General features: G+C 36.8%; 3 protein-coding genes across 3 annotated transcripts in view; all 3 read right to left on the bottom strand.

Moving 5' to 3' along the window:
- Positions 1-8,484: 8,484 nt before the first annotated feature.
- LOC140158695 (growth/differentiation factor 8-like) lies at positions 8,485-22,373 on the bottom strand. Its single transcript, XM_072181878.1, has 3 exons — positions 21,672-22,373; positions 10,864-11,234; positions 8,485-9,830 (listed from the first exon to the last, which is right to left on the bottom strand). Exons 1-3 carry the CDS (start codon positions 22,213-22,215, stop codon positions 9,438-9,440), a joined length of 1,308 nt encoding a protein of 435 aa, XP_072037979.1. The 5' UTR covers positions 22,216-22,373; the 3' UTR covers positions 8,485-9,437.
- Positions 22,374-65,633: 43,260 nt separating this feature from the next.
- On the bottom strand, positions 65,634-133,820 carry LOC140158707 (MOB-like protein phocein). The gene is given in 9 exon segments (XM_072181893.1): positions 65,634-69,236; positions 81,494-81,555; positions 81,558-81,607; positions 84,591-84,670; positions 89,196-89,282; positions 102,814-102,856; positions 118,002-118,102; positions 119,936-119,998; positions 133,727-133,820. Coding segments are annotated over 9 exon segments (687 nt in total). The 5' UTR covers positions 133,802-133,820; the 3' UTR covers positions 65,634-69,110.
- A 4,739-nt stretch (positions 133,821-138,559) lies between these two features.
- Positions 138,560-144,179, bottom strand: part of LOC140158362 (parkin coregulated gene protein homolog) — a 7,782-nt gene continuing 2,162 nt past the window's right edge. The window contains exon 3 of the mRNA XM_072181454.1: positions 138,560-139,539. Coding sequence (XP_072037555.1) covers positions 139,060-139,539 — 480 coding nt within the window. The 3' untranslated portion in view covers positions 138,560-139,059. The remainder of the gene's footprint in view (positions 139,540-144,179) is intronic.

Raw genomic sequence — 144,179 nt, 5'->3', positions numbered from 1 at the left:
AAATGCAAGTTGTCCTTTTAATGGTAAAGTTTAGATTCAACAATTACTGATTGGTCTTCCACTTATTGTGACCTTCTTGGTCAGAGAAAACATTGAACGTGTAATATTTTAATATGGGATTAAGAAAACAATGACCACTGATGTGAATAATGACATTTTATTGATATTGATTATATTACATTTGTTGACCTCCTCCAAATTCACAAAACAAGACGATTAATCCAATAGAGGCCTTGCATGTGACGTATCATCCCGTAAATATGGCGGACTACTCAAATGCATTCAACAAAAGCATGATTGCAATCTACCGTGACAGTTCGTCTCACACACATAACCCTGCACTACGATCAAATAGGTTGATGACAACATTTGATTGAATGGACTGCACTCCGCCATAACTACGGTGAAGGACATGCCGGCTCAAATCCTTTGTTTAGAGCCAATCGATAATTTCATGCAGGGCATCTATGAGCGCAGAAAACATTTTCTTCCATGGACACTGAATACAAGGCAATATGACTTTGCTGCAACTTTCAAATCTTGAGTTACTTCATTTAAATGTACGCTGCGACGTCTATATTGGGACCATTGCAACAAATGAGGTGTCATAGTGCGCAGAAATAAATTCTGCTTCGATTACATTTAGCACACAATTAACCGTTCAGGAATATTGGCCATTATTTAAAGGGATAATTACTTTTTGGTAGATGTTTATAATAGGCAATAGCTTAATGCTGCAGGTTTTTAGCTCCGCCTCTTGGGGCATATGTAGAATAAAACCAGGTCGTGAAAATATAACATTAGGGTTGTATAGTGTCTTAGCGGGCGGTTAGACGAATTTGGGTGCCGTTTTAATTCCCAAACTCTATAATGGTGGTCAGTATAATGTAACAAATCCAATGCACCGATCAAGTTGTACAATATCTCATATTCTTACTCTAATCATAGGAACAATAAAAATCCCTTTAAAGAGGGAATGGGGCGCCCAATGTGAGCTTGGTCGTGATGTAGTGAATTCTATGGTGTTTAGATTTGGTATTATTAAAAAATAGAATGATTATTTTCTAGGGAAGAGGGGAAGATGATTAAATGCAAAAGATATGTGTTTGAGTGGGGGAGGTGTATGACAGGACCGTTTTGGATTGAAATAAAGTGTATTGAAATGAATGGTATGAAGCTTCCGTGTCAATTTGTGATCATGTGGGGTGGGGGATTTTGTATTTATTGTAGTGAGAATATTGCATTAGATATTGAATATTGTTGAATTTCGTTAAGGGATCTGGAATGAGCGTTTCGACAGTATTTTTAGGGGACATGAGAGCACCTCAGACGTATCGAATTGCATTCTGAATACGAAGCATGTATATCTGATATCAAATAATTTACATTTTTTGAAAATCACGATATATACGAATTTTATGACAAATTTAAAAAAACTGATATTTTTCAAATTTTTGATATATAACAGTCCTCGAAGTAAATTTTATAAATCTAATGATATATTCTTAAAGTGTATGTAGCTGGGAGGAAAAGCCGACGATCAATTGAAAATTTGGACCTTTCATATTGAAGATATGGATTTTTTCCCAAAAGACCTAATTTTTTTGGTGTTTTGGGAAAAAATCCATATCTTCAATAAGAAAGGTCAAATTTTTCAATTGATCGCCGGCTTTTCATCACACCTACATACACTTTAAGTATAAATCATCAGATTTATAAAGTTTACCTCGAGTACTGTTAAATATCAAAATATCAATTTTAATGATTTGCCATAAAATGTGTATTACATTGCGAATTTCAAAAATCAAAATTATTTGATATCAGAAGGCCATTCTTCGTATTCAGAATGCAATTCGATATGTCTGATGTGCTCTAATGTCCTACAATAAATACTGTCCAAACGTTCATACCCCTTCCCTTAAGCAGGGGTAAGACTGTTATGATTGATAGTATAGAAGAATAGAAATATATAGATATTATAGATATTATTATATTATGAATTTTTAGATATTATTATATATATTATATATGTATAGAAATAATGAAATCGACTGATATTTTACTTTTAACAAACATTCTGCATAAAATTTCATCACAGCATGGACTAATGGCTGTGTTCTACATTATTTTCTAAATCAGGATCGGTTTAAAATGAGACATCTCGACAACATATTTGATTCGCTTTCTTTTATTCCACTTTATACTGGTGTCAGTACAGAAACAACAATAATTATATTGTTATTAGTCAGTTCCTGACATTAATAAACCCTAATTTGATGGAAACAGTCGGCAGCTTTTATTAGTACACAAAATTATAGATTCCATCAAATGTTATATGCTCCGGAAGCTTTTCAGAATAAATGACATGAATACCCAGGATGAATACAGATTCCTTCAACATGTTATGCTCCGGAAGCTTTTCAGAAATGACATAAATACCCGGTACCCGGGATGAATACACAACAAACTATGCTCCAGGAGTACTACATAATGGAGGGTGTCTCAAATATTCCTTTTAGGGACCATTCACAAACACTTGTTAGGGGGACCTGATGCAAAAAGGGGGGCCCTTAAAAGTGTTGACACTCCTAAGGAGGGCCATAAAAAATGACCACAAATTTTCCTGGGGAAATTGAGTTTATATGCTTTTCTATGGGGTTGATCCATAATTTTCATGTTAAAAAGGGGGGGCGAAATTTTGAGATGTCAAAAGGAAGGGGGCCCGAAAATTTTTGCGATGATTTTTCTTTTACATCAGGCCCCCCTAATAAGTGTTTGTGAACGGTCCCTTATTATTATGTACGCTTCACACATGTCAAGAGGGACGATTTCATGCCCGGGGGCATATCATAATATTTTTAGTATAGGTAAGCTTCCCGATGAACTTGGGTCTTTGGGAGCTTATGGCATATCGGTAAAAGGGTGTTTTTAGGAACTGCGCACTTTCAATATCAAGGGTCTTTCTTGACCTCCTGGTTGTAAAACAGAAGTAAAGGTAATTAACAATGCCCACGGTCATTGTGTTAAATACCCGGATTTCACGAGTCTTTGATGCTACAAATTTACACAGGGTGCAAAATAGGTGGCATGATTTGGTACATAGCTAGCAACATGTTGCTGAACATGTAACATCAACCGCATTTAGTCCTCATGCGATTCAAATTCATAAATGTAAGTTGAATTAATAATCAAATTTAAAAAAAACATTTAGGAACCATTAAAATTTATTATTTATAAGATATGTTTCTCCTGTTGATGTTTTTCCGCCTAGATTTTTACAAACGACTGGTTCCTTTTGCGTGAAAGTAGTAGAACATAAAATATCGCCCGACCAACAATAAAGCCAATATAGTCCGATTTAGGAAAGATTGAACGTTGCAGGGAAGCCTTACTATGAGGTGCCAGTTGGCTTGGCCTAATTACGAGCTACTGAAACGTGTGAATCGGTCAGGGAATGGCATGGCACTCTATACAGAGTGAAAGTAATTAATGTTAACAAATAACAATAAAATGATTTAAATGTTGCTGAAAAACTATCATACAAATTATGCATTTTGTAATACAAAATGCATATGCAGAGGCATCAATGGAGAAGAATCTATTCCCTTTGGTAAGTTGCTCAAGATCCCCATACTTCAGGTGGCGTCTGCAAATATGGCAAAAGACCACCATTGCCATGTGAGCTTGATCGTAGCGTCTGCAATGGGCATTGCACCACAGACCCTAGAAAAAAGATTGCACTTAAGAGCTTATGATGTCTTAAAATGGTGTCTCGAAAGTGTTTTAGAATTAGACGTCGCGCCATTTCCAATATATTACCTTTATGGCCAGTTTGTTTTCCTTTGTACTAGGATCCTGAGATAATTTATGCCGTCACGATTTGCGCATACTGCCGATTGCCAGATGACTTTAAAACGTCCTTATTTAAAAGGGCATTTCGTGATCCACAGCCTCATCCCCCCCTTTTTTTTTTTTTCTTCAAAAGAGTTCAGATTTTTAGACCACTGGAAACCTCTACATAATGTTTATGTACCAAAATGTTTAGCAAAAATAACGACAAATTTGAATTATTCGTTCTGGTTAACCAAAACGAACTTACAACAGTGGCCTATGGCACAGTATGATACATATAATCATACATAATTCGCAAAACGAGAAATTTTGGGACTAAGCTTTTTTCGTGGATATCTACTGAAAAATGTCATTAAAAAGCAAATGCTTGGATCACGAAATCCTGAATCACGAATGCCCTAACGTAGCGACGTACGACCAATCAAACAATCCGATTAGGACCACAATGGAATTAAGTGTACTTTTAGTTTTATGCGTACTTTTTGTGTTTTTATCCTTGGTATGAACCTAAATAAAGTGAAATGAAAATGAAGCGTTGCCCTCTATAGTCTATATCAAAAGGATGCTGCTGTCTGTTCATCTGGAGTTCGCCAGTATGCAGGTAGTAGGACGCGTTTATTTCAATGATCATATTTTGTATCATACCACATTATGTTGCAGTCAAATAATGGGACAAACATAAGCTAGCAAATAAGAAAAAATGGCATGGAATCTGTACAGGCTTGATAAAGAGTGTCAGTTTGTGCAGGATTTTGCTTGGGAGGGGGAAAACGCCCAAAACCCAAATTTTGATATATTATTGGCCTTAACTCAAGAACGTTAAAATCCTATAAGATCAATGTATTAATATAAAGAAGTACATGCAGTCGTTTAGTTAAATTGTTAAAATAATATGGCTCCTGTAATCCCATTCGCCTTAATGAAATTATATAACTTAAATATATATACTTATAGTTTGATCAGCGCGCAATCGGCGGTATTTGTTAGGCTTTTACCACTACGGCGTCGAAAAGTAGACCCACGTTAAGAGTGATATAGTTGACCTATCTGGTCTATCTTATCGTGATGCTCATGGCAACATGTCACAAGACAATTCTCGAAATAAAATATATAGATATTAATCCGCAATGTTATAAGGCCCGCCGATTACGAGCTGATCAAAGTGTACTGTATCAATATGATGGTTATTTAGTGTCCAATTGATAGCCACTCACTAACGTCAGTTCAAGGTATTGTGATTACATGTACATTGAAAGAATTAACCTATGCTTTATATATACACCATTTAGCATTTTTGATCATTTTTTGATATATCAAAGTTACTTTAAATTAAGGACTAACATAAGACGAGCTTTGTTCTCTTACATCAGTCGGGAAAATGTAGCTTGTAATATTACCGCATGTAACGCGTGTTTCATCGATACACATGTTATTTTATTCGAAGGCTTGAAGTAAATATGTAACTACCACTGTTCAAACGAAGACATAGCGGCAGATATATATGAATAATATAGTGACTTTTAGTTTACGTTGCACCAGGAATATAATTGCCGCCACCGAGTTTAACATATTACATCGTGTACATATAGCAGCACCATGATTATTGATTTTGGCAATATCTGAAAATACACTGAAATATTATGTAGTTTATATTTTAGAATTCAGCTTATAATATAAAGCATAAGTTGTTTCAAAACATCAGATAGAATTTCAAATAGTAGTACGAATTAGTTTATGAGCATACATCTCCAAATGATTTGCCCATGTATTTTCTTTTATTACATGTGAATCAACGCTTATAACAGGTATGTCTATAATATCTATAAAATATGAAGGGTTTAATGAATTTCTTGTGTGATCAACTATTAACGTACTTCACAAGAATTACACCTGTATGTCTAAACGATATATTCAACATGTTCACCTCAACAAAAATAAGAACTTTCCTGACCCAATTAAACACACTTGTCAAGTAAAGCCAAGAAAAATATTGATTTGGCGTAACATTAAAAAATACCAACTAGGCTAATTTTGGACTAATTTATAAGAGTAAAGATTCATATTTTTGACCTTATTTGGTAAATTATTAAAAACAAATGTAAATATCCAAAAAAAATCAAAAGCTGTTCCAATAGCATTGCCTTAATTGTAGTCGCATCTCTTAGACATTTATATTAAGGGTCGGTACGTGTGGTTACGCCAACCTAATTTCTTGGCCTAAATCAGTGATCAGGAATTACATAAACAATAGTTGATAGAATAAATAACATACGACTTAAGATACGATATGAAGAAACGTATTTGACTTTGTTTGGAATTAAGATTTTCCATCAAACGCTTTGGTAATTATTATTTTGACCCATCTGTATCATGTTAAGTTCACAGTTAAGTTACAACAGACTACAGTATGTTTTACTCTCCCCAAGAAGTATTATGCCGGTACCCATTTATACACGGGAATGGAGAGACACAAACATGACAATTCGCCGTAGAAGTAGTGATGTAACAGGATTAATTTCCATAGCAATGGGTTTACACTATTTTTTAATGTTCTGCCCTACACTAGTCGTTATATACGCTGTCAAAAAACAGGGATAAAGAACGGGATCGCAATTCTATAGAAATTTACATTATGCTGAGTTCATTGTATGTTTCACTCGTACCTGGAAGACCAGTGCCTTTGAAAAGAGAGGTATTGTATTCAATTAATGATTGTACAAATACACCAGTACAAAGATGATGAGTGCGGCCTGATTATAGTGCAGGGCAATACATTCAAAAATAGTCCAAACCCAGAGACGGAGAATCTTGCAGATTTGTAGACATGCCTATGTGAATGTTCCCTTAACACCTGTCATGTCTGTTAACCTCGATTTTTAAAAACTATGGCTTTTACACAACAAATATCTGCCCACAATTTACATTGCATAAGAATATATTTACAAAAATAATTTTAAAATAAAAATATTGTTATTTATCACATATTTCTATAATTACATGTTCAGCTAGGACTGTTGAAAAAACATATTACCATATCGCCCCTGTTTCAGTGATGAAATGTTTGAATGTCTACATTTTTGAACGTGATATTATATACCATCGTCCCAAAATATAAGAAAACCAAATCAACATTTCATAACTACAACAGAAATCATGCTAGTACTTTTTAACGCCAAACAACAATCTAGTCAAATTGCACTTGGTCCCTTCACATAATTTCGTTGGTTTTTATCATTAGATACTTTGATAACAAAAAAGTCAATTACAAACGTTTCATTCTCAAGATACTCTCCTATTTCGCAGGATTAAAAATAGATGGGTTTAATAGGTATGCCCGTTGAGGGCGTCATTTTTCTACTATAGGCTATTTAACCTCTGCACCATCGCAGCACTTGCAATGGACATGATCATGTGATGGATGCTGTGATTCATCGGACACCGTATGACAGATACACTTCTGGAGTTTCATTCAGTAGATGACCCACCCACCAGATCACAGAAAGATCTATCATCTATAGGATATACCATACTCTGTCGGAAACGCTCACACATTGTAATTCTTTCCAGGATTCGCAGAGTTCAATTTAAACAGAATTAAAGATAAATCTTAAGTTGGGTTGTTAGCTTGTTAAGACCTTAAGAATTTATTTTAAATCCGTCGAAATAGGATTGCAATGGGAAGGGCTAGATTTTTGAGCGTGTAAATTTGACGTTATTTTTCTCTGTGAATATAATCGGTACGCTTCAAATTGACATCACAAATACACGTACCAAAAATCCAGCAATGTTTTTTTATAATTTTCCTGTGTTCACTTCACATACAATATACACAATTTGCAGGCTGCAAAAAATGTTTTACACTTTTTTAAATGTTTGAACAGATATGTGTATTCAAAGTTATATTGTCAACATTTTATGCAGCCTTCAGTTTTTTTTCAGTATCCTATTCACAGACGAATCAAAATACTTCTGAGCATTCTTTACGATGCATCACACACAAGTTGTAGATAAAATGTTACATAACTCCACGTAATCATGAAGACCATTATCACCCCTAATTATGGCAAGAACAAGGCTCTTACTTTGTTTTGTTTTTTATAAATGAAACAAATGCTGCCTCGAAAATTTGGTTGTTAACAATAACTTTGATTCATTAACAATAATTTTGATTCATTAGAAAAATGACAAATTGTCATCAAACCATTTAGCAAGAGACGCAAGGTTATCTATCAAACATTCTTTAATCACGTTTTAATCTCTATGGTAAACATATGTATCACAAAATGCACCAATAATAGTGAATTATGTGGGAAGCTGATGTGTTACTAATCAAAATGACCATTGGTTTCTTTCTCAACTCTAAAACTTCTTAGATAATGAATATCCTTTCTTTTGTGATTTGTTGTGAATTATGGGAAATAAAAATGATCTTGTATCTTGCATCTATACAGCAACACCACCACCTTGTCTACCTGCATCTACATAGCAACACCACCGCCATGTCTATCTCTTTTTTTACATAGGGCTATTCAATGGAATTTGTCAATTCAACCAAATCTTCGGTTCATCAAACCTGGTATACGACTTTGTACGTTTAAAGGCTTACTGTAATGTCCTTTTTGTGATGATCTTTATTTGAGACAACATTTGAAACATTTGGGAGAATTTTTATTAGAAAGCACATCACCGGTGTAGAATACATCTTGTACTTCCTGGAAATATTTGATTTTTCTTTCTTATGAGTAACATGTTTACAACCACCGGGTGATTCGATGTGACCATCATGTACATCAAACAATTTTACCTTGATATCAAAAACACTTAAAGGGGCAAATGTGTTTTCATGGGTTGGTATACCAAACATGGAAACATTGCATGCATTATAAATATCACATGGTAGCATATATGGTCAGCGTTTAGCGTCAGTGGCGACGTGAAGGACATAATAACAATCAAACAATTGAATTACTATAAGAATATCAAAGTGTATCTTTTGACCACAAATATTGTTGCATTACTACATGTACAATGGCAATTCGAGTGGTGATAAAAGGCTTCGGCCTTTCTCCTTATTCTTCCATTTTTGATCATGACCATTAAATTAATATTAAATATCCCATTTCATCCATTTACTTTTGGAAGATCACTTAACTTTGGTTTCTTGCAATGAACCGGTTTAGGATGATGCATATTGTACACTGTTGAAAGCATACTTGATGCAATTTCAACTAAATAGGCCAATATGATGGAATGTGTTTCTGAAGAATTGAACAATATATGAATTAAAGGACATGCCCGAGGTCTTGTAGCAAGTCTATGGCAATTCTGAATTTCTAAAGTTCTACACTGCTTTATATTAGTAAAAACAAGATAGCAAGACTAGTTTTAGGGTCATTATACCTTCGTCGTAATCTTTAGAACTTTAGAACTATCTATTGGTACACCTATGTGGACTTGCTAAAAGACATGTGCGTGCATCCCTTTTCTACGAATGTATCTGTCAAATCATTATCTAAATACTATAACCATCTAATGCATAATAATTGTTACGGTCAAAAGTCACACTTTAATTTAATTTTCTCTTCTTAAGCACAACCACAAGATTCAACCCTCATGTTCGGTAGTTCGCTATATTTAATATTAAATTCATCATCAAAATAAAGCAAAGTCAAAGGAGCCATATCACTCGCAGAGCAACATGGTCCAGAGTATCCAGCAGGATCAACCATGGACATAATCTGGGTATGCGGATACTGGGCGTTGACCATACGTGGACAGGGTCCAGAGCAGTAATTTGCTTCAAAGTTTTTCGGAGCAATGATCCAATCCCAATTGAATTGTGAGAAATCAACTTCTAGTGGATACCGACAACATTGACGCTCTAATCTGTTGTCATCTTCTATGCAGATTGGGCCATTTAATGAACGCTTGCTACGACGCATTCTCTCATCGCGAAGACGTAGTTGTAGAAACGGCTTCTGTAGGAATGAAATTGAAATGGGAAAGATAATCGTAAACCGCTTATGAGAACACACTTGACATACTTACGGTATCATATTTAAATCAATTAAATCAATTAAAATTACATTTGAACCTTCGCTAATCAATATTTTGACCACGCCTTTGTTTTTACTTTGCTCCGTAAAATGTACCTGAAACTTAATTGGGAAAGAGCGAAAAAAACAAACGTAACGTACCTTATACAGCCACCCCCACACCCCGCCCTAAAAGTAACTGCTTTAATTGGCTAATTGGTAAGCAAGGGTAAATACAATAGCTGCCCTGTGCTTATTTGACAATTTACACACCTGTTGGGCTGTGAATGTGGTCCAGTAAGGTGTTCCACGTCAGAGCATTTGTCTGTTGTGTCAGTTGGACTACTGTTTGGTTACTGACCAGTGTTTAGAGTAGAGTATTGAAGTAATCCTGTGTGCAATTTTTGTTCATTGTTATGGACAGGATTTTAAGATATGACCTTGTGAAAAATTATAAGTTTCTTTTTCAGCTCAGTTTAGATTGTCCTGAATGAACTTATTCAAGGTCTGCATGCTCTTAATCATTTTATCTCAAGCAAACTTGTTATCCAACTACATTGCTAGAATAACCCATGAAATGCAGCAAAACAACAATTTCAAAAATAACTTTAAAGTTTCTTTTTGAAGCCAGTTTACTTTGAAAACTTGCTTGATTTATTGTTGTTAATGAGTTAGGTACGTTTTACTAAAGTGTTGTTGCTTCAGCCCTCTTTACAGCATAACTCAAGAACCACAGGACCTACAAAAGTATTTGAATTCTGCTACATACTCGCTATGAATTGATCAATGCAATTTTTGCCAAAGCTCACTACCATTCGCAAGATGCTGTGAACTACAAAATCGCAGCAGTTTAAAATAGTTGCTAACCTTAACCCATTCCATTGTGGCTTTGGTAGCCTAACTAAAGGGCTAAACCAACACAGAATGCATACGTTTATTTATTTGTTATCAAATGAGAAATTTTAATTTAACTTGCCTTTTCTTGCTCATCAGAAACATCAGTTACCACAACATTATTGCCAGCATCATCAAACAACTCCAAAGCGATGCCAAGGTTGGTCTCGGGCTTTTGAGCCCATTCCTGTACGTAGTTTGTAAAATCTACATTCATCCATTCACCATGTTTCAGATTCAGTTCCACTTTTTTAGATTCAACTACGTATCCCTTTGGTTTCCTGTTACTTTTGTTAATCAATACTTGCTTGACGTCTACTTCGTGAAATGGTTTCAAGATTACTTTGGCTGGGTTTACATAAAAGTAGAGCGTTGCCTTAGAAACACTATATCCAACTAGTTGATGCGAAATGTTGAAGTAACAGCAAGCGGTTTGGTTAACGTGTGGTAAAGCTGCATAAAATGAGAAAGAATAGCGTATATTTAGTCACTATACCTTAATGTACATGATTTACTAATTCAGAATGATTCTTTTGCTATTCAAACATGATTAATCCAATGGTAACAGCGATCAAATTAATACTCTACTCTATCAAAGGCCATTTTCAGAGCCACTTACGCTGGTTAGATTTTGCACCTAAAGTTACGTCGATCGGGGATAAACTGGCAGACCCGTAGCGTAGGTTTATGAGGTATTGTTTTGCTAGTTACTAAAGCTCTGCCAATGACGTTTAAGGTTAGACGAGGTATTCTTAATCGAAGCAGCCCATCGATTTTCATTATCTAAATCAATATTATAACACTTTGATGTTTTGCAAAAGTTCATTCTACAAATCATGTCCTTTGAAAACTTGCTTGATTTATTGTTGTGAATGAGTTATGTACGTTTTACAAAAGTATTGTTTCAGCCCTCTTTAGAACATAACTCAAGAACCACAGGACCTACAAATGTATATCTGTGATATTTGAATTATTTTACACACTCGCTATGAAATGATCAATCCATTTTTTGCCATCTCACTACCATTCACAAAATGCTGTGAACTACCACATCGCAACAGTTAAAAAATTAGTTGCTAACCTTAATCAGAGAAGTGAGATCTATCTCACTTCCCTGCCTTAATGTAGGACAAATTGGTCCTAAACCCGATATATATATAGTATTGTATATTTCCCAGAACGGCCAGCGCACATAAAAATGTTGCCAAAAAACTCTCAGTGCATCTGACCGGATTCGAACTGGTGACCTTTGTATGACTAGCCTGCCTAGCACTACTTAGCCCATTGAGCCACAGAGCACGCGGGAGTAGATGCAAGATTGAAATCTATAAATATTAGGTACAGAAATGTGTTCATCCATCTACCCAGAGAAAGAAGTATTTAGGCATAGGAATTTTTGTTTTTACTATCATCTACCGTGTGATAGACGACAGGCAGGTCCAATATTTTACTACGATGAAAATATTGGACCTGCCTGTGAGCCTGTCGTCTATCATAGGGGTTAGGGTTTATTCTCATTCTTAGTCAGTTAAATATTATTTTAATAACTGTAAACTATTTTTAAAGCAAAAAGTTACCGTCATCAAAACTCCTCTTATTATGAAATGAACGAAACTTGTTTACAGCTTCACGTATTCTGTTGCGCGTACTGCTAACGCGTACGCGTATTCCGCACTAGTCTACGCATACAACGCGATACATACGCGCACCTCTACAAGCGTGTTACGCGTTATCAACACTCATGCTGACGTGGCACCCAAAATCATGCGATTGTCCAATCAGATTATGTGTCTACAAACTAGACCACTCCCACTGACTAAGAATATAATTTCAATGTTTTCTTTTGTTTTGTTTTGTTTTTCAGTTTGATTTGATCTCAAATTAATTAATTAATTGCCAGATTCACTGATTAGATCACATCATTATTGTTATATCCAGATCTGACAGATTTTTCTAAGTCTCTGCAATCGACCGCCTACAAATTATGCATAATTAATGAAGAGCTGCTCAATGCAAGTAAAAGATTCTTTTATACACAATATTTGTGTTTGAGTCAATAATCAATTACCCAGTAAAATATTGACTTTATAAACTCAATTTCAGTCATAAAGAGAAGGGAACGTTTTGTGCTGGGGCGGTATAATATGAAATTACTATTGACACCTTTAACCCTCGTGCTATATACCCTAAACATGCTTAAGGGTTGTCATCAGGCATACGGTACTAGTACCGTAAGATACTTTACACCCAAATGACTTAAGCTAATCATATAGCTATCCTTTGCACTCATTTTGTTAACACACGAGGGCAAGGCTTCAAAGTCGACCGTAAGGAGGAGGGAGTGAAGCCCACCATAGGTTCCTACAGTGAAATGTATAATTTTTATTTTGTTCTTACAAAATATTAATCTATGAAGGGACCTTAAACTTGGTAGCTATATTTATCTTTCGGTGAAAAATGTTCGCGGGATTTTGAGCCAAAAACAATTTTGCATAATTATACTTTTGTACAAAGCCGGAATTTCCTAATTTTACGAGGGTGCGCTCACATTATGAAGCCATACTGACTTACGTGGGCATTGTTTGTACTTATTTTGGTATAATTAGATAGCGAAAACCCATTGCTACATATTCATATCATTGTTACCCCCCCCACCCCCACACCCCCCACACACCCCACCCCCCCCACCCCACCCCACCCCTTCGTAGTTTGTGTCACAAAAATGGCTAAGTAAGATGAGGGTTAACTTCCGGTTAAGCCATGCAGAAAATTTGTTTCAACACCACTGAGCACTTGAAAAATACGACAAAAGGTCGAGGTACCTAGTATTTTGAATGGAGTAAATCAAAATTGAGAAAATAATGCACTAACAAAATATGATATGACACATCAGATGATAAATCAATTTGAACACTTTGAAACTTGTTGAATATATAAAATGAATTATATAACAATATCAGAAGAAACCGTGTGAACGAAAAATATATCTCCGTATACATGGCGTGATGTTTTTAGTCGATTCATGAAGTGACAAATTGCTTCATTTTGGGGTTCGAGTCTCATTCAATTTGAAAATTTTCTTGCCTTTCGCACAGATGATACATGATCTGACATGTATAAACATATTTTATAGGGTTCTGTCTTTGTTCGATAATAAGTCTTAAAATTCCCCCAAAATGGGGGAGACATTCGTTTAAAATTGAAAATATTGTTATTCTATTATTATTATTATTATTATTATTATTATTATTATCAGAGCATAAACTCTAGTCAAACCGATAAGATTAAAGTATGAAGCAGAAGGCCAATTCAGCAAAGAGATCGAGAACAGGGTTTGAAGCTTTTGGAACAATCACCATTCACCATCACTGTAAATTCGTCAACAAATTTATTACATTAAACATTTGAAATGGCTGGTGAATCATTCAAATTTTATTTAAAATAATGAAAAGATCTCATAATTTGTTTTCAGCATAACAAACAATTTTCTTGATTGAAAAAAATTCACATGTATGGTAATGTCAAATTTATGAAAGACAAATTAAATAACAAATTGATATGTGTAAAACAATTCGTCATTTAACTTGTCATTCATTCATTTTGTCATTATGTGGACTATTTTTAGTCAAGAAAATAATTCGTAATGTTTAAAATAATTGAATTGCTATAAAAAAAATAGTTCTTGCATCATTCAATTAATTTCCAACTTAACAGACCAGTCAATTTAAAATGACGATTTTTTTTTTATTTATCAAATCAGACAACAGAATTGACAGAATTTGGGCATGCCAAATAGTTTATACTTTATTGTAAGAGAAAAACAAGTAAACTAGAATAAGAATATACAGAAGATATAACAGAGGAATACCATTTCGTCAACTGCTCATACCGCGTGTAAAACGTTTAATTCAAGTTGACATAAAAAGTTTTAGCTTTGTCATCTTTGATATCATGATATACCTAGGACAAGCTAGAATAATGAAATGGCGCGACTGGATTTCGAAATAAGGTGCCCAGCAACAGTGCTACTCAAACAGATATCGAGTAAACATTACTTATAATTGATACTTTACAAAATTGAAAAGGTTGAAAAGAACAACCTGAGACCACAATACGATATTCACTTGTAACGTCTCAATGGAATATGTCAATAACTAAACATAAAGGTTCTGACAGCAAGAGAAAAAACAACAATCTAATCACAAAAGTTAAGCTGACATAAAAGATTGGTGGGTGGAGTAGTCGGGCCACATTTGAAAAACAAGCATTGATGGGTATTATTAATGAACACAGCTTAAACAGTCAATCGAAAGAAAACACGTAACAAAACGTACTGTTTAAACTGTCAAAATTGACAGGTTGTATTGTTACTACACGCTCCCAAATCGAATAACGGTTTACCGTTTCTATTGACTTTGATTGATTGACATGGTCTGCACTTAAAATGAAGAACTAATTCAAACCTATTGATCAAATGTATTTAATATGGAGATAAACACATTAACTCAGATTACTTTTTTTTACCTGTTGCGCCACCTGTGATTGTTCGCTGTTCTAACATGACAAACAAGTTTATCTTGTTAATGATATTATAGATTGACTAGACCACAAAGTCTGATTGAGAAAATAGATTTCAGGTGCCTGGATTGAAGCTGAGTTTATACCATAGACTGTAAGAAGAATTGGCCAGAAGTATTGAAAAATCCCCAAAATGTCCAGAAAATGATACGCGGGAGAAACTTGCACACTATTAAGTGGCTATCGGAAGAAAACCACCGGGAAGATAGTGCGACCTGGTCGGTCGGGAGTCTTCCAAAGATTTTGAGGTTGAAGTGAAGGTCAATTGACTATCGCAAAAGGGATTTTTATTCCCGCCATAAAGATGCTCATATTGTCCATGAAGTATAAACAAGGGAAGAGGCTTACATACACTGGAACATGGAAACATTCAAATATTAAGTATAGTTACAGCCATGGTTCTTTTTGCGATTGTCACATTACCTTATTATTGCAATTTAATTATTCGCAGTCTTTTTCAGTCTCTCAATCTATAGAAGACTCCTGCCTTCTTTCCCTGTAACTTTGTTCTGATCCCCACTTCTTTTTCTCCCATCACCATTTTGGACAAAATATAGAATTCTCCGTAGACCACTTGCCTATTGTGCATACTCTGGCTATTGCATTTAAGCATTTAAGCATTTAAGCTTAAATGCAATAGCCAGAGTTTAAAAAAAAACTCTTGATTTGTATAATTTGTGCACAATTGATAGATTTTCACATCTGATCTTTTCAGTCACCATCACTCCCTCTGTTTGTTAGCTTCTTCTCGGGCTTTCGCGATTAATACCATGGTAGATTCTAAAATCAGAATTATTCAGTATTGAAGTGAACGTTATAATTATGCTATTATAATATGTTGCTTTCAATAATATAAGCCTACGTATACTTTACTCTTACTTAATATAACCATTTAATAAATGTAATAAATATCAGTATAATTTCGGGTTCTTACTGAATGTGTTCATCATGATTAATAACATAATTTTATTTATCAAAAATCGACTATGGCATAGTCTAATACAAAATAAAAGATTTGATTCCAATATGAAGCATTCTGGATTCGCGCTTTGGCAAAAATTTCATTTCATTTCATAGCGAATCTGTAGGAGAATTCAAATATCACAGATATACTTTTGTAGGTCCTGTGGTTCTTGAGTTATGTTGTAAAGAGGGCTGAAACAACATCACTTTTGTAAAAATCGCGTAACTCATTAACATCAATAAATCAAGTTTTCAAAGTATATGATTTGTAAAATGAAATTTTGCAAAACATTAAAGTGTTATTTTTCAATAATATATTGATTAAGATAATGAAAATCGATATTTTGGCTGCTTCGACCAACAATACTCTTAAGAAATTTGTTGCCTGTGGCAATGATTGTCTCACGGTAGAACTCCAGTTTCAGTTTCCTTTTTCCCTCAGTGGTTATTCACCAATAAGCAGATTCGATCTTGAGCGATTAGTTTACAATAAAGATTGACATCATATAAAGGGAACAATTATCGAAGGTTAATATTATGCAATTTACAAACATCTATGTTGATAACCCGATATCCATGACAACGGTAACGTCTGTATTCTTTTCCAAAAACGTCTTATTCGTAATATTCAAAATGACAGAAACAATAGACAATAGCGACTAATTTTATATAGTTGTCATTGCACTATACAACGCAGCATTTATCCAAACGATTTTTGATCGATCTAAATCAGGTCAAGTTACCTAAGTAAATTGAATAAGCGCCTGTTTGTTTCTAACAATCGGGTGAAATTACCCAAATAAATCAAATTAACACGCCTCTGTAATTGTTGGATATCAATAAAGTAGTTGAGATAGATATATCCCATTGACGCCAGAGTCTGAGTATAACTGGGGGAAACCCCTCATTACCACAAGTAGCATGTCCCATTCACTATTTAAACAGCATACCCATAAACGGCTAATTTGAATATAGATCGTCAAAAGAAAACGATCTATGATTTAAACAAGTTTAAAGTAAATTTCCCGCCCTCGTGTTATGCCAATTAGCTTTTCTTTAAGTACATGAAGCAGATGCTGCAGATAGTATTCAAACACTGAAACTATTTCATTAACGCCCACGCAACTACATCGTCTTCTACATGTCGTATTCAGACAACTACACAACTATCTTTTGGTTTGGGAGTCACATAGTATTTGATGCAAGAATCCTAAAATCAATACTTTACATGTTCTTCTAATCAACGACACTGATTTTCACAATAAAGTTCATCTTCTTATAATAACTATGACATAAGTCCAAAAGAGTAAAATTTGAAAACCAAGATTCAAATAACTGGCTTAGGGGTCGGTAACCCACCTTTGCACAGTATTTTGTGGGGTCTGAGAGCACATCAGACATATCGAATTACATTCTGAATACGAAGAATGGCAAATTATTGAAAATTGATATTTCTGATATTTAACAGTCCTCGAGGTAAAATTCAGTGATATTTATTTAAAGTGAATGTAGCTGGGAGGAAAAGCAGCAGATGATCATTTGAAAATTTTGACTTTTTCCCCCAAACACCTAAAAAATAAGGTCTTTGGGGGAAAAAATACGAAAGATAATAATTAATAATTTGTCATAATAAATCCCGGGCCTTAAAAATGTGTTTTGTATCGTCAATTTCAAAAAATCATTCAGAATGCAATTCAATATGTCTGATGTGCACTCATGTCTTACAACAAAATACTGTGCAAACGTTGACATCCGATTCCTTAAAAAGACAGCGACGCGTATGACGCAAGACCCAACTAGAACACCCGCTAGAACATTATAGTCAATCTGGTCATTATGGTAGTTGCGCATTTTTACATCACCTAGCTACTCATTCCTATAGGTGGTGATATGGAGTCTGAAGTGCGCTACTATTATTAGATATTGATGACGTGCCATAAGTGACTTAACCGAAGGCACGATGTAACACTCTGATGACGTCATACAGGCATACTTGCGAGGAAAATTAAGTAACATTTATAGCAAACCAGGAATGACAACAAACACTTCAGTGATCAAGTGGTTTGACAGTGTGTCTTATGAAAGGAATAAATATGTTTTACTTCTGGCGCGACCACATTCAGTCAACACAATTCAATCACCATTAAATCATCATCATCATATTCATATTCATATTCATCATTTTCTCTCATCATAATCAGCAACAGCAGAATTATCATCATCAGCAGCGTCATCATCAATATCATCATCATCATCATCGTCGTCATCATCATCATCTTATTTGTCGTCGGCGATCTTCGTCGTTATCCTCATCAGCATTTTCTCTCATCATAATCAACAACTGCAGAATTATCATCATCAGCAGCGTCATCATCAATATCATCAGCAGCAATTATCATCAGCAGCACCAACATCGGTATCATCAACATCGTCATGATTATCATCATCAGCAGCGGTATTAATCATCAGTGGCATCATCATCATTGTCATCATCATTATCAGGGTCGTCGTCGGCGTCGTCATCATCATCATATTATTATCCTCAGCAGCCTCATCATCAGCTACGAAATGCAGAGGCGTACATTTCCTCTCGTTTACACACACGAAAGCATGAACCCGTGTGTTAATCAAAAATCTTACTGAGAGTAATGGGCGTCCTCAAATTACGCCGATTTCAATATGCGATTAGGGAATTCCCATATTAAGAACAAGTGCCACTCATCCATGAATCTAGGTCTAGGACTCTTTCCTAAAATAAACCAACCTATTTGCAAATTCTAAAATATCTGGTAATAACTTTTACCACTAAGACCTGGATAGTCGATCCAGGTTGTCTTCAACTCCATGGTATACAAATAAAATTGAATGAATGTTAAGTAATCTCTTTCCCCACATGGTGTATCAAATTACCCCGCACTTAGTCAAGTGACTCCTTCATTCAATGTCAACTTAATAATAGCAAGAGTTTGAGTATCCGACAATTATATTTCTCTTTCATGCACTCTTAGATAGCGAGAACCAATCAGAGCAAGAGTTAGAAAAATGCAAACCATGTATTGATTGTGATGCACGGGCGCGCACTCTGCGTACTACTCGCAGTACTTTCGGACGCGTTCATTTTTTCTTGCGGGTTGATGCATTTATATTTGCTTGTATTTTCCAACACTTTTGTAATAAAAAAATAGCAAAAATCATGGAATTCATTCATAATAATAATAATAATAATAATAATAATAATAATAATAATAATAATAATAATAATAATAATAATAATAATAATAATAATAATAATAATAATAATAATAATAATAATAATAATAATAATAATAATAATAATAATAATAATAATAATAATAATAATAATAATAATAATAATAATAATAAATTTCATGTCCAACAAGTGATACGCATTTTAAAATACAAGATCGCAAGTTGAAAGTGTGTTAAGTGTGTAAATTAAAAGGCAAGTATTTTGTTATCTACTTGGTCTTCTTCCAATTACGCTAATTTCCACTTCATGCTGGTAATTTGCTCATCATGTTTCACCACCAGGCTAAATACCAAGACCCCACTACTCCCTATTCCATAAAATACAGCACTATATTTGGGGGAATTAAAAAAAATATTATCTTATTTTGCCAAATGAAACATAGCTAAATCCTAATCCTTTAGTTAGTTCTAACTGGCAATAAAAGTCTAATTAATTTTTGTTTGCAATTTGGGGGAAAGTGGGTCAAAAACGTGCAATTTTGCATGTCTTCTTAGAATAGTAGTCACAAAATTCTAGGACTTGTTATTTTTGATAATTGGTTATGAAAAAGATTAGGAAATATGTTTTTCAAATTTTAGAATGCATAACTTGAAGTTATTTTTTGTACAAGTCTTTTGGGCTGTATTGTCAAAGCATACGAAAAACGTCTACCTTTATTTCCAAAAATTAACCAAATATTAAAATTTGACTTTGCCAGTTAACTAACTTAAGGTTTAGGATTCAGCTATGTTTAATTTGGCAAAACAGGTTACTTTTTAAATCCAATTAGTGCTGTATTATCAGGACTAAGGCTTCACTTTATTAATAACATATACAGCCGTCTTAATTTACTGTGATAAAGTTGTGAATTTCCATCCTTAATATTTAATTTTCAAAACATTCTATACTTAAATACTTGACATGAATCCTAAATCTGTTCAAAGACACAATAGAAACAGGTATAAGTATATCTGCGCTACTGTGTAACAGTGGGTACGTGGGGCATCTCAGGGGGGGTATGAAATTCTATTCTTCTACTATCCAACTCCTCGAAGTACACGCTTCCCGTGCCCCTTAAAAAAATTCGCAGTTCTTTCTAGAAAATCACCTGTTGATCATGAACGTATTACTTGTACTACTATCCACACTCCAAGTGGTAAAGGCATTACCGGATGTTTTAGAATTTGGAAATAGGTTGGTTTATTTTAGGAAATAGTCATGGACCTAGATTCATGGATGAGTGGCACATGTTCTTGATATGGGAACTTCCTTGATTGCATATTGAAATTGGCGTAATTTGAGGACACCCATTACTTTCATGTTACTTCTCGTTTAAAATAATATAAAACACATGGGCTATGCTCATGCTTTTAAACATTAACCTAAACTAGTGAAAATATACGCATTTGTATTTCCCAGCACATTTCACCCCAACGACAATGAGGAGGAGGAGAAGGTGAAAGAATAATGACGATGTTGTTGACGACAAAACTTTGTGTCCATGGTAGTGATGAAAATCAAGAATTATTTAATAATATAAAAAATATTCAATATCTCTACAGAACCAAAAAGCCACTTCGAAGACGTAAGGCTAATCGTTACTCGGGGAATCCCATATAAAACCACATTGCTTTGAGCAAGCGTGTATCCTGCAGTATTTGTGACGCTATATAGCCAACTTGACATGCTTGAGTCTTCTGTCGCTTCACAAATGTTAATTAATTAATTCCATTTAAACGAATACATTTACATATACAACTTGCAATCGCTGATTTTGCTGTTGATAATTTTGATAGCCTGAAATTGCGTTTTTCCGATCAAGGTTGGCAATCAAATGAATTCAGGTGTAATTAAATTGGTGCTTTTTGCCCATTTTTGTATTCTTTTAAATAATTCTTACATGACACAATTTCCATTCTTGTATATATCTCGTATTCTACATGTCTTGGATGTCACACAAATTATAAATAATGTGATTTTGGCTTTGAGATAAAACTATTTAAAAAATGATATGACAGATCAAAGCAGACGACTGCTCACGTGTCCCGCGCGGTGCGTTATATTTGCAGTAAAAGACACAAGGAAAGATAGGCACTTACCTCTTTTTGCAAATGTGATAATTTTTTCCGTAGTTGCATCCGTAGCAGACGAGTGTTCAGGTTTCTCGCTACCAGGAAACAGTGGTTGATCTCCTTGAGGAGGCTCAGTTGATGAATCAAAATGGTTATTTATTAAATGCGCAAGCGGTGGAATTCCGGGAATTGATGATCGCGATATGTTTGGTGCCTGGGTCATCCGTAATTTGTTTAAAATCATCCTCTTGATACTTTCGATTCTTAAGGCTTTTTGGTGTTCTCGTAACTGGCATGATGGACATAGCTGCTGCTGTGTGCTGTTGTTTGTGGGATCCTCATCTTCTCGTGTCGAGTATGATGAATCTGATGACGATTCTTGCAGTTCTGGTGTGGGAGGGGACGGTTCGATGACGACCGGCGAAGGATTTTCCTCCAAGTTGCGATGGCTTTCGCGATGATGATACCGCCGGCCTCGAAGATAAGCTGAATTGGTCATATTGATAAAATATAGAAATAAAATTGCAGTTAAACAATGAAGAGGATTTTGGCAATAAGTAGATAGCTGCATTACGGCGGTTTGGTTATTTTATGTTATACTAGTCTAAAGCTGGGCGGTTATAAACCGGGATACTGAAAGGTGGTGGATATGTTGTGCGACCAGAGGATGGAAAAAGGCACGAATCAGCTGTTTGCAACGGGGGTGGCTTTTTTATACTCTCCGACCACGTACCGTGCAATTCAGGCGTATCGATAAAATTTGAGTTGGGAGCGAGGCTGTTTACCTACATTTCTTTAAATGTCGATCAATCAAGCGACATGTCAAAGATATCTAATTATGCACGCTTGCCTAGCGCCATATAGATATATTCATATACGAGAAGTTCTTACTGGTTGAATCAGCATGTCACTGATTGGCTGAGAGTAATAATAACGGTGACTTAAAATAGTATCGTCTCTAGAGAGCAAAGTTCTGACAAATCGTGTACAAAACGCATGTCTATACTTGTTCATCCAATAACTGACCGTTATAATAGAAGGACATGAAAGGACATATATAACTTTTAGGAGGTAGTTCTTTTAAATAGCCACACCCCTTGCCACAGAAAATTTAATTCATTAGGCAATGAAAATTAGGCATAAGAAATAAACGGTAACATTGAACATACGAACCGGCATCACCCCACCTCCCACACCCAACTAAGTTTCTAGCCTCTTTTTCGGATTTTTGCCCGGGCCCAAAAATTCACTTTTAAACTAGTACCGTCACTGTACGTGTACGCAAACATACACAATGGCAAACATATTGATACTAAAATAATGTTACATGCACAGACAACAAACCAAAAAGAGCAGGGAAGCTGTTTTTCAATCACAATTATTGACATAATGGTTTCCTCGTTATACGTTCGATCACAGCATCATTGTGAGGGTCAACAGTACTTACTTCTCCTTTACAGAGTACACATTTCTAAAGGGAAGCATTTTTGAATATTAACAACCAGACGACCAGACAGCTCTTAACGAATAAGCCTCAAATGAACTTAGCCCTTGAATGTGAGAATGTAGTTTAAATGCAAGGGAAAATGTATCCGGGAATGTATCGAAATGGACCCTTTTTATTGAAATGTGTCATCTCCCTGTTATTTTTATCACACCAAATCAATGAATAATATATTTGTTGGCTTTGCAATTATTTACTATATATTATTAACTTGCCTTTTAGGTGCGTCAATATACTATAGCTGTAATTGTCGCAACAGTCTTACTTGCAAGACTAATCAAACAAAACACACCAATCATGACATTAGGAACAAATATTATGACATAACCGTCGATATCATCCCGGCACAGTAAAGCTTGCTCACCTATGGTGTATATCTCAAGGTTACAACACGGAAATGTTACCTTTAATCCCGACCTTACCATCTTTAGCAAGTTATCAAAACACTTCAAAGACGTTTAAACCCATTTGTTTGCATCAATCTTGTTATTGTTACCCATTTAAGGTGAGTCAGGAACATTAATAGTGCATCTGAGATTTGTTTTTCTCTATGATAAAATTGAGGGAAGTATATTCTCAGCAAACACAAAACGCTTCACAGAAAACGTTAAACATCCGGTTATATAAAGGGTATAAAACATTTTAGTATCATTCAGGAAACATATTTGAAAACTTGATATATAAAAAATTTACATAATGTTATTTAGTTTGAGAAAATATTTTGCAAAAATGTTTGCCAAAAAATAGCTTGCAAATAAAATTTTTGACAATATTTTTGAAATATTGTTTTAGTGTTTTTTTCATTATAAAATGTTTAAAAAAATACTTCTCGACCTTTATAATAGTCCGACATTTAAATGTTGTTAAACATTTTGACCAAAACCAAAACGCGTTTAAAACACGTTTATGACGTTTTAAAAACATTTTTGTGTTTGCTGAGTTTAGAAACAAATAATCGATTCTGACATTATGTTTTACACATTGGTATGATTGAGTGTGGATACATATTACATGTATGAAGAAGAGAAGAAAGCGCTATACGCTGGCGAAGTTACGTAATTAATCGGATTAATTACCATAGCAATAGGTGAAAACAATTTCAAAGATAATTACCTTACAGGTGCAAGTAATCAGCATGATATGGTTCAATGAAGAGGTGCCGCGTGAACGTATCAGTGCAACGCGGTATATTCAAAAATTGTTTTCACCTATTGCTATGGTAGTTAATCCGATTATTACGCAACTTCGCCAGCGTATACTCAACTCAAAACATATTTGTATACATCTGTGTGATTTGTTCTTTCAGATAACAATCATTTTGCCTTTTGTGTGCCCAATTGTGACACATTTCTCAACAATCAATACGCGAGTGGCCATCCTCTATTGTTATGCATAGTCGCGCTAAAAGTGGATCGATACATGTTGAAATCATCATAATAATTTTTCAGAAATACACCTTTTTACTTTGGATTTTTTCCCTCTGTTTGTTAGCTCACCATTTTTTTACTCGCGGTTTCGCGATCAATAAACTGGTAAATTCCGAAATCATACATATTTAGTAAGTTAATCCCTCATTATAATTATTCCAAGATATGTTGCATTCGATAACACACGTTTTTCTGTCACTAATTATAGAAATTTTTTATGACCACTTATTTATGGTAAATATGATAAACATCTGTATAATTTCAAGTTCAAGTGAATGCGTTCTTCATCATTAACATGATTAATAACATATTTTTTATTTATCAGCAAAATTAATGGTGTGCTGCTTATAGTATGATTATTGTGACCTTTAATAACCAACTCAAAAGGAGGCAAATAATAATAATAATAATAATTTTAGAAGTTTGAGCTTTACTGATATAACTTTTTATCCCTTTTAGCACTGCTGATCTGACAAATAAAATTAAAAATCAAAGAACGAAAAGAAATGAAAAGATAAGTGACCACTATGACCATTGGGAACAAGATAATTCTTCGCTTTAAGATTTTTCTGTGCTTTTATCTAGTATTGAAGCGTTCTGCGTTGCTGCTGAAATCAAGGCGTATTCGTGTTAATCTTTCTGTTGCCTAGATTGGCGTTGTTTAAATTCGGTCAAGTACACTTAACTTAGATCCCTGGATGTCAAGTCTACGCAATGGACACTCAACCCAGCTTTAAATCGCCTAAATCTTATATTTTATTACATTTCTATCTTCTACTAAGTGATTATGAGGCATTTACGTGTAAAATTAATTTATTATTAGCAGATTTCAACAGTTGGCTTTCACCAGTTGGCTTTTAATATAATTTATATTAAAGTTATTTTTGAAATTGTTGTTTTGCTGCATTTCATGGGTTATTCTAGCAATGTAGTTGGATAACACGTTTGCTTGAGATAAAATGATTAAGAGCATGCAGACCTTGAATAAGTTCATTCAGGACAATCTAAACTGAGCTGAAAAAGAAACTTATAATTTTTCACAAGGTCATATCTTAAAATCCTGTCCATCAAAATGAACCAAAATCATGCATAGGGTTACTTCAATACTCAACTCTAAACACATGTCAGTAACCAAGCAGTTATCCAACTGATACAACAGCAAAATGTACTGACATGGAAAAGCTTCCTGAACCACATTCACAGCCCAATAATTGGCACCCAGCAAAACAAATCTGTGAGAATGAGTACAAGATCCAAATAGAAGATCTAGCTAGAACTTTCTTGATATTGTCATTACCTTACATTTCGATGAATCGAATGTCACCTTCCATCTCTCTGCCCAGATCCTAAGGTTGTCTCTAGATATAATCTCACAAAATAAGGTAGAATCATCTGCGTAGAGGTAGAGTAGGTTTTCACACTCATCACCCAAGTCATCAATGAAGACAGAGAACAGGAAGTGGGTCCAATATTGACCACTGGGGAACTGATGCATTGATGGAGGAAGTACTTGATGACTGGCCAGATAAGACAACTTTGATGGAACGATCATGGTAGCTCCTAATCCAGATGAGCAGCTTGCCGGATACTCATTTTGCCATGAATTTCGAGCAAAGGCCATTATGCCAGTATGTGCTATTTTTACGTCCAGGGCAATCTGTCGCACTTCGTTGCCTCTATCCAGGGAAATGGACCACTATTGGGTCAGAATATTGAGTATGTTAGCTGTTCTGTGGTGTGGCTTAAATCCAAACTGTCTATCTGATATCAATTAGTTTCAAAGGAGGCACTTTGGTCCTGTATAAAAGCCTTCATGACCTTGCTGATGATGCAGAGCAGATAGATGGGGCGGTACATCTCCCTTGGAGAAGCAAAGCTCACACAGCTGGTTGAGTGGTCTTGCAAGTTATGCGCAGCACTATTTCAGGAATCTTGCAGAGATTTCATCAGGACAAGTAGCTTTATCTGGTTGCAGACTCCTGAGAAGCTTCCTAACATCTTTGACCCTGAAGGCTATCTTTTAAATTGAGCACGTTGCTGAATGCTGAACTTCAAGAACAGGTTCTTCTGCGCTGGCAAGCTGACATTAATCCGATAACAAGATCTTACAATCTAAAACAAATTATAAAATTTCCTACACCTTTATAGATTCCCAAATCAGTGAATTCGGCACTTAGATTCAAGATTAAAACTGGTCTAAATGTATTTGACGCCATCAATACTCAGGAAAAGGTGGATGCTTTTTATGAACATCTTAACAGTGAAATGGAGTCATTCTTCCCACAGGTTACAGTAAAGAACTATGACAATGAAAAAGTGGATTACCCCCCCCCCCCCCCCCCCCCCCCCCCCATTAAAAAATTCATTCAGGAACGCCAAGCAGCCTTTCTGCCTGAACGCAAAACTCAATGGCATCAACCTCGCATAAAGTTCAACGTGGAATAGCTAATGCTAAAAATAACTATCACGCTAACTCTGTCCGGAATTTACAACATAAGGACCCACGTAAATGGCACCAACAAGTCATGACTAATGACACAAAGTCTGAGCACAACATACATGTCCCGGCATTCAGAATTCTGATCATGTCAGTATTGCTAACAACATCAATGAACTGTTTGTGAATGTGTCTTCCAACATCAATCCTCTGGATAACACAAAGCTTTCATCTTATTTAACTGCTTACAAATCACCGCCTCACTTATAGCCTTGGGACGTGTATGGTGAGCTCAGAAAGGTTAATCAGGGTAAACCATGTGGGCCTGATGGCATACCTCTAAGGTTGGATAAAGAGCTGAGTGTTTCCTTAACAGAGGTGTTGAACACCTCCCTCAATGGAAGAAGGCCATTGCAGTGCCAATACCAAAAACAAACCCACCAAGCATTGAGAAGCTACGTCCTGTCTCACTTACTGACCACTTTGCACAAATCGGGGTCGGTTTTATATCCAAGTGGGTTTTGGAAGATGTAAGTCATAACATTGACCACCAACAGTTTAATAATGTCAAAGGTGTGACTACTTCGCATTATTTAATTAGCATGCTTCACTTTTTTCATCAAGGCGCTGACAAGGCCAGCAACGTTGGCACAGCGGTACTCACGGATTTCTCAAAAGCATTTGACTAGATAGACCATGCTCTGCTTATGGAGAAATGTATCCATATGGGAGTCCGTGAGTCTATTGTGCCATGGCTGTCTGACTTTGTCAGCAATAGACAACAGTGTGTTCGTTATAAATATGTTCTTTCCGATTACAAAACTGTAAATGGTGGTCTCCCACAAGGTACAAAACTAGGCCCAGATTATAATCAATGATGCTGTGTCAAGTAGTGAGCCCAAAACAAAATGTTGGAAATATGTTGATAATATGACAGTTGTTGAGAACTGTATCCATCCCAAATCCAGCCAAATTCAAGATCTTTTAGATGAATTCAGTGAATGGTCGGCCAATAATAATCTGAAACCCAATCCTCTGAAATGTCAAGCCCTACAGGTCTACTTTAAGAGGAATCCAACCAATAATGTAATCAAAATCAATGAAAATTCCTCTCAACTTTGTTTCTAAGACAAAACTTTTGGGTATTTGGATACAGGACAACCTCAAATAGGATAGAAACATTGCTGAAATTGTGTCCAAAACCAATCTTAAAAGGGTTTGGTTTTAAATTATGTTCACTTTACAAAGGATATGTACGACAATTACTTGAATACGCGGATGTAGTTTAGCATTCCTCCTTCACAACAACTCAAGATCATACTTTGGAGCAGCTGCAAAAAAGAGCTTGCAAAATAATTCTGGGCAAATAGATATGATAACGCTCTTAATCTTGACAGCTAGACTCTCTACATGTAGCTGATAGGAGGGTGGACCATTGTCGTAAGTTGGCCGAAGTAATTTGTGCTTCTATTCGGACAAGAAATCTCATCCCTCCTACCAGACTGAAGAGTCATGGCAGGGACCGATCGTTTCAAAAACAGCGCAATTCCACTCTTTATCAACAACTTATTGAATAACTAAGTGCCCTGAACTGTTTTGCATATTCTGACATTTATAATGTTTTTGAATGATGTCTTGAATAAGTGCTACATTTTATTTTTTATCAACAGCAGTTGCTGTTTATTCCTCGTAATTATTGCTACTATATTTTTTAATGTTTAATTGTTTTTAATATTGTAAACCACTTGTAATTTGGCCTGAGTGCCAAGGTTTTGTGTGATTAAAATATATTATACTGATGTCATATTTTCCATAATACTTGTCCTCACCTCACCTCACCTCACAGGCTGTGTCACCCACTGTCGGATGTAGTCCTCCTCAAGTAGCTTCCATTTGCTTCTGTTCTGTGCTTCTCTTGCCCAGGTTGTACCCAGATAGGATGTGAGATCATCACGCCATCTTCGTTTTTGTCTTCCCTTCGTCTCTTTCCTGTTCTTGGTGGCCATTCCGTTAACCTCTTTGTCCATCTATTGTCGTCTCTACGAGCTATGTGTCCCGCCCATCTCCACTTTGCCTCCTTGATCCTTTCCATGATATCTTTGACATTTGTTTTGTCCCTGATTTCCACATTTTTTACTTTGTCACGTAATGGTGATATGTAGCATTTTCCTCTCCATAGCATGCTGTGCTACCTTGAGTTTTTGTTCTAAAAACTTAGTTGTTGTCCAGGTTTCACAACCATAGGTCATTGTAGGTAGTACACTGGTTGAAGACTCTCGTCCTCAGTGTCATTGGTAGTCTTTTTGTCACATAGGATTTCTTTGTGTCTGGCAAAGCAACTCCAGCCAGCCTTTATTCTTCGCATGACTTCTTCTCTCGTGTTGTCTTCCATCTTTACTGTCTGGCCTAGATACTTATAACTTTCTACATGTTCTATCTGCTCATTCTCTACTTCAATGGACTTGTTTGTCTGGTAATTTGTCATGAATTTGGTCTTCCCCTTGTGTATATTCAGTCCTATCTTCTTACTCTCCTTGTTCAAGCTGTTTAGTTGCACCTCCATATCCTCAACTGATGCAGCTGTTAATGCAACATCGTCTACAAATCTCAGGTCTGTTAGATAATCTCCGTCAATGTTGACTCCTCTCGGTTTTAGGTCTAAATTCTTGAACACTTCTTCCATGGCGGCTGTGAAGATTTTTGGAGAAATTGTATCACCCTGTCTTACGCCTCTTTTGATGTGTATTGGTTTGGATACATCATTTTCAAGATGAATAATGGCTGTTGCGTCTGTGTATATGTCCTCCATGATTTGTACATATCCTTCATTTACTCCAATCGTTCTTAAAGCTGTGTATAGGTCTCAGTGCTCTACCGAGTCCAAGGCTTTTTCGTAGTCTATATACCCAACGCAAAGCTTTAACTGGTATTCATTTGCCTTTTCTATTAATTGATTTAGTGCATGAAGATGGTCTGTAGTTGAGTAACCCTCTCTGAATCCAGCTTGTTCTCTTGGTTGATTCTCATCCAGTATTCTCTTGATGCGGTTTTGTATTATTCTTGTAAAGATTTTGTACGCATGGGACAGTAAGCTTATTGGTCTGTAGTTATTAATATCTGCTTTGTCGCCCTTCTTGTGAAGCAGTATAACTTTAGCCTCCTTCCAGGTTTTGGGTATCTTTTTCTGATGCAATATGTCATTATACAGTCTGACTAGTTTTATGCTTATCTCTGCACCGTCTACCTTGAAGATGTCACTGGTTAGGTCGTCAGTGCCTGGAGCTTTGTTGTCTTTCATTTGTTTCACTGCCAATTCCACTTCTCTTACTGTTATACTTGGGAGGTCAGTTTGATCAGTTGATTTACAGTTTGTATCTGTCCTGTCCTAATTTGATTTTGAACTGTACAGATCTTGGTAAAATTCTGCACATACGTCTAGAATTTCTTCTCTATCAGTTGTGATGTTGCCATCCTTTTGTCTCATTTTGCTTATTCTGGTTTTCTTGCTGTTCAGTTTTGAAATCTGTTTTAGTCCTTTTCCGCTCATCAGGATGGTTTTAATTTCTTCATTTCTTCTCTTTCTGCTTCTCTGTCGCCTCTTCTTTCTCACTGTTTTGACAAGCTCAGCATATTCAGTTTCTGTCTTCCACTTCACGAAGTTTCTTTCTTTTCGCATCCATATCCTCTATCACTTTGTCCTCCTCAGATGTTTGCTTAATCTTCCTTTCTCTTGGTGCTATTTCTTCAGCTACCTCTATAACTAACTGTGCTGGATATGAGGTCATACATGGTATCCATATCTGCACTCTCTATATCTAAACATGCAAAACGATTTTTCAATTCAAGTTGGTACTCTTGTCTCCTCTCCCGTAGTCTGTAGATGTTCAATTTATTTTTCTTTCTGTTTCTTATTACTTGTCATACAATAATAAATTGGTGTCATTTTAAAGAGTAATCTATACTCTTTCCATACCAATATTGGGATGGTGGGATAATGGGGTCAGGTGTAGTGGTTGGAATAGGGTGGTGGAGTATAAGGGTGTTATAGAGGTTGTGGGGTAGTGGGTAGGGTGGTGGGGTGGTGGGGAAAGACGAGGTGGAGTAGGATGGTGGGAAAGAATGTGGTGGGATAGGGTGGGATAGTGGGGTCAGTGTGTGTGGGATAGTTGGTTGATGGGGTATAAGGATGGGGTAAGCATATCAATTTGTAAGCGCTCTTTTTTAAAAGTCATAGCTCATTGATGACAAAACAGGCGAAAATAGTAACTTTTTGCACAATATTTGCAATTTAAAGAGAATTGACCATTGCTCATTCTAGTGACTCTAGTATATGGACAATATAAGTGTTCTTTTTCATTTAATGACATAAAATTTGAAAAATATGGTAAGGAACACTTGGGGTTTTGACTTTTAAAACCTAAATTTTGGTCAAAAAATGTGCGTGGATAGGTAGTTTTCAACAGATTTTCCACATTCGCCTTGCTATAACATTGAATTGTGTTATCTGTTGACCTAGTGACTAAATTTTTAGGGGAAGTGTTAGCTTTCGTTTGATATTTAAAAAAAATTCTGATTGGATGAAGAGAACACTTGAGGTTTCGACAAAAACCAATCAAAGAGGCCCATTTTTTGTATAGAAACCTTTCCATATGTTGGTGGGGTAAGTTGGTAGTGCTAGTTGGTTATGGTTGTGGGCATAGTGTTGTGGGGTAGGGTCGGGTAGGGTAGGGTAGGGAGGTGGGTGTAGTGGGGTCAGGGTTTGTAGTGGTGTGTGGGATAGGGTGGTAAATTGGTATGGTGTAAGGGTGGTGTATGGTTTTAAGGTGTAAGGTGGGTAATTAAGATGTTACGTAGTGGGGTATGAGGGTAGCAGAGTGCTAGGGTAGCAGAGTGCTGGGGTAGGGTGGGTGGGGTCATGGGGTCAGGGTGCAGTGAAATAGGATGATAGAGGTAGTTAGGTGGGGTGGGTGTGATGGTGGGAACATGGGATGTGGTTAAGTACGGATGTGGAGAAGGGTGTGGTGGGTAGGGTGGCTGTAGGGTGGTGGATGCCGGTAGGTACTGGGGTCATGGTTGGATGGACAAGGTGGTTGGTGGTAGGTAGGATAGTGGTGTAGGGTAGGGAGGTGGAGTAGATTGGGAATAGTAGGGGAGTGTATGGTGGGGTGGGATGATCGGAGTGGTATACACCCCCGTATACACCACACCACTTTCGGCTGGTTATCAATGGTAAAAATAGGTGATCGCGAAAATAGGCGAGACTAGTGGTTCGAAAACCGCTTTGTTTTACATGAAATCGTTAAAAAATCCATGTTTGTGCCTAAAGCAATTTATTGACCGAGACCGATATGAACATGAAATACTTATCATCCCTACACACTCACCAGACTGTCTTTAATCACATGGTCCTTTTGACATGTGCGCAGCCATCATATCATATCCATATCACACTGACCTTCAAATATTTGTGTTTAACTTGAGCAAACCTCCAATACTGCGTTTGATATGCCATAATCCCGGGCCATAATACGTACTGGATAAATCGGGTATATGTATTGGCATCAAGATTGCGCCAATTGCGCACCCGAATAATCTCGATATCATTGCACATTTGTTCTTCATGATATAAATGTGTGTCACTCGCCACAGGCTCTAATATACAGACGAAATAACCAACTGATGTTTCAAATGATTTTGTGCTGAAATGTGCTGTCTTTCATCGCTTGGAGGGGCGTAAATTGTTCAATTTGGCGCCCCCCCCAAGGGTGGGGCACAGGGCACGTGCCCCCACCTACCCCCCCCCACACACACACACACCACCCCACACAGTCGCTACGCCACTGCAAACCTTTCTTCTGCTAGAGGAAGAGCCTGCTAGATGATATGCCCTCTCATGCTAAACGGAGATCTGGACTTCCATACATGCATCTCCCATAATATAATGTGTGGGATATGATAAAGGCGTAATTCAAGATCACGGTACGTGCAGAAATCATGCGGTGGTGACGATTAATCAGGGACTCTTTGAGTGAATACTACTTGTATTAATTAACATGATTAAGCATACTAATTGCGAATCAAACGCCTTAACCTACAGCGACATTACCAGGCCCAGAAGATACAGATATGCCTTCAACCCAGCAGTGTTGCTCAAACATCCTGAAACAAAACAAAAGCAACATCTGGTCCCTATACATTCTATTGGTTCTAAATTTGATATTCCCAAAAGGAAATTACCATCTAAATATCTTGATCAATGACCCGAGAGATGGTATTGTTTAAGAGCTAACCTTATAATGCATTCACTCATTTATTTATATGTGTTACATTATATTTAAAGTAACTTTGTTTCCATGTTTTACATCATCGTTTTTCTTGTGTAAATGAGTTGTCTTTGATAGAGAAATGAAACCGTTGTCAAGACAACGATATTACAGTAAACGAGTACGCAAGTCACTATTCAAAGTGACAAATTACTTTTAAACAAATCCCCACGAAATGTGTAATCACATTAAATTATCTATGTCATTTCATTTCTTAAACTGTTTCAAGTTTGCCGCTAACAAGGTTTATTGTCATGGCAAATGAAACTCGTCACAACTAACCTTGGAATTATGTGACTATTGTCAGTAAATCGCAAATAATAACCTCATTCATGTCAGTCAATGAACCTTTTAGCAAATCGTTGAAATACTGTATAAAGGTGTCAGTAAACCAAAACGTTCTTAAAACCGATGTGTCTAGTGGTAAGCCACCCAAACATGCCATGTTCTATTTTATCTACCCAACAACCGTCTGTATCTTATTATGTAAAAATCATCATGACCATGATGAAGCCCTGCCCGTTATCTACTTCAGGGCACTTGTCTGCATATACCCGACATTGAGAAATTGACTGCCCCAAGATTGTGTAAGATTCATAATGCAAATATGAACTAGGCTTCACCTTTGTTTAACCTGATTTCATAGACGTATATCTTTATGTGGGTACGATCTGGTTGAAATTCATTGAACGTCTTCTGATTTGTCCATCTTTAACTTAAAGAAACAACCCAACGTAATGACTTATTCAGTGCCATAATGCTATATATTAGGACCACTTATCATTGGTATGGTAAGAATTTGATTTAGGGTTTTCAGTTCAGTTTTATTTCATCAAATTTCATCCATACAAATAATTACAATTAAAAAAAAGCTTTCACAAACACCGTATGATATGGTGAAAATGACCAGGATGCCTCTGAAACGCAGGGTGTGTTGTTGTGCACCCTTTACACAACATTTACAAGGATGACATTGACAAGGTGACAATGCGATAAGGTATGTCAGGAAAACATTTCCAAATTATTTCTATCGCTTTCTTTGCTATGTTTGCTCGTATTAGTCAATAATTGTTATGTAAGTTGTCACAACTTAAGAAAAGAAATTGTTTGTGGATGAACGTGTTTTCTTTATAAACTTGAAACAATAATCATGTAAAGATTAACATTGATGTTCGAGGGTATTCGGAAGGTTTCTACGATTCTCTGGTGGACTTGTTAACAATGTCCCACCATTTCTTGCTGCTGAGGCTGCCATCGGACAGTTCTTTCCCCACCTTGTTGTTATAGCTCCTTCTGGCTACCTTCTCTGCATGATTGTACTCCTCTCTAGCTTTGGTAAACTTATCCTTGTTTTCCTTGCTGCCGTTCCTTTTTTATGAATAGGCGACGCTTCTTGGTTGCTGCTGGATTGCAGTGGTCATCAAATCATACTGTTTCACGAGTCTTCTTGGAAACAAGCTTCGCTGGTATGGAAATATCCATTGAATCATCACTGATAATATTTGTGTTGATGCAGTCTTGTTTTGGGTTTAATATCAGATTGGAGTGCAAAAGACCAGTGTGCAGATGCAACAACTCTCATTCCCAGTAGCCAGCCTTTATTATACTGCCACACTTTGCGCTTGTAGGGTTTATCTCTGTACAGCGGCAGTTCAGTTTAAAATGAACTGGACTATGGCCTGACGTACCTTGTCTTGCAAGTCGAGAATCTGGTCTTCCTGGGTAGATTCTTTGACAAATTGTGTTAGACCAAGAATATTACACATCTCAAGTCGCCAGGATGATTGTGCATTGCGTTCGGATAGCTAATGGTATCCCTGTTAGCACTAGGTGGTCTGTAGACAGCAGCAAAGAGTATTTTATGTGACTTCATTGTTAATGAGAACCACATCAGCTCTATGTCCTCTGGATCAAGAGCACTGTCATGAAATATGGCGATACCCTCCAGGCAATAGATGGCGATCCCTCCTTTGTTGGATGTAGTTCTGTCTCTACTGCAGCTGAGGGAGTATCTGGTATAGTTACACAGTCAGCACCATCATTCACAGTAGCATCCAAGAAGCTTTCCATGACGACAATAAAGGGTGGCTTTAGTTCATGGCACATATTGGACAGCTCATATATGTTTGAACGTAGTCCTCCGATGTCCACTTCTAGCAAAGTCAGGTCCGTCTCACGTAGTTGTTGGACAGACGTGGGTTGTTTGCGTTTTGTTCTGTCAATCCGAGGCTCCTTTAACTTACTTGTAGCAAGAGAAGTTGCAGAGTGGGGGTTGCTGGCCCCCTCACCCCAGATATCTAGATATACAGATAACCGATGCGGTGGGGTGTGCACTATACATGACCTAAACTGAAAGCATCCTGAGATTCAGTGCAGTTCGGGCATCCAGATGGCAGACGATACCTCTCGGTCTAGGATGGGGTGGTTACTTGTACTAGCAAAATGTTATGGTAATGTCGCAACTTTGGAAGATAAACTGTACATGTTGGCAGTTGGAGGTGATTGTTTCAATAAATTTTATAGAATCGTCTTTTTATTGTGTAGTATGAAATTTAAATATTTACATATAGATATCCTTCCTGAATATAATCGTCTAACTATATCTCAAACAAGCCTCTTCGTTTTCTTTTCTTTTCTTTGTCTTCTCATCATGGTTATGGTTCTTCTTCTTTTATTCGTTTTCATTTCTCTTCTTCTTCTTCTTCTTCTTCTTCTTCTTCTTCTTCTTCTTCTTCTTCTTCTTCTTCTTCTTCTTCTTCTTCTTCTTCTTCTTCTTCTTCTTCTTCTTCTTCTTCTTCTTCTTCTTCTTCTTCTTCTTCTTCTTCTTCTTCTTCTTCTTCTTCTTCTTCTTCTTCTTCTTCTTCTTCTTCTTCTTCTTCTTCTTCTTCTTCTTCTTCTTCTTCTTCTTCTTCTTCTTCTTCTTCTTCTTCTTCTTCTTCTTCTTCTTCTTCTTCTTCTTCTTCTTCTTCTTCTTCTTCTTCTTCTTCTTCTTCTTCTTCTTCTTCTTCTTCTTCTTCTTCTTCTTCTTCTTCTTCTTCTTCTCTTTCTCATTCTGTACTTCTTCATCATTTTCTTCTTCTCCCAGCTCAAGTTCAAACTAACCAATGTTGGGAAATGCATAACTAATTTCTTGCAGATATTATGCAATCACCGTGACATCAGGTACAAGGCACGGCAATTAGTTTTCTAGTGGTGAAAATTCAAGTAGATAGGTTAAGTAGGAATTATGAATTTTGCAAAATACTGAAGCTCGTTTGAAAAACTGATAATTGTATTTTATCACGGAATAATTATATTTAAAACACAAATATAAGCACCATGTTAGAAATTTCTCAGTAATTCTCAGGGATAACAACCCAACAATTACTTCGACAATTGTGTCTGCAAGATATCCAAGATTTTCAATTTTATTTGTTTCGGTGCTAATGAATGCCTCGGGTCAGCTCAATAACACATCCGGTTATCACGGATTTACAAATGCTGGCTAAATTGAGGAGAAGCATGATACGTGTGAGACAAATTTCTAATTCTTTGGGCAAGGATGCGGTTTGGGCCAGTGATTGTAAATGTATTATATAATAATGTAATAGAATAGAATGCCATTGAATGGAATGGAATGGAATGGAATGGAATGGAACGGAATGGAATGGAACGGAATGGAATGGAATGGAACGGAATGGAATGGAACGGAATGGAATGGAATGGAACGGAATGGAACGGAACGGAATGGAATGGAACGGAATGGAATGGAATGGCATGAGCTGGCATGTTATGGATTGGAATGGAATCCCGGAATGGAACAACATGGAATGAAATGCAAATTGGGCTATTTCAGAAATTAATGGCACCTCTCCTGCAATTCCTGTCCAGGCTGTTGTTCTCAGGTAGCTGACCAGCTCATCTCTCCATCTAGCTCGAGGTCTTCCTCTTTTCTTTTCCTTACTCCATATAACGGTTGCCACTCTGTTGTGAGCTGACTCCATCTTCCATCTGTTATCCTGCTCAGATGTCCAGCCCACCTGGTTCCGGTCTCTCCTTGTATACCCCAGCATCATCCTTTCCATACTTCGTTGTGTAGTCTGAAGTTTCCTTTTCATATCTTTGTTTAATGTCCAGGTTTCACTTCCATATGTTATGGCAGGTAAGATGCATTGATTGAAAAGTTTCCTTTTCAGACAATTTGGCAGGTGTTTGTCTGTTAGTATATTTTTGTATCTGCTGAAAGCTGCCCATCCTGCTTGTGTTTTTCTCTTTATTTCCTGTGACTGATTCCCATCTGGCCAAATCTCTTGTCCTAGGTAAGTGTATTTGGATTCATGTTCCAGTGTTTCATTTCCAATTTTGATTTCCTTGTTATCTGCATACAGTTGAACATGAACACTTTCCTACTCTCATTGCTCAAATCAATTTTAACAATTAAACTTAAATTTGACGATATTTATCTAAAGAGTTCCTATCCCTTTCAATGGTATAAGGATTTGGTCACGCTTGCTGGTCTTGATATATGTTGTACCTCAAGTTAGTTAAATCGATAAGGCGTTCGACTATGGTGCGAGAGGTTGCGGGTTCGAACCCTGGCGGTGCCTATTACGCTCTCGTGGAAAAATTGAGTTAACTTGAAATTCCCCTGGACAAGGAACTTACTGCTAATTGTCTCGTTGTAACCCGTACGAAACTCGGGGAGCTGATCCTGGTTGCGAAGGTTATTTGTGGAATGTCTAGGGTGTGCGCTCTTGAAGTGCCTGATTTGGTGTATAGAATGATGTGGGCCGTAGTGGTCAGCGACAACCTGTAAAGTGTGCTGAGGCTTGTGGATCAACGTCTAGGCGTTGTGCCTGTGCGTAGCGCACTATAAATCACTGCGCTTTTTTACCTATGGGTCACGTGCATGTTTATAAATACGTATTTATAAATGTAGCTAGTCGTAGGTAGCTGTAAAATTAAAAAAATGGAAAGATATGCGGATAAATATAATGGAATGAAAATGAATAAAATGGAAGGGATGGACAGAATGGAATAAGGTACGTAGAAATTTCATTATATTTGATGAAATGAAATAGAGTATGTATGTATGTAATGTATGTATTGTAATGTAACAGAGCCTTAACAGGGTAGTCTTTGCTGCCAGTTGATATGCACGAAAAAAGCCTATTCCCAAAATTTCGATTTTGCGTTTGCGAGTAATGCATGATTATGTGTATTTCAGTGCTCCATAGACAATGTGTTGTAATTGCGTTCTGGTACACCAGAACGAAATTCAAATTTCACGATATTTTTGCTAAATGAATTAATCTGCAAGACAATTTTGTACATAAGCATTATGTAGCCAGAGGTTTTCAGTGGTATAAAAATATCAACTTTTATTTTGAAAAGTGGGGGGGGGGGGTGATGCTGTGGATCACGAAATGCCGTTTTAAAAGGACACACGAATTTACTTGGGTTTTTTTGGGTTTTTTTGTTTTTTTGCTCATGTAGCGGAGTAGTCTGTAGCGGAGGAAGTTTTTGTTTTTGTTCCCCTGGAAATCAAATGATGCGTCCCCAACCAAAACAATAGTACATACACCGCAAAACTACTTCCTGACTACAGGCTTGCAGATGACCACAAACCCACAAGACCATACTCCTGAGAAATTGACAAACACAATATTGGTAGGTTATTGATAAATCCGTACAGACAAATCAGATTTCGTTACGCATTTGGTAAAAAAAGATAGGTATCTTTATTAGTTTATTAGTCCTGAATCAAAAAAAAGCCGATGAACAAGTGTTATTTTGAGTCTATGACCCTCAAAAAGATCCCAGAAATTACCCCATATGGTTATACAGGGGTTAAAAATTAAATATGATCCGATTTCACTTATTAACATATCAAATCATTTGTCTGGTCGTAAGGATGATTAGGATCACACAAATATAAATTCAACTGCACTCACCCGGTTATTTAGACCACGGAAGGAATTACATTCAACTGCACTTACCAGGTTATTTAGACCAAGGAAGGAATTACATTCAACTGCATTAACCAGGTTATTTAGACCAAGGAAGGAAGTACATTAAACTGTACTCACCAGGTTATATAGACCAAGGAAGGAAGTACATTCAACTGCACTCACCAGGTTATTTAGACCACGGAAGAAAGTACATTCAACTGCACTCACCAGGTTATTTAAGACCACGGAAGGAAGTACATTCAACTGCACTCTGCCGGTTATTTAGACCAAGGAAGGAAGTACATTAAACTGCACTCATCCGGTTATTTAGACCACGGAAGGAAGTACATTCACATGCACTCACCAGGTTATTTAGACCACGGAAGGAAGAACATTCAACTGCTCTCACCCGGTTATTTAGACCACGGAAGGAAGTACATTCAACTGCATTCACCAGGTTATTTAGACCACGGAAGGAAGTACATTCAACTGCACTCACCAGGTTATTTAAGACCACGGAAGGAAGTACATTCAACTGCACTCTGCCGGTTATTTAGACCAAGGAAGAAGTACATTAAACTGCACTCACCCGGTTATTTAGACCACGGAAGGAAGTACATTCACATGCACTCACCAGCTTATTTAGACCACGGAAGGAAGTACATTCAACTGCTCTCACCCGGTTATTTAGACCACAGAAGGAAGTACATTCAACTGCACTCACCCGGTTATTTAGCCCACGGAAGGAAGTACATTTAACTGCACTCACCAGATTATTTAGACCACGGAAGGAAGTACATTCAACTGCACTCACCCGGTTATTTAGACCACGGAAGGAAGTACATTCAACTGCACTCACCAGGTTATTTAGACCACGGAAGGAAGTACATTCAACTGCACTCACCCGGTTATTTAGACCACGGAAGGAAGTACATTCAACTGCACTCACCAGGTTATTTAAGACCACGGAAGGAAGTACATTTATCTGCACTCACCAGGTTATTTAGACCACGGCAGGAAGTATATTGAACTGCACTCACCATGTTATTTAGACCAAGGAAGGAAGTACATTAAACTGCACTCACCAGGTTATTTAGACCACGGAAGGAAGTACATTCAACTGCTCTCACCCGGTTATTTAGACCACGGAAGGAAGTATATTGAACTGCACTTACCAGGTTATTTAGACCACAGAAGGAAGTACATTCAACTTTACTCACCAGGTTATTTAGACCACGGCAGGAAGTATATTGAACTGCACTCACCATGTTATTTAGACCAAGGAAGGAAGTACATTAAACTGCACTCACCAGGTTATTTAGACCACGGAAGGAAGTACATTCAACTGCTCTCACCCGGTTATTTAGACCACGGAAAGAAGTATATTGAACTGCACTCACCAGGTTATTTAGACCAAGGAAGGAAGTACATTAAACTATTATTTATACCACGGAAGGAAGAACATTCAACTGCTCTCACCCGGTTATTTAGACCACGGAAGGAAGTACATTCAACTGCACTCACCAGGTTATTTAGACCAAGGAAGGAAGTATATTGAACTGCACTCAATAGGTTATTTAGACCACGGAAGGAAGTACATTCAACTGCACTCACCAGGTTATTTAGACCACGGAAGGAAGTACATTCAACTGCACTCACCAGGTTACATTCAACTGCACTCTGCCGGTTATTTAGACCAAGGAAGAAGTACATTAAACTGCACTCACCCGGTTATTTAGACCACGGAAGGAAGTACATTCACATGCACTCACCAGCTTATTTAGACCACGGAAGGAAGTACATTCAACTGCTCTCACCCGGTTATTTAGACCACAGAAGGAAGTACATTCAACTGCACTCACCCGGTTATTTAGCCCACGGAAGGAAGTACATTCAACTGCACTCACCAGATTATTTAGACCACGGAAGGAAGTACATTCAACTGCACTCACCCGGTTATTTAGACCACGGAAGGAAGTACATTCAACTGCACTCACCAGGTTATTTATACCACGGAAGGAAGTACATTCAACTGCACTCACCCGGTTATTTAGACCACGGAAGGAAGTACATTCAACTGCACTCACCAGGTTATTTAAGACCACGGAATGAAGTACATTTATCTGCACTCACCAGGTTATTTAGACCACGGCAGGAAGTATATTGAACTGCACTCACCATGTTATTTAGACCAAGGAAGGAAGTACATTAAACTGCACTCACCAGGTTATTTAGACCACGGAAGGAAGTACATTCAACTGCTCTCACCCGGTTATTTAGACCACGGAAGGAAGTATATTGAACTGCACTTACCAGGTTATTTAGACCACGGAAGGAAGTACATTCAACTTTACTCACCAGGTTATTTAGACCACGGCAGGAAGTATATTGAACTGCACTCAACAGGTTATTTAGACCACGGAAGGAAGTACATTCAACTGCTCTCACCCGGTTATTTAGAGCACGGAAGGAAGTATATTGAACTGCACTCACCAGGTTATTTAGACCAAGGAAGGAAGTACATTAAACTGCACTCACCAGGTTATTTAGACCAAGGACGGAAGTACATTCAACTGCACTCACCCGGTTATTTAGACCACGGAAGGAAGTACATTAAACTGCACTCACCCGGTTATTTAGACCACGGAAGGAAGTACATTAAACTGCACTCACCGGGTTATTTAGACCAAGGAAGGAAGTATATTGAACTGCACTCAACAGGTTATTTAGACCACGGAAGGAAGTACATTCAACTGCACTCACCCGGTTATTTAGACCACGGAAGGAAGTACATTCAACTGCACTCACCAGGTTATTTAGACCAAGGAAGGAAGTATATTGAACTGCACTCAATAGGTTATTTAGACCACGGAAGGAAGTACATTCAACTGCACTCACCAGGTTATTTAGACCACGGAAGGAAGTATATTGGACTGCACTCACCAGGTTATTTAGACCAAGGAAGGAAGTACATTCAACTGCACTCTGCCGGTTATTTAGACCAAGGAAGGAAGTACATTAAACTGCACTCACCCGGTTATTTAGACCACGGAAGGAAGTACATTCACATGCACTCACCAGGTTATTTAGACCACGGAAGGAAGAACATTCAACTGCTCTCACCCGGTTATTTAGACCACGGAAGGAAGTACATTCAACTGCACTCACCAGGTTATTTAGACCACGGAAGGAAGTACATTCAACTGCACTCACCCGGTTATTTAGACCACGGAAGGAAGTACATTCACATGCACTCACCAGGTTATTTAGACCACGGAAGGAAGAACATTCAACTGCTCTCACCCGGTTATTTAGACCACGGAAGGAAGTACATTCAACTGCACTCACCAGGTTATTTAGACCACGGAAGGAAGTACATTCAACTGCACTCACCAGGTTATTTAAGACCACGGAAGGAAGTACATTCAACTGCACTCTGCCGGTTATTTAGACCAAGGAAGAAGTACATTAAACTGCACTCACCCGGTTATTTAGACCACGGAAGGAAGTACATTCACATGCACTCACCAGCTTATTTAGACCACGGAAGGAAGTACATTCAACTGCTCTCACCCGGTTATTTAGACCACAGAAGGAAGTACATTCAACTGCACTCACCCGGTTATTTAGCCCACGGAAGGAAGTACATTCAACTGCACTCACCAGATTATTTAGACCACGGAAGGAAGTACATTCAACTGCACTCACCCGGTTATTTAGACCACGGAAGGAAGTACATTCAACTGCACTCACCAGGTTATTTAGACCACGGAAGGAAGTACATTCAACTGCACTCACCCGGTTATTTAGACCACGGAAGGAAGTACATTCAACTGCACTCACCATGTTATTTAAGACCACGGAAGGAAGTACATTTATCTGCACTCACCAGGTTATTTAGACCACGGCAGGAAGTATATTGAACTGCACTCTCCATGTTATTTAGACCAAGGAAGGAAGTACATTAAACTGCACTCACCAGGTTATTTAGACCACGGAAGGAAGTACATTCAACTGCTCTCACCCGGTTATTTAGACCACGGAAGGAAGTATATTGAACTGCACTTACCAGGTTATTTAGACCACGGAAGGAAGTACATTCAACTTTACTCACCAGGTTATTTAGACCACGGCAGGAAGTATATTGAACTGCACTCAACAGGTTATTTAGACCACGGAAGGAAGTACATTCAACTGCTCTCACCCGGTTATTTAGACCACGGAAGGAAGTATATTGAACTGCACTCACCAGGTTATTTAGACCAAGGAAGGAAGTACATTAAACTGCACTCACCAGGTTATTTAGACCAAGGACGGAAGTACATTCAACTGCACTCACCCGGTTATTTAGACCACGGAAGGAAGTACATTCAACTGCACTCACCCGGTTATTTAGACCACGGAAGGAAGTACATTAAACTGCACTCACCAGGTTATTTAGACCAAGGAAGGAAGTATATTGAACTGCACTCAACAGGTTATTTAGACCACGGAAGGAAGTACATTCAACTGCACTCACCCGGTTATTTAGACCACGGAAGGAAGTACATTCAACTGCACTCACCAGGTTATTTAGACCACGGAAGGAAGTATATTGAACTGCACTCACCAGGTTATTTAGACCACGGAAGGAAGTACATTCAACTGCACTCACCAGGTTATTTAGACCACGGAAGGAAGTATATTGGACTGCACTCACCAGGTTATTTAGACCAAGGAAGGAAGTACATTCAACTGCACTCTGCCGGTTATTTAGACCAAGGAAGGAAGTACATTCAACTGCACTCACCAGGTTATTTAGACCACGGAAGGAAGTACATTCAACTGCACTCAACAGGTTATTTAGACCAAGGAAGGAAGTACATTCAACTGCACTCAACAGGTTATTTAGACCAAGGAAGGAAGTACATTCAACTGCACTCACCAGGTTATTTAGACCACGGAAGGAAGTACATTCAACTGCACTCAACAGGTTATTTAGACCAAGGAAGGAAGTACATTCAACTGCACTCTGCCGGTTATTTAGACCAAGGAAGGAAGTACATTCAACTGCACTCACCAGGTTATTTAGACCACGGAAGGAAGTACATTCAACTGCACTCACCAGGTTATTTAGACCACGGAAGGAAGTACATTCAACTGCACTCACCAGGTTATTTAGACCACGGAAGGAAGTACATTCAACTGCACTCACCAGGTTATTTAGACCACGGAAGGAAGTACATTCAACTGCACTCACCAGGTTATTTAGACGACGGACGGAAGTACATTCAACTGCACTCACCCGGTTATTTAGACCACGGAAGGAAGTACATTCAACTGCACTCACCAGGTTATTTAGACCACGGAAGGAAGTACATTCAACTGCACTCACCAGGTTATTTAGACGACGGACGGAAGTACATTCAACTGCACTCACCCGGTTATTTAGACCACGGAAGGAATTATATTCAAATGCACTCACCAGGTTATTTAGACCAAGGAAGGAAGCATATTAAACTGCACTCACCCGGGTATTTAGACTACGGAAGGAAGTACATTCAACTGCACTCACCAGGTTATTTAGTCCACGGAAGTACATTCAACTGCACTCACCAGGTTATTTAGACGACGGACGGAAGTACATTCAACTGCACTCTGCCGGTTATTTAGACCAAGGAAGGAAGTACATTCAACTGCACTCACCAGGTTATTTAGACCACGGAAGGAAGTACATTCAACTGCACTCAACAGGTTATTTAGACCAAGGAAGGAAGTACATTCAACTGCACTCAACAGGTTATTTAGACCAAGGAAGGAAGTACATTCAACTGAACTCACCAGGTTATTTAGACCACGGAAGGAAGTACATTCAACTGCACTCAACAGGTTATTTAGACCAAGGAAGGAAGTACATTCAACTGCACTCTGCCGGTTATTTAGACCAAGGAAGGAAGTACATTCAACTGCACTCACCAGGTTATTTAGACCACGGAAGGAAGTACATTCAACTGCACTCACCAGGTTATTTAGACCACGGAAGGAAGTACATTCAACTGCACTCACCAGGTTATTTAGACCACGGAAGGAAGTACATTCAACTGCACTCACCAGGTTATTTAGACGACGGACGGAAGTACATTCAACTGCACTCACCCGGTTATTTAGACCACGGAAGGAATTATATTCAAATGCACTCACCAGGTTATTTAGACCAAGGAAGGAAGCATATTAAACTGCACTCACCCGGTTATTTAGACTACGGAAGGAAGTACATTCAACTGCACTCACCAGGTTATTTAGTCCACGGAAGTACATTCAACTGCACTCACCAGGTTATTTAGACGACGGACGGAAGTACATTCAACTGCACTCTGCCGGTTATTTAGACCACGGAAGGAAGTAAGAGACTACTTCCAATTGTCTAGACTCATCAACAGAATTTCGTCCAAATTGTTTGAAATCGGGTACACCGGCAAAGAAGATAAAGCACCGCAGTTATCTGCAGATCACAGCTGATCATATTTCATCATTCAATGTACAAGACAAAGATAGATTGGGAACACGATTTTATCAAAATATAACCTGTCTATGGGGACGAGACACATTATAATAAAAATTGACGTTATTTGTAGTTGATGTCAACACCCAAGCCAATATTTGGTACAAGGAAAAAGGACAAGAATCTCATGCACAGCAGTCAAGTTAGCTCAATCGATAAGATGCGAGAGGTTGCGGGTTCGAACCTGGCTGTGCATTAGTGCGCTCTTGTGGAAAATTGAATGAATGATATGGGGTCAGCGACAACCTGAAAAGTGTGCTGAGGCCTGTGGACCAACGTCTAGGCGTTGTGCCTGTGCGTAGCGCACTATAAATTTCCGATTTTTGCCTTTATAGGTTAATCAAAAGCTACGGTTTAAATCTTACCTAACCCAATATTTAATATAAAGATTCATTTGCGGAATAATGACTTAGTCTACCTATTAATAGTCATCTATGTACAATTACTAATACAAATGAAATTTTCACTTCAATATATTTCAGGTATATTTCAGGTATATTTTATTAAATGTCATAGCAGTATTAAAACACTGAATTGCGACACAATTTACAATTTATAAACATCAAAATTTAGACATTAATTAATACAACATAAAAAATATATCTATGTACAATTTCAAAGTAATATATTACTACATCAAAAAACATATTTAAAAGAAAAAGGAATTATAAAAACACAATTTAAATCAAATTCATAAAAAGTCAAAGAGGTAAGAGTAGTGCACTGGTAGGGAGCTCAATTATTGCACACAAAAAACTTTCATATTGATTGAATTTTATAATGATACATGAATATTGCACACTGTTTTGGTGAAAGGTTTTTACTGAGAATATACAAGCTATTAAACTGCACTTTAATAAAAGTTAAAGGACACGGATGAAAATAATGCAGCTAGCACAACAAAAATTAGTAATTTAGGAAGTATAGGAGGGTAGTTCATTTAAAAGACTGGTAAGATAGGGCAGTGGGCTGTTCTTGAATCGGTCAGTTTTGAATCGGTATGGTTTGAATTTTGCTTGTTTCCGGAGTTGCATACTTGATCTGAACTTAGAGGAGGGGAACCACCTTGAGAATCTTTCAGAGCTGCTAGCTTTGATAGCAAATTCCTTGCAGATATGAATTCTGCGGTCCACAAGAGATTGAAGGTTGAGGACTTCCAATGCATCAGAGTAGGTTGTATAATCTGATGAAAGGATGCAACGGCATACACGCTTCTGAATCTTCTCAAGGTGGTTCACCTGCTGCTGAGTGAGGCCAGCACTCCAGAGTGGTGCAGCATACTCTAGACATGGGCGGACATAACCTTTGTAAACGGTAAGGAGATCTTCTTTGTCAAGCCCGGCTCCTTTCAGTTTTCTGAGCATGAACAGCTTTCTGTTGGCCTTAGTGTACATTGTATTTACCTGACCCTCCCCCTTCAAATCCTTATCAATGATAACTCCAAGTAGTTTGACCTTATCAACAACCACAAGATTCTGACTAGAAATACGGACTTCCACGTTGGGAGCAGGAATTTTCATTGGTCGTATTTTGTTTCTTTGGAAAACAGCATTTCTGTATAAAATGCCATAAACCCAAAAAGTCGGAAAGACTGGGACTGACTGGCCTGGCCGAGATTTCCCGACATTTGATTTGGAACCCTATACATATAACCTTTGTGTCTGTGTCAGAGCCGAATCAGGATTGTCGCGTCAGCTGTTTTATTTCTAGTTGATGTCAACACCCAAGCCAATATTTGGTACAAGGAAAATAGGAAAATGGACAAGAATCTTATGCACAGCAGTCAAGTTAGCTCAATCGATAAGGCGTTCGATTACGATGCGAGAGGTTGCGGGTGCTTTACTACGCTCTTGTGGGAAATTGAGTTAATGATATGGTGTCAGCAACAACCTGAAAAATGTGCTAAAGCTTGTGGACCAACGTCTAGGCGTTGTACATGTAGCGCACTATAAATGACTGGGTTTTCTTTTACAAACATGAGCATCAAGAGCTTTATGGAGAATATCTCAATAATGCCCGAAGCCCCAAACTCTTTTAGCGCGGTATTACGAGCCAGAAACATGCCCCATCCACCCTTTTTCCCATGTTGGTACGCCACTGGCCACATCACAACCCAACTTTGACCCCTATTTTCTCAGGCTGATTAAAATCATTATTCATAATTTGTACATTCACATAAACTGTATTGGCTTTCCTGTCAAATAAATTTGGATAACAATTATTCACAATAATATTACATGCCCCTCTCAGTGTGCCAAAATGTGTGTGTTTTTGTTGTTCTTCTTTTGGGGTTTTTTTGTGGGTTGTATTTTTTGTTTTTGTTTCTTGGGTTTTTTGTTTGTTGGTTGGTTTTTTGTTCTTGTTGTTGGGTTTTCTTGTGTGAGTTTGACAATAAAAATGATGGATATCCAACAAGTTATTTTGTGTTCACGTTCAACATCACACGTACTGCGCATATCGATTAGGTCTTATTTTGCGATAGTAATTGCAATCCCCCATACTATTTTGAGTCGTGTCACGACACTGATCTGTTCTGCTCCCCTGGTCTACATTAACCTATAAGACACCACGCAAACCATAGATTATCGGACGTCTCAATCAATCACAACAGCGTCTTGGAGACAAAAATTTCTTGAGGACATGTGCAAGCAGTGACCACTGCCATCGCATACTGATTTCCAATTTTTGCCTTAGGTTAAAGCAAAAGCTACGGTTTAAATCTTACCAAACCCAATATTTAATTCAAATATTCATTTGAGGAATAATGACTTAGTCTACATAGATGGTCATCTATGTACCATTACTAATACAAATGAAATTTCCACTTCAAACAGGAATTTTCATTGGTCGTATTTTGTTTCTTTGGACAACAACATTTGCTTATAAAGTGCCTTAAACCCAAAAGGTCTGAAAGACTGGGACTGACTGGGAACTAGCCGAGTTTTGCCCGGGTTTTGCCGACATTGGAACCCTATACATATAACCTTTGTGTCTGTGTCAGAGCCGAATCAGGATCGTCACGTCAGCCGTTAAGTTTCCGAGAATCGTTGATAATTAGTGATCCATTCCTCTCTGACACACGGTCCCAACATGAGCCAATGTACTCCTTTGAATGCTTTTATCACGTTCTTGACTGTTCCAAGTATTCATTCAGGCTAGCGTATCATGCAGTAGTATAGGGCGCAATGGGTTAGGGATTTTCTTTTGCTACATTAGTGGAACCAATGATTTGTGGCATCCTTTTTTCTTTTCTTTTTTTTTCCGGGCATATCTAAGCATTAACAGCTGCAATCTAGGAGATAACGCTGACGAAACTTCGGCCAGGCACAAGTGACCTGGTGAACAAAGGGGTCGACGTAGATAGATGGTCGGGGTATTTTTACAGGACATGCAAGTGTAGCCGACAATCGGGCGTTACCCTGATTGGAACCGACTGTAACGAGGTCTTTTATCATGGACCATCTGCCCCGCCATTACCACATGAACCACGGGGAGAGGGGAGATTATTTTTTTAGGTCCTGCGGGGAATTGAACCCAGGACCTCTCGCACCAAAGGCAATGACCTTATTCAGTGTGCCACGCTGCTCCTTAAACCTGAAAAGATAATAATTTGATTGGTTCCATTTTTTTTTCTATGCCCCCTGCGGTTCCCACTAGTGGTCGAAGGTAACAGTGGGGCCAAAACTTAAAAACAATCCCATCATGTCGTTATGTATCTCAAATGTGACTCGTTATGACAAAACGCATTTTTGCATGATTAATTTGTATAAAAATGTAAGCACGGGACAATAAGTTTCAAAATGATACCAAAATTATATACGTAGCATCAATACTTTTCAAGATATGGATAATTTTGTAGTTTCCTGCCTTACACAGGATTGAATAGGGATTATCAAAGTTCAATTTCAAGTTCAAACTGTCAATTATTAATTAAATAAACGTCTTTTTGATAAGTACTTTCAATTGAAAGTCCACTCAGTCCCAAGGTCAAATACCATGAAATTAAGAATTCCAAATTTGATTTTTTTTTAATGGAAATATCATCTTTATAGGGGATTGTCTATTTGGCTAGTTAAATACAAAATCAACAGAGGGCGCTACATTTTGGTTAGTTAAAATTGTTAATGTCAGGCTAGTTAAATTAAGGTTGCTCAGGCTAGTTATTTTTTCAAGGTCAAGCTAGTTCAAATCGTCAATGTCAAACTAGTTAAATTAAGGTTGCTCAGGCTAGTTATTTTCTCAAGGTCAAGCTAGTTAAAATGTGTTCTGCACCATTACCGAGTAGCCCTTCTGGACGGCAGTCCGGGCGAATGGCGATCCGAGTATCACTTTTGGCAGTCAGTAAAAAAGGATCCTACTCAAGAATTTTGGGGTGAAGAAATTCGCGTGTTGCAGCTCTCGTTCCGTGACCGCTGAGGGAGGGGTTGACGCAATGTGATCTCTGCCCCAGTGCTTTTTGATGTCAAAGTGAGTTGGAATTGAATGATGCGCAGGTAAATGGCGGGAGTAATAATGACTCTCTTAGGAGAACCCAAGCCTGATATTGATGATTTTAACTAGCTTGACCTTGAAAAAATAACTAGCCTAATTATCCTTAATTTATCTAGCCTGACACTGATGATTTTAATTAGCCAAAATGTAGCGCCCTCTGTTGTTTTTGGATATAACTAGCCAAATGCTAACTAGCCAAATAGCCATCCCCTGTAACTCAAAAACATGCTTGGCGACTTGTTCCATGTTTTGTTGGAGCTGGTCACAAATTGTTCTTCTCATTACAGGGAATAAAAAGTCAATTGTCATATTTTTCTACATTGCTTAGTTCAGGAGTTATTTAGGTTGGATAGGTCAAATGTCAAAATTTAAAAATGGTCCGATTTCAAATTACTCTTTAACTCCTGAACTAAGCACACTAGTGTAATTAACAGAATGTTCTTCTTGTCAAAACCAATTAATTTTACTGACCTGCCAGTTTCGGCCATCTTGGTCGAAGGCCATCATCGGAGTGATGGTACTTGACCCTTCCTTCTGGTTGATTGGTCACCAACAGAGGGGGCACTAGCGCCCTGAAGTGGATCGTATACGTGACTGCGAAAATGGGCCCCCTCATCTCTGTTCATGGTTTTTGGAGCTCTCTTTCTTATCCACATGGATTCTTTGATGCGGCGTGCCCCCCGAATCACATTCTTTGTCGAGGATTTTGCCAAAATTCGTGCTTGATAATTATTTTTCTAACATATAAGGCAATATATAAGGCATAATGTTATGACTATACACTATAAGGCCACCTGATTTCACTACGCACATGTGATTTTTGGTTTATTCAATTCTCACACTTTTAAAATAGCTATTTTAGCAGATTTGTTATCGGAGATAAATGCTGTCGAAAATAGGATTGAGTCTACGCGTGGAGTTCTCAGAGAGTCTATAAGGAATACACCTTGAAGTCAAGCTCGTGTTATTGAAAGCAATACGCCAGGGCAATACGTAATAGTTTATAGTCTCGTACAGGTACAACAGAATGGGTAGCTGGCCAGAATGCAATTTGTTTTCTTTTGAGATTCGTATGAATGTCAATTCGTTTGATGACATTAATGTACGAGGTCATTCAAAAAGTTCTACCTCCATCATCACATCTCTGTTATCTTATGTGTCAGTATATTATTGAAATTATTTTTCTTATATATAAGGCATAATGTTGTGATTGCCGGAGACTTCCTTTAAAAACTGGATGTAGATCATAAGATCGCGCGAATGTTACACAGAAGGATTTCGATAACAGAATACGATCGCCTATTTCAGACCCAGAAAATAGGCCTCGCTTAGACAGAGGCGCCTCTTAACTACATTATTTGCGACCGAAAGGCGTCATAGTGTATTCCATACCACCTATTACTTGCACATCACAGACACCCGGGTATTATATAAACTAGTTTGAAAAAGAGAGATTGCCGAACTTTCTGGCCGGTACGCTCATGAGTACGAAACATAGATCGTGTTGTTTATTTACATGTAAGGGGTGTATCCTAGACACTCATACGCAATGTGCAGGTTGTCCCAAAAGTCCCTTTACCATTTCGAGTCGTCATAAGTTTCACAAGGCTTGGCCGATGGAAAATCAAAATACGTATTTGGAAAGATTCATACAATTGATTCATACCAAACATGGCGCCTTCCTTATTACAACACGACCAATTAAAAGTGCGCTTAATACATTATGTCAATACTGGTATAAGAACAATATTTGTGTTTCACGTTGAGAATTGTGAAATTGAATTTTAAACACCGCTCTTCGCCTTCTTTACTCGTGAGATTTGGACTTAAATGCTTATGTTATTCTACTATGACATGGTTGATCATAACAGATTAAAATCATTTCTTCATAAAATTTCTTCTTTTTTTAAATTTTTTTTTCCCCACAAATGGTTTACATAAAAGAGTAAAAAACAATAAAAAAATTCGGGGTATACCCTGATCCCTCATGTTCGCTAAAAAAGATTGTGCCCCGAGCCAGCACTCTAATTGGATAGTATAGCTGGCACTCAACTTGGGCTAGCTATAACCCTGCTTCTAGGTGATCATAGAGTTCTTGCAATGTTCTGAAAGGCTGATGAATATATCCTTATTCACTTGTCCTCTCACACTTTGTCTCTCCAAACATTTATCTCCTTGGTACTTAAAATGGTACTTCTTTCTCCAGGAAACAAGCTTCTTTCTGCACTGCTCCACTGTATTTGACAGATGTGTTGTTTTATAAACCAGACTCCAGCAATTCGACAGAAGAGCTTTAATCCTTTGATGAGAAAGAGCACATTCGTGTATTAAAAATCTCCTTCGTTGATACCGTAGCACATTATTGGCGATGCAAACTGGTGTAAATGTACTTTTTTTGCATCACGAAGGCCAACACATTGATAGAGAGTTTACAACCTCTCATGACATTCTGCAAGGAGCTCAAGCTTCCACTTTTATACATACAATCTATTAATAGACCATTCTGTCATTCATTTCCATCATATCCATCTTACAATCTAAGGGATTTGACCAATTTGATGCAATACAGAGAGCTTTCTGGAATAGTAGGGACTTTCCAAGATTATTAGTAACTCTGAATGAGTTTGTTTACTGTGTGCAATGGGGTTTCCCCTAAAACATGTTGTAATACACAAACTCTTGGATTTTCCCCTTTCTATTATTTCTCATAACATAGCTTTTAATTGTTAACGTGGTAAACAAAGATGAATAAGCAAATAAAAAGGGTACATCACACTTTCACAAATGGATTTGTTCCGATTGTGTATCATCCACGCGTTTGTATGATCTACATCTTGCTATTAAAAATTTGACATTCACTACACTAAGCCACCGGATTGCACTACCCACATCTGGTTTTGAATTTCTCTAACGCACACTTACAAAGCTGTTAAAATAGCTATTTGGGAGTTTTTTATCGGGGATAAAGTGCTCAGTCTCGAAAATAGGATCCGGTTTAAACGTGAGTTATCAGAGAGTCTATAAGGAACACGCTTGCAACTCAAGCTTATGTTATTGAAAGTAATACGTAATGGTTTAGTCTCGTATAAAAGGCAATACGAAATAGATAATCCCAAAAGACGAGTCCGAATGATGTGAAATATCAGCTTAACTACGTAGGTGTATAATACCAAGCAAATTCATTTTGTTGCAATCGACTGCGGAGCAGGTGACTACAAAGTTGTTGTTTTTTGTTTGTTTGGTTTTGGGTTTTTTGTTTGGTTTGGTTTTGTTTTACGACATGGCATAACTGGACATTAACAGCAGCGATTAACCTCCCTGCTGAAGTTGGCCCTTGATCTAATAGCTCGAATTTGGGCAGGAAGAGAAATCCATAATTGGGCAGATGGTAGAAATGATCTTTCATGTCTGACAAGGTTTGGAATTCCACTGCTAGATCCTGGAATCTCACAGACCATCACAACCTGGGGTCATGGACATGGATGTATGGCATCAGCTGGCACAACAACTCAGGGGCCTCCTTGTAGAACATACGATAGAAGAGGGTGGCTGCTTCAACTGCCCTGCGGTGGCTCAATGGCTGAATACGATGATCTTCATACTCATTCGTTGGCAGACCAATGACACGCTTAGCTCTATTTTGGATGGAATCAAGCTGAGCTAGTGAGGTGGGGGTTGTAGCAATCCAAGCACTGCTAGCATAGTCCATTTTTAATCGTATCATGGCGTTGTAGATGATGGCTCTCTCATACATGTGATATAAAAAGGTTTGACTACAAAAACGAGCAGAAAAAGCCAAAAAATCTAAATCGCATCATAAATCAGGCTTTTCAACACCACATGTGTGCTTTTATATGGCTACAAATATTGCATGGGTAATATCTGGTGACTTGAAAAAAACCATTCACAACATAATGCTGCAGGATTGTGCTCAACATCAAGCGCCTGAACTGTGTGAGCCTCTCAGAATCCTAGTATATCCCACATACGTTTTAAGTTTCATCAGAGGGCAAAAGGAGATCAGGGCGACAAAGGACAAGCCAATATTTAAAATATTGTCTGATAGTTTCAGACCGGAATTTAACTGGCATCTTGTATTTTTCAGACATTTTTCAATGTACATATGCATGTACATGTAGATAATTGTCAATAATATTTTTAAAGGCCGATATCTCAATTTGCAGTTTTATAATACCATAACTTATGAACTCAATATCGTCACGCCAGATGCTACTTATTATTGCCTCACTATTAGCTACGGATCGTAGTGCTTGGACGTCATCTCACAAGATCTGAAGAACCAGTCTATTTTGTATGCAGATGTTGCCACCATTATGTCCTTCGTCAAACCCAGTGAGGATAGACTTCTTTTTCGGTGAGTACATTCCTCTCTTCGAGATTATCGTCGTACTGTGTGCAGTGCAAATGTGGACGAGCGGGCACGCGGCTTCTACCTGCTCATGAAGAAAAATATATACAGGTGCAGTTGCAGATAAGGTGCGAGTAAAAAGAATCCAAGAGTTGAGGACTAACGTAGAGCCAGTGGACACATCTTACTTCCTGCTTCCAGCATCTTTCAATCGGGATTTAGCCAAAGATAGAGACATGGACTAAGACATGGAATGTCCTGTTTGGTGCTGCCAAATGTAAAACCACTACCATCTCCAACCGGAGAGATACTGATGGCAGCCATCCATGAATACCTAAAATGGTCCGAGATATTGACATACGCCATATAATAACCGCACTCTGATCTTGGAGTTGTTGTAAAGTACACCTTTCGCATTGACCGACGACTTGAAACGGAGAATTGAAAACATGACACTCGATCCTGTCGATTGAATCAAAAGCCTTCTCAAAGGCGATATAATCAATGTGATGGTAAGAGGAAGTGGATAGGTCTGGGACTTCAATGATTCTTCTAAGGATGTGGATTTGCTGTGCCTTTAATATACCGGCGGAATTCGACCTGATTCTTTCTTATTATTGGATCTATATATGGTCGCTATACTCTCATCAACAATATCTTGTTATATACAATTGCAGCAATTGGACATCAGTGTGACCCTTTTGTAGTTAGCCGTGAGGTTGGGGTCTTCTTTCTTTGGTAATGGAAGACTGATATTGGTATGCCCACTACACATGAGGAGTAAGTGTTGCACATGTTGATAATGTACTTCAACACAGAATGTTGGCCATAACATCACCGCCACATTGAAGTGCTTCTGAGGTAATCACACAATCCAGCACAACAGCTTTGTAGTTCTTCATGCTCTTCATATCAATTTCTAAGCGCTCTGTTCAAATTCATTGTTCATTGAATTTACAACCGTATGACAAAATAGGCAAAAATAGTAACTTTCTGCACACGATTTGCAAAAATTGTGCGTGAATAAGCCGTTTTCAACAGATTTACAACATTCGCCTTGCTATAAACATTAAAGTGCGTCATCTGTTGACGTAATGAAAAAAGGTGTTTTAGCGGGAAGCCTAGGTTTCGTTCGATATAAAAAAAACATTTCTGATTGGATGGAGGGAACATTCATGGTTTTGACAAAAACCAATCACAGATGCCGCTCACACAGCTCTTATGATGCTAATATGCACTCAACCGTGTAGTGTAAACACAGACTGTGTGGAGACAAGGCATTCCTGGGCTAATTTTGCTTGGTGAAAGTTGTGTGCTCAGGTGTATCGAGGTGGAAACTGTGCAAAGATGCGTTTATAAGATAATCGTTTTGTAGCCAAACCTTTCCATAATATGAATGGCATCTTTCATTTTCTCAATGGGTCTGATCACCCTTTTTATCAGCTTCCTCTAGATCAATAGCGAGGCCAGGATTTTAGTGTGAGGGTCAAAGCCAAATTTTGACTCCATTTTGTCCCATTTTAAGAACACTTTTCTCTTTGCCGTCCCCATTTTATCCATGAAAATTCTGGGGGAAAATTTCCCCCGGCCTCCCTCTGGCTAAGCTCCTGCTCCGGATCATCCACCTGCTTTCGAAGCGAAGCAAGTTCGTCAGATCTATAAGACTCATGCAAGTTGGTGTTGAGCTTTCTACAAGTTTCTCACGACTGCCGTGTTCTTACATAAATACCTGTTCTTTGCTGCATTTCTGTCCTGTCTCAGCTTCAGCGTCTTGTCTGACACCCAGCTGGGTATTCCACAGGGATTTCGCATCCCAACCACATTCTCTGCCACATTTTCGACCTAGCAATTGAATATAATAGCGAGCCTTCTTTTCTGTGACTCATATGAAGGTCCACTAGGAAAAGCGACTTTGTATATTATGCAGCTTGCAGCTCCACGTACAACCATGGAGTAACAGTAATATTCTACGGTACAGACGTTACAAAACAGTAGCTACTGACGTTTGAACATCGCACACTCAACTCCACTGGCACCTATAAGGCCAAAAAAAAATTGTTTGTTTGTCCATAAAGGCTTATGAAATAGTTGGGTCGGTAGGTCGGATTTTTTTTTTTTTTACAGATATTGCACTTGAAACTGACAAGACTGGTAAATAAGTCCAAACACACAGCACTTCACTGGTTTAACTCTTGAGATGGTTCTGCATAGGCCTGGCATTTTCGGGTAATTTTGTAACCGGGTACCCGGCGCATTTTTCGAGCGGGTAACCGGGTACCCGAAATTGCAACAAAAAAAAATTTTTTCGGTTTTGTAGTGTCCCCGGACCTAGACCTAAACGCTAGGATTATTCATGGTTGATCTAAAATAAAAAAATAAAAAAATTCAAGATGTTTTGTATTTTTAATATGAAAATTGATACTTTGTATTCATGTCATACTCTATTAATGATTTCAAAATGCATTCAATTCAATGCATTTTGAAATCATTAATAGATTATGACATGAATACAAATTATCAATTTTCATATTAAAAACCTAAAACATCTTGAATTTTTTTTTTTTTTTTTTTTTTAGGTGATCCTAGCATTTAGGTCTAGGTCCAGGGACACTACAAAACCGAAAAAATAAAAAATTTAAAAAAAAAAAAAATTTTAAATTTTTGTAAAAAAATTAAAAAAAAAAAAAAAATTCCCCCCCCTCAAAAAAACAGTCGGGACCAGGGTACACGGTCGGTCGGACGAGGACAAACAAACAATTTTTTTGGGGGGGGGGGCCTAATCAGTATACTGTAGCATGCCCGGGGTAGCATGTATTGAACAACCTTGATTTAGATTGATCAGTTTTAGCAGTACCATTGCGTATACTATTATACTTTCAGCTTCAAAATGTGTACCATACGAACTATATGGTTTTTAAAATATTATAATTGAAATTAATTTCATAATGAAGATAATTGAGTGGCCCAGTATAAAAACGGCCCATGGCACATTTTTGAATAATAGAGGGCACTGTTGAAAAATGTCAAAGGTCACCAAAGGTCATCCAAACAAACATAACACATCATGAATGTAACTCGGGAATGTTGTCAATTTAATCTTTTAAGCATCAAATTTCTTATGTATTTTATTGAACATTCGTACATTTACAGTGCCGATTTCTCCCAATGACGAAAAATGTGCCATGGGCCGTTTTTATACTGGGCCACTCAATCAGTGATAATTATTATACGTGTGTCTATTTCCCCTCTAACCAGGGGACCCTTTAAGGCAGCTGTGTACTGTCAGACATGCATGTAGTAAAAGTGCCATAACTTTGTAATTATTCACGCAAGACATATAAAAGTATACATTTTTATAAAGGCAAGACATCAATGAATCTCAATATAAATACAGATTTGGTGTAAAAACAACAATTATGAAGAAAATCACAAAATAGTGAATTGTTGGCATTTTTTGTTCGGTACATCATAACAAAAAACACTCTTTCCAAAAAAAAATTGTTTTGTTTTTGCTTAATCTTGAGGCACCATTCCAAAAAACGGGTTTTTTTAGTTTTTTGATATTGGCCTTATATTTTGAGATATTGACCATATATGGAATCAAAATGAACTTTTTAAAATTCACAAACGCCTATTTGCACAAAATGATGCCTAAAATCGAAAATAGACCTAAATATAAAAAAATGAGAAAACCGTTTCTTAAGTCAATCATGCTTTTTATAATGCGCATAATTGCTTACCTGTAGATGCTGTATTTATTGAGTTATCGTGTACCTAAATCGTCATTTTACCGAGAAAATGAACATTGAAATAAAGGCAGTTGAAGTTTAAAGTGGTCACATTTTGCACTTAGATCGAAGCTCACAGGAGAATGCGACAGTTCTCGTTTTTCTACCTTACATTACGTGAACATCGGGTAAATCCACAGCCCTTGAGAAATTTGGGCGAAATCTATTCATATCTTGATGTATAAATCGGCTGAAAGAACTTTAAAAAATTGACATTTTATTAGCTAAAACGGAGCCATTTGACCGCTAGGTTTTTGTGAAATCAGTGCTTCCGTTGTGCTTCCATAAGATGCGCCGCGCATGCAGATAAGCGTTGCGTATGCGTAGCGTATCTGTGCGTTAACAAATTGCGCGACTACGCAACGCGATGCGTTGTTGCGCGCGTGTACCCCGATGGTACAACGAAGATTTTCTTTCTTTAAATTGCGGAAACGAGTGAAATAGTGAAATAAAATCCTTAATAGAGCAGTAGGAGTTAACAAATCCGGATTTTCTTTCCTTGTATTTATAAAAAACATAACAAAGTTAAAACATTTCAAAAAAGCTCAATTTCGCGAAAGAAACAATGTCTAGAGTACACAGTCGCGTTAAAAGCGCATCGCATTCAAAGAGGTTTAGCTCCGACTGAGTTCAATGTCCAATTACCGTTGACATGGTTGATCAGCAATTGCCGTTTTTATGACAACGCTATAATCAGTGATAATGTCGATCTTAAAGGAAATTTGTCAAGCAATAATTCGAACTCACTTGGAGCTCGCGTCAAAATTAAAAGTGTTTCTTAATTTACACATTAATATCTCAAGAGCCAAAGAAGCATACTCCAAGTAGCACACGTGTAAATATTCCACTAGTCACTTCTTATAGCTCTCTTTCCATTATGGAAAAAACACGTTGCTCACGTACTTCCAGTGGTGTGCCTATGACGATGACGGAGGGCCCCCTCCCCGACAACTGAAAGAAAAAATGTTCAGTTTCAGTTGATTTACTAATAAATCAAAATATATACATTTCTGGCGATTTACAATACAATGCGCCGCCAACGATTGCTCTTGTCAGTTCAATTTTTGACCTGATTCCGTGTATCAATAGAGAAAATGAATCTACTATAATTGAATACCTGAGTGGAAGAAGTGCCCAACTCCAACTTTTTACAAAAATGAGTTAGACCCAGCATTTTACAATGCGCCGCCAACGATTGCTCTTGTCAGTTCAATTTTTGACCTTCAGGGTCGACCGTTGCCTTTCTAGCCACAATTGGATTTTCACTGAAGTGTGATAATAATAATGAGTGTTGAAATTTAGCACCATGAAGGATTCCGTGTATCAATAGAGAAAATGAATCTACTATAATTGAATACCTGAGTGGAAGAAGGGCCCAACTCCAATTTTTTACAAAAATGAGTTAGACCCAGCATTTTATTGCCAGCAGATTGTTCTTCCTTGTGTGTGAAAGATGAGCCAAAATCAACTCTCCAAATAGTCTTTCAAGTACACTTAATCATGGTTTTCATGGAAGAAAGGCACAACTCCATGGAGTTGGGCCCTTCTTCCACAAATATTGGGTTAAACAGGAATTTTGTTCATCCATGAAATCTGCTTTTTACTACAATAAACTTTCTTGACATGCTTCTACTTGTGCAATTAATGGATAATTACCAAATTTCTATTCTATTTATAACACATCTGCTTACGAAACTGGCACTTGCAGTATATTAGTGGAAGAAGGGCCCAACTCCAGTTCGTATTAAGACCTGTATCGTTGCCATGGAAACATCATATTTAATTTTGAATGTATGTAATATTGTATATTCATGTATTAAAGGTCCACTGAAGATGAAAACATTCTGCCTATAAAACTTTACCAAATATTAAGTTTTTCCTTAAGATCTCAAAAACACTTTTGATGGAGTTGGGCCCTTCTTCCACTCAGGTATTCAATTGTAAATTGCTGTTCAAGTTTTCTTTGTACTGTGTAACATCATTTATATTGACATTTAAACACACAATGACATGCATTATGTTCATGTGTTGTATTCGTATTACGCGGGCTTTGGATGTCGATATTATCCCATTATGCACTACATTTTGACCTCTCCCCAAGCAAACGCTGGAGGCGCATCATATTATCAGGCCCTGCTCGAGACACTCCGGTGCTAGTCTGAGGAAAGCGTAAATTGTGTGATTCTTAATAAATTATCGTGCAAACCCTGGCTGGTCTCTATATATACAGCCAGTTTGTGCCGGTCCTGACCCACAGTCTGGTCCGAGACTAGGCAAAACTCTGTTCTGTGATTGGTCAGGCGGTGATGGAAGCGATATCGCGAATTTTGAGGTCGCCATTGGATTAACACATAATCATGAAATGTTCACAAACAATTCTAAATTTGTTATGTGGTGTCAAAGCCAAATTATCTTACTCTAAAACCGTCGGGGTTCTACAAAGTACCCCACTGCAAGTATGTTAATTTTCCAATTGTAATTGCTAACCGTGTATTTTGAATGGGGCTGTCAGCCCTGTATCTTCGCCAGCCTCGTACGTCACGTGTTGCGCTTCCTATGCCGCCTGGCTGTGGTCTTCACAAGAGTACACCATCTCGTGTGATGAAACGTTCTTCACATCATTTGTCCAAGATGTTGATGGACGTCCCCTTCCACGATGGCCTTCCACGGCTCCCTGAAAAATCTGCTTCTCAACTGCATCAACTTACAATGTGGCCAAAGTAGCGCAATTTCCTCTCAATGATGGACTTTCTGATGTAAAAGTCTGTGCCAATCTTATTCAGGAGATGTGTGCCTTCTTGTCTTTCCAAGATACTCCCAACTCCCCACATCTCAAATGCATATATCTTCTTCTTGTCATTCTTTGTCATTGCCCAGGATTCGCTACCGTATGTAGCAATTGAGAAGACTGTTGCACGAAGTAACCGTACCTTGAGATTGATTGATAAACCACGACTCTTCCAGATATTTGACATAGTGCCTTACTGCCTACTCTGAATTGTTGTCCTTGCCATAGCTAATCTTCTTTTGATCTCAGATGTGCTATCACCTTTGTTGTATATCATTGAACCCATGTATTAAAATTGTTTAACCTCCTCGATCTTTTGACCATCTATCAAAGAGTCCAGTTACATTTCTATCAATAACCAGTACTTAAGTCTTCTAAGCATTTAGAAGAAGGCCTTTCTCCTCACTGGTTTCCTTGATGCATTTCAAAAAGGCCAGCAGTTCCTCTCTACTGCTGCATATTAGGGTGGTATCATCAGCATAGCGTAGATTTGTGATACTGCTACCGCTAAATTGTTCTTAGTACTGTTCTCAGTACAAACTTGACATTTAATATGGAATATTTTGTCGCAAAATTCAAAGACTGGTCTGGTAGGGGTCTGCATAAACCACACGGGCTAAATATTAATTTGGGTGTGTCGGGAGATGGTGTAAAATAATTGTTTGATAGAAAATGTGTTTTCTATTAGTTTACATTTGGACACTCATAATGTAGTGAATTAGCCTAAAATGGCGAATTTAAGGAGAATGAATTTAATTTTTGTGGGGGTAAAATGTGTGAATTTGAGCAACATTATTCTGATATTATCATATTTATTGAGGTTTGAGGCGATATTTACTGAACCTAATACCAATAGGTGTCCGCCAGTTTTGAAGATAGGAGTTTTGAACAGTAGCGTAGCCAGCAGGGGTGGCAAGGGGCAGAGTGTCCTCCCCTGACAAAAAAATGAAAGAAGAAAATGCCCTCTGACCAAAATTGAAAGAGAAAATCTGGAGGGCACAGGAAAAGAAAAGGGACAAGGAGCCCCTTTTCCACCATAATTCTCCCCGATCATGGGCCAAATAGTGTAAAATAAAAAATGTTGCTTGCTACGCGCGCACATCATCACAATAAAGCCTTATTTGGAATCTCGAAGAATACAGTCTCTTTCAATTCAAGAAACATTTATTTCACAAATAAAAAAATAAAAAAACCGGTATGTATTGTATAATGCAACTGCAATTTTTTTTCGTCTGTGCCCCCAAAAATTTATTTTGCCCCCTCTGACCAAGAAAGCTGGCTACGCCCCATGTTTTGAAAAATATGGCTGTTAAAAGTGGTACGCATTCAGAAAGTTTTGAATTGTCCCCTGTGGCCAAATGTTATAAACTTACTGTACACAAAGAAACAGCGTGAGTTCATTGGACAACCAGGAATCCGCGCAGTTGTTTCTGTACCGTAAGTTTATAACATTTGACCCCAGGGCCATTCAAACATTCTGAGTACGTACCACTTTTAAGAGCCCTATTTTAAGCTCCTCCCATGTTCAAAAAATTGGTACATTGCAATTGTAGTTCAGCTGTGATGAGTGCCAAATGCTAACGAAGTTTAAGAAATATCACTTCAAACCCCTATAAATTTGATAATAACAGAACAATGTTGCATAAAGTCCGAAATTGTGTCCCCCCACAAAGCTCAAATTTAGCCTCCCTAAATCCGCCATTTTAGGCAAATTCGCTACATTATTAGCACCATAATCATGATAATGTAAACTTATGGAAAGCACCTTTTCTATCAAACAATTATTTTATACCATCTCCCGACACACCCCAATTAATATTTTGAGCGTGCGGTTTATGCAGACTCCGTCCAGACCAGTCATGGAATTTTGCGAAAATATAATGAAAATAGACTACATGTTGTGATATGATGCTGTAGATTCTTTTGATGTGATTATATCCTCAAACCAATACCGTTATTTTTGCTTTTTGTACAAAACATTTGTAAGACTTGCAGTTGACGAAAAATCGAATTTTTTTGAGTTGGCATTTTTGGCAACGTTAAAGAGGATAATGAGCATGCGTAGATCGTAAAATTGAGTCATTTCAGCTGATAAATGGCAACGCTGCATTCGTAACGGGGAAGAAGCGTGTAATTTTATGGTAACCGGTGGTGTGCTTTAATAGCCTGAGTCGATCAGCCTATCTCGAACAAACTTGCCATGCGTGGCTGTTGAAGAACTAGTGGATTCGCCCTACTATCATGGCAATTTCTGACACGAAGATATAGGGATGGTGACGCTTTGTACCATCTAATAATGAAGATACAAAATATTGTGGTCTAAAAAAACATCTATTTAAACTTCGGCTGGTAAAATTGGGTTCAAGTTTTCAGAAGTTTCGATAAAAGAACATTTTGGTGCCATAGCTTTTTCAGTTGCAGAAAAATAGGCCTTGCTTAGACAGAGCGGGAGACAGAGGCGCCTCTTAACTACATTATTTGCGACAGAAGTGCGTCGTAGTGTATTCCATACCGCCTATTACTTCCACATCACAGACACACGTGTATCAAAAAGATAGAGATTGCCGATCTTGTGGGTCATACGTTCCGTGAACATTAATGGCAAGTTTACATGAATGTTCTTGTCTACCATTGATCATGTTGTTATTTTTTCTATAGGCTATCCTAGGACACTCGTACGCCATGTATCATGCCTGATGAGAGACTTAGCCTCTAGGTTCGACAGCCAATACATAATAACTTAACAAGGTAGCTAGAATAGTACTAGTTTGTATGCAACATTCATGAGCTCCCAAAACATGATGTTATTTTGTAGACGTATCAGCAGGGCAGGCCTCAGACACACTGGGTGTCTCAATGTATAGTATGGGAGAACTTATTTAGGCCACATACGAGGGTCATTCAAAAAGTTCTACCTCCATTGTCACATCTCTGTTATCTTACATGCCAGGAAGTTGAAATTACCCATGAATATACTATTAAATCTTAGCTACAAAATAAAGGTTATTTGATTAAAACGTGATATAACATCTCTGTTATCTTACATGCCAGGAAGTTGAAATTACCCATGAATATACTATTAAATCTTAGCTACAAAATAAAGGTTATTTGATTAAAACGTGATATTTTGATAAAGACCCATATTGATTAAAAAGGTTGCTCACATCTATGTGGATATCATTACAGATTTATTTCTGAAAATGATTAAATTGCTTTATTTTTGTTCAAATAATTTAATCAATATCTTATGCTTGCAGATAGTTCAATTTTACTTGGTCTCGTGTCTTTTGCACAACAAAACCGATAGATGTTCACAATAGCCTTCATATTAACCCTTTTCCATAGGTTGTTGACTTCCAGTGGGTGAGCACTTGTTGGTTCAACTCGTATTAATTGGGTCACAAGTTACAATCAAATAAATCGTATACACATATTTTGTAAGTATATACAATGTTATTAACAAATATTTCATCTTATTTCCACATCAAGATGCATCCATTGCTTAAAATAAGCAATTTTCCCAAGGAAATTCAAGATCCGTATAATTTGCTGCTACCGTTGAATCCGTACTAAACTAGGATGTGAAGCATGATTGAATTTCCTTGGGAGAGTGGACCTCCAGAATCCAGATTTTGTTGAGGCTGTTACATGCTCTCCATGTAGCTGCTTTGCGTGATGATCTTTTTGGTGCCAGCCATCCATGCACCCAGATACTTGAAGTCGCTCACCTCTTCTAGTTTAGTGCCATTGTTTGTTTGGATAGATATCTTTTGACTAGGGTTGAAAGACATGAACTTTACTTTTGAAGCATTCATTTTGAGGTTAACTTTTCCAATAGATGATTCAACCCTTTACAGTGGCTCTTGTACTTGGTAGATTTCCTCTGACCATAGGGCTTTGTCATCCAGTGGCGTAACTAGGGGCAAAGGCAACGTGCCCCGGGTGCTACCACTAGGAGGCGCCATATCGGCCTCACTTTAAAAAATATTGAACCTACCATTTGGCATGCACATAGGCGTAGATCCCGTGGAATGGGATAAACCCCCAATATTTTGCCAGGGGATGGTCCATACAATCATCACCCCCCCCAATGTTGAGGCCTGTATATGGGTTTCTGACGAAATTAACCTTATATTTGGCCATTTTAGGCCCAAAATTGCATATTTCATCAGTTTAGCTTTAAAATGGCAAAAATTGTGGTAGTCCCAACCCTTGGGTGGTGGGGTACAAAATACAGCTTGGCCCACACAGAATTCGATTGCACATTCTCAAATTAAGGGTACTAAAACTTTGACCAAATAATATAGGACAAAATGTACTACCACCTCCAAAGGACTTTATTCAGGAAAAGGTAGACAAGACACAATCAAATGAATGGCTAATTACAAATGTTTAATTGGTTTGACTTTAATATTTATAAAGCTGAACTACAAGTAACAAATAAATATGCAGACTTACTATTTATACACATGGCTTAAGCCTCACATAAATGACAATATTAAACAGCGTATTCCTGCTTTTTTCATGGTCAAGGTTAAAATTCTAATAGATTTTTAAGACTGAACTTAAGTGTGGGTACACATGAAATATAAATTGATTTGGTAAAATGATAATATCAAACAATGTAAGTCATAGCAACTGAAAAACACACAAATCATGATGGATCTGTCAACTTTAATACACAAAAACCTTACATGGGGACGGGAGACTGATTACTTGTTGCTATTTCTTGACCATATGAGTGGATTTGACAACACAAGTACATGTACTATTTTATTTTTGCTTACTTTAAATACTTGTCAACAGTTTGTAATGTATACACATGTACACAAACCAGACAATTCAGGTAAAACCACTTCCATTAAGCAGTCTAGGCAGTGACATTGAGGTTGGTTGGCTCTTGCTTGCAAGACTTTTGGAAAAACTTTAAATAATAATAAACAGTTGAGTTTACCAAGATATTTGTGTGCAACAAAAGCAGATTGCAAAGTGAGGCTTAACATTTTAGGTACCTGTATTTTTTGTTTCAAATTCAATACCCTTTTGATTACTGAAAGTCTGAAATTGGCATACAAGTATGTAATTCAGATACACTATAATAGGTAGAAATCTGGGTTTTAACTTTTTTCCCAAACACTTTTATTTCTCAGACAGTCTCCAATGCTCAAAAAGAAACTTATAATTTTTCACAACTTGTGAATCACAGGGTCATATCTTAAAATCCTGTCCATCAAAATGAACCAAAATTACACACAGGATTACTTCAATACTCCACTCAAAACACATCAGTAACCAAGCAGTTGTCCAACTGGCACAACAGCAAAATGCAATGACACAGAACAGCTTCCCGGACCACTTTCACAGCACAATATTTGGCACCCAGCATAAGAAATCTGTAAGCATGCATACAAGATCCTTGCATAGATGATGAAACGGTGTTGCGTTCTGCTTTTCACATACTTTCTTCAAGAAAGAGGTCTTGTTCCTTACTATTCCACTTACTCTTTGGTAATTATCACCTGTGCAAGAATCTTGTAATCATTCTCACAGTTTTCTTGTGCTGGGTGCCAATTATTGGGCTGTGAATGTGGTCCAGGAAGCTATTCCATGTCAGTGCATTTTGCCTTGTGAAAAATTATAAGTTTCTTTTTGAGCTCAGTTTATATGCTAAACTGCATTTAATTCATGTTGTATTTTGTATGAATTTATATTGTCATGATTGCATATTGGTTGGATTATGTGTATATTTTGTTAGCCAGGGCCATCAGCTCTGCTGATTACTGGTAAATTATCAATAAATAAATATATAAATTAAATGAATTAATTCCAAATATATTTGTAGTAGCAAATGAAAAAACACACTGCCAAGACAACAGCAAGGACACCAGACATAAACCGGACATTGGAAATGTTAAAGTCCTCTGCAGAGAAGACAATGTTTTTGCCAAGAAAAGTGAGGGAAACCATTAAAATCAAACAAGAGACCAGCCCCACCCTAAATAGAATATGTATTACATAGAATATATATATTATATAGAAGAGAATTATATATTATATAATTCTCTTCTAGAAACACCATCCAAAGGACAAAAAGGACATTGTCAACATCTAGAAACACTATAGAGAATCATCAGACAGTTTCACTTCCCTGATTACACTTCCCATGATGGAGAATCCTTTGATATTTGCAGTACCCCACTTATTTTACCATATTATAGCCCTTACTTTGGGGAAGATATTCTCGTGACTAAATGTGCTTTCAATTTGAACTACACAAGTAAAATGTATGTCAAATGGTTAACTTGAAGGTTACAGACTGAAGGGTGCATTGACACACAAAGTAGGCAGGCAGCCATGGCAGACGTCTACACCTCAATGCCTACAGATATGTTCCTTCAAGGTTAAGCCATAACATTCATGTATGGCAAATTATTTACATGCATAATTTCTATAAAAATCACCACGCAATTGATCATGCTTATCTGCCCCTCTTATATTAAATTTTAAATATAGCTAAAACATATTAACTTTGCAGCTACTCTTAATTAATATAGCCTAGTTCATGTTCTGGTGCAAGTGTGATGATGTGGGAATGAGCAATATCGCTGCCCACTAGACTGGTTGGTTTTCATCATCTTTTTTTTCTTAAGTGATAGGACGGATAATTCAGTTTTGACCTTCAAGTTTCCATCTTCAAGATGGAAAATTTGAAACTATTTCTGCATATGTGACATGATCAAGGGGAATGAGTCAGATGTCGCTAATATTGTTTTTGAGATATTGGCAAAAATAGTGTACAAATTCTTTTGTTTTACATTGTTTTCAGCCATTGATAAATTGCTCATAACTTGGTAACCAAATGTCCGATTTTGATGGGGTTTGCATCAAAATGTAGCATTCGTAAACTGCCATAAAATTATGTAAAAAAATTCTAATTGAAAATTGCCGACAAGTGACTCATTCCTCTTGATCATGTCACATATCTATGCTTCCAAAAAGATAAAGGCCTGCCAAATCAAGACTTAGTTAAACTTCTAATTAGGGGTGAAAAACATTCAGTACATTGGGACTTAATTGTATTTTGCGCTTTATAAAAGTGATTTTTCATTCATTCATTCATTCATGGCTCACAAGTCAGATCTGGCCACCAAACGATTTATGTTTGGTAACAGAAATACCTCAATGCAGATGTTTTTTCTTAGCAAACAAAGGATGTACCACTTAATGCATACTTTACATTCAACCTCCAATCTTAGTCACATTTATGACGATTCTAGAAACATTACATCTTCACAGTACACCACCAGTGCTTCTGGTTCAAATCATCACTCATAATAACTAAGAAAGCAGACAAGTAGGTTTCGAAATGTCAAGACTCCCAATAACTTTTACTACTATAATTGAACTGTCCAAGTGGACCACTTCCAGAATGTTATCTCATATAAATGTTGATTTTTAGGTGTTTGGAGAAAATAAGTTGTACACCCCTGCTCTAGATCAATACAAATGAAAGAAGTTGTAGTAGTCCCTATTGACGAAAAAGGTGTCCTCAGCCGCAATAAGAAACAAGACATCTACATTGTACACTGTATACACATTTTTCATTCACTATGATACAACACATGTATACTAGTCTATTTGCTGGGACAATCAAAATATAAAATGTCCAAGTATGGCATATTTACTACAACTTAAATCTTCTAGGCCTGGCTGTCATTTTATCAGATCAGGCCCAAAATTGCTGCCAAAATAACATGCCTTGACTAAACTCTGTGCCAAGCCATGCCTTTCAAGTTCAGTTGGTTATCTCCATATTAGAGATGCCCCTCCATCCATTCATTCATTTCAGTTTCTCAATGTCTAGTTTGTCATGCCTCACTCTCATTAGCAGCTTGGTTGTCTTCTCCTAGGATTGGTACTATAAGATTATCCTTGGACATTAAATTGTATTTGGTCACAAAGGTGGTAAACCGACGACACAGATATGTTTCATTCTGAAAACAAGCAGAAGTAAAGAAAGACAAGAATGATGAGTCACTCACTATTAAATCAATTGGAGGTATATACATATACACCAGGCACAAAAAGAAACTTCGTCAGTTATATTCATCCTTGCTGTTCAATAACTTGATAATTTTGGATTATTCTGAAATATACATTTTGTTAATTGGACTTTTCTTTCTGATTTGACACCCTGTTCGTGAACATTGAGTAAAAATTGACCAAGATATGCGCCCCAAACTCTCAAACCCCAAAATGAAAAGTTGCAATTTTAACGATTCAATTGTGCCTGTTACACTGTGTGCTTTATTGATTGACCCGTGGTGCTTGTGTGCAATACAACGATGCGTTCCCATTGAAAATCGTTGAAAATGCAACTTTTGATTTTGGGGTTTGAGGCTTTGGAGGCGCATATCTTGGTCAATTCTTGTTCGTTTTTCACGACCAGGGTGTCAAATGAGAAAGCAAAGTCCAATAACAAAATGTATATTTCAGAATTATCCAAAATTATCAAGTTATTGAACAGCAAGGATGAATATAACTGACAAGTTTCTTTTTGTGCCTGGTGTAGTTCACTGGTAGAACACCAGCGCTGTCACCTTTGGAGTGTATTTTTACCTGTTTTACCTGTATATCTCAGGTTAGCTTGGAGTGCTGTGTGTGATCCTACGTGGTACTTCATAAACATTACACAATCAAAATTGACTGAATGCATAACACAATCTAAATTCACTCAATGAATACCTGAGTGACACTCTTCACTTATAAAAAATCAGAGTTTATGCTCTGCGTGCTAGCCACGGGCTCTAAAATAAAGAGTTTGAGATATTTTCTCAAAATATCAAGAGCTATCTCAAGAACCAATACTAGGTTTGTTGGTACTCATTTTAATGCATTTATATGACGATTCCTAATATGATCATGGGAATGGAACATTCTAAAAATTTTGATTAGAAAAACAAAGAAACTTGTTGTCTGCAGTACACCTGCGTGGAAAGGGTTAAGCCTAGGAATGGCAAGGCTTACGCTATATATACTTGCCAAGTGCCACAGTTGTTGCAAGGCAACATGGTGACAAGGTAACAGGATGGAACATGAAGAGTTTCATTGAGGAATACATTGGTATTAATATCACTGCATTTGGTAGTACTTTTTTTTTTAATTCAAAGCAACAGTTGAAAAAAATATCACATATCAGACTTTTTTCCAGAAACTGATCTTTTGGGCTCAAAATGTTATTGTGGTTCGTGTGATTTGATAGCAACATACAATTTATAAAAACATCCATTTTGTAACTTTTTAACCTTAACTTGAAAAACTATCATATATTTGAATTCTCAACAAAGTTTCTACATATGAGATGAATTTCATTTATTTTGGTGGTATATTTTAAAAACAATGATAGAAAACTGACAGGATAAGTTTCTGTGATAAGTACAAAGTTAAAACTGTCATGTTTTGTCAATTTGAATGTGATCCCCCGATATACACATACATCAGATTTAATAATGCACTTCAAAATCTCTTTAAACCATTTATCTGGGCACCACAGAGAGAATGTGTTTAGCAGTGTCTGCGGTTAATCATTCTACAATTGGCTCTCTTCAACAGCATCAGTGTGAAGTTCCATAGGTCCCAATCCAATACATGGTTAATCACAAGTAGGTCTCTAGTGTTACACGCTGACATGCATATTCAATTTACTTCCAAAGAGGATGCAAAAAACCTTGTTCTACAGGCTCGATCGACCCAGATTTTGAGTTCAGAAAATGTTTAAAAAATATGTTTCCAAACATGTTTCAGAGTTTTTAATGATTTTTCAAGTTTTTGTGATTTTTAGGGTTAGCGTCATTTAGCATCATCCAGAAAGAAAAAAAGTCAAGACAAACTGACGGTATTTGGACACAACTGCTACTGCTACTGCTGTGCTACTGGGGAATATTCTTGTTCAAGTTTTAAGTTATTTTAAAAGATTAAATGGAATCTACAAACTTTTTGCAGCTAACCTTGCACTTGTAAGTTGACATCATAAATAAAGTAGCATATTTGACCTAATTAACGCTCACACACTTATCAAAGTCTTTTCAAGGGGCGCTTATTAAAGGAGTATTTCGTGATCCTAGCATCCTCTATTTATATTATGTCATTTTTCATTAGATATCCATGAAAAAAACCTATTCCCAAAATTTCAGTTGATTCCGATTTTGTGTTCGCTAGTTATGCATGATTATGTGTATACATTACACTGCTCCATAGACAATGCGTTGTAATTTCGTTCTGGTGCACCAGAACGATATTCAAATTTCACGATATCTTTTAATTAATCTGCAAGAAATATTTTGTACATAAACATTATGTAGCCAGAGGTTTCCAGTGATATAAAAATCTCAACTTTTTTGAGAAAAGTGGGGGGATGAGGCTGTGGATCACGAAATGCACTTTTAAAGACTAAGTTCTAAAAGTCAACATGGACATTTTTTCTAAAAAAACGCTCTGTAAATCACATGTAATTCAGTAAATTCGCAGTGATAGTTAAACAATGACCTATTAGCAAATACCACAACCATTGATACTCAATCTCAAGATGGTTTGCTGTGATTTAGCAAACAATTCTATGTCCAATAATGCCCTATTAAATGCTTACAGTTCACTAATTAGGGGAGGGGCACTAATTAGGTTAAATAGTTCCATTAAATGACACAGCATTTAAAACATGTTGTTTCATCAAGTGAATAATTGGCACATTACTTGAGATTTCATGGCAATACTAGGAGACATTTCTTGTTTGCACCGTGTCTGGATTTTATACCAATTTCATTCTCATTTCAAAAAGCACTTTATTTCAAAACCTAATCAAAGTTTATTAACAGTTGGATTACTTGACATCTGATAAATACATACAGGTATTTTATTAGGCCAAGATTGTTATCAGCGCCCCACCCATAGCTTATATAAAATTCCCATTTTGGTAGCGAGGTTGGTGTCAGGCTGTATCATCAGAAAATAATTACCATAGAGCGTAACCTTTATCAAAATTAGTTTTTCATAGTAAGTACTATTAATATGAAGTTACTGAGACATTTGAAGAAAAAAAAGGACCATGTAACAAAACCAATCAATGGAGCATTGGAGCAATGCTTAAAATTTTACCGTATTTTCTAAGATTAGAATAATATTTTGGCAAAGTTTTTGGGTCACATAATAATAAGTATATACCAAGCCCAATATCTTAAATCGGTACTTGAGACTGGTGACAATTAAATGTGAGCACATTTAACCCAAATGGGCACTGTAAATGCCTAGAACCCTGAACAGTCTTGACCTTAAAGGAGTATTTCGTGATCCTAGCATCCTCTTTTTATGACATTTTTCAGTACATATATCCACGAAAAAAGCTTATTTCCAAAATTTCAGTTGATTCCGATATTGCGTTTCCGAGTTATGCATGATTATGTGTATTACACTGCTCCATAGACAATGCGTTGTAATTTCGTTCTGGTGCACCAGAACGAAATTCAAATTTCACGATATCTTTGCAAAAGCGAATTAATCTGCAAGAAATATTTTGTACATAAACATTATGTAGCCAGAGGTTTCCAGTGATATAAAAATCTCAACTTTTTTGAGAAAAGTGGGGGATGAGGCTGTGGATCACAAAATGCCCCTTTAAATAGGTCTGTGTAATTACTATTCAATCATGTTTCACCGTTGTTCATCACCGTATAACAACGATGCGGCCGCGTCATCTGCATGGTTTATTTCGCGAGGGCAGCTTTAGCCTGAGCGAAGTAAATAAAAGTGTGGATTCATCACAGATTAACAATGGTTGGCTCTTGTACAAAGGTATAGGAGGAGTTGTTGAACACCAAATAAAGCAGACACAGATTGGCACAGATTGAAAATGTTTAAAAAATATGTTTCCAAACATGTTTCAGAGTTTTTAATGATTTTTCAAGTTTTTTGTGATTTTTAGGGTTAGCGTCATTTAGCATCATCCAGAAAGAAAAAAAAAGTCAAGACAAACTGACGGTATTTGGACACAACTGCTACTGCTACTGCTGTGCTACTGGGGAATATTCTTGTTCAAGTTTTAAGTTATTTTAAAAGATTAAATGGAATCTACAAACTTTTGCAGCTAACCTTGCACTTGTAAGTTGACATCATAAATAAAGTAGCATATTTGACCTAATTAACGCTCACACACTTATCAAAGTCTTTTCAAGGGGCGCTTATTAAAGGAGTATTTCGTGATCCTAGCATCCTCTATTTATATTATGTCATTTTCATTAGATATCCATGAAAAAACCTATTCCCAAAATTTCAGTTGATTCCGATTTTGTGTTCGCTAGTTATGCATGATTATGTGTATACATTACACTGCTCCATAGACAATGCGTTGTAATTTCGTTCTGGTGCACCAGAACGATATTCAAATTTCACGATATCTTTTAATTAATCTGCAAGAAATATTTTGTACATAAACATTATGTAGCCAGAGGTTTCCAGTGATATAAAAATCTCAACTTTTTTGAGAAAAGTGGGGGGATGAGGCTGTGGATCACGAAATGCACTTTTAAAGACTAAGTTCTAAAAGTCAACATGGACATTTTTTCTAAAAAACGCTCTGTAAATCACATGTAATTCAGTATATTCGCAGTGATAGTTAAACAATGACCTATTAGCAAATACCACAACCATTGATACTCAATCTCAAGATGGTTTGCTGTGATTTAGCAAACAATTCTATGTCCAATAATGCCCTATTAAATGCTTACAGTTCACTAATTAGGGGAGGGGCACTAATTAGGTTAAATAGTTCCATTAAAATGACACAGCATTTAAAACATGTTGTTTCATCAAGTGAATAATTGGCACATTACTTGAGATTTCATGGCAATACTAGGAGACATTTCTTGTTTGCACCGTGTCTGGATTTTATACCAATTTCATTCTCATTTCAAAAGCACTTTATTTCAAAACCTAATCAAAGTTTATTAACAGTTGGATTACTTGACATCTGATAAATACATACAGGTATTTTTATTAGGCCAAGATTGTTATCAGCGCCCCACCCATAGCTTATATAAAATTCCCATTTTGGTAGCGAGGTTGGTGTCAGGCTGTATCATCAGAAAATAATTACCATAGAGCGTAACCTTTATCAAAATTAGTTTTTCATAGTAAGTACTATTAATATGAAGTTACTGAGACATTTGAAGAAAAAAAAGGACCATGTAACAAAACCAATCAATGGAGCATTGGAGCAATGCTTAAAATTTACCGTATTTTCTAAGATTAGAATAATATTTTGGCAAAGTTTTTGGGTCACATAATAATAAGTATATACCAAGCCCAATATCTTAAATCGGTACTTGAGACTGGTGACAATTAAATGTGAGCACATTTAACCCAAATGGGCACTGTAAATGCCTAGAACCCTGAACAGTCTTGACCTTAAAGGAGTATTTCGTGATCCTAGCATCCTCTTTTTATGACATTTTTCAGTACATATATCCACGAAAAAAGCTTATTTCCAAAATTTCAGTTGATTCCGATATTGCGTTTCCGAGTTATGCATGATTATGTGTATTACACTGCTCCATAGACAATGCGTTGTAATTTCGTTCTGGTGCACCAGAACGAAATTCAAATTTCACGATATCTTTGCAAAACGAATTAATCTGCAAGAAATATTTTGTACATAAACATTATGTAGCCAGAGGTTTCCAGTGATATAAAAATCTCAACTTTTTTTGAGAAAAGTGGGGGATGAGGCTGTGGATCACAAAATGCCCCTTTAAATAGGTCTGTGTAATTACTATTCAATCATGTTTCACCGTTGTTCATCACCGTATAACAACGATGCGTGCCGCATCATCTGCATGGTTTATTTTCATGAGGGCAGCTTTAGCCTGAGCGAAGTAAATAAAAGTGTGGATTCATCACAGATTAACAATGGTTGGCTCTTGTACAAAGGTATAGGAGGAGTTGTTGAACACCAAATAAAGCAGACACAGATTGGCACAGATTGAAAATGTTTAAAAAATATGTTTCCAAACATGTTTCAGAGTTTTTAATGATTTTTTTTTTTTTTTGTGATTTTTAGGGTTAGCGTCATTTAGCATCATCCAGAAAGAAAAAAAAAGTCAAGACAAACTGACGGTATTTGGACACAACTGCTACTGCTACTGCTGTGCTACTGGGGAATATTCTTGTTCAAGTTTTAAGTTATTTTAAAAGATTAAATGGAATCTACAAACTTTTGCAGCTAACCTTGCACTTGTAAGTTGACATCATAAATAAAGTAGCATATTTGACCTAATTAACGCTCACACACTTATCAAAGTCTTTTCAAGGGGCGCTTATTAAAGGAGTATTTCGTGATCCTAGCATCCTCTATTTATATTATGTCATTTTTCATTAGATATCCATGAAAAAAACCTATTCCCAAAATTTCAGTTGATTCCGATTTTGTGTTCGCTAGTTATGCATGATTATGTGTATACATTACACTGCTCCATAGACAATGCGTTGTAATTTCGTTCTGGTGCACCAGAACGATATTCAAATTTCACGATATCTTTTAATTAATCTGCAAGAAATATTTTGTACATAAACATTATGTAGCCAGAGGTTTCCAGTGATATAAAAATCTCAACTTTTTTGAGAAAAGTGGGGGGATGAGGCTGTGGATCACGAAATGCACTTTTAAAGACTAAGTTCTAAAAGTCAACATGGACATTTTTTCTAAAAAAACGCTCTGTAAATCACATGTAATTCAGTAAATTCGCAGTGATAGTTAAACAATGACCTATTAGCAAATACCACAACCATTGATACTCAATCTCAAGATGGTTTGCTGTGATTTAGCAAACAATTCTATGTCCAATAATGCCCTATTAAATGCTTACAGTTCACTAATTAGGGGGAGGGCACTAATTAGGTTAAATAGTTCCATTAAAATGACACAGCATTTAAAACATGTTGTTTCATCAAGTGAATAATTGGCACATTACTTGAGATTTCATGGCAATACTAGGAGACATTTCTTGTTTGCACCGTGTCTGGATTTTATACCAATTTCATTCTCATTTCAAAAAGCACTTTATTTCAAAACCTAATCAAAGTTTATTAACAGTTGGATTACTTGACATCTGATAAATACATACAGGTATTTTTATTAGGCCAAGATTGTTATCAGCGTCCCACCCATAGCTTATATAAAATTCCCATTTTGGTAGCGAGGTTGGTGTCAGGCTGTATCATCAGAAAATAATTACCATAGAGCGTAACCTTTATCAAAATTAGTTTTTCATAGTAAGTACTATTAATATGAAGTTACTGAGACATTTGAAGAAAAAAAAAGACCATGTAACAAAACCAATCAATGGAGCATTGGAGCAATGCTTAAAATTTTACCGTATTTTCTAAGATTAGAATAATATTTTGGCAAAGTTTTTGGGTCACATAATAATAAGTATATACCAAGCCCAATATCTTAAATCGGTACTTGAGACTGGTGACAATTAAATGTGAGCACATTTAACCCAAATGGGCACTGTAAATGCCTAGAACCCTGAACAGTCTTGACCTTAAAGGAGTATTTCGTGATCCTAGCATCCTCTTTTTATGACATTTTTCAGTACATATATCCACGAAAAAAGCTTATTTCCAAAATTTCAGTTGATTCCGATATTGCGTTTCCGAGTTATGCATGATTATGTGTATTACACTGCTCCATAGACAATGCGTTGTAATTTCGTTCTGGTGCACCAGAACGAAATTCAAATTTCACGATATCTTTGCAAAAGCGAATTAATCTGCAAGAAATATTTTGTACATAAACATTATGTAGCCAGAGGTTTCCAGTGATATAAAAATCTCAACTTTTTTTGAGAAAAGTGGGGGATGAGGCTGTGGATCACAAAATGCCCCTTTAAATAGGTCTGTGTAATTACTATTCAATCATGTTTCACCGTTGTTCATCACCGTATAACAACGATGCGGCCGCATCATCTGCATGGTTTATTTCATGAGGGCAGCTTTAGCCTGAGCGAAGTAAATAAAAGTGTGGATTCATCACAGATTAACAATGGTTGGCTCTTGTACAAAGGTATAGGAGGAGTTGTTGAACACCAAATAAAGCAGACACAGATTGGCATGGCAGGCTGCATGTCTGGTTCCATCCTTGCACTCCTTACCCCTCGTCCTACAAAAAGGGGGGGTGTACCAATGTGTCTAAAACAGTGCATTATCAACTGCAAATGGCAGCCACTACTTCCAAGTGTATGGGTGCATCAGTCATGTTACCAACTTCAAATATCTTGTCCTTGGTTCTATGATGGCTTCCAGCAATGAATTACAACAGATACAGCTTGATAATAAGTTCATTTTGTAAGCAATTTTGCGAGGCAACTGGTACCACATATCTCCCTCCCTTCTTCCCTCCGGCAAAGTTATATAGTTGACTGCAAGTTGATACACCATGGTTTTACACTAAACATGTACATTATTACACCACAGATTCTAGGCTGTAATATCGGTGTGGGGGTCATTTGTCCTGGTTGGCTCAAGATATATGGACGATATTAGCCAAAAATCGTGCCACACCAGGACATTTTACTCAGTTTGTCACTGTATTCAATGTAAATAGATACCTACAAGGCCATTTTGCTAAATCTATAGCCCATTCTGCAGATAAACCCAACAAATAATATGTAACAAAAAGAAGTATTTTTTCCAGCATTGCCTACTTCCAATTTGTTTTTTCAGCCAGAAAAATGAGTTAATTAAACTACATACATTATTCAAGAACCCACTTGAGACATGTTATTTTCAAGTCTAACATCTGAAATCATTAGGCCTAAGGCATGAACATTAAAAACAATAATGTAACATAGACAATTCCTAGACAGCCAGCAATCACGTTTTAATCACAGTGATGAATGCCTAACAGCAACTAGCAGGTTCTTGAGTGCAGCACTCAGACAGTTTTACTCAGTCAATAGAATAGAATACAATATAAAATACAGGTCTTTCACTTCATGTGACTCATATATGCCTAAAGTAGACCATGCTGGTGTCTCTTTTCAATTCATCATTTTTTTTCACAAATTAAAGCAATAATGTACAATTTCTGACAATTAGGGCCTAAGTAACATAAGTTTATAATATTAAGTTTTCAATATCAAAATGCACAGGGATTTTGAGCCAAAGTAATGAGCTGAAATATAAGAAGCTGGTTCAGCATTTGGAATGGTTGGCTATTTTCACCTCATGAGCCCAAATTTTTTATCCCAATGTTGTTACAATTACAGAACCTTGGATTTCTATTTCACATGGTATTTAATTTAGGCCAAGAAAAAAAATTGTTTGCTTGCCCTCAAGTGAATTTTAACAATTGGGTCGGTCGGTGGGGATTTTTTCTTTTTTTTTTTTAATTACTAGCAAACTCTATTGTTTGTATGCATTTTTTTTTTTTTTTTACATCTTCAGAATGCAAAAATTTGGAGAAAAAAAAACTTTTTCAGTAATTTCCAAAAATAGGGTCAGTAGTCTTTTGTACAGTAAATAGAAAAAAAAACTTTTTTCTGATTTCCAAAATTGGGGTCGGTAGGTTGAAGGCAAGCAAACATCTTCTTTTTTTTTATCCTTATCAATGTACTTTTGCAACTGTGTTAAAATTACAATTTTGAAAACAGGCCTGTTTGACTTCAACGGTTTGAGCAAATTTTACCATCTGGCTTTAACTAATTTAAAATCTCCTATGTGTTATCTTTTTCACACACTGAGTTGTACCTGGTACATCAAGGCATTCATCATTAGCTTTTCAAAAAGGGATTTCCCCTAGATCATGAAATGCACATCTCTGTCTACCGTCCTATTTTACATCAATTTCTTAAGTGCTATGAATCTTTTGGGAATATCTGATGTACACAAATATTTGCACTATAATTAGCATAAAAACTGACCTATAAAAGGCTGAAAAAAGCAAGCATTTTTGCCGGATTTGGCTTTCCAGAAAGAATTACATTTCCAGACAAAAAATTAATGACAACATTCTTCAAAACACTTGTCATCTTTACATTTTGTTTACAAGCCATAAAGTTAAAGGTAAAGGAGACGATCCTGCATAAACAGTGATCAGAGTGCCCATCTGTCTTTCATTGGCGATTGAGCCAGACTACTCCATAGGGGGATCGCTACACCTCCTCCACAGCGAGTTTGTTACCTTCCCAGCATTTAAGAATGCCAGTACCCATTTATACACCTGGGTGGAGAGGAGTAATCGAGATTAAGTGCCTTACTCACAGGCACAAATACGATGGGGTAGCAGGGGCTCGAACCCGCAACTTTCCGATAATGAGTCGAAGCCTGTTCCGCTCAGCCACTGTGCTCCCTGTGCTCCCTTACAAACAATATGAAATAAATGCATTCTATGAAATATCTACAATTTTCTTTAAACTTTCCAACGCTTTGATGTATAAACGGCCAATCAGATTATCAATTTGTTGTTATGATTGTCAGACGGTCAAGTCAGTGAACAAGACTGGACTATGATTACACTGTGTGCGCTCTCAAAATATTGTGCCGATTTTCTCTGCCATAAAGTGTAGGCCACCTTGTTTTTTTAGTCTAATGTGTTGTCTGCTCTCAATACCCAAAATCCAACAAGGAAGGACTTGTCCTGATTAATAAAAGTACAAACAAAACAACAGTATCCTTGACCCACTATTATACACTCCAATCAGTCTAAAATAAGATGGCAAACAATAGAAAACATTACAACTTGGTCAGTCACGTAATGATTGTACTTGTACCTTAGAAACTTGATACTCTACTGATACTGTGGTTTTCAACATATGAAAGTTTATTTTTAGAACAAATCTATAATCACAAGCAACTCAAATTTCAACTTTATCACTATCAGATTGGATCACATGTATTTGATACACAAAGACCAGACAATACTCAGTCAAAGCTACATTTCTACAAATTTAATGAGCCTAATCCATGACAGGGGGTTCCCAGCCTTTTTGAACACAACCTCATTTGAAGTCAAAACACTCCCAGGTCCCGACCCCATCGCAGAATTGTGTCACATGCCCATCTTGAACATCTTCCTTAAAAAATCTTGTCATGTCCTGAGCTCACAATGACCCATTAAATGTTTGCATTCAATTTCAAGTCACCTTTAACTGAAACTGAAATAAAAGTGCTTGAGATAATACAATTTTATTTCTCAAATCATGACCCATGTTTGATTTTTGATCTAAAAAATGGCTGATTTAACAGTGTTTGACCATATTTTTTTTTTGCAAACCGGGACCCACGTTTAGGGATTTATCGTCAAATCGGGACCCATGTTTAAGGTTTTCTTGCAAAAAAGTGACCGATTAGAGCGGCACATCCCTGTGTACCTTGTATATGTGAATCAGTGGAAGAAACTCTACTTGGAACCTACTTATCATAACTTTTCATGCTGGCGTAGCCACCTCTACTTTATTTATGTGAGTACTCCACCCCTGGTATACAAGACTTACAGTATAACTTTATGACAATGAAGCATGCAAAATGAAATGACACCCCCTCCCGACCTGACCTGAACATTACATTAGAACTGGGGTAAGTTAAAGGAGTATTTCGTGATCCTAGCATCCTCTTTTTATGGCATTTTTCAGTAGATATCTACGAAAAAGCTTATTCCCAAAATTTCAGTTGATTCCGATTTTTGCGTTTGCGAGTTATGCATGATTATGTGTATTACACTGCTCCATAGACAATACGTTGTAATTTCGTTCTGGTGCACCAGAACGAAATTCAAATTTCACGATATCTTTGCAAAACGAATTAATCTGCAAGAAATATTTTGTACATAAACATTATGTAGCCAGAGGTTTCCAGTGATATAAAAATCTCAACTTTTTTTAGAAAGAGGGGGATGAGGCTGTGGATCACGAAATGCCCCTTTAAATCAATCCTAGACCAATGCTTATATTAAGCAGGCACCCAGGCCTTTCTTACCTCATGGTTGCCCAGTTTTGATTCCTGGTGTGTCCAATATTTTACACTACAAACTATGGGTCCAGGAGCTCAATTTAGCTCCTGGTGTGTACAGACATATTTAATATAAGGCCTATCCTAGACACAGACAATTAAAGAGACATATGACATTGTGTCATTGACTCCAACAAACGTCACATTGACTTTATATCACACATCAAATCTATTTAATTTTACTGTACCGTACCTCATAGTCATCAAACAATTGTCGGTGGTGGAAATAGGCGTGTGAAAATATCACGGTATATCCCTGCGGCACACGGATCCTAGCTTAGCTACTGATGATTCCTTTATGCTAACCCTGTAAACCAACACAAAATTAGAGTTGAATCATTTTGATGTTACAAAACATTTTGAGCTTGATGTGAGAATAGAATGGTGACGATTCGACCTTTTTGGCCCTACCCCACTGGATTATTCCTATTGCAATGAGTGGCATTACATCAGTCCTCGAATTAAGGATCTGAAGGGGCACTGCAACTGTTTTAGGGCAAGTCGATAATTTGCCTTGGATTTTCACTGAAAAGGCAAGGCAGCACGGCAGTTTGTAATATTTCAAGAGGGTATCATGGCAACTGTTGAAAATTTGAGAAGGACACCAAGGCAATTTCTCAAAAGTGAAGAAAACACACACAAACAGTCTGATAGATGATTTTATAATGAAGGGGCATGGCTGGGGCACCGACGGCTACTTCCTTAGAGGGCACGGCAAGTGACTGCCTTGGGTAAAGGACATATTTTGAGGGCATTACGGCAGTGGGGATGGGCACCCACAGCAAAATGCCTTGGGTGATGTGGGTTAATTTGAGGGCTGCATTACATACTCCAGTGTATTTCTCATTTGCCCAGGTCTAGTGAGCATCCCTATATCACAGGTGTGAGTGGGCCTATTAAAGGGAAAAAAGAGGAAAACATGGAAGATTGCACCAACTTGGAACTCCCTTGTGCTATGCGCATAACTCAAGGTACTCACCAGGGGTAGGGGACAGCGCCCCTGAAGTTATAATTTATTTTAGAAATTACTAACAAAAATCATGTCTTTCCAAGAAAATTGTTGGCACTTTAAATTAACCCACACTTCTTGATTTTCACTATGACTCAAAATGATCAAAATTGGAAAACTCTAAAATTAAATGTTACCTTCTAAAAATTCAATATGTGAAATTATCAGCACTGCTGGAAGGAAGATGATATTGAGGAAGGGGCAGAAGCATGCTGGGCCCGAAGCTAGTTTCACCCTTGTAATAGTCTCTCATATCAAGTTGAGAGTAATAACATGTTGGATTTCGTGAGTGGCGGATTCCAATCAGTGCGTTACGCAGTTGCATTGCCAACGATACAGACAAATCGTCCTTCTACACATGTGTAAACGCTCCATGGAATAGGTTATCATGCACAATTCGAATCTGCCACTGTGACCTTGTGAAGTCCAACATGGCATTACTCTCAACTTGAGACGAGACACACTGTAGTGCATTGCCATCTTGGTAGACACACATCCCAAGTTTGCCACTTCAGATATCTTATCAAACAGGTAAGTGCTTTTCCTTCTTTATTTTTCTTTCTTTAAGTTGAAATGGAAAGATAAGCGTGATCTGAAAGAGTCAATAGCTTGTAATTGCCACTTGGAATTCAATTGACATAAAACAAGTATATATACATCTAAAAATCCATGAAAGCTTTACTTTTCCAATTGATGCTGTTTACTTTAGAGCAATTATGAATTCTGACCATCTATATTTGTTTGCATGCAGCTGCAAGTTATTTGAAATACAGAAAATTGCATTCAAATACAAAGAATTAATTCAAATTTACCAAACCAAAAAATAAATTGATTATAGATCTGCTAACCGCATTATAGTCAGTCATGTTGGCAAGATACCATGTGCAAATTTATCTGTGCATTGTCCTCTTATTACAATTATTTAAATAATAATTAAGTATTGCGCTGATACACCTGTTTTCCCACAAAATGTTTTATTCCGCAAGTGCTTCATGTTTCACAAGGTGTAGACAAGAGGTACTTTGGTCAGAAAGAGGGGCACTGAAATAATCCACCATGATGTGGGCATGTATTCTCTAAATCATGGCAAGAAAGCTAGTGTGACCGTTGTCTCCACCATCAAGAATAAAGATCAAGGCCGCAGGCCCGAGGCCGGAGAGTCTCATACGACAACTAAACACTCCAAGTGAGTTCCAATATAAAAGGGCCCCGCAGGGCAAGATTTAAAGGCCCTTTCAGTGATTTCACAGGAACATTAAAAAAAATGGAAATGTGTCAGAGTTGCTTAGAAATAAAGAATAAGTCTACAGAATTTCATTAAACCACTTTTCCCCTGAATACATCGACAAATTAGTCAAAAAACAGAAGTTTTAGAAAGGTTTTCTACTTCAACTCAGATAGACTCGAGAAAATCGAGATTTTTGTACAGTGCGCCACCAATCGACTGGAAAAACTTCCTAGTCCAGTGTTTCTAACACGGGGGAAGTAGAGTCTAAATTGATTTAAAACAGACGCTTAATTTTTGTAGTAGAAAACAAAATAAGCAATTAAACATGTTAAAGGTCACCGAGGCAAACTAACGGTCAATTCAAATATGAAAAACAGTTAAAATTGTGTATTTTGTTTAAAATAGTAGCTACTGATGTAATAAGTAGTAGAAACAATACGCAACGCGTGTTGGTAGTGGAGAGTGAGCTTCTTTCGATCTCGAACCCTGTATTTCCGACTGGCCAAGACCGGAAGAGCGTCGCGTACGGAAACTGTGTAGATCTTGGAGGACGCCGCATCATTACGAAACACAAGCAGGCTATGTTAGCACATCTAAGCCAATTACAAAGGTATCAAAATCTGAATTTTGATGATTTTTACGATCGTCCGGATGAGCAAATCACTGAATGGGCCTTTAATGTATGAATAATGATCTACTGTTGAGAACTGAATACCTGCACAATGAGAATTTCGGCTCGAAACAGCTGGATCAGCGCATTACTGAGAAATTATAAGTCACCTGTCTAACAGGGAATAGAATTCTGGAGTTGCTAACATAATTACCAAACTTTCAGGGCCTCAGATTCGACGAGAATCACTAATATCGATTCTCGTAATGATTCTCGTAACATTTGAATCAATTTCTTTCATTGAATCATACAGTGAGTGAAGCGACTCAGATGGTTTTGATTCTCGCAAAATAGCATGAAATCGTCATCTATTCCAAGAAATAAGTCGGGATGAAACTCTTTTTGACAAAAATTGAATTTGACTCTGTTCCCGGATTCCTTACCTGCTTGGGAAGTATTTATTACTATTAAGTAAACAAGCTGCTCCATCTAAAGTATGTCTTGTGTAGTCAATAGCAGGACACTGTAATGAAACACACAGAAAACTGTATCACAATCATGAATCAAGCTTAGCATCAGGGCTTAAAAGATGTGAATTCCCGGGAAGCAAGCTAAATTTCCCACAATTTATAGCATGTTTTTATGTACAAAAAAGACACAATTTCCCTTCATTTGGGAAGGAGCTTCCCAAATTCCCCACTTTTTCGAGCCATGCTTACCATGGGATCCAAGAACAACATTTCCCGCCAAAAACACCATCAGTTTTTTTGCAGTATTTTTTAATGAATTTGAAGAGCTTCTCAGCGTAAATCCAAATGTTAGGGTTATTCATGGTTGGTACTTTTTCAAAATACAAATAAATTATAATACCATATTGACAAATATCAAAGGTATAATATTTGTATTTACTGCAGCATATGTATGAACAAGCATAATATTGAGATAGTAAACATCCATTTGTTTTGTGTGCATTCCATACTAATTCAGTATTACAACTTTGCTCTTTGTGAATAATAAATTGTAACCTTTTAGTAATTTTTTTTCCCTTTTTTATAAATCAATACTGACGATGCCAGCATTTGGGATTTGGTTGAGACACTCTATGAATCTGGTGGAAAACAACTTTCAAAATTAAAAATATGTGATTCCCCAAGGTCCTATATTAACAGTTTTGTTGGATAGGAATTCATACTATCAAATATAAAATACAGGAAGTAAAACTTGACCCAAGTCCCCCAGCAACTTGTAATCCGGTTTTCATGGTTTGTTAAAACAAATTGAAAAAACATAAAATAAAAAAATAGAGAAATATTGATTCCTATTTAACCATATGTGCCCATCCACCACAAACTGGTCGTAAAGTCGGCATTTTCCATTTTGAGATAAATCAAAAACAGTATATGGATTTCTATGTAAAATATATTAGGAATTTGACCTTTGATGAACCATAACTTCACTTTCGGATGTCTGATGAAGCTGGTTGTGGTGTCATTTTAAAGCTGAAAGTGACTTCTTTCAAAATCTGCAATAAACAGAAAATGACTTAGAGCCAACTTTATTGTACTACCACTTTGTGGTGGATGGTCACATATTCTGATATTCATCCAGACGAACCTAAACAAATGCTTTACATGCTCATATTGTATACATTCGATTAATTGATTATGTACATGAACAGCTTTCTGTTCACCTTATACACTTAGAAGGGAAAGGACACTAATTAGTGGAAAGGATATAAGAAGTACATTGACATGCTGGTTGGCTGATTTTTTAGTCACCCGCAAACAAATATCCATCGATGTAATAACTACGCATGAAAGGCACAACCAAGCCTGTGATTATGTCTTGTGTAAGAGATGCTTTCTTGTGTAAGAGATGCTTGTTTACATTGTAGATTTGTCAACATTTTTGTACACCTTGTTGCCAAAAGCATGGCCCAGTGGTTCCGGAAATTGTGGTATACAACATTCGTAACTACCTTGACTCCCTTGGGTGGAATACCATACATTTTATTTTTCTTTTAGTAAAAGGAAGTCTGCATCAAGTCATAGACCAGCTAACAGACTGGTAGACTCCAGACAGTTCCAAATACGGGTAAATAACACATCTTTAATTCCCTATGTGTTCTGATGTAAGAAAAAAATGATCATGTATTCTCCAAAGGCTGTTGCAACAGTGCTTAAATATAGAATATTGATATCGGGATGAAGAAAAAGCATCGATAATGTAGAGCATCTCAATATTTTCACAGGACGGTAAAGACTGCATATCCCTAGGTTGTTTTAGTGCGCCCACAACTGCAATAATTTGCGGTGAGACTTTTCGCTATTGGCTAGAAATTAAATGATTCTAAAGCCTTGACACTATCTGATTGATATAGGAAAATACAATCAGTGTCTTCTGAATTAGATTTGGAACATACGTGGTGAGTTCAAATGATTTCTACCAAAAGTCTTTAAAATGTTTTGTTCTTATGATAGCTTGTTATCAGATGGTATCTATTATTTGTCAAACTTTCATCTGTTTCTCTTATATCTTCCGATCAAAAACCATGGTTTTTTTTTCAAATCAAATTTCTATGAATATTCAACTTATTACTCTCACAGGTTTTTCTTTTGAGTACAATATCAACAAATATCTGCAAGAAACGAATCTGGGTACAAATTATATCATCACACCCCAACAACAGGTTATTTGTTGTTGTTGCAATTTTTCGCTGGTATCTAAAACAAAAGTTCAAGCACTTTCATCACTGAGTGTACAACTGACATACATGTACAGCAGCATAAACATATCGATATTGAAGATACTGAAGTTCTTGATACTTTGATATAGTCTGTCTCATCTTAATATGTCTAACCTATGACTATACTCTGGTCGTAATTGGCAGGACTCATAACATTATGGATTGACATAGAATAGCGTACAAACAGCTTGGCGCAACACCTACATGTACGCGAACTGGGCTTTGTATATTACTTGACTGACACACGCTTTTGTAAATGTACACAGGCGTAAGTTGTTAGTTTATTGACGTGCGCAGTAACAAAAACCAAATAATTTTCACCTATTACTAGCTGATCATAGTATTGGTCAAAACCAATTTGAAGAAACTTACTTTCTTGCTGACAGTTTCGTCAGTGAACCACTGACTGTTTTTCGAAGCTTGATGTTGTTGTGATGATCCAACAGCTGATGACTGGCGGGAAGTTATGTTACTTCCGGTGTGATGTTAGTCTTGCTGACTTAGATTGTGACTTAGATCTTTAATGAAGTTTAATTGTCTTGACAAACACATACTTCACTTTCCAGCCGGGGCACCATTTAGGGTTCGCCAGTTTGTCCCCTCACAGCTAATATCTTTATGGAGTGTCTAGAGCAATCCTCACTGCTCCCCTAGAGTGCAACGCTATGTGGATGACATACTCAAAATGGTCAAAAAGACACGGCTGAAACGCTGAAGGCACACCTAAATCAAGTTGATACCACATCCATCATTAAATTCATATATGAAGACGAACAAGACCACCAAATTCCATTCATAGACACACTCATTATACGGAAACCTGACAAACTGGTAGGTCTGGTAGTAAACCTTATGTAGAGGAAGTGTCAGAAAGAGTTAGCAGAGCACTCAAGAAACATGTATCAAATCGTAACAGCCATGAGACCACATACTACGATCAGAAAAATGGTGATCCACCCGAAAGACAAAAAAGATCTGGTCAAAACCCCAAACTGTGCTTACAAAATCCCTTGCGGTAGTTGCGATCTAATGTATGTTGGTGAAACAAAAAGAACTTTCGGCACACATTTGGATGAACACAGAAGGGGGCAGAGTCCACAGAGAAAGCGAGTCAACAGAAATACACAAGGTCAAAAAGAAAGGAATCCGAGAGCCAAGGGCTTAGGCAGCCAGCAGTGTAGGGAGTGTTTTACACACCCAAATTTGTAAATACACACCCATTGCCGATGATTGCCCACATGGCCTATACTTTGTACACAAATCTTAAATCTACACACCCAGTTTTCTTAATTTACACACTCAAAATTTCAAATCCTGCCTAAGACCCTGCCGAGAGCCATTTCAAGAACTCAGCTATTAGTGACCATGTTGCCAGGGCTAATCATATTATCAATTGGGGGAGTCAAAAATCTTAGAGAGAGAAAGTGATAGAAAAACAAAATGGATCAAAGAATCAATTCAGATCAATCAGGAGAAGGCGGCGAGGAGTGATGAACAGAGACGAGGAGATCTACAATCTAAGTCACATGTTTGATCCACTGTTGGAGACTGCTAGCAAGACTAACATCGCTACCAGAAGTAACATAACTTACCACCAGTCATCAGCTGTTAGATCATCACAACATCAAGCTTAGAAAAAGTCAGTGGTTCACTGACGGAACTGACAGCAATAAAGTAAGTTTCTTCAATTGGTTTTGACAAATCAAAAACTTTTAAGATTTGAACAAATCTAGCTTATGACTGGGCCACAAACCGAACAAGTCTAGCCTATAACCATGCCATAAACTGAACAAGTCTAGTCTATGATCATGCCACAAAGTGAATAAGTCCAACCTATGAATTTGTGCCAAACTAAACAAGTTTAGCCTATCAAACACAAATGCTTTTGGTATAATTTTTGCTACAATACATTTAAATGTTGGGTTAAGTAAAGTTTATAAAATGTTTTTTAAGTAAATATTGCCACAAAATGTTATTGAAATTTTGAACATTTTCTTTAAAGCAGTTTTTAAAACATTGTTGTGCGTTGTGTGTACCGTGCCACAAGCTGAACAAGTCTAGTCTACGATTGATTATGCCACAAACTAAACAAGTCTAGGCTATGTCTGTTGCTTTCAAATTACTTATAAGTGTGTTCCTTGGCAAATTATATAAGTCTGTTCCTCTGCAAATTACATAAGTCTGTTCCTTGGCTTGGTTACTAATTAAACTCAACATGTCTAGCCTTTGCTTTTATATAATAATCAACGACGTTGCATGACGACGCACACATCTTATAGACATAAACACTACATTGTTTTACCTCTTTGGGAGTTTTGTGTGCAGCACATAGAAATATCCACTGCTCTGTGGCTGTCATCTGTGTGCAGGAATCAGGACTGCATTCAGCCTGAAAGAAAGAAAGAAAGCAGGAAAAATTATATGACATTATCAATCAATAAGGACACACAATGTTACAAAAACAGTTTATCAAGAAAAGCAGATTAAAACTAAATGGCACAAATGGTTTTGATTGATGGTGTGTAATAGGTGAACATATTATTGAAAGACAATTGAATCTGCTTTGCCTACGATGTATTCTCACAAGCTTGGTCAGAGCATCCCAATCACAAACCATTGTCCATATTTTGATCTAAGTTAACTTCAAATGTTTGCCAACACTTGCAGTTTCTAACTGATGCATTTAAAATGTTTGTGGCTAATTTTATAGCATATAATGTGACGTGTCATGTCAAAAGGAGACACTTTTGGGCAGGTTATCAATTTTGAGGTTTTTACAAATCTTAAATAAAGAGATATTTTGCTCCACAACGCTGTTTTCCCCAATGAAATCGGACATTCCTAAGCGAAGATATTGAGTTCGTAAGTTATGGTATTATAAAATTGGAAATTAAGATATCGGCCTTTAAAAATATTATTGACAATGTTGAGATTAGGAATTAGCTTGAAAAATGTCTCAAAAAATACAAGATGCCATTATATTCCAGTCTGAAACTATCATACAATATTTTTAACATTAATAACATCACAAATGCGCAACAAACACAAATTATGAAAAAATCACCCTATGCTGATTTTTGGCTATTTCTCCATTTAAAATCCTGCCCAAAAGTGTCTCCTTTTGACATGACACATCACATATTTCTATCCTTATATGGAGGTCTATCATCCAAACACTAATACTAAATATCTAAAGTTTTGAGTTAGTTGATTATGCTTGGATATTAGAAGGGTGAAGGTTGTGCATTACAGTAGCCATCAGAAGTTAACTGTACATACTGAAACACCCGCCCATCACCTTGTTTGTTCATTGTATTTATTAAATATCTCAGGCCTACAATATCACTGTGCTTTCTTGGAGGACAGTATGGGGATGAGGCTGTCAATGGGGTCAATTTATTAAAGTGGCATAAACTTTTTTATTCACATTTCTTGGGTGATGCTCACTTTGCAAGAAATACACAGGCTCCTAAAAGCATGGACCTGCGATGTTTAGTGGATTTAACCTCAATACCAGTGCCATAACAAACATGCACTTTGAAGAACAAACACGGTGCTAACAGCTAGGCAAATGACACAAAAATCAATGATACATCCTGGAAATCATGTCAGATAGAAATTGAATCCTGTTAAACTGTGTTGTATGTCCATGATGATGATGATGACATTGGTGGTACTTTTTGGTTGCCAAGGAAACTGATAATCTCCTCAATATTATTAATGATGCATGTGCACTTATTTGGAATTTAAAATAGACTGTTACCATGCACTTGACATTTGCCTGGGGATAATTGCTACAATAAGTGATGCGATCAAGCAAAATGAGTTTCATGTCGGTCAAAATCAACATTCAGTTTTTAATTTCAGTAAATGAGCCATTCTCACAGCTTTATTTTCCTGAAAACACCATTATAATAGGACTTATGGTTCCAAAGATTTGGCAATTTTAGTGTTGCTCAGAACAATAAAATACAGAGGAAGTTGAATACTATTATTGGCTATATCTCAAAATCATCCTTGATGTTGGTCTTCAAGTGACATAAATTATGCAACAGGGCCCACAGGATAACAGTGCCATACACTGAAGGGGCTACCCTGTATAATGACCAATATTCTTATGTCCTTGTCAGATTGGCCCTATATATATTTTCCGCATTTTTGGCAAGCCAAAACAAGGGTGGAAAGCAATTTTTGGCGGGACAAAAGGCCATAAAAAATGGGGGGGGGAGTTTGATTACTATAGTATTTGTTAGATAACATCCCTGGATAACCCAATGCGGTACTAAATACCCAATGCATGCTCACCAGCCAATCTTTCATTACAATGTACTACATGTTTTAGCCCACGCACCAGCTACAAGTGTTAAGCAATATTGATCGCACCCTGAAACAATTATACCCCCAAACTGAAGTAAACACTGAGGGTACTAAAAACGAATCAAGGCCGGGTGCCTGAGTGTTAAGTTCCGTTTACCAAATTGGATGCATAGACGTATATCGGAAGGATCTCCAGAACACTATTTATTTACATCCGTACATTAGTATAGATATTCCTATAGTCTTAATCCATCGAGTATCACGGTAACTTAAGAAATCCATGGTGGTTCTAAGTTGTCAAGCTGATGACAGGATTTGTGCAAAAACCTGCCGACATATGCATCAAACAGTATAGGCAATCTCCAATCTTAGAGTATTGTTTAAAGTGATGCTTACGTGCAAGTCATGCCAACAGCAACATCTTGGACGTGTCTGGGTCATTGCAAAGTATAAATCATAGCTAAAACTGTCCATGCTGCAATATTTAAAACTTACCCTCCAGTGAAATTAATGAGAATTATACAATACTAAAGGAGCTCATTTGGGGTGAATAACATCTGAAAGTCCTGACCTTTATCAAATGAATGCAGTGGCATGCGCAAAGGCCCCCAGTTAGACCTATCGGTCAGGGAAAATGGTCATTCGGGGGAACTGGAGTTTCAAAAAACCTAAAATCCATGAGCTTCTGGACCCTGGGAGGTTTAAAAAAGTGTGAAACCCATGCACGTATTTTGGGGGAGGGGGCTTTGGGGGCGCCAGCCCCCTGGGGTAAAAGCAGGGGCGGCCAAAACGAAGGGGCGGCGGAAGATGAAGGGGTGGCAAACGAAGAGGCGCTGGAAGAAGAAGGGGCGGCAAAAAGACTTAGTAAGAAAAAAGGGCGGAAAATTTTGATAAGTATAAAATTTTTTGAACAATTCATGAAAATGTGTTGCTTATAGGGCGCTAGCGTTTATAATCAACCTTTTCAGGCTGTTGAGGAAGGGGCAGCAAAATTGAATTTCCTTCAGCCCCGGTAGGTGCGGCCACGGCACGCCACTGACCCCAATTGAACTCTATCGATTTTTGTCCTTTTGTTTTGCTCTTCACTTTTTCAAACCATCTAAAAAAAGTTGGGTCAACCTTTTTGGGCGCCTTGTGCCCCCCAGTCAAAAAATCCTGCACCAAAATATGTGAAAAAAACACCAGATTTTGATATGAAATTAGGGTCCATCCCTTAGAGGGCATCTGTTCAACCAATTAATTCAGTTAATAAATTTATAATAGGTTTAAGAAAGCACAATGGACACAGTAATATTGCACGAGACATATTCAAGTCCAATGTTTTAAAACTCATAACAAGACCAATAATTATTACTTATATCATGTTTTTGAGCAATACAACAAAAATTGTAAAATTTAGTATATGATACATAATTGGTGTTAAGCATCCAATTTTATCATTATTATATTTTGGATGCAATATTTTCACACACAATTGTGAATATACTGAAAACTTCTTTTGAGACAGAAAAATCAAACCTATTCTGTCACAGACAAGCAGTGTGAACAAATAACCATTTTCCCTTTGGCCTTCTCTGGCTTTGCAATCAAACATTCCACCAAGCTAAGTCTAAGTGTTCACAACAGCATATTAATTTGACCTGATACTTTGATATTTAATGTACCGGATATCAATGTTTGCACAGTATTTTTTGTGGGACCTTGATATTTTTTCACGGCAGTGAAATGATGCCACTTTCCCCCACATCTCATATGCACAGTTTATCCCTTACATATCCTGTGTCATGAATATGTATTTTAGCCCACCAGCCCTGTGGTTAAGAGTCTAGGAAATAATTCCTAATATCTCATACCCTAGTTTGTATGCCTTTATCTAATCTTGCCACACATGACAACTTACTAATTAGCCCTAACCCGGAAAAGAGTCTGTCCAGGAGTAGGAATTTTTTAGCCTTTTTAGAAACATGTTTGCAATTGGCTTATAGCCATCACATGCTGACAATACACATAACTGATTGGTTAATCAAAACTAGCAGGGTCATGGCCAGGCCTGATTACAAAGTAAACATATCATTCTGTATAGATAACTGTGCAGCAAGCGATTTACTTCAGAAAATTACTACATTGCACAAAACTAAGTCCATTATCTATTCTCTATAGGGTTAATTGAATGTTAGCTAATGTGTATTGACTCTTGTAATGACCCATGTGTAGGCCTATAAAAGCTTATAAACCTGTATAATATTGGTGTTCATACATATCCCTGACCCTGACAAAAGCTAGCAAGAGCAAGCTGTGTAATTATTTTGTTTATTTGTGATAAGATACAATTTTCTTCATAGTTATAGCCAAATTTGTTTCCCAGTAGGTGACTTAATAAAATTCCTTTAAAAAGGAATGGGCACCCAATGTGAGCTTGGTCGTGATGTGGTAAATTTCATGGTGTTTAGATTTGGTATTATTATCTCTTGCAAACCCGGTGATACCTCATTATAGAAATCAGACCTGTCGATAGGTTGTAAGAGGGGATAGCCTTTTTCAGGCACGAAAAAAAGAAAGTTTTGCTACTTTGCAACGCAATAAAAACCTAAATGCAAAACGAGATCCTGTAGGTGGCTCCCGAGGTGGCTTAAAAAACTAAATGCAAAATGAGGTTTTTAAAAAATATTGTTTTCCAGAGTCAAGACGCAGGTATCATTATTAAGCCTCATATCACTTATTTATTGTCGAATAAGTGCAGAGTAGGTTAGATATGAATATTGAATGTTAGACCAAAGTAGCTCAAAGTACATGTACTATACACCTGATCCAAATTCTTGTTTATATTTAAACAGTCCTCGATGTAAACTTTATGCATCTAATGATGCAGCTGGGATGAAAAGCCAACCACTAATTGAAAATTTTGACCTTTCATATTGAAGATATACATTTTTCCCCAAAAGACCTACATTTTTGTGGTGTTTGGGGAAAGGTCAAAATTTTCATGTGAAGGACGGCTTTTCATCCCAGCTACATACACTTTAAGTACATATAATTAGATTTATACAAAAATATCAATTTTTAATCACTTGCCACAACATGTGTATTATATCGCGAATTAACAAAACAAAAACCATTTTATTTTATATCAGAAGGACATTCTCTGTATTCACTAGAATTACGCGGTTCGTAAATAAGGTGGCCCCCACAACAAAGGTTGGAAAATATAAAGAATACTATCACAAGACCCAAGTTTGAAGTTGATCGGTGATTGCGTTTAACCTGGAGAGTGGATTAATGGAAATGTAGGCAAAATATGCAAATGAACTCATTAATATTCATAAATATGCAAATGCAATTTGATATGTCTGATGATCCCACATGTGAAGACGTCGCTATCCAAGCCCTTAAAGCTTTTGCCAATAGATGTTCTATAAGCTGCATATTCTATCAGCGACTGCTATACCTTGTTTAGGATTTTTAAAGGAAGTACTTGCATGAGCAACCATGACTGTTACAAAGTCATGCAAGTAACTCTGAGGTTTGAATTGGTTTGAATGAGGAATACTACGGGAACCAGTGCCTTTTGTTAGAAGTCTTCCATGAGTAACTATTGACTTTTTGCTTTAATTTTTTTTGATTACATAGGAACTTTTGAGCTCTTGTAAAACTCAAAGATGCAGAATCAATGTACAAGTTCATTGACTGAGTTTACAAGAGGGTGATGTTCAAGAACCGTTAACCCTGGGGATATGTGTAAGTGCTGATCAACGTCCTTTTAATTGATTTTAAGGATTGAAGTGACATATTGTGCCAGTCTGTATCGGACATCAGCATTCATGATTATTTGGGAACAATTTTTTTCTTTGCTACAAGAAAATAACCCTTTTTCGTATTCAATTAATTAATTACCGTAATAGAATGGAGGCATGATCAATTGAAAAAACAGTGGCTGATCGACAGGAATTAAATCTAATAAATAATTTTTCACAGGTTCACCATCGCAAATAATAAATGAGACAAGTAAAAATGATCCTGTCTGGCAATCGAACCCAGGACCTCATGTTTACGAGACCTGTGCTGTAACCACTTGGCCATGGGAGCTTCATGACTAAGCAGGTTTAAATTTGAACCTATTGACCTTTTATGCACGGTAATCTGAAAACAAGATTCTACCCGCAAATTGCATATTGTGTATGCAAAATCATTCTGGTGCGTTGCTAGTAAAGCGCAAGAAACAAAAATGCACTTTTTGCACAGGGACATGCATGTTGGTAGGAACTTGGCAGTCACTTAACCTTGTCTTCTCCCTGAAAATCGCCCATAGTAGCTGAGAGCCTATCCAGAAATATGAGACCTTGTAACACCATCATCATTAGCAGAATGTAGTCTGATTATATTTTGTGCATTTTTCAATAAGCGGTAAATATTGGGATCATCAACTGTTTTTTATAAGGAATGAAACTTAATCAAGACATTTTAAGTTTTTATTTATTTTATCACAATCCGACCAACCAGTGTCGGATGACAACCATTTATTCCGTTTGGCCTCACTTAAGGCCAGTCAGAGGGGAGCATACTGCCATGAGCTAGTAGTATTAACACTTAAAATATTGAGATAAATAAAGCTGATACACAAGAGGAATGGTATTGGTCCTTCCTATAAAGGAGATCCGAAGACTTACATAAGGACTGTCATTTCTGCTCCCCATGCATGATTTTTCTCAGGAAGAGGAAATGCCAAAAACTTTATATATTATTGACCTTAACTCAAGACCCGCAAGACCTGTAGAATTATAAATGTAATTACAGGCTCTCTTGACTCTTTTCCTATAATATCAATGTATTAATACTAGTGCTAAAACTGGAATAATACAGCTCCTGCCATCTCACTCTGCTTAATACATAACAATTAACTTACTTTGTTTTTCAACCAATATGCAATGACAACAAAACTTGACAGTTCCAATGTATTGGCAAAATTTACACATTATTTTTAAACACTATAGTATGTGCTAATAAAAGAACCACCCCTCTCGGCTTTCATGAATTTTAAAAGTATCATTAAGGGCTGGGGTATGAGCGTTTGGACAGTATTTATTGTGGGACATTAGAGCACATCAGACATATCAGAATTGCATTCTGAATACGAAGAATGTCATTCTGATATCAAATAATTTTGATTTTTTGAAATTAGCAATTTAATACACATTTTATGGCAAATCATTAAAAATTGATATTTTTGATATTTAACAGTACTCGAAGTAAACTTTATAAATCTGATGATATATACTTAAAGTGTATGTAGGTGGGATGAAAAGCTGACGATCAATTGAAAATTTTGACCTTTCAGTATTGAAGATATGGATTTTTTTCCCAAAACACCAAAAAAATTAGGTCTTTTGGGAAAAAATCCATATCTTCAATATGAAAGGTCAAAATTTTCAATTGACCGTCGGCTTTTCCTCCCTGCTACATACACTTTAAGAATATGTCATTAGATTTATATAATTTACTTCGAGGACTGTTATATATCAATAATTTGAAAAATATCAAATTTTTATAATTTGTCATAAAATTTGTATTATATTGTGATTTTCAAAAAATGAAAATTATTTGATATCAGAAAGACATGCCTCGTATTCAGAATGCAATTCGATAGGTCTGAGGTGCTCTCATGTCCCACAAAAAATACTGTCGAAACGCAATAAACGCTCATTTTAGATCCCTTAACCAAAGGCATAATTTAACCCAAACACTCCTTTTTTCAAGGTAAACTTAAGTAATACATGTTGCTTCAACATTTGTTGCCACAAGCATTTCTTAATGCACTTTTGTGTTCATTTCCTACATAAGAAGACTAACCTTTACACACTTCCTTGTACTTAAACAGCTGACTTTGCCCCTCTAGTGCACTTCTCTGCCACCCACATGCCTCTTATTTAACCCTATCAGTATTAGGTGTATATAACATCTAAAGGAATCCATGGTGATTGTGTGGGCTGACACTTCTCTCTTGTGCATGCAACATCTTAAAGCATCCACTTATCACACTCCTTAAGGTGGTAATGTGTTGTAGGCATTTTTCACGTCTGCGGTTCAGACACCATCACATTACCAAGCTAACAATATCCTCAGACGTGCGTCTTTTTTTGAAAACACAGAACCTGTGGCCCTTGCACTTGTGGTGTGTTTGATTAAATAGGGAAGCTAGCTAGTCTAATAATCTACTTTCAGGCAAAATTAAGCCCAAGAATGGGGTCATGTTTGGTTTCAATGGTGCACGCAGGCATTCATGTTTCCTGATAGCAAATAAATGGTGTACTCGCATTACAGACATTGCTTACGTAATGCCTGCCTCCGGAAGACTGTCAGTCCACTCAGGTTGCATTACAACTACCAAGAATCAGCCCGCTATTATGTAATCTATGAATATGTAACTTGCCAATCAGGAGAGTGGTATTGATTAGGAGAATGTTTCTCAAACTTTGTACTAGTATATTAAAGGAGCTGTACCCTGGGGCATTGGTCATTGACAAGTGGGATCATCTGTCAACAAATATTCACGTAAAATGGTCATTTTCAAGATCAAAGCACTGTACATACGTATTAACATGAATATAGTGCTCAATAAATATAAGTATTAAGGGTCCTTTGAGAAAAAAACTGGATGAAATCACAGATCCTGGAATTTCCAGGATCTGTGATGAAATCAAGTCTGTAATCCCTTGTAATGGAGGGTCAGAGTCAAGAAAATTGATCATTTACTTGCTTTAGGAGTGAGAAAATTCCATACTTGTTTAGGCTATAGAAATAACACTTGCCATAATTGTTTAAGGGTGCATTTTCAGATTCAACTTCATAAACCTGATTGGCCCATCATATTGTGGCTATTTCAAGGCCCGTTCAACTGCACATGGTCTTAATCAGTGTCTCTGGAAGGAATTTGTTGTTGGGACAATCCAGTTGTTGTGCCCAAAGCTTATGACAAAAATCTCAATAAATGGTCATACTGGACTGAAAACCTCTCTTTCATATCTTCTTCCTGGAAGGCTTGGAACCAATTCTGGGGAGTTGTGTGCCAACCAGAACACTTGTGTCAATCAGTTGCCATGCAGGTGCACACTGAGAGGTAATGCAGCTTATACATGTACGTCTTATAACATACATACATCATTTTCTCAAGCCAATAAATAGGAAGCAACTATTTCATTGCTCAAATCTCAACCTAATAACACTGCTAGTTCCTGCTGGTGGCTGGAATATCATTTCAGCTTGAAAGAGTTATTTAAGCAACAGCATTACCTGGGCAGTGACTTTTTATGAGAGATATATCAAATAGACCCTACCTGTGAAAAAGTCAATTCTATTTTTGACCTCAAATAGGATTATGACAGATAGTTGTCCTACATTGATTTGTGTAAATCAGTGTTAACACTGTACCATCTGTAATTTCAAGTAGTCTTCCGCAAGCAATATTTTCTGTTTATTCTGTCGACATCCACGGGAAGACAAATTAATTAGTCTATTAACAAAAAGATCCGATAGCATACCTACAAAGGATAAATTGATAGTGTCCGACTAAATTAACTAAATAATGCTCAAAATCAACATTTACTTTAGTGAGTTTGGACGATGCAAATAGAATGACGCATGTTTACACAATGCGTGGCAATGGGTTTGACTGAATTCCATAATGACGTAATCAAAAATCAAGTTGCGTCTTCTTATTAGAGTTAACAGAGTCTTTTCCCAATTCTAGAAAACAAAATTGCAGAACTAATTTGTTTTAATATTTAAAATATCACTTGTTTTGCCAGAGGACTGTAAGATACGAATACATCAGGGAAATAAAAGCAGCGATAGAAACTGATCTACAAAATAAAGCCACATCAAAATTACCAAAGATACAAATGCATACGTATAGGATGTGTGGTGAATGGGTGATATTCTGGCTGGCTGGCAGACAAATATAAACATATAAATTGTAAACAAGAGCTTTCAAAGTATGGTGTGCTTTGGCAAAGCATTTGCCGTCTTTATTATAGATCATTTCCGCAGAGACCAGATATCATCTGTGATCTAAATGAGGTACCCAGTCATTTTACAAATATTAACTGTCTACCAGTGTGCATCACACGGGTTAGCATGGATCGTACCATTTCACAAAACGGTATGTACGTTGAGGGAAATGGAACAATTCATCTTTCTCCGAGTGATTAAATTTACATGTAGGCCTACATGTATCCATGACACAATTTAAAACAGTTAATATTTACTTTATAATCACTCACACATATATTCTATAACTTTTCAATAATATTAGATGTACTCCTTTATCAACACATTAATATATTTTGTTGTGACATAATCCAATTATTTACCTACAACTAAATCTGGGAGTCTAAGACCCGGTCCACACAAGCGTGTTTTTTACAATCGAGTCGCAATCGTATTATGATATTAGTACCGTGTGTCAGCTCAATGTCGTCGGCATACTACAACCGTGTCATCATTCGCGAATGATGAAAATTTCCATCATTGGGACGGTTTCTAGCATGATTGTGTCGTAATTGCCGATGAAAATTACCTGCGTGTACGCATTTTGTCGTTGTATTTATGTTTACTTAATGGGGCTTCGTAAATACTGTAGCATGAATTTATTACGACACGATGACGAGCTGCTGACCGTGTGGATGCTCTCTTCAGTCATGTATCATAATCGTGTCATAATCGAGTAATTACGACACAATGACGAAAATATACTAATGGACTGAGTGAAATGCTGGTTTCATACTTTCTACCGCTTGTCGCTCTGACAACGATTTTGCTTCACTGCACAGTCGCACCAGAAACACTGGCAGTGACCAGCGGCATGTTGATATATCAATCACTCTGCCGCTTTGCCAAAAATGGCAAATCGCTAGGCATTAAATTCAAGTCAACTCGGGAGCTGTGCTGCTCTGACATATGAGAACAGGATACAATTTTTGGCCAATTATCATGGAGCGGTGCTGAGTAGGCAACATTAGTTTTCAGAGTCATGCTGCTGCCGCTACATTTGCAGAAAGTGTCATGTGGCATGATGAAGCATCACACCGCTCAGCGGTAGAAAGTATAAAACCAGCAAGGCTCTCTCCTAACAGGTAATTATGTACTCGGGTACCTGACTGAATTTTTGGGCAGCAATCCAGATACCCCAAAAAACACAAATTTTTTTACAAAAATTGAAAAAGATAAAGACCCTAAAATTACTTGTTATTCAAGGTTGCTAACCAGAGAAATGATGCTACTTAACAAAACAAAAAAACTGTTAATTTTGTTGGTAGTGGTACAAAGCTAGTTTATTTTAATTACTTTTGCTTCTATTGAACAGCCAGGGACACATAGAATTAGTATACATTGCTAGCTCTTTGAACATTGCTAGCTGTTCAATAGAAGTAAAATGTTTGTGAATTCAAGATCTAGTGTTTATTTTAGATGTTTAATATTTGATTATTTACTTTGATTATAATTTGAGTAAAAAACTTTTTGTCTTTCAATGTTTATTGGAATTTCATTATGAAAAATTTATCAAAAAATTACAAAAATCACAACAAAAAAAGCAACAGCAGACAACAGATTTTAAAATGATTATAAAATGGTGGGTAATTAAAAGTATACATGTACATATGATCATGCAGCCATTATTAATAAAGATATTAAAGGTCAAATCTCCATTTACATAAGCTTACCTTTCTTTTTTGCAATTAAATAAATTCTATTCTATATGGAGGAAAAACACTTGATAACTTCCTCTGGCCCTCTGCTCATCTCCTCCATGATTCATTTGTTTGATATTGCTTTTATTGTTACTTTTTTTTAAATTTATGCTTCTGTTATTTGTTGTGAATTATGGAAAATATTCCAGGTACCCGAAAAACACAAAGTTTTGTACAAAAATTGAAAAAGATATAGACCCTAAAATTACTTGTTATTCAAGGTTAGAAACCAGAGAAATGCTGCTACTAATAAAAAAAAACTAATTGTTAATTTTGCTAGTACAAAGCTTGTGGTACATTTTAATTACTTTTGCTTCTATTGAACAGCCCAGAGGCACATAGAATTAGTAAACATTGCTAGCTGTTCAATAGAAGTAAAAGTAATTACAACTTTGTTTTTTATTTTATTAGCAGTATTTCTGTCTTTGTTTTTTGGTGCTTTTTTTTTGTTTCGTTTTATTTTATTAGCAGTATTTCTGTCTTTGTTTTTTGGTGCTTTTTTCCCCCACCCCACATAATCGCAAATTGACACGACAGCTTCATTCCAATTCAATTTATTTCATCCAAAACGGTCCTGTGATACACCTTCCCCAATCAAACACATTTCTCTTGCATTTGATCATCTTCTACTCTTCCCTAGAAAAAATCACTATGATACCAAACACCATGCCATGGAATTCACCATATCACGTCCAAGCTCACATAATTTGGGCGCCCATTCCTTTTTTATTTTGTTTTGTTTTTTTAGTTTCGGGTAACCAGTTACTGAAATTTTGAACCGGGTAGGCCAAGGACAGGCAGGAACTCAGGTACCCAGGAATTGGTGAGAGCCTTAGATACCAGAAAAAAGATGATGCACACAGACACGTTACTACTAGGAAGTAGTCTGTTCTGTACATGTGCACACCACATATACTCTGTCTGGCTAAGACGCAAAGGGTCATAACAAATTGCGAGGCATCAGCATCATTGGGATGGTATCAAGCAGTGATGGTTGATGGTGAATCTATTGAATAGTAGTAATCAACTAATGAACTGTCTAGTAAGAATGCTTTATGTACGAGTGACATATAAAAATAGCTATCTATGCCAAGAAAATTGGCACTTGTCTGCCAAAGCACTTCCAATCATAAAGATTGTTAAAAGTTTCAAAGGTGAATTTGAGATGAATGAGTACATTATGATTATTCTTTGGAGATGCGTAAAATTATGATTATTCTTTGGAGATGCGTAAACAAAAAATAAGGACAGCGGTCCCAGATAGGTCGTCCAAAGATATGGGAAGTGAAAAATGCACATAGTAAATATTCCTGTAAAACATTTTTTTTTTTCATTTTTGTGAAACACTTTTTTTCATTTTCAGTTAATTTTACAAGTTGATCTCAAATGACCTTTGACCTCAGTATGTAAATTTGAACACCACCATTACATAAAAGGTCCCATAATGCAGGTTTGGCTCAAGTTTGGTTGCAATTGATTGTGAACTGTTCATGTGAGACCAGATTTTGTATTTTCAGCATATTTACAAGTAGACCTTAAATGACCTTTGACTTCAGTATATGACCTTGACCAACAATAGATGAAGGTTCCCTTATGCAGCTATGGCCCAAGTTTGGTTGGTTGCAATAGGATTTTAACTGTTCATATGAGACCAAAAAGCATAATTGTTGATGGACACCCACCACCAACGCACACGGCAACACACCCCAACGGACGAACACATGACTCGTGATGCCATACATAAGGTCTTTTCCTTTGGACAACCTAAAATAAACCTTTTACAATGTGTTAAGTTGCCTAATTGTACACCTGTAATGTATACGTGTAGTTGGTATTGGAGGTGTGTAGGTGTGCATATCTTACCTGTAGTTTCACAGCTAACCCATTCAATTCCAAGCAGAATTGCCTGCAATAAAGGAGAAAGATCAACACATCACATTACTTATCACATCACTCAAATATGATTTAAACGTACATTGATTGCTAACAATACAGTAAGCCATTGAAGAATTAAGGTTATGTTCACCCTGTATATCCTAAACAAAGACAAATTTGACCAAATTAAAACAAGCAGCAGTGACATTATAATGTACATGTTATACCAGGCATTTTGCTCTTATTCTGTGGACCTGTATATTGAAATTTGATATACTTTCTGACATTTGGACCAATTTTCTGAAGACAAAATTTAAATCCATGACTTGCAAAATCTTTGTGTCCTTGTCCTTTTTAGCTTTCTCGGTCTTAGGGTAATGTGCACAAGTTATAAAGTCAAGTGTCAAGTTATATAGGTTTTAAAAAAGCAAAACAAAAACAAAACTTGATAACATTTGCTTAGAGCCAAATATTTACAGTGCAAATATGTGCAATCTACTGAAGATAGCATGGTAATTTATGTGGATACAGATTAAATCAATGCCAAATTTATTCAAAGCTACAAATGTGATATGTGGGTGGTTCTTTTATATTTTAGATGTTTAGTTGGATAATAAAGGTATTGTTTTTAGCCACTGGAGTGCATCTATCGTCTCATATAACACGGGCGACATCATTATTTTACTTTAAAAAACAACGAGGTGAAGATTAGTTGTTCAAGTTCAATTGAACTTGAACTTGATTAGTTGTTTAAAATAGTGTCAACCATGTTGACGATAGATACACTTCCGTTCAAATAAAAATATCATTAGTATTATAAATTGTAATCCAATTAAATCCTACATTTTACAAGGAATATGCGCCTCCGATTGGTTCAAATAGTCATTGTTTGTCCGGCATGCTTTCTACAGCGTGGGGGTTTGGAATTCCGAAAATCGGTAAAAAGGGTGGGGTTAAAATTCTGCTGTATAAAGAGTGGGTTTCTAAAAAGCGTGGGAGCAATATATTAAGCGTGTGGGTAAAGCTACCAATTGGAAAACAAATTATAATAAAGTAATTTGATCTCTTCAAAAACATTCATATTTTATTTGTAAATTTTGAATGAAAATCGTGGAAATTAATTTGGCTGATGTTTTCAACTCGTAAATGTCACCCATAGTAGAATCGACGAGCCATGAATTTTATGAATGGCGATGATTTAATAGTCAGTCTCTACACAGCTGCTTTGGCCCACTCCTTCCACACTAGAAGTGGAGCGAGCGGAACCACAGCGGCTGTGTAGAGACTGATGTATCAGAAATTCGGAACCGATTCACGATGTCAGCCATGTGCAGAAGTTCACACATGTTGTTGTCATCTGAACGAAACAAAATTGATGATGAAAATGACTTTGAGAAAAAGCGACGCACAGTTCGTTCAGGGACCTTTTGGGGCAAGTATTGTGCCAATATAATGTTGCAAATGTTTCAGATGAAGAAGAAAATCATGAGTGTTTGTTTAGATGAGGATAAATTCTGCATCAATTCGGACTCTGACATGGACAATGGCGGGTGCAGATTGTGAGAACCCGGCAGTGACTCGGATGTAATTACGGTAGCAAAGAAGCTTCCGAATTTGACAACTACAATGTTGAAAGCTTTGGTCACAAAAGGGTGGGGTTCAATTTCTGGTAAAAAGGGTGTATGGCTAAAAAGCGTGGTGGAAAAATAAAAAAGGGTGGGGGTTTGACACCCTGACAAACAGTGAATAGCGAAGTACGCATATTGCGTTGATGCACAAGCGCTAAAGTGTGTGATATCTTGTCATATCACACAGGTAAGAACCAATAAGGTTATAGGAACGGTCTCAAGTGTTTCAGAATGTTTAATTTATTGAAGACACAAATTTGATAACATTTGCTTAGAGCCAAATAATCCCAGTGCAAATATAATATGTGCAATCTACTGAAGATAGCATGGTATTATCTCTGGATACATATCAATTCAATGCCAATTTTATTCAAGCTACATGTATGTGATATGTGGGTGGCTACCAATTTTCTTAATTGACAATTTAAAACAATAATTTACCCTGAATAAAATGTGGGTGTATAAATGGGTTATACTTAAAATTGGCAATTTAACAGTAAGATACAGAAGTTTTCTTTTAAATTTTTCATAAAATAACACTTTCAACAGCTCTGCTGTCGCCTATTTTTTCTAGTTTTATTTTACTTTTAAAAAGTCAAGTGCTTCTTTAAATCAATTGCAAATAGTGAAATACAAAGTATATTTAATAATCTACTTACAAAAATTGACTATCTTTACATAATATAGTTTTTATAAAATAAATGTTGCAACTGATGCATTTACTTACACCATATTAATTACTGGTGTTTACTCAACAAACACAAATATTAAAAAAAATAAGCACAAATGTTTAAATGTCAAATGGTGTAGCAATTATATAACACTTTAATTATAATTTTTAAAAACGAACCTGTTTTATATGTGATGCAATCAAGCAAATTCAGTTGAAACTCAGAAATGTTAAATCAGTTTCTAATAGGATAGTAAAAAGCATTTTGCAAAGCTGAATTTTGCAGAAAACCCCATTGAAGTTGAACAACCAGTTCCACAGATATAAGCAATTAAAGAGTTTCCAAAACAATGGGAAACAAAAGGAAATATTTTCTTTGTTTGGTTATATCTCAAAATCTATATTTTCGAGTTCCGACTGATTTTGCTTGATCGCATCACATATATCTATTCAGCTATCTACTGAAGATAGCATGGTAATTACTATGATGAGCCAAATAATTCCAGTGCAAATATCTGCTATCTACTGAAGATAGCATGGTAATTACTGTAGTAAGCCAAATAATTACAGCGTAAATATCTCCTATCTACTGAAGCATTGTAACTACTAGTATGGTGAGCCAAATAATGACAGTACAAATATCTGCTATCTACTAAAGATAGCATGGTAATTACTATGGTGAGCCAAATAATGACAGTGCAAATATCTGCTATATAGCATGGTAATTACTATGAGCCAAATAATTACAGTGTAAATATCTGCTATCTACTGAAGATAGCATGGTAATTACTAAAACAATTACAGTGCAAATATCTGCTATCTACTGAAGATAGCATGGTAATTACTATGGTGAACCAAATAATGACAGTGCAAATATGTAATTACTATGGTGAGCCAAATAATGACAGTGCAAATATCTGCTATCTACTGAATATAGCATGGTAATTACTATAATGAGCCAAATAGTTCCAGTGCAAATATCTGCTATCTACTGAAGATAGCATGGTAACTACTATGATGAGCCAAATAGTTCCAGTGCAAATATCTGCTATCTACTGAAGATAGCATGGTAATTACTATAGTGAGCCAAATAATGACAGTGCAAATATCTGCTATTTACTGAAGGTAGCATGGTAATTACTATGAGCCAAATAATGACAGTGCAAATATCTGTTATATCCTTCATTAATAGATTCTTGTTCATTGATTGGTTAAAAGCGTGTCACGTGATCAAAAATAAACGCACTATTCTTTGAGGAAGTGGAAAAAAGTACTATTTACGTCCGTAAATAGTACTTCTGGATATTTACTATTTACGGATAGCAGCATACCCACGTCGCAGTCCATAAAGCATAAAAATAACATTGAACGTCGACATTGACTGTGAGAATATTTTGTCACTGCCGTAAAAGCGACAAGACAAACATGGCGAAATTATCAAGCTTGAGTGGCTGCTACTGCTGAAGTTAACATATACATACTTCTATCCCTCTCCGTAATTTTCCTTAAATGCCATTGCCAACGTCTTTGTCTGTCTGCACTAGTAGGCCTACTGTCAGTCTGCCGTTTTCACCCCGCCCTTGACTGTTGTTTGTAGGCGTCTTTTTTTTTTTGCACTGAGGGCAATCACATCTTTCGAGCTTTGCTCTTGTGATTGTCCTACCATCCTTTCTCTATATTTTGTTACCTATATGATATGATGATGGTGAAATAAACTTGAACTTGAACTTGAACTTGAAGAAGATTCACGATTTCAGCTGTTTAATTTGAACTTTTTTACCAGTTCTAGCGCAGGAATATTTACTGAATTCAGACCAACACAGTCAGATTCAGAGCAACACTGACATGGTAAGCTTAAAAACAAATACTGACAGTGCGAGACAAGTCTCGGACCGCCTAAGCTAAGGCCATGCATGCATGAAGGCAGCCGGCCTAGTACCGTGCATGCATACGGAGGCCTATCCCGATGCATGATGGCCTTCGAGTTTACATGTAAATCTATGAATGAAGGCACAGTGGAATGAAGATACAACTTGAACAAATAAACACTGACAATGTCATGAGTAAGCTTAAGAAACCACTCACATTAGAGTGCGACTCCTTGAACCGCCTAAAACGGCCTACCATGCATAGGCCCTACTTAATAGAAGCATGGTGGAGTTTTCATGTAGGCTAATTTATCTTTTAACCAATCAATGAACAAAAAATCTATGAATGAAGGATATAAAACAAATATATACTGCCTTCATTCGAGGTTCTGGTTAAAACTATGGTCCCTCGCTGAGATCAATAGTACTACTATATTGATCTCACCTCGGGCCCATAGTTTTAACCAGAACCTCTCATGGCAGTATATATTTGTATACTATCTACTGAAGATAGCATGGAAATTACTATTGGTGAGCCAACTAATTATTTAGTGCAAATATGTGACCCGCTACAGCGAAAGATACCTTATGTCGGCTGCTACATGTGTCTCTTTTTCCATATTGTTGGCAGAAAATATCAAACAATAATGACAATCTGAAGATAGCATGGTAATTACTACAGTAAGCCAAATAATGACAGTGCAAATATCTGCTATCTACTGAAGATAGCATGGTAATTACTATGGTGAGCCAAATAATGACAGTGCAAATATCTGCTATCTACTGAAGATAGCATGGTAATTACTATGATGAGCCAAATAATGACAGTGCAAATATCTGCTATTTACTGAAGATAGCATGGAAATTACTTTGAGCCAAATAATGACAGTGCAAATATCTGCTATCTACTGAAGATAGCATGGAAATTACTATTGGTGAGCCAACCAATTATTTAGTTATCTACTGAATATAGCATGGTAATTATACTGTGCCAATAAAGTATCCTTACACTTGGAAAAATAATCACAATTGCCAAACTGAACAATATTGGGGTAAATTTGTTTTTTTAATAGATGCACTATTTAATCCTGCACATTTTGACACCACATTGAATCCAATGTGACTTCAAGAAGCAAAGTTACAAGCATTTGATTAGACGAAGGTCCAGTTTTAAAAGTGACAAACTGGCCTATTCTAAACTCCACAGACTAGACATCTGGTTTAAGAGTGGTGAATGGCTAATTTATGCATTTGGCTTTAATTTAAAACAAAAGGAACAAAAGAAAACTGAAACAAAAGAACTGACCAATAAAATGAAAGTTATGAAAAGTACAGAGAAGTAAAAACTTTAAAAAAAACTGCTTTAAATAACGCTTCATTGAAGAAACTGTGTTGTCTCTTTGTTTCGCTTGTTGGAATCTTTTTGCGCCTTGTATAGGCCAGTTTGTCACTTTTAAAACGGGACCTTCGTCTATTCAATTGCTTGTAACTTTACTTCTTGAGGTCACATTGGATTCAATGTGGTGTCATAATGTGCAGGATTAGATAGTGCATCTATTAAAAAAAACAAATTTACCTCAATATTGTTCAGTTTTGAAATTTTGATTATTTTTCCAAGTGTAAGGATACTTTATTGGTGCAGTATACTATAATGAGCCAAATAGTTCCAGTGCAGATATCTGCTATCTACTGAAGATAGCATAGTAATTACTATGATGAGCCAAATAGTTCCAGTGCAAATATCTGCTATCTACTGAAGATAGCATGGTAATTACTATGGTGAGCCAAATAATGACAGTGCAAATATCTGCTATCTACTGAAGATAGCATGGTAATTACTATGAGCCAAATAATGACAGTGCAAATATCTGCTATCTACTGAAGATAGCATGGAAATTACTATTGGTGAGCCAACTAAGTATTTAGTGCAAATATGTGACCCGCTACAGCGAAAGATACCTTATGTCGGCTGCTACATGTGTCTCTTTTTCCATATTGTTGGCAGAAAATATCAAACAATAATAACAATCTGAAGATAGCATGGTAATTACTATGGTGAGCCAAATAATGACAGTGCAAATATCTGCTATCTACTGAAGATAGCACGGTAATTACTATGAGCCAAATAATGACAGTGATTACTATAGCGAGCCAAATAAATAATTGAAGTGCAAATATCTGCTATCTACTGAAGATTGCATGGTAATAACTATGGTGAGCCAAATAATGACAATGCAAATACCTGCTATATAGCATGGTAATAACTATGGTGAGCCAAATAATGACAGTGCAAATATCTGCTATCTACTGAAGATAGCATCGTCATTTCTGTGGTGAGCAATTTGGAGAAATTCCTGTCAACTGAAATTCAATATCAAATAGTTTTGTTTGACTTTGACTGCAATTGGTATTTTAAAAGAAAACTGAAGGCACGGTATGCTAGCATGATAAGCACTACTATATGACTGACATCAAAATTGGTAATAATCATGACATCTTTAATTTAGCATCCACCTGTTATTACCCCCCCCCCCTTAAGAGAGGGCGCTATCAGCTTTTATTTTGTGGATTCTGAATTGTACTGAATGTAAACTACTATGGTCAAATGAACTTTAGACTACCCCTGCTAAGTTTTTTTCTCCTATTTTGATCTATTTTAGATATATCTTATTAGATTTTATGCTAGACAGTCCGAAATGTTTTACCAACAACTTTTAGAACCAAGAACAACATTATATTATTACAAAATAGCTGATTTGACATTTCTCAACTAAATAGCAAGACTTTTTTTTAAATTTATTTTTAGGGAGGGGTAATCCCTTTGCGGAAGGACAGAGGTGGAACAGTTGCCTTTTATACATACTTCAATCTCTGAAAATTGTGTCATCATTTATATTTATAGGATTCATTGCTTCAAGATGTTCAAATGTTTCAACAAATTTTGCAATTTTCGTAATATGAAGGTAAATTTTGAAAAAGTAGAACAAAACACATTAAGATTCTCAAACAGTAGAATAAATTTGTATGCAATAGTTGGGGAAAGATTTGCATATCTTTAGAATAATGTTTCTTCACTTAACATTTAAATACTGTTGGAGTAAACAATTTTATTCATAATGCACAGCATTTTGTATCCCTGATGCTGTCAAAGCCATGATATAAATAGCATCTACAAATTATAACCTAAACATTAAAAATGCAGCTCATGAAAAGATTCCCACCAAATGTCAGACTTGGGAAATTGGTGGAGTATTTTGTCTCCAAAAAAATGGAAAAATCACTGAAAACATGGATTTGTAAGTTCTCTGCGGGATATTTTTTGTCTAATGGTGTATCATCACCTACATAATTGTCGTGTGACTATGCATTGAAAAACACAGAGTAAAGTGCAAACACTACACAATATGTGTTCGTTAGTTTATCATTTAAAACAAAAATTGATGGAAAATGCATTTGTTTGTTTATCATTAAATTGATCCCCAATTGATGTGTTTATTTGTTATGCTTATATTCAGTTTCCTCTTGTATCATTAAAATTATTATTGATCCCCAATGCGTTTGTTTGTTCTGGTTCATGCTGTATAACTCTATTACCTACTTTTGAATGGTTTTTGGTAGAGTGGTGAACATAGTTATCTGTATGTTGTGCAAGGGTTCTATACCTGGGATGTCATCCATTAGCTTCAGTTTCTGTCTTCAGTAGATAGCAATATGTGCCTATCGTGGAAAGCCTGAAGTCTGGTGTTTAGGGTGTCTGTCTGGCACACAAAAGGACATGGGTTTGATTCCCTGTATTCTTTGATACTTTAACAGTAGTTTGCACCGGCACTTGTTACTTTTAAAGTTTTAATTGTAACACATTGGGTGGAGTAAACTGTTGAAACACCATTATACTTATACTTATCCCACAACAGAGAGGTAAAGTGCTTTGACAATTCATGACATTCAATTGATCATATTCTGCAGGTGAAACATATCCATGACATTGGATTCGATACTACACAGCAAAATGTTAAACAATACAATACAACCAAGCATTTATATAGCACCCTCCATGGACCACAGTGCTTTCCAAAAGAACACATAAAATAATACAATATTCAATGGCATTCTACATAATAAACATAACAATTTCCAGACAAGCAAAAAATTAAACAAACAAGTGAGTTTTTAGTTGGTTTTGAAGATAACAAATGTTTTGGCCTGCCTGATGTTGATTGGAAGAGAATTCCATAGACAAGGACCAGCTCTATCACCAGTGAGAGTCCTGGTTTTATGATCAAAGAGAAGTACTCTTGGTATGTGAAATGTGATGAGTTCTTGCAGGTATTCAGAAGCTTGCAAATTGACACACTTGTATGTGATGACCAAAAGCTTGAATTTGAGACACTTACACTAATGTTTCAAAAAATGTCAAGTGATTTCCTTGAGGAATAACATACATTTACTCAATATTGCTTCACATCTATCACAGACTGTCAATGATTTCATGATATGCACTTTAAAAAACTTGATACACATCAACATTTTATGTCTTGCGACTCAATCTCAACAACCACTCCATTCCATCGCATGTTTGTCCTAGATATACTTAATCAAGTCAAAATACATTACAGTATCAGAGAGACGACTAACATGTAACCATATGAAACTTTTTTTTTAATTAGTCCTACATTTTAAATTAGTTTAAGTTGTCGAACGGATAATGATGTGAATTGAGTTTGGCAATGATCGACATGATTTATATACAAGTAGGCTTTATGATTTTGTTGAATCTCTCTTTAATAATTTGTTCTACTTTTGACAGAAGTATTGTATACCTAGAATCTTCACAAGTGCCCCATTGACCTAACAGCGCACTAAAATAAATATACAAATAATTTCTTGCTTTGTTTGTTTCTATTCAATCAACATTCAAATTGTACAAACTTATGCCTGAGATCCAATTTTAGGGGAGTTAAAAAATAGCGAGTTATGACCAAGCCTGGAAACAAGCAGGCGCCGAGCGATTTTTACCCTACGGTTACTGAGTTTTAACGCCTGGATCCAACCAAAATTACACGCCCAGGCGCCAGAGAAAATCTGTATTTTGCGCCCGGTATCAGTGCTCAGGAAATGGCCCAGTAAAACTTGTCAGGCAAGTTCATTTCCGCTCAAAATATTGGCCATTTCCAATGTATTTTCAACAAAATGCAGTGCCAAATCTTATCTTTTACCTAATATTTCACCAATTTTCCTTGATATTTGCCTTCAGGGCTCATAATTTTGGCAGTATTTTGCCTTGTTTTCAGGTTAGGTGATCACCACGATCGCTAAACATGAAAGCGGCCATCTTGAATTTTGGCGACATTGTTTCTAGATATTTAAAATTTTCCTAAAATCATGAAATAAAAGGCCAAATTGAATCAAATAAAAAATGAATTAAAAAAAAATGAATAAAATAAAATAAAATAAAATAAAATTGAATCAAATAAAAAAAATGAATTAAAAAAAATGAATAAAATAAAATAAAATAAAATAAAATAAAATAAATTAATAAAATTAAATTAAATTAAATTAAATTAAATATAAATTAAAAATAAAATTTAAAAAAATAAAATAAAATAAAATAAAATATAAAAAAAAATAAAATAAAATAAAATAAAATAAAATAAAATAAAATAAAATAAAATAAAATAATAAAATAAGACTCAACTGGTCTGTTCAGATATAATAACATTTATTTGTTAACTTGTGACAATAAGTAATAATATAATTAATAAGTTAAATAACAAATAACATGGATCTAAAAGTCTCAGGTGAGCATCGAAAGCTGTAGAAATAACAAAAATAAGCATTTTGATACTTTAAGAAAAATGACTCCTGGCTCTTTAAAAATGGCTCCTGGTTCACTAGAAAATTACAGGACCAGGAGCCGCTTTTCCAAATGTTTGGCTCCTGGTTCAGACCGACTTATTTCCAGGCCTGGTTATGACAGTTTTACAGATTAGCTAGTAGTTAGTCCCTTGTGCGAGTTACAGATAAGGTGCTTAGCCTTTCTGGCAAGTTACAGACAAGATAAGTCAAGTTAATGCAGTGGCGTACCGTGGCCACTCCTACCCAGGAGGGCTGAAGAAAATTTAATTTTGCCGCCCTTCTTCAACAGCCCGAAAAGGTTGACCCAATTTTTTTCGGTGGTTTAAAAAAAAAGAAGAGCTAAAAAAAAAAAGGATTATAGGCGCTAAGCGCCCTAAAAAAGCAACACATTTTGATGTATAGTACCATTTTTCACAATTTTGTATACTTTTTCAAATTTTTTCCGCCCTTTCTTTACTAATTCTTTTTGCCGCCCTTCTTCTTCCGCCGAAAATATGCGCATGTTAATGTACAGATAAGGTAATGTACAGATAAGGTAAATAGTCCCTGTAGTGCATTGTGGAAACATCTGTTAACCCTTGTGTTAATGGTTGAATGATGAATGAATGTTATTTTCTCCCAAAATTACCATTATTTCATGAAAAATCTTTGTTAGTGAAGTGAAGGCGGTTTATCATTAATTATCCAATTATCTAACTCGCCTTTAACTATCGGCATGTTCGATAACTTGCCTTGGGGACTATCTGTAGATTTCATAACTCAGAAACCACTTTGGAGATTAACAGTATTAGACTCTATAACCTGCCTTGGGGCCTAATTATAGATTCCATTTAACACCCTACTCTTTACGAAACTGGCTGCGAGATACATGTACAGGTATGGCTCTCTGCACACGGGACCGACGGCTTAACGTCCCCTCCGAAGGACAGAGTACTTTCATGATTCATTTACCCAATTCTAAATAAACCATGGGGAGAGCGGAAGTCTGAATTTAATCTACAGAGGTTGCCAAATAATTTCAGACTGTTTTTTCTCCCAAGTCAATATCCCAGCAAATCAAATTGAACCCGGGACCTTGTGCACTAAAGGCAAGTACCCTAACCATTGCGCCACGCTCTCCTCTTGTCTTTGGGACTATCAGCATATTCTTTACACTTGACTTGAGGAGCGCTAGTGGACTAACCATAGATTCCACAATTTGCATTGGGGACCTCCTATAAGTCACCTTGAGAACTTCTTGTATATGGAGTAGCTCGCCTTTTTTACTTTCCTGTCTCAAACTCGTCCATTTTTATCTCGCCGTTTCTTTCTGAGCTTCATTCGCATTACATCTTTGGTTGACCTGGTTCTTCATTGTGGCTCAATTAGAGGACTATCTGGTGTTTGAATAAGCGTTTGACCTGTTGTGTGCAGTACACTCTTGACTGTGATTTTTCAAACACCCTTGACTGACCAATATGCAATCATTTTAAACCAATGTAAACACTTTCCATAGTTGATTCAATTTCATAAACCCAGTGTCTCACAGATCCCAGTACAAACTCGCTGTAATTGCCCATGAAGAGCTGTGATCTTGGAGTTACAAGACTTTAAAAATTTACATTTTGTTCTGCTTTTTGACAGACAAGTATCTTGAATCTTAACAAGTGCCTAATTGACTTACATAGAGGCTGATAAAGTAAATAATGCTATCATACTTAAGTAACTCCTTAGTTATTGAGTTATATCAGCATACTGCACGTGCACCGTAACCTTCATTTACTTTACAGTCAGTCTACTCTGAAGTACAAAGTACCGACGCGGACGCACACATTGTGCCGACTTTGAAGGCACGCATACCTCAGCAGAGACGCAGCACTGCGCACTGTTTACGCGCTGCATACTCGAGCGTTGTCACTTTGTACTTCAGAGTGTACAAACTGTACATCTGTTGTTTACAATGTTCTTTGACAAACCTTCACTGGTTGTAAAGTGTATACAGATTGGACTACCAAGTAGTGTCGGACTGCCTGGATTCTAGGACACCATGGTGGCAGACCTGGTTGTTATGTCCAAAATCCCTTGATTTTTGCAACATATGTCAAACTTCCCAGCCTTGAAGCACGCACCAGGAGCAAATTTGCCCTCGTAAAGCCATGAATTGCTCCTGGTCCTTGTAAAATTCACATGAACCAGAAGCAATTTTCTAAAACAAATTGCTCCTGGTTCCAGTTTTGAACTTTATGCAGTAGTGCAGGTATGCTGTATTGTATGCAGAAAAGGAATTATTATTTGCAAATTGCTCCTGTTTCTTCAGAAATTATTCCTGATTCTCGTAAAATCCCAGTAAACCAGGAGCAATGTTCAAAAACATATTGCTCCTGGTGCCAGTCCACTTGTTTCAAGGCTTGCAAACTTCCTATCCATGCCCTACTAAGTCATTGTTTGTGCATGGGGGTGTGGTGGAGGGTGTAGGGTATGGGGGGAGTGTAAGTGCATGGGTAACGATAGGACACTTCATTGCTATTTACATCAAAGGCTTGATCAAAATTTAAGAGAATTAACGCAATCTGATGTAAGGAGGAAGCCTGGTGGTTCCACTTAAGTGCTATGCATCATCGTTAATAAAACATGGAAAAGGGTCGGATTTTGAACATGTTAGTGTCAACCCAAGGTCTACTTCTGGCTCTCTTTTTTGGACATCAAACATCTCCAATTAGGATTATATTTTCTGGTTACAGCGCATTATTTGAAAGAATTGTGTGATTTTAAACAATGATTTTATCTTGAAAATGCACACATTCAAATATTGCATGATTTGATATACCTGATATTTCCACTTGGGTGATATTTTGCATAAAAGATGAATTTTGCTATCTCCCCCCCCCCCCTCTTTTTAGATTCTTGAAAGTCCTGGCGAAAAAATGTCTTCTCCAAAATAAAAAATTAAATTTTTCCCTGGGCAATGTGTAATACCCCTTCAGCAGGGGTCGATTTAGCCACTGGCCAAGGCCAGTAGATTTTTCTTCTGGATGGCCCAATGGCCCAGTTGGAATTTTGGCATAATTATGAATTCAAGACATGTTACAATAATAGAAATAAAAAGATGTAGAATCAGGGTCCTTCCAAGCTGGCCTTAGGCCAGCTGATTATTGCTCCTTATATCTATCTCTGCTTCAGAAGAAAAATTCGCAATTGAAAGGGCCCATAAAATTTAATATACCCCTTCAGTCAAATGCTAAAAGAAATCCCTGCCTAGTATTAAAATAGTTTTTTTTACATAATATGATTTGAAAAGTGAGGAAGCAAACTTCTAAGTATGGGGAGTAGCTAAACCACCATAGTAGATTATAAGCCTCAACAGTTGCCTATGTATCTAACCTTCCTATCTTCCTCAAATAAAGAATAGGTAAAATCTAGACTGAAGACCTCTGCAGTGTATATCTCCAAAGATCTATATTTCAGGATCTAGATCCATTCATATCATAAATACAGCATTACAGCATATTTGTTATTTTTGCACTTGTAAAGCCATGGGCTAGGATAATAATAGCTACTTATCCTGAGTAATGACAGGTCATTCAAGGGCTATGTTCGTGCATAAAAATAGCCATTGGTTTTGACTTTTGAAGCCTTTACATTCAACCCTCTGGACATAAGTAGTCTACAATCCATGTGGTATCATTCTGATCATGTCTATCCCAAGGATAATTTTGAGCATTTCATGATGTGATGAGATCAGAATGTAACAATTTCAGCTCAGGATGACATCATGGAGGATGGTTGATGCTACAAACTCAAATATCACCATCTACCAGTACACAATTCTGTAATCCCAATACATAATTGTACTCATAAAATGATCTCTTAATGTATTGGATACACAACTTCATGCTCCACAACTTCAGCTCAAGTTTCTGATTGATGTTGTTGATAAAACTACCGGTATGTCACTGGAGATTGGTTTTGCGAGATCAGTGAAAACAAGTGGGTGTTGCTACAAGCGGAATATAAATTGCATTTCAAATAGCCAGCCCAGTTGTCATGATGATTTTGCAATATGCCTGTGCCTGAAATATGCTTTTCTTATAAGTCATATCAGTTGCATAATCACTAAAGTTGTGGTTAGAAGTTAAATTATCTTATTTGTGTAGAAGTCACAATTAGTGACCTGCGAGGCAAGATTTTTGTCCACCCTGATCCTGGCATTCCTCAAATAATGCAAACCAGACCTAACCAACCAGAACCCGAAATATAGATGAACATTTGTATTTAATGTATTTTTTGTTGATTCGAACCTGTAACTTTGAAATTATTTGCATTACCAACCCTAAATAAGTAGCAAGGAATAGCTGCCTATTTAGACTTTCCACAAGGAGCCTGCTTTTATTTTTATATTTACAATAGCAGATATCTAACTGGGCAAGATCCACATCCAAGTGCTTGCGAGTGACATCAAACATTGATGGGAGCTCATCCAGGTAATAGGCTATATGTGACCCATCACATCGAAACACGGCAGTTGTCGGAAACCCACATTTAAAAAAAAAATAAAGAAAATGTGCCACGAAAAATAAAGAAAATAATAAGAAATTTGAACTGTATTTGTCACATAAAATCACCATTCTACATGCGATATTAATGAAAGAGGTGCCATTTTAAAGCTTAAAAACAGTCCTCTAGTTTGGTAAAGAAATCTACAAGTTCATTTTTGACGACAACTGCAGTGTTTCGATGTGATGGGTCACATATATCAAACTCCACCCCCTCCCAAAAACAAATGCTGAAATATCATCCAAATCTGAAAATATTTTCAAAAATATACAAAAAATTGTATTCAAATTTCTGGTAATATCCAGAAAATTGTCATCAGATATTGATGCCATTTAATTCTGCTAATGGGTGGCTTTGGAATTAGAATGCATAAGACAAAACATTCTCAGACTTTTAAATCTTAAAGTATTAAGTGCTATCTTACATGTGCAATTACATGGCTATTTTAAAACCCTTGAGCACTAGTAAATTTGCACATCACTATTTGTTAGAATAGCCCACACAGGATAAGTCTAGCCCACCCACACATGTTACAAATCAATGGCAATTAGGTAATATCCTGAAGTCATCAGATGGCTTACAAGTCTGTTGCTATCCATTGCTACATCTATTCATCCTTACCTTAAATGCTCGTATTTCCACACACCTTCATCTTGACCCTCTGGTGCCTCAAGAATGCCATCAATATTACCGATTTCTTTGCGAATGTTTTGCTGGATGTACTGTAATGGTGACAAAGAAGAGATAGTTGCACATTAATAACTGTTTCTGTAATACATACTTAATTAGTATCACATATGTCTATTATTAGGGCTCATATTGAAATTCCCTTACACAGGAAGGTGTGCGCCATCCTGCAGCTTTCCTGTGCTAGCCTTCTTTTGTTAAAATCCTGGGCAGGGTGTATCACTGATGCATACAATCCATCCGTTTTATGACCGAGCTTTCCTGAGCGGCGCTTAGGGAGGGAATCCTGCCTTCTTTCTGTGTGAAAAGCGTGGTAGGGTATTTCAATATGAGCCCTTAAGTGGTGCCCTATATTGCATTTCTTTTCATTTTTCAAAATTCTAATAAAGAGACATAATGTATAAAACGTAGCCCACATGCCTCAGGCTCAAGACGTGGTCAAGTCCAGTTATCCGATCAACTCTAAAGTCAGTTCTCCCCAAACTAAGTCATTTTGTAAAACAGGGAAGGTATGTGTTTCCCTCCTGCATTTTATGTTAAACTGATGCCAACATAAATATCAACAATTTCTACACACCAAGTTTGATACTTCGCTAATTTAAGCCTATCGTATATCTTCTTTTTTTAAATAATATTATAACAACTTAATATCACACATTTTTAGCCCCTTCAGTTGCAATTGACCCAAAATAATGAACATGAAATGTGAGTTGTCAGCTAACAGAGTATTGGGATATCTCACTGGGTATCAGATGGCTAGCCAGAGAACTCTAGAAAACTGAATATACTACAGCTAAAAAACTACAAACATGTAGCAAGATCTTGTTCATTACTTCTGAATACTCCCATGGGTGATATAAAACAGAAAACACAAAACGCCCCCTCTTTCATTGCCCACACATTCAAATTGTGATATCTACACGTATAACCTTGGGCACCTTACAAATGTATATGGTGTAACACAAGTCTCTACCTCCAGGGCAAAATATACCCCATATTCAACCTAAAATCCCCTAATCAATGAATGCCCCCAGGCTCTTCAGCAAAGCTCTTCAATAAGGCTCATTTTATTGGGTGCTTCTTATTACATGTATGTTATGAAATTCAAACTATAAAATACAAATCCTCAAGAGGAAAATATCAGTGGAATAACATAGACTTGGTACTACAATTACAGCCACTTGTGCCTATGTCCTGATTGTTGGATTTGGCATTTTAAAAGGTGAAAAAACATACAGAAATGTTGCCTGATTAGGACTAGTTTCCTTTGATACCCATCGGGAAGAAATAAACAATAAATCATCCAACACCTCAGAAACAATACTATATTTACTATTTCCCTCAAACTGCATTGCATTTGTAATTGTATATATCATATTTAACTGTAACCACAGCTGAAGAAGTGAAGTCTGGGTGTGGGGACTGTTACTGGTGGCTCAAGTTGAGATGCTTCCTGGTGAAGAATATCATGGTTCCATGATTGTGATGCATGTTGCCACCTTTAAAATGCATGTATACTACATTCAATGTAGACTGAAGAGTGCATTCATGCATTTTATATGCACCCTCAGCAAAATGCAAACAAATATTGAACTATAATGTACATATATGTACATTGGCTCCAAATAAAGGGCCCACAAGTTCCCCCCTTAAAACTTTTTTAGAATACCTTGAGAAGTTTTTTACACAATTAAAAAATTATACAAATTACAACTGGCATTAACACAACTGGAACTGGTCCAATTATCAACACATTCACCTCCAGATCTTAACGTTTCACAAATGTTGGGTTCTTCATGAGCACTGACTATCTGACTGACTGACTGACTTGGCTCTAAGTGTAACCCTAGCAGTTTACTTCTGCTTACCTGCTGTACAGCAAGTGTACTGTCCATTTCCTCAAATGATTGGTCCTCCCATGAGGTAAAGTCCTGCAAAAATAAATAAGCACCATGGTCAAAGCATTTAGAAAATAAATGATAAATGCACCAGCATCCACTACTCAAAATATTAGACATGCCTGTTGACTATCACACAGTAGGGGTTAGTAAAAACAAAAATTCCTATCATTTATTCTCATTCTTAGTCGATTAAATATTATTTCAATAACTGTGAATTATTTTTTTTGCAAAAATTAAGTTATCGTCATAAAAACGCCCCTTATTATAAAATGAACGAAACTTGTTTACAACTTCATGTCTTCTGTATTCCCCACTACGTCTATACAACAGATACATAAGCGCACCTCTACAAGCGTGTTATACATTATCAACACTCGAGATGGAGTGGGGTTGTCTATGGCCTGATAGATGCCACCCAAAATCATGCGATTGTCCAATCAGATGTGTCTACGAACTAGACCACTCCCACTGACTAAGAAAAAAGAAATAAGCCTATAACATCTAGATGCTAATCAAAATACATAGATAGCCAAGTTGTTGTTTTTTGGGGATGTGTTGTTTTTTTTGTTTTTTTTTGCATTAATTAAACATCAAAGTCAGTAAATCACAAAACAACCTGTTTTGTTACATTTTAGTGCACTGAAATTAAATTATAAATGCGTTTTCATAGTTGGGATATATTGCAAATATTACTAATCAATAAGCAGCTGCAAATGCCTTAGACAGGCGAAGTTTGAGGTGATTTTGACTTCAAAATCATGTTTTTTGATGTTTTTTTGTGGTCGCCATATTGATCCAGAAACTATAGCAACCTGGCAAGAGTTTGTCAACAGATGGCTCAGCTGTCAGAAAGTGCTGGACAGCTGCACATAGCTGTACCGTATTCTTTTTTTTTTAAATTAAATTACAGCAAGTAAACTATATGCCTACCAACCAAAGTCAATATATTTACTGCACAACAGCAGTTGCGATTGAGACTTATTGCAGACATCCGCAAACAGAGGACGGTGCTTGTTTGTAGATAGGACAACAGTTTCATGGTGAAAGATGTGTGTGTCCTCAGTTGTAGGTAAACATGCATGCACACAGCTTACATCATGATCCATTCATGTACACACACAGAAAGAATACAAAATAATCGCCAACCTGAAGTGACTTTCTTAAAGGGGCACTTTGTGATCCACAGCCTCATCCCCTCCCAACTTGCTCTAACAAAGTTGAGATTTTTACACCATCAGAAACCGAGGACTACATGTTTGTGTGCATAACATTGCTTGCTGATTTGGTCATATTACAAATATATTTGGGGTTTACAAATAATTATGCATATAAAGGCAATGTCCGAATCAATTGGATAAAAAGCTTCTTTCATGGTCATATCCTAAAATGAGGTTGCAAAAATCACAAAATATCCCATTAACCCTAACCTTACTAAACATCAAAAAACCTCAATTCAGAAAGCGTAGGCACAAGCAGGTATCCCACGTGATGCTATTGCATCATCATGCAAACAGTCATATGGGGACGGAAAGCTTGGCTGGGCAAGCTACTCACTCGTGGCAAGGGAGGCCAGTGCACGGGCGTGGCATCCGAAGGGTCGAGGGTTCAAAACTGCACCCGAGAAAAAAAGTTTTCTCTTCTCCTTCTTTCTTTCTTTCCTTCTTTCCCCCTTGTCAAAAAGCAACTGGGATGTTAGGGTTAAGGAATCGGATAGCAATGTTTGCACAGTATTTTTGTGGGACCTGAGAGCACATCAGACACACCAAATTACATTCTGAACATGAGCAATGTCCTTCTGATATCAAATCATTTAAATTTTTTTTTAATTTGCGATACACAGTATTACAAATTTCATGACAAATTATTAAAAATTTGTATTTTTTACATTTTTGACATTTAACAGTCTTCGAAGTAAACTTTACAAATGTAATGATGTACTTTTAAGTGTATATAGCTGGGAGGAAAAGCTGTCCATCATTTGAAAATTTTGACCTTTCATATTGAATATATATACATTTTTCCCCAATTTTTTAGTTTTTAATAAGTACTTGTAAAATGTTAATGCTGATAAACAAGTTTATCATACCACTAAGGGAAACATCAAAGAACACCGCTAACCTGATATATTTTCGTATCTAGTCAGTGAGTGCGTATTTTAAGCTTTATATCTAGTCAGTGAGAGCGTATTTACATAAGCCCGATACGGCGTGTACGGCGAGGTACTGCGTATAAAGCGATTCAGCGTAAACCGGTAGCGTAAAATGCACGCATAATCTGTATTACACGGAACAGTCATCTATTTTTTTGTAATGTTTTTCCTATTTAGCAGCAATTAAAATGTTTAAAAAACGTTATTATTTCAATATTTAGAATGACTTAGTGGTATAATAAATTCGTTATTAGGTTCAGCGTCGGTATGGTAGTGTCATACTGGGTTCAGCCTTCGGCTTCACCCAGTATGACACTTCACGCACGATAATTTCCCCTACCATACCTCCGCTTCACCTAATAACTAATATTATTAGTCAGCATGAATCACTTGCAAGTGTTTTTGTGGAACTCTAAGGGGTCTATCTCCCTGCAAGAGTCCTGAAGGAGTGCAAGATCACTTAGTGTGCTGTTTGAGCTTTGCTTCTCCAAGGGAGTTTTCCCGAGCCAATGGAAGACTGCATCTGTCATCCCTATCCACAAGAGAGATTCAAAGTCTAATACATCTATGTACCGCCCCATTTCTCTGCTCTGCATCATCAGCAAGGTCATGGAGGCTGTTGTACAGAACCAACTTCAGAAGCACCTCCTTAGAATCCAAATGAAATCAAATACTAGACAGTTTAGATTTAGGCCACACTACAGCACAGCTGACATCCTCACCATTCTGACCCAAGAGTAGTCCAACTCCCTGGACAGAGGCAACAAAGTGTGCCTGGTTAGTTGTGTGGTTACCCTGGACATCAAAGGAGCATTTGACAAGGTCTGGCTACATACTATTATTTGCTCGAAACTCATGGCAAAAGGAGTACAGATCATTCCATCAAAGTTGTCTTATCTGGCCAGTCATCAAGTACTTCTTCCCCATCAACATCAATGCATGAGTGTGAGCGAAGAGGAAGCAAGTAAAGAGCTGAACAGTGAACATCACATCTCTCCATCAGAAGCAGTCAAAAGAGCTACCCGCTCCAGCTTGTCCATGCCTTGCCATGCTATCACACTCACAGTACCAGTTTTTAGAACCATATCTACTGGCAGGACCTTCATCCACACTGCAGTTTACGTTTGGAATAGCTTACCAGATGAAGTAGTCGGAGACATATCTGATGACGGCACACCATCCTTTAGTAGTGTAGTGCATGGGCATCTTATTTCATGTGTCTGATGCTTTACTGTTCTGCTTCATTCTTGTTGTTCCTAAGCTGCTGTGAACCACTGATTGGCCCATGTGATTGTCTTTTATAGTGCCTTTACAGGTACCTATATAAATTCTTGACCTGTGTCACTTCTCTAGCATTTATATAAAACAAATTCTGAAAATAATGATTGAAAAAGTTCTGTGAACTTGAAGTAAGATCAGACTAGTAAATGAAGCAGAACAGAAGTATATCAATTTAGCTATTTATTTGATCTGAAAACCCTCAGAAGGAGGGGGTTATCTTCTTCTTCTTGTTTGAGTCGGTAAATACAACTAGATGTGCATATTATTATCACACCAACTATGTTTTCACTTTCAGCCTTCAGGGTCAAATTTTGGAAGGACAGTTTTGGTGAAAATTACAGGCATTTGTCATAAGCCCACCCCTTATTTGTCAAAACATTCTGGGAACTAGGGTGCACTCTGGTATAAGCCCAGTTGTAATTTTGGCTAAGTTCTTAGATCAAATCAATGCTTTTCTCTCACATTTAAGAACAAATATGTGATGCAAGAAAGCAAAATCAGTCGGAACTTGACAATATTAAATTTTCAATTTCTTATAGGATATAGTAAACAGCATTTACAAAGCTGCATTTTGCAGAAAACCCCAATGAAATTGAACAACCAGTTCCAAAGATATGAGCAATTAAAGAGTTTCCAAAACAGCAGGAAACAAAATCAATATTTCCAAGTTCCGACTGATTTTGCTTGATCGCATCACATATAAAAAATATCAGTTGATATCAAATTAACATTCCATACTTATAATTTTAAAAAACTGACATAGATAATAAAAAATTACTGGTACATCGGGCTTATACAAATGAGGATGATTGTTCTTATTTTTAAGTTCAAGTACTAGCCCCTCCCCGGTTATAAGCCCACCACCATTTTTGAAGTGAAATTGCCCATCTAGGGGGGTGGGCTTATACCCGAGTGGTTACGGTAATGTCAAATGCAGACCTATATGGAGATCTTCCAAAAATAAGCTACAAGATCAGGGAAAGAAGAACCCAGTTTGCTGACCACTGTTCCAGAAGTGAGGAACCCGCATCAAAAATGGTTCATTGGATACCCAAGCAAACAAGCACAGGAGGCGGAAGCCTGGGAGACCTGCTCTGAACTACATTGACATTCTGGAAGATGACACTGGACTGGAGGCAGCAGACTTCAGGGCAGCAATGGAGGACAAAGTTGTGGAAAGCCATTAGCCATCACAGTTCGAGGAACCCACTAAATAAGCAAGTAAGTAAGCAAGTTTACATATGCACAAATGCATGTAACTTTGACTCTGTGCATGTAGAATTTTGCCTGTGCATGCAAAATTTTGTGTTATTCAGGCCATTTTGTGGAGTTGTGCATGTAAATTTTATTTTCTAAATCGACCCCGTATTTTGAATTCTGTTGACGTTTTAATGATCCCTGATTTCCGGTCAATTATTTTATCTACCAAAAAAACGTTGACAACGTAAAGAAATCAGCAAGTTTAAAAAAACCCACCTCGGCTCACTTTTTTAAACTTGGTCCCATTTGTAAAAGGTATTGATTTAAACTTCATCATATTTATATAAATTTAAAACATTTCCAGAAGTGTAGTAGGCTTGTAATCTTGTTGGAAACGCTGTATTCTGTTGAAATAAAATAAAAACACTGATTTGCTGTTGGTATTCAAAATGGGACCAAGTTTCAAAAAGTGAGCCGAGGTGGGTTTTTTAAACTTGCTGATTTCTTTACGTTGTCAACGTTTTTTTGGTAGATTTCTTTTCTTTTTATGAATGTAACCAAGCAGCTCCAAGCTTGGAAAGTCATCAGGTTACAAAAGTGCTCCATAAAAGCGAAAAATAGATGTTTGAAGTTGCTGTTCATGATTTATGACAATAAATAATTAAACAAAACTTTATCAGTCGTTTATTTTTAAAACTTGCTCAAATCACGCGTGACTGAGGCGATACACAATGATCAATATATATTTTGATATACTTTAATTATTCAAGGCAGCGTAAATATGTACAGAAAATGTAAATATGAACAACACACACCCAATGTTGACAATGCCAGAGAGATACGGAGAGTAAGTCCGATTTACTTCCAAGTTGGAACTGGTAAATGCGCATATATTTAAGCCTATACTACGGAAGCGTCTAAATGCCCGACTAGGCAAGATAATCGTGTTTGAATGTTTGTGGTTCTTTATAGCCCTCTTGGGCAATCTACTTAGCTATCCAAATGTCGTGGTTTGTGGTTCTTTGTAGCCCTGCGGGCCAACCTAGTTGGATATGCCTATTAAGCGGCGGTTATCTGCGATCTTTCGTGGTTTGTGGTTTTAATTTCCCTTATCAAGCACTGCCCTCTATCGGGAGCTAATTTATAGTTTAAGCTTGTTGGATATCCATATTTCGTGGTTTGTGGTTCTTCGTAGCCCTGTGGGGCAATCTAGTTGCAAATACAAATTTCGCGGTTTGTGGCTCTTCATTTCGTTTCATTTCGTTTATCGCGGTTTGTGGTCTTAATTTATTGGATATCCATATTTCGCGGTTTGTGGTTCTTTATAATCTATAGGCCTGTGGGCAATCTAGTTGGATATCCAAATTTCGCGGTTTGTGGTTCTTTGTAGCCCTGCGGGCCAACCTAGTTGGATATGCATAGTAAGCGGCGGTTATCTGCGATCTTTCGTGGTTTGTGGTTTTAATTTCCCTTATCAAGCCTGCTCTCTATCGGGAGCTAATTTATAGTTTAAGCTTGTTGGATATCCATATTTCGTGGTTTGTGGTTCTTTGTAGCCCTGTGGGGCAATCTAGTTGCATATCCAAATTTCGCGGTTTGTGGCTCTTCATTTCATTTCATTTCATTTTATCGCGGTTTGTGGTCTTAATTTGTTGGATATCCACATTTCGCGGTTTTTGGTTCTTTGTAGCCATGCGGGGCAATCTAGTTGGATATCCTATTAAGCGGCGGTTGTCGGCGATCTTTCGCGGTTTGTGATTTTAATTTCCCTTATCAAGCCCTCTATCGGCAGTTAATTTATAGTTTAAGCTTGTTGGATATCCAAATTTCGCGGTTTGTGGTTCTTTATAGCCCTGCGAATCAATCTAGTTGGATATCCAAATTTAACGGCAGTTGTTGGCGATCTTTCGCGGTTTGTGGTCTTAATTTGTTGGATATCCATATTTCACGGTTTGTGGTTCTTTAAAATCGTTAAGCCTGCGGGCAATCTTGTTGGATATGCAAATTTCGCGGTTTGTGGTTCTTTGTAGCCCTGCGGGGCAATATCTTTGGATATCCCTATTAAGCGGCGGTTGTCAGCGATCTTTCGCGGTTTGTGATTTTAATCAGTCTGATTTTAATTACCCTTATCAGGCCCTGCCCTCTATCGGGAGCTAATTTATAGTTTAAGCCTGTTGGATATCCATATTTCGTGGTGTGTGGTTCTTTGTAGCCCTGCTGGGCTATCTAGTTGGATATCCAAATGTCGCGGTTTGTGGTTCTTTATAGCCCTGCGGTGAAATCTAGTTGGATATCAATATTCAGCGGCAGTTGTTGGCGATCTTTCGCGGTTTGTGATTTTAATTTGTGACAATTTATAATATTTATTGCAAATATAATTTCAGATTGAACTGTGAACAGAGCCAATGATAAATGTGTTTTAAATAACGAAGATGTCATGATAGTCAGGCATAGGCCTAAATGAGAATAAAAAATCAAACATGTTTGTTTGATGAAAAAAAAATAATATCATAATAGCAATGGATGTTCGAGATGGTGTTATTCTTGATTTATGACAATACATTGGTTAATAAAACATTAAGAAAAAAAGTGGTGGGAAGTTTGAACCTGAGCAAAAATTCATAAATGGATTAGAAGTCCAGGACCTTAACCGCTTCGCCACGGGGCGACCCGTTATAACGGCGTGTGAAAGTGGAGTATTTATTAATATGAATGTATGCTGTGGTCCGGAAAGAATAAAAGAATTGCGAAAAACTTGATTTTTTGGCGAATGGGATCCAGAATTTGTATGTAGGGTATCCAGGAATATACTAGGGTATATTTGAAAGTGAATCTCAAAAGGTAGTGCGACAGTGACAGCCATGTATGGCTGTAGCAGTGACGTAAAGATTGTGGATGATCAGTATGATTAGCTATGATTTTCCACTAATTTTGGCTATGAAATACCGCGTGAAATAAAGCAAGAATGTTTATTTATTATCAAACAATCAGATTGACTGTATGATTGGTGTAACTTTTTGAATTAATGAGTTATTAAAATATTACACTTTGGATAGTAAATACGATTTAGCATGGTTTTAGATATATTTTATGCATAGCGAAAAATATCATAGAACAATAGCGTTTTGTTTCGTGTAAATATAGTCCCGCGGTGCATCTTCTTATTCTTCTTTATCAGTCGTTTTTTTTAAAACTTGCTGGTCATGCTACCGCGTGACTCTAATATGTGTCATGTGTTGATGCTTGTGGGAACCAGCCAAACTTCAGAATAAATAAAAACAGAGATAGCGATGTGACGTGGGACTTGCATAGACTGTACATTGTACAGAGATTCAATTTCGCTAAATTTGACCTTTCTATGCAAGTTTACCAAAGTTAACGGTCTTGACCTAAGGCAATTGCCTTGGGTGCCCCATGCCTCTGCCTTGGTACATGTACCCCTCAAAATGTGTAACTTTGGATGTATTCTTTAGCATGCGATTGCCTTGGTGCCCTAGCAGCCAGGGGTAGCGCTAGGTTTTCAAATAAGGGGTCAAAAACGTCGAATTTTTTGAAACTATGGATCCAAAATAATAGAAATAAGGGGTTCAAATGACCCTTTAGAAATGGTAATTTTGTGCGCCAAAAGTAAAAAGAATGTGCCCATGGCACAAGTTAGCGCTACCCCTGTTACATTGTAGCAGCCCTTAGCAGAATTGCCTGGCTGCCCTCGCAAATGCCAAAATGTGACACGATCAAGGGAAATGAGTCGGTTGTCGGACTTGTCGCTAATATTGATTTTGAGATATTAGCAAAGAAATTGTTAAAATTCTTTTGTTTTATATTGTTTTCAGCGATTGATAAATTGATGTAACTTTGCAAAGAAAAGTTGTATCAACATGGGGTTTTCAGTTTCAGAAAGTAGGTATGCCAGGCAAACACATTTGCTAGTCAGCCAAATTCGCCGACAATGTCAATGCATTTTTACATAGAAATTTAAAACAACTGGCCGAAGAAAGAAACCTACATAAATATGTTTTCTATACTTCACTTGACCCAAATATATGATTTTTATGGTGATAAGTCACTCGCACATGGAATTTTAGAGGATTTTGATAGCAGTTCCATTAAAAAAGCTGCTATCATCATGAGACTAAGATCTAGAAACACCCCCGAAACGCCGTTTTGGGGAATTTTGCTAGCTGAATCTTTTTGACATTGTTTGATGAAAGTCAATCTTTGACAAGATGTAACTTTGCTACGGAAAGTGCTATGAAAAAAAGGTTTTCATTTTTGGCTTTGTTTATTCAAGGGCTTTAATTTGATATATAAAATGATGCAGTTTGATGGCAAATTTGAATTCACCTAGCATACCTACAGAAAGCTCTAAATGTCCTCTTTTAGAAACATGTCAAACTCATTTTCGACCAGGGTCGACATGTGACTCATTCCCTTGATCGTGTCACAAATGAACTTTTTTCCCTGAGAGAGTAAGTTACACCCCTGTCACTAGGACATGATGCTCTCTGTGCAGTGCTACTAGTTCCAGGAACTGTGTAACTCCATGAACAGTAAGCTTATCTTCATTTATCATACAAACCAAACATTATTGGATATATAAAGGCTATATTGCCGATCCATTGATTTATATCTTTTTCTGGTGCACTGTATAGCTGTAGGATAGAAACTAGGATAGAATCGATCGCTACAAATAAATGTCCCACCGCCATGTCCATGCATGCATGCATGACCGCAATGGCTGCACCAGAACCTTGATCTTGATTTAGTACTGGCCAACACTCCTCCTGGAGTCAGACGGTCAGGGAATGTGCATGCGGTGTGCTTGGTTAGTCTTGATGTTGCTCTTTGATGTGGTTGGCTACAGCTTCTTTAAACTGTGGTATGTCTTCTATTTGGGTTATTTGTTCAGGTAAATTGTTCCAGTTAATAATTGTTCGGGGAAAAAATGAAAATTTCAAGCAGTCTTTGCTGGTGGTGATTGTTGTGTAGGCGTTGCAGTGAAGATGCCGTGATTGACGTTGGACGAGCTGTAGTAGTGTTCCAGTTGGCAGGGATAAGTGGCCTAGGCGAGATTGCTGCAGGATGGTTAATCTCATGAGAGGTTCTTCTGTTCTCCAGCGAGTCCCATTCAAGGGTTTTCAACATATTTGTAACTGTTCCTGGGGTGCGAGATGTGTAGTCATTGAAGACAAAGCGAGCAGCTCTTTTCTGTATCATTTCAATCTGGTTTATAGAATCTTTGGTATGGGGATCCCATGCAAAAGGATAATCAATCAATAATGGATCAACAATAATAAATATAGCTTATTGTAATGTTATTCTTAATTTTGTCAAGACATGTGAACAGTGATGCCTGAAGCTGTAGATGGGCTGTTTCACAATCAGGGTACACAAGTGGGTTTCACGAGGGTGCAAAATCAGAGTATCTTAATGTGATTGTTTTAAATGTTAAAGTGGTTTAAATATATCAAATTTTCAAGTTCTAACAATTATTTAGCCACTTAACCACTATTTTTCTTCAAATATTATTTTTTAAATGGCTATATGAAGGAAAATGGCCAAATACTAAAGTTTACAAACAGCATTACAATGATTTGATACTGCCTTTTTCAACTCCAAAGTTGTCTAATATTATTGCTGACAAATATAGCTTTCAAATGATATACAGATTATATATTATGTAAACATCAATTTTTCGCAGAATCATGTTAACTGATGGAAATGGTTCAAATATTGAATTTGACTAAGAGAAGTTACTTGCAAGTTTACCAAAACAAGTAAAATCTACACAAATATGCATTTACATGAAGCAGCATCTTGTCTCATGTCAAATTTGGCGGTCATACTACTTAGCGTTTTTGAGATATGAAGGAAAATGTGTCAAAAAATGTCCCCTCCTTTACATAGTTTTGTTGACTATTTGGAGCATAAAATCAAAATAATAACATTGACCAAGTGGATTTTGCTATTTTTATGTCTGCCTGTATCCAACCCATCTTCCTAGGTTCACTTTTCTTTAGTTCAAACAAAGACAATCCTATTATTTGAATAAAATGCAAAAACCATTGATTGTAAAGGAGGGGACACATTTTTTTTGACAGGTTGAAATCTTAAAATTGGAATTGCAAATTATTTCTCCAAAACTCACACTTAATTATCATCAGCAGTTCCTATTATGAAATTTAACTACTTTTCACCACTCTATCAGTGTGGGAATATTTAAAATTAGACAAAGTCATGATTTTGTATTATCAAGCGTAAAGGAGGGGACATTTTTGGATATGGCAAAAGAAAAAAATCTATAGTGAATTTCAAAAATTGGTTCTTATCCCTACAATGGTTGCACCTTGAGCTATTAAAAATGTAATTTAAAAACATGGTACCTAACTGCAAAAATATATTGCAGAGAGAATAATGCTGTAAAGGAGGGGACATGGTTTTTTTTGACATCACTTGGTAACACTCGTCCCCACTCCGCCACTTGATGTACAATCATGATTTTTGGTACTCTGAATTACAGGATACACATGAAACTTTTCACCAATTCTGCACAATTTGGAAGGGTTTTAAATTGATTTATAGTGCTTCATAAAATCAAATGTAAAGGAGGGACATTATTTTGGAGATTTTGACAAATCTTTATTTGGGTCGCATTTTTTCTGTAATTCAAATATGCAAATGATTTTTATTTCAAAACTTAGGTGCATATAACTACATTTAGAAATGTCACCCAGTAGTAAATTTAGAATTCCTTTACTATATAAATTACAGCTTTCAAAATGTGCTTTTTGAAGATGAAACATCAAAATGTCAAAAAAAGTGAACTTTTCACCATATAATGAAAAAACTAAGGCATTTGTGTGATTTCTTTTATGTGTGATTTTAAGGGGAGTAGACATACTTCATTTATAAATTAAAAGAAATCCTTCAGCTTCTTTCATTAAGCAGCAGGATGCTAAGAATCATGGATTTTGAAATATGTACCCTGATTGTGAAACAGCCCAGATGAGGTAAGCTTCTCATCGCCTGGGCCGGCCCTGATCCAGTGTTTACTACACTGTATGCACCTGAATCTAGTTCACCACGTAAACTTGTATGGCTCAAAATTCGGACCGCTCGCCATTAAGTTTACTGCTTTCTGTGTTTTGAAATTTGTTGACGTTTTAACGATCCCCGATTCCCGGTCGATTATTTTAGAGCTCTGTGTTACGTCACATGCATGACGCTGGTGGGTACCAACCAAACTTCAGAAGAAAATTGATCGCCGATGACGATGTGATATGGGACTTACATAGGATTACACAGAGATATTTCTTGCCAAAATTTGACCATTTCTAGGCAGGTTGGCCCTACTTTGTCTGTGTTATATGAAAAAGGACAGTCTTAAAGGGGCATTTCGTGATCCACAGCCTCATCCCCCCACTTTTCCCAAAAAAAGTTGAGATTTTTACACCACTGGATACCTCTGGCTAAATGTTTATGTACCAAATATTTCTTGCAGATTAATTAGTTTAGCAAAAATATCGCCAAATTTGAATTTCGTTCTGGTGCACCAGAGCGAAATTACAACACATTGTCTATGGAGCAGTGTAATACACATAATCATGCATAACTCGCATAAGCATAAAATCGGAATCAACTGAAATTTTGGAAATAAGCTTTTTCGTGGATATCTACTGAAAAATGTCATAAAAAGAGGATGCTAGGATCACGAAATCCTCCTTTAAGTAAGTAGGTATGCTAGGTGAATTCAAATTTGCCATCAAACTGCATCATTGTATATATCAAATCAAAGCCCTTGAGTAAACAAAGCCAAAACTGAAAACCATTTTTTCATAGCACTTTCCGTAGCAAAGTTACATCTTGTCAAAGATTGACTTTCATCAAAAAGTTTCAGCTAGCAAAATTCCCCAAAAGCGGCATTTCGGGGTGTTTCTAGATCTTAGTCTCATTATGATAGCAGCTTTTTTAATGGAACTGCTATCCAAATCCTCTAAAATTCCATGTGCGAGTGACTTATCACCATAAAAAATCATATATTTGGGTCAAGTGAAGTATAGAAAACATATTTTATGTACGTTTCCTTCTTCGGCCAGTTGTTTTAAATTTCTATGTAAATATGCATTGACATTGTCGGCGAATTTGTCTGACTAGCAAATGTGTTAACTAAGGTTTGCCTAGTCACGATTATCGCACTTTCAGTTTCCCGCGCGTTTGAACGGGAATTGGATTGCGTACTTTTTCGATGTCTAGTGAGCAAATTTTTTCAATATTTTGAGAAAATGATGTCAAATTTTCTATTCTGTATTGTTTGGTAATAATGTCTTTTGCCAATAGTATGTTTAAAATTGTAATTTTGTGTTTTTGATCATAAAGATCGGATATTTTCGTTCGATTCAATTCTGAACCCTTCATGCAAGGGTGCCGATTTCGACAGAACTTTGACGATAATTTTGCCTTTTTGGACACTAAAATGCTTTCGATCCTTAATTTTGTTTCAACCGAGTCTTAAATTAGCAAGCACAATAAGGTTGGTACCACTTTTATATCATGATATACATTGATAAAATTTTAAAGATTTTTTTTTTTTTTCTAACCGGAGCAAATCGTTAAGTGTGTATTTCCCATTGACATCCAAAATGGGAAATACGAGTCTGATGGACATAGGAACGGCGTCCATGAGACTCAGCGAGTCTAGGTTTGCCTGGGTTAAGTAAGTAAAAGTGCAACGCTTTTGATGTTTTGATGTTTTCGGGGAGACTGGGTCTGACTGGGAGGGATCAGAACAAAAAAATGATGGAGCCTATTCTTGACTGTGTAATATTCCTTCAACCAGTTGCCGTGCGGTAACAGTCTCATACGATGGACAGATAGTATCAGTTTGTGAATGAGGACATCGTATAAGTTCCTTGTACTACCTGAATCCCAATTCCTGATGTGTACTGTCATGTGTAATTTCAAGGGGATGTAGGAAATTGATGCGAATTTAGTGCCCGCGTCGAGTGTCCAATGTCACTTTGACTTTGACTTTGACAGTTTATTGAATCAATAATACACGCCTATTGGGGATCAAGTTATAACGGTGTTATTTCTACGCATAAAATTATCTTTGAATAACCTGTACATACCTCTGTTTTGGTACCAGGACGAATTCTACGAAGAATAACCACAGGAATATCTTCGTCCGCCATGTTGATCAACATTACTCACCATGAGTCATCACAAGAGGGCGTAAAAATAAATTTTCCCTGGGTCAGGGGGGAGGGGCAGGGGCTAAATCACAATCCAGGGAAATACTAGTACTAGTAAGCGACCGTTCACAAACACTTGGGGCCTGCAAAAGAAAAAAATCATCGTGAACATTTTTCGCCCCCTCCCCTTTGCAGACCTCAAAAATTTCAGCCCCCCCTTTTTGACATGAAAATTATGGGTCAACCCCATAGAAAAGCATTAAACTCAATTTTCCCAAGAAAATTTGTGGTCATTTCTTTCGGGCCCCCCTTTATAGGAGGGTCAAAACTTTTCAGGGCCCCCCTTTTTGCATCAGCCCCCCCAACCCGGGGGTACCACCCCTTCGCAGACCTCAACAATTTCAGCCCCCCTTTTTAATTAGGCCTATGGGTCAACCCCATAGAAAAGCATTAAACTCAATTTTCCCAAGAAAATTTGTGGTCATTTCTTTCAGGGCCCCCCCTTTATAGGAGGGTCAAAACTTTTCAGGGCCCCCTTTTTGCATCAGGCCCCCCCAACCCCGGGGGGTACTCAACTTTGATTTTGGTACGGACGTGCCGCTGAGAATTTGAAAGTGGACCCATAAATAATTTTTCAAGAAATTTGGACCCATTGTATACCAAAAGTCAAAATTTTCGGCCAAATTTAACCCAAATTGTCTTAGTTTTTACAAATTTTTCCATTTTTTTGGAAAATTTCGAAATTTTGGCTAGATTGAAAACATTTTGAAAAAAAGGACCCATTCATATACCGGTACCAAAATTGGCTTAGAAAAACTTCGGGGTCATTGATATACCAAAAGGCCAAAAATGCTATTAGCGGCACGTCCCCGTATGGTCATTTGTACTAAGTACCTGGGCCCCCAACAAGTGTTTGTGAACGGTCCCCCGGGGGTCTCAGGATTTTCTGGAAAACCCATGCTAGATCCGGGGTTCCTGATGGGGATAACCCTTAGACGTCAATTCGGGGGCAGGGGGAACGCACGTGTATTCGGCAAAGTGACCCATTTTTCTTTCCAGCGGCTGGGTTAAGTTCAGCTCCGGCCACTTTTTGATCGGCCGACGGTCCACAGGTCAACAGATAACGCAATGTGCAAGGCGAATGTGGTATAAATCTGTTGAAAACTACCTATCCAAAAGGCACATTGACCAAAACCTCAAGTGTTCCTTACAATATTTTTCAATATTTATGCCATCAAATGAAAGAGCACACTTATATGTCGGCCTATAGCCTTATTTTAATGAGCAATGACCAATTCTCTTAAATTGCAAATCTTGTGCAAAAAGTTATATGATTTGGCCCGATTTTGGTTCACAAGACCCATAGTAAAATATGTTGACATTTCAGTTCATCAAGCCCCTTTTTCTGCCCAAAATCAGTTCTTAGTTCCCAAAGTTCGGCGCTTCGCGCCCCCCCCCCCCCTGGATCAGGGGCGTAGCCAGCTTTCTTGGTGGGGGCAAAATAAAATTTCGGGGGCAAAGACGAAAAATAATTGCAGTTGCATCATACAATACATTATAGGCCTATACCGATTTTGTTTTTAAGAGAGAAGATGTGCGCGTATAGCGCACAAAAATTATATTTTTAGACTATTTTTGCCACTATAATCGGGATGAAAAGGGCTTTACTGTGACAATGTGCGCGCGCAGCGGGCAAAAAGTTTGTATTTTACACTATTTTGGCCCATGATTAGGGTGAATTTTGGTGAAAAAATTGCCCCTTTTCTTTTCATTTGCCCTCCAGATTTTCTCTTTCATTTTTTTGTCAGAGGGGCTCTTTTTTCTTTCATTTTTTCAGAATAAGATGTTTTCTATATGGGCCACGGGCAATAATTATTGCACATCCGTTTAGAGTATGAAATTTGATGCAAAGAATAAAATCCCTGTTTTGGGTGTGAAAACAGGCGCGTGTTACCTGTTTAGGGTATCCTTTCAGCCAGTGGCGTAACTAGGGTTGTTAGCGCCCGGGGCAAGAAACAAAATTGACGCCCCCCCATCGGTCTTAACATCGGTCTTAAAATGTTCTTTCAATTGATTTTGTGCTGAAATACGACAATTTTGACTTTCAACGATGGGAGGGGCGCAGAATCGATTTGGTCAATTTAAGGGTGGCGCCCGGGGCATGTTGCCCCCCACGTAGTTACGCCACTGCTTTCAGCCAAGGGTTAAATCCTTGTTTAGGGTGCTTTTCAAAAGTTGATTATCGCGGATGGTGCAGGCCACAACCGCCCCCGGACAAAAGGCGATTTTATAATGCGCGCGGGAGCTTTGAGGCGAAGCATTTAAAAATCAAGATGGTCTATATAAGCACTCTGAATTATACTATATATCTAGATCATCGATTGATATTTGAACCCGTAGAAAGGCGTGAAAATGAGGGAGTTTCTTAAAATCCTTATATATATTTCAAGAACGGTATGGTCAATTGTCAAAATACCCAAACAGTTAAGTTTCCGACGATACAGTTCTTTCAGGGACAACCTTAGATTTATAAAGCAAAAAAAGGTTTTTATAAAATCGCAGTAACATTTTGTATGATCGCTTCACTGATTTTGATACAAAAACCTAACATTAAAGACTCATTCAGTGATCTCAGCGAAAGTGTAAACAAATTAAAATTGCTTATAAATTGCTTAAAAGTGAGGGATAAGTCATACAAATTTGTCATTTGGTATTTTTGAAATGAAAAATTGGACAAAACACAAAGAAAACAGCAGTATTAACGAAGTTTAAGCCCCATTCAAATACATGTAGCTAATTTTGATACTGTCAGTATCTAAATTACAGATTCATGTAAATTCCTTATTTTTGTCTTTTAAAAATACACGGCTTTCGGCTGAGCCACTAGCAGGCTATATGTTTACATATTTATGACAATAACAAAGGTACCAAAATCTGAATTTTGATGATTTTTACGATCATCCGGATGACCAAATCACTGAATGGGCCTTAAACTGCATTCATGCGAAAAATTACTTCCTTTCGGCACAATGTTAATGGGGCATAAAAAGTCAGTTTCTTTCGAATAACTGATTTGATTCTTATGAAATTTTCACAAAATAAAGTTAGACATTTGAATATCCCAATTCTAAAACACACTGGAGAAAAACATGTTCAAGCTGGGTGGTGGTCCTGCATAACAATTAAAGGCTTTTTACTTGGCATATCTTCAGAATAATAAGCACATATTTGTTAGATAATCTGTGAAAATTATGCACCCCCATAAGGGGAGGAGTTCGGATTTCAGGATTTTCCCAGTCAATATTGTTGGGAATTCAGACCTTAAAGTGTTCAAAGGCGACAAAAAAATCCAGCAAATACGTTTCAAAATCAGAAATCAGAAATCCTATTTGAGAGGCTCATTTCTTGAACAATTTCGTGATTTTGTTCATTCATTGCATTTCCAAGCTTTTTCCATGGCATTAGTAACTGGAATTCCAGTTGTTTTCAGAAAGCAAGCTTGGAAATCCAGACATTTCTTTTATTGCAATGTCACTCCTCTAGGTAAGGTGTGCACTTCTGGAATAGCCCAGTTTGGAGTCGGCTTTAATTTTGTAAAGGGAACGACATTTATCAATCGTGCCATTGTGGCAAACATTGGAATGTGACAAATATCACTAGTTTTATACCAAATACCCTAAATTTAGGGTCTTAGGTTATGCATAATGTGTTTATGTTCAGAACAATGAACCGAATCCAAATATTTTCATGCAAGGTAGAACAATAAAAAGGCTCACCATTTCTGTAAGCGAATTTCGTATATTCATAATATTTTGCGACTTGTGGAACAACAACAACACAGATATACATTTTTATTGGGACACCCTGTAGACCTACATGCATGTAGGGCCTATATATGCCAAAATTTAAACTAAAAATACCCTGGTCAGCAACTCAGCATATTATAAAGGAATAATGTATTAACATTTATTTATGTTTAGGAGAGCGGGAGGGCTCAGGGGCAGATTCGCCCACCACGTGATTCTCAGCACTACGCCATTGGTGATCAGGTGATGGCATAGGTGACATTACAAACTTCTTTATAGGAACGTGTTCATGGAAACAAAAATAATTACACCAAAATGTCAATTTTTCTTGCATACAAGCTATAGCCATAAAGTGTTCAAATGTTTATTAAGTGTTGCTCTGCTATGTTTGCAGTATGACTTGAAAGTTCTCATTAATATGTAATTTTACCAATATTTTGCTAAAAAACAATGTATACAAATTACTGTTCGTAACATTTGTATTTCACATAATAATACCGTATTGGTTTCAAACTTGGTTAAAGTGTTTGTATTGGTTTCAAACTTGGTTAAAGTGTTTCTAATGACTTTCAGATAATTTCTGCATAAATTCGCGCAAATTAGCTCATTAATTATGCAAATATACAAATTAGATAGAACCTATGCAATATAATATTAGAACATAATTAGAAACACTCTGAGCAAGTTTCAAATTAAAAGTTTGCAAAATGACAGTGCTCTGAACATTTATTGATTTTAGCAAAATATTGGCAAAAATTATATATTCATGAGCACTGCTTTCAAGTCAAATCAGCCCAAACAAGTTGTTCTTGTATTAGAATTAATTTAGGCCATGAGATGACTGCAGTTGTTCATGTATTTTAAATTGAATGAAATAAAGATGAATGAATGAATGAATGAATGAATGAATGAATGAATGTATGAATGAATGAATGAATGAATGAATGAATGAATGAATATGAATGAATGAATAAATAAATGAATGAATGAATTGTTGAATTATTTAATGTTTAACTTAGGGAGAAACGTGAGGTTACAGTGTATTAGCACTATTTCAGAGGTACGTCAAAGTGGGCAAAATTTCATTAGGTACTTTTAAAACCAGAAATTGTTGTGCGTACAAGCCTATATTGATACATCTGAGCGCTTACATATTCGGGGTGTGTCAGTGCACCGTCCAACTCTGAAAATGTGAGTATCTTTTAGTGTAGTTCCTCAAGGCTCAGTCATTGGCCCATTACCTATTTCATTTGCCGATGTCTACCTCTCTGTTTGTTCGCGTCATTTAAATTGTTCACTTTCCTATTTTCCTTTAACGTATAAATACTGTCATGCTTATAATTATATAGGCCTAGCACAACAAAGCGGCATTTCCGCTAAAACAGCGGCTTATTTGCTACCCGGTATATCATTATAGTCAGACTGATTATATACAACAGAAGTCCAAATTGTATAACTAACTGTTCAACACACACATGACTCATATGTTGGTACCATATATTTGATATTGATAAAGGCGTCTCGGCCACCATATTTCTCCAACATTTCCAAAGTTTCATTCACTAAATCGCCTATATTTTCACCTCGTCTTTGCCCATAGTCAATTGCATCTCCAAGATTCTTGTTACAATTCTTAAACAGATTCAAAACAGGCAGGATCTGTCGGTAGTAGGGAACCATAGCTTCACCAGCCATCTCATTGCTAAGAATTAAACACTGCATAAGGCGAAGTGTAGCACAGATGACGTCACGTTGTCTAGTCTCAAGAGCCTTCTTTATCGGTATAATGAGCTGAGGGATGACGGGAAGGACTTTGTGACCCCCGTGGACGAGCATGTCTTGAGTTCCTTGTCGAGAGAAGAATTTGTAGGGATACTCGGTTTCAGATAATCCGTCAAAGAAGAGTGGAAGATAGTGATGGAAATCCAACTTTTCTATTTCGACCTGCATGGGGGAAAGTTATGAAAAATATTACCAATTATCCTAAAAGGCATATTATTTAATAATTGCTATGAAATAAATATCATCCATGCACAAAATGTGTACTCTATTTTCAACATGTTCAATCGCAAACGAATTTTAAGAAAAAGTGATACTGTAGGATTAGGAACTTCGTAATTTACTTTTAGTGTCTTTAAGAAACTGCTTTTGTTTTAAGTGTAAAGTTACTTTTTGTGTGCACAATATGAGCCCCTATAAACCACATCACACAAAAAAATATACGAATAACGTATTTTTGAAAGGTTGAGTTATACAGATTTATGTTTGGTTCTATACCGTATTCTAGTTTTTATAATTATCTTAAAATTATATATGCATGGTATTTATATATTTCAAATTAATATTATAATGTAGAAGTTAATTTCGCAAGTATATTTTATTATAAATTCACCAGATGTATGAAATGATTGTTTTCGATGTATAAGTGGCATTGATCATGTTGATTGCTATAACAACCACGTAACTGCGTTGTAACACAGAGGTTGTAAGGACCGGTAGCTAGACACCTGCTGCAGCAAATTATATGCAGTTCAGAATGAAACAGTTCTCAGGATTGTTCTATTTTATTGTATCAAATTATTTTGTTTCTCTAACGTTATGCGAATTTTTTTATATAGTCGGGATCAAAATATTCAATATGCAGATCAATATCAGATCATAATTATAGAACCTACTAAGTATTACTTTTAACGTAACTTTCAAACTTCGTCCATTTAATATTGAATGTGGTTCATGCTCAATCAAATTAATTTATTTAGTTACAAGCCTAATTAATCTTGAGTAAAATTTCGGAATAATATTGAAAGGAATACCAGATCAAGCTCACTTTTGATAATGCTGTGTGATGGATCATCCAAATTTTCTTGGTATTAGTGCTATCTACTGAAGATAGCAGAGAGCAATTCGGAGGAGTAACAAAAGCCCAATTATATTGCTATCTACGGAAGATAGCAAAATATTACAACAACCGAGCATTGAGTGGAGCAAGTTATCTTCTAAATTGTTTAATGTACAAGATTTCACAGTATTATAATTGACCAAAGTGTTTGACAGCCTCGGACCCAAAGCTATCAATGAAAGATAAGAATGGTGTAAATAAACATTGTATTTAGCTTTTTATCATGTTTTATGTGAAAGATAATGATTGAATTACCGTTGCTAAGGCCAGGTCAGCTCTATTGCAACATGCATGTATATATAGGCCTATTTACTACGTCGTAATGACGAACGTGAAATGAAAGAGTTTTAAGAGTAGTATTGCGTACCAGTCAAAGAAAATCAAAAATAGTTGGCAGACTTCAAAAAATGGAATTTCTTCTTACTTTATATCAGGATGCAACTTTGGTCAAAGTCTACAAAAATCAAAATTATTTCATCACTGCACCTTCGTTACCATAGCAACGGCCAAAACATCAAAATGACAGGTTTTAGACTATTTCGGCACTTTTACAAGGCTAAAAATATAACAAGTTTCAGGATTCACCATATAAAGGAAAAATAGAGGTAAACCTTGAGAGTTCCACGACATAATTGGCAACATCTAAGCTTTCTACAAATACAGTTGTTTTAACAAACAGTCTGTCCTACTTGGGATATTCCATTGTTTCAAATAGGGGTGTTTTTCTTAATTTTTGACTTTCTGAAATATAGCAATATTCAATGAGCTGTAACCCCCAAAGTGGTGCTTTTTATATGTTATATTTTTCAGTGTGGCTGGACTAGATAGTACTGTACCCAAATAAATAAAAAAAAGTTTCGGTAATTTTAATATAGGTAAACAGTGTTGCCATAAAGATAGGTATTTTTCCATAAAATAAGAGTTAGACCAGGTTAAAAATGTTACCACACATGAAAGGAAACATTCTCACATAGTTTTTCTGGACCATTTTTTCATGAGCAACAAGAATTTATGAGGTAAAAATAAAAACCATGTATCCTGAAAACTTCCTGTGAGGGCGCTTTATTCAAAATGGCTGCCAAAATCCAATGAAAAGCTACTATACGTTTAAAAAGGTCGCATAAAAGATAAAAGTGACTAGATTTCGGATTTGTATTGATGAAAGTAATGTACAACTATGTCAAGGTATTAATAGAATGGTACCAACAGGTCACAGTTGGGAACGCTTTTCAAAATGGCCACCAAAATCCAATGAAAAGCATATATATGGTTAAAATAGTCACTTATGAGGTATGATTGCAGTGGCGTAACGTCATAGGGGCACGGGGTTAGATGGCCCCCAATCGATCTGATTGTTAAATCCCCAAAAACGGACTGCCACCCATATTGGTTGGTGCCCCCACCCATATGATAACTGGTGCTACGCCACTGTATGATTGACCAGATTTTGGTTAAGCATTGATAGCAGTAATGTAAATATACGTCAAGATATTAAGATAGGAAGGTGCCAGGAGGTCACAGCTGAGGGCACTTTTCAAAATGTCTGACCAACATAGTACACCGTTAAACTTAAAATACGGTAGTCACTTAAAAAGAGGTATAATTGACCAGATCTTGAATTAATATTGATCCCAGTACAGTAAAATTAAGTCAATGTAATAATAGGAAGATACCGGGGGTCACAGTTGAGGTTGCCTTTCAAAATGGCCACCAAAAAGAGCGGCATAATATCAGCCACAAAGCCACAGATAAAAGTGTTAAGAAAGAAAGTTGTCTTTGATAAGATAATGTAATAGTTGTCTTTGATGAATCATTCAATAGTTGTCTTTGATCATTGTCACTCCTAAGCAAGTGTTTCAGAGTACTATATAGCGAGCTACAGAGTGCTATATAGCGAGTCAAGATGGCTAATATGATCACCAAGTCCAAAATGACCACCAGAGAATTGTCCCTATGTATTGACAAAGGGCAGAATATTTACTTCATACTCTTCTTGGTTTCACTGAATTCTTTTATTGTGTGTTTATCTTCGAGATCACTCACATCGATATCACTACATTAAGAAAATTATTCTTCATTATCTAGCCTATCTGAAATCAAAGCGGCATATAGGTCATATATATCTTCTTTTGTGAAAACGTTGCATTATCTGAAAAGAATATAGCTGCACTTTGAGTCTGCTAAAACCTTTTCCTTCTTTGACACCAATAGACTGTTTTGTTCTCGATGTTGGTAAAGAAACTGTTGAAATCACAAGACAACTGTGATTACCTGGCGATAACTTTGGATGTCATTATTGTCATACCTCTTGTTTTTCTCTCAACATACTTGATGCTTTATGTCAAGGAAAAATGCAAAAATGATCAATTATCTTGCATATAGGCCTACTGGCAAAAAATGTTTAAAGCGAAATCCTCATACATGACTGGTAGGTGTAAATGTCCTGACTAAAGCCATCGGGTCAACGGCACATGCAATGCCAGTTGCCTCTGCTGTAACTTCAAGAAGCAAAGTTACAAGCATTTGATTAGACGAAAATCCAGTTTTAAAAGTGACACACTGGCCTATTCAAAACAACACGGACTAGACATCTGGTTTGAGAGTGGTAAATAGCTAATTTGTGTGTGCCTTTGATTTAAAAGAAAAGGAACAAAAGAAAACTGAAACAAAAGAACTGACAACAAATACAAGTTATGAAAAGTACAGAGAAGTAAAAACTGAAATAAATATTGCTTTAAATAAAGCTTCATTGAAGAAACTGTGTAGTCTCTTTGTTGCGCTTGTTGGAATCTTTTTGCACATCGTATAGGCCAAATTTTCACTTTTAAAACTGGACCTTCGTCTATTCAATTGCTTGTAACTTTTCTTCTTGAGGTCACATCGTATTCAATGTGGTGTCATAATGTGCAGGATTAGATAGTGCATCTATTGCAAAAACAAATTTACCCCAATATGGTTAAGTTTTGAAATTGTGCTTATTTTTCCAAGTGTAAGGATCCGGGGGGCTTTAGAAGTGACGGGTATGTGCCTACCGGTGTCGCGAAGTAGGGGCCTATCGGTAACAAAGCGTTTATTTGTAAAAAAGGGGTCATTGGGTACAAACAAAATAAAAAAGGGGGTCATTGGGTATAATATTTTGAAAAAAAGGGGTCATTGAGTATAAGATTACAAAAAAAGGGTTATCGGGAAGAAAATTTTGAAAAAATGGAGCAAAATTTTGAAAGTTTCGGCAAATTTTTTAAAAAATGGAGCATAATTTGAAAGTTTTGACATTATTTTGTTGCATTTTGATGATGTTCTTCATGGGTAGCCGCAACCAAAAAAAGGGGGTCATTGGGTAGCCGCAACTAAAAGGGGGGGGGTCATCGGGTATGACTTTAAAAAAGGGGGTCATCGGGTATGACTTTTAATAAAAAGGGGGTAATCGGGTATTAGTCGACTTCAAAAGAGGGGGCCTATTGACAGGCACATACCGTCGCTTCCAAAGTTGAGTGCCCCCCGGGGTAAGGATACTTTCTTCGCGCAGTATATTTAGTTAATATGTTGCCCTTCGTGAACATAATGGACAACAAATTATTCCTGTGGACATTTTAGTGGTCATCTTGACTTGGTGACTCGTTCTTTTGCACCCTCAAAACGATAACTTAGAGGTGACAATGATTGAAGACTACGATTACATCAAAGA

The sequence above is a fragment of the Amphiura filiformis genome, chromosome 8, assembly GCF_039555335.1.
Source record: "Amphiura filiformis chromosome 8, Afil_fr2py, whole genome shotgun sequence".
NCBI lineage: Eukaryota > Metazoa > Echinodermata > Ophiuroidea > Amphilepidida > Amphiuridae > Amphiura > Amphiura filiformis.
This window is presented reverse-complemented; position numbering and strand designations above follow the sequence as displayed.

Excerpts from the sequence above, each read along its gene's own strand:
- LOC140158695 (XM_072181878.1), bottom strand. The coding sequence starts at position 22,215 with ATGCAGCTATCTACTTATTGCCAAAATCCTCTTCATTGTTTAACTGCA. Across the intron at positions 11,235-21,671 it reads TATCACATTTGCAAAAAGAG|CTTTACCACACGTTAACCAA; the intron begins GTAAGTGCCTAT and ends CATTTTATGCAG. Across the intron at positions 9,831-10,863 it reads TTTCTGATGAGCAAGAAAAG|AAGCCGTTTCTACAACTACG; the intron begins GCAAGTTAAATT and ends TCATTCCTACAG.